The 112,617-nt window shown below is 43.0% G+C and overlaps 1 pseudogene; it reads right to left on the reverse strand.

The window, feature by feature from the left end:
* Nucleotides 1-17,214: 17,214 nt before the first annotated feature.
* On the reverse strand, nt 17,215-100,478 carry LOC132391525 (calcium uniporter regulatory subunit MCUb, mitochondrial-like; annotated as a pseudogene).
* Nucleotides 100,479-112,617: the final 12,139 nt, after the last annotated feature.

The following is a 112,617-nucleotide window of genomic DNA, read 5'->3' on the forward strand; positions in this document are numbered from 1 at the left end:
CCCTTGATTCCCTCAATGTCCAGAAGTTTTTGAACCTGTTATTTTGAATAAATCAGTGATTGTAGTGGGCAATTTCAAAAACACCCCACCTGCTGAGTGAGGAATTTCTATGCATTCTGATTTTATTCTCGCAAACTACACTGCCCCTCATGAATCTTCACTGCATTCCCTCCATGGACCAACCTCTGGTCCCATCCACACCATTTGCCACTTGGAATCATACAGGCTCTTCAGCCTAACTCATCCATGCCAGCCATGATGCCCACCAACCTCACTTTTACCTATATCCTTCTAAACCCCTCCTATCCAAGTACATGTCCACATGTTTTTAAATGTTGTTATACTTGCCACAGCCATTTTCTCTGCAGCTGATCCATGGGCACACCACTCTTTGTGAGTTTGTGCCCCTCAGGTCCCTTTTCAAATTTTTCACCTCTCAACTTAAAGCTATGCCCTCTAATTTTTTGGTTCCCTTCGCTGGGGAAAAAGTTCCTCCTTCAATCCTGCTGAAGGGTCTTGGACCAAAACATCAACTGTACTTTTTTTTCATAGACATTGCCCAGCCTGCTGAGTCTTGACATTTAGCGTGTGTTGCTCGGATTTCCAGCATCTGCAGGTTTACTCGTTTCCCTATCTATCCTTTACCTTTTTGCACCTTGTGCATTGGGTGACATTTTATTTTTGCAGTTTCCCTAGTGTTTGTTTTCTTTGAGGCTGAGTTGTTAGTTTGATGCTCAACCCAGCATGGATGGAATGTGTGCAGGGAGCTGGTTGGATTTGAACCTGGGACCATTCATCACGAAGTCCAGTGTTGATGCCACTACACCACCATCCAGCTATCACTCTATCTATAATCCCTCACTATTTTCTGCACCTCCATAAGGTCATCCCTCAATCTGCTAGTTCCATAGAATATAACTTTATTGTCATTGCTCAAGACGAGATTGCAGTGCTACTCCAGTCTCTGTAAAAATATTTACAATGTGTATGGCATTCCTATATTTACTTTGATAGTCCATGACACTCAAAGGCCACTGGCAAGCTGGGGTGTTTGCATTATTTGGCTGTAGAGCTGCCCTGAGGAATAAACTGTTTTATCAGTCTTACTGCCTTGGCTAAGATATTTCTGTGTCCCTTATCAGATGGTGGGAGATTGAACAGACGGTGTCCCGGATGGAATGGATCTTTAATGATATTACAATTGCGCTATAGGCATTGAGAGTAGTAGAATGTTTCCAGGCCCAGCAGTTGAGTCCTAATCTCCTGTTACAGTGCTTTCTGATTAATTCCTAGCCAGTCCAACCTCTCCCTATAACTCAGGTTCTTATCCTGCTTCCTTGTAAATCTTCGACATGCTTTTTCCAGTTTAAGGATGTCATTCCTATAATAGACCAATTAATTAAAACACCCAAGTGCAGTTTTTGGCAATGTCTTGTACCACTTGTAACATAGTGTTGCAATTCCAATAGAGCTGTGGCTGATGAAAGCCAGCATGTCCATCTGTGACGGCTGCTTTTAATCAACTATGTATTTGTACTTCTTCACAAGTCCTTCTGCTCCACGACACTGCCCAGGTACAACCATTCACTGTTTGAACCCCACCTGGATTAGAACTGGGCAGAGAAGTGGCAGATTGAGCTCATTCTGGAAAAGTGTGAAGTGATACACTTCATAAGATCAAACTTGAAGAGGGAATACAAGGTCTTTGGCAGGAACACAGGGCAGAGGAAGAGGGGTCTTGGAGTCCAAGACCATGGGTCCCGAGGTTAGTAGGGTGGTTCAGAGGGTCTATGGTGCATTGGCCTTCATTAGTTGAGGAATTTACTTCAACACTCGTGAGGTAAAGTTACAGCTCTAAAAAAAACTCTAGTTAGACTACACATAAAGTAATGTCCTCAGTTCTGGTTGCATCATTATATGAAGGATGTGGAAACTTTAGAGAAGGCACAGAGATTTACCAGAATGCTGTGTGGATTAGAGAATACGTCCATTAGGAAAGTGAGCTATGGCTTTTCCCTTCAGGGTGACAGAAAATGAGAGGTAACTTGATGGAGTCATAGAATACTGCGGCACAGAAGCAGGCCCTTTGGCCCATCTAGTTTGTGCCAATCTATTCTACCTAGTCCCATCAACCTGCACCTGGAACATAATCGTCTGTACCCCTTCCATCCATGTATTTGTCCAAATTTCTCTTATGTCAAATGTCAAATGGATATCCACCATTTCTGCTGGCAGCTCACACCACACTGACCTGTGGGTGAAGAAGTTGCTCTTAAACATTTCACCCTTAACCCATGACTTCTACTAGTCTCACACAACCTCAATAGAAAAAGGCTGCTTGTATTTACAGTAACTATATCCGTCAATTTTGTATACCCTATCAAATCTTCCCTCATTCTCCTGTACTACAGGGAATAAAGTCTGAGCTTGTAACTCAGGTCCTCGAGACCCGGCAACATCCTTGTAAATTTTCTTTGTACTCTTCCAACCTTGTTGACATCTTTCCAGTAGGTCGGTGACCAAAACTGCACACAGCACTCCAGATTATGCCTCACTAACATCTTATACAACTTCCAACAAATCATCCCAACTTCTGTAACTCAGTACTTTGATTTATGAAGGCTAACGTGCCAAAAGCTTTCTTTACAACCCTATCTACCTGTGACGCAAATTTTCCCAATCCCTCTGTTCTCCTGCATTGCACAGTGCTCTATCGCTCATTGTGTAAGTCCTGCTCTAGCTCATCCTCCCAAAATGGATCATCTCACAATTGTCTACATTAAATTCCATCTGCCATTTTTCAGTCCATTTTTGCAGTTGGTCCTGATCCCATTCTCACTGTCCACTACATCCCAATCTTGGTATTATTTGCAAATTGGCTGATCCACTTTACCATATTCTCATCCAGATTGTTGATATCAATGACCAAGAACAACGGACCCAGCTAGGTTCTCCCACTAGGCCAATTTTATACTTCATCCTGAATGCCAAGCAACAGAACCTTCTGCACCAGCCTCCCATATGGGATGTTCTCAAAGATTTGCAAAAGCCTATGTAAACAACATCCACTGCCTTTCTGTCATCAGCTTTCCTAGTAACCTCCTGCGAACTCTCTGTAAGATTGATGGGATATGGCCAACCACACACAAAGCCATGATTTGTATTCCTATTCATTTACTACTCTATCCAAATACTTAAAAATCATGCAAAGAGAGTGAGGCGCTATGTTAAAGGACTGGACCTACAGGGTTGTGATCTGGGGATCTGGGGGAATGCCATACTAGATCTAGTATTAGGTAATGAACCGGGTCAGGTCACAGATCTGTCAGTGGGTGAGCATCTGGGGGACAGTGATCATCACTCCCTGACCTTTAGCATTATCATGGAAAAGGATAGAATCCGAGAGGACAGGAAAATTTTTAATTGAGGAAGGGCAAATTATGAGGCTATAAAGCTAGAACTTGCTGGTGTGAATTGGGATGATGTTTTTGCAGGGAAATGTACTATGGACATGTGGTCGATGTTTAAGGATCTCTTGCAGGATGTTAGGGATAAATTTGTCCCGGTGAGGAAGATAAAGAATGGTAGGGTGAAGGAACCATGGGTGACAAGTGAAGTCGAAAATCTATTCAGGTAGAAGAAGGCAGCATTCATGAGGTTTAGGAAGCAAGGATCAGATGGGTCTATTGAGGAATATAGGGTAGCAAGAAAGGAGCTTAAGAAGGGGCTGAGAAGAGCATGAAGGGGGCATGAGAAGGCCTTGGCGAGTAGGGTAAAGGAAAATCCCAAGACATTCTTTAATTATGTGAAGAACAAAAGGATGACAGGAGTGAAGGTAAGACTGATTAGAGATAAAAGTGGGAAGTTGTGCCTGGAGGCTGTGGAAGTGAGCGGGGTCCTCAATGAATACTTCTCTTCGGTATTCACCACTGATGATGGTGAGGACAATATGAGTGAGGTTGATGTTCTGGAGCATGTTGATATTAAGGGAGAGGAAGTGTTGGAGTTGTTAAAATACATTAGGACGGATAAGTCCCCGGGCCCTGATGGAAGATTCCCCAGGCTGCTCTACGAGGCAAGGAAAGAGATTGCTGAGCCTCTGGCTAGGATCTTTATGTCCTCGTTGTCCATGGGAATGGTACTGGAGGATTGGAGGGAAGCGAATGTTGTCCCCTTATTCAAAACAGTTAGTAGGGATAGTCTGGGTAATTATAGACCAGTGAGCCTTACATCTGTGGTGGGAAAGCTGTTGGAAAAGATTCTTAGAGATAGAATCTATGGGCATTTAGAGAATCATGGTCTGATCAGGGACAGTCAGCATGGCTTTGTGAAATGCAGATTGTGTCTAACAAGCCTGATAGAGTTCTTTGAGAAGGTGACCAGGCATATAATTGAGGGTAGTGCAGTGGATGTGATCTACATGGATTTTAGTAAGGCATTTGATAAGGTTCCACACGATAGGCTTATTCAGAAAGTCAGAAGGCATGGGATCCAGGGAAGTTTGGCCAGGCGGATTCCGAATTGGCTTGCCTGCAGAAAGCAGAGGGTCATGGTGGAGGGAATACATTCGGATTGGAGGGTTGTGACTAGTGGTGTCCCACAAGGATCGGTTTTGGGACCTCTACTTTTCGTGATTTTTATTAACCACCTGTATGTAGGGGTAGAAGGGTGGGTTGGCAAGTTTGCAGATGACACAAAGGTTGGTGGTGCTGTGGATAGCGTAGAGGATTGTCGAAGATTGCAGGGAGACATTGATAGGATGCTGAAGTGGGCTGAGAAGTGGCAGATGAATTTCAACCCGGAGAAGTGTGAGGTGTTAGACGTTGGAAGGAGAAACTCCAAGGCAGAGTACAAAGTAAATGGCAGGACACTTAGTAGTGTGGAGGAGCAGAGGGATCTGGGGGTACATGTCCACAGATCCCTGAAAGTTGCCTCACAGGTAGATAGGATAGTTAGGAAAGCTTATGGGGTGTTAGCTTTCATAAGTCAAGGGATAGAGTTTAAGAGTCGCGGGGTAATGATGCAGCTCTATAAAACTCTGGTTAGGCCACACTTGGAGTATTGTGTCCAGTTCTGGTCACCTCACTATAGGAAGGATGTGGAAGCATTGGAAAGGGTACAGAGGAGATTCACCAGGATGCTGCCTGGTTTAGAGAGTATGCATTATGATCAGAGATTAAGGGAGCTAGTGCTTTACTCTTTGGAGAGAAGGAGTTTGAGAGGAGATATGATAGAAGTATACAAGATATTAAGAGGAATAGATAGAGTGGACAGCCAGTGCCTCTTTCCCAGGGCACCACTGCTCAGTACAAGAGGACATGGCTTTAAGGTAAGGGGTGGGATATTCAAGGGGGACATTAGAGGGTTTTTCACTCAGAGAGTGGTTGGTATGTGGAATGCACTGCCTGAGTCAGTGGTGGAGGCAGATACACTAGTGAAATTTATGAGACTACTAGACAGGTATATGGAGGGAATTAAGGTGGGGATGTTATATGGGAGGCAGGGTTTAAGGGTTGGCATGACATTGTGGGCCGAAGGGCCTATACTGTGATGTATTGTTCTATGTTCTATTGCAAAAAACATAGGATTGTGATGGTAGGTGATTTTAACTTTCCACATATTGATTGGGATGCCCATAGTGTAAAAAAGATGGATGGGAAAGAGTTTGTCAAATGTGTAGGAAAGTTTCCTTAATCAGTACATAGAAGTGCCAAATAGAGGGAGTGCAATTCTAGATCTCCAGGTGGCAGAAGTTTGTGTGGGGGAACACTTTGCATCTGGTGATCAGAATGCCATTAGTTTCAAGATAATTATGGAAAAGGATAGGTCTGACCCTTGAGTTGAGATTCTAAGTTGGAGAACAGCCAACTTTGATGGTATCAGAAAGGATCTGGCAAATGTTGATTGGGACAGGCTGTTTTTTGGCAAAGGTGTACTTGGCAAGTGCTAGGCCTTGAAGAGTAAAATTTGGAGAGTACAGAGTTTGTATGTTCCTGTCAGAATAAAAGGATAACAGAATTAGGGAACGTTGGTTTTCAAGAGATATTGGAGCACTGGTTATGAAAAGGAGATGCATAGGAGGTATAGGCAGGTAGGAAGAAATAAGGCACTTATCGACTATAAGCAATTCAAATAAGCACTTAAGAAAGAAATCAGGGTGGCTAAAGGAAGGCATGAAGTTGCTCTAGCAGACAAGTTTAATGAGAATCCTAAGGGCTTCTACAGATATATTCAGAGCAACAGGATAGCAGGGGTCAACACTGGTCCTCTGAAACATCAGAGTGGTAATCGATGCATGGAGCTGAAAGAGGTGGGGGAGATCTTAAGTGGATTTTTTTAAATCTGTATTAAGTCAGGACACAGACACAGAATCTATAGAAATGAGGCAAAGGAGCAGTGAGGTGTTGGGCCTTGTAGAGATTATAAAGGAGGAGGTGTTTGCTGTCTTGAGGCAAATTAGGGTGGGTTATTCCCCAGGGCCTGACAAGGTGTTCCCTGGGACCTTGTGTGAGACAAGTGCAGAAATTGCAGTGGGCTCCAGCAGACATTTAAAACATCCTTAGCAACGGGTGAGATGCCGGAGGACTGGAGGATAATTAATGTTGTTTTGTTGATTAAGAAAGACTCTATGAATAAGCCAGGAAATTCTAGGCAGTAATGGGAAAGTTATTGGAAAGTATTCTAAAAGACTGGGTATATTTAAGATAGACAGGGATAATCAACAAAGCTTTGTGTGTGGTAGATGTGTCTAACAAATCTTACAGACTTTTACAAGGAGGTTACCAGGAATGTTACCAAGATGGCTGTGCACATTGATGCAGTGGCCACTTTAGCTCCATCCAATTTCTTGTCCTGTTTGTCTTTTCTATGAAAACAGTGCTGAACATTAAGAACCCTAAAACCTGCAACTTGAATAACGAATGTCCTATGCAGTTATAGACAAATGAGGGGAGAGGATTCTCACTCTGTGGCAAACTCTTCTACAGCTACTTGGGAAGCGGTCTTCAGAACTGGTGTGCTCAAATGCAGAAGCAAGGTAAGTGCTCTGGTATTACAGCGAGACAAAGTAGAATCCGTCGATTCCACTTGTTAACGTCCATTCTCTGGAAAATAAACTGGATTCCAGAGCTCTGGCTGAACCAGTGGGAGATGAAGAACTGTTGCTCACTTGTTCTGACAGAAACATGGCTTCAAGACACCATTCCAGACTCAGCCATCCAGCTAGAAGGCCGAATCTCCTTTTGTGTGGACAGAAATGCTGTGACCTCTGGTAAGAGTCACAGCATCCCCTACTTCTTGCTTGAGAAGGAGAGGGTTCACAGGCTTTTTCAGTTTTTTTGAACGACCAACCAATTTGGGGTGGTGGAGCTGAAGACAGCCGGTCAGCTAGTGCACTATAAAAGAAGTTAGTCTAATGAAGCGGCCATCTTCAGAGCTTGAGAAGGAGAGGATTTGCGGGCTTTTTCAGTTTTTTAAACAGCCAACCAATTTGGAGTGGAGGAGCTGAAGACAGCTGGTTAGCTATCGCACTATAAAAGAAGTTTCATCTAGTGAAGCGGCCATCGTCGGAGTGGACTGAGAGTGGGATGACTTTGGCTCAACAGGCTTTGGCGTGAACAGGCAAAGGCGAGCGTAGGTTCCAGTAAGTTGTTGTTGTTTTATTTTTCTCATCGATTTCTTTTTCAACTAGTAAGTTTAGAGAGAATGCCAGGCAGGATATTGGAATGCCTCTCTTGCAAGATGTGGGAAGTCAGGGAGACCTCCAGTGTCACTGATGACGACACCAGCAAGAAGTGCATCCAGCTGCAGCTCCTAACAAACCGCGTTAGGGAACTGGTGCCGGAGCTGGATGACCTCCAGATCATTCGGGAGAAGGAGAAGTTTATAGATAGTAGCTACAGGGAGGAAGTTACGCCAAAGGAGCAGCACACAGGTAATTGGGTTACCGTCAGGTGAGGGAAGGGGAAAGGGCAAGCAGAGCAGGGCTCCCCTGTGGCCATTCCCCTCAACAACAGGTATAGCAATTTGGATACTGTTGGGGGGGGGGGGGGGGGGATGACTTACCTGGGACAAGCTGTGGCAGCCGGATCTCTGGCTCTGCAGTGCAGAAGGGAGGGGGGAAGAAGAGGAGAGCGGTAGTGATGAGGGACTCGATCATTAAAGGTACAGACAGGAGGTTCTGTGGTTGCAACAGAGACTCCCAGATGGTTTGTTGCCTCCCAGGTGCCAGGGTCAGGGATGTCTCTGATTGCGTGCACAGCATTCTGAAGTGCGAGGGTGATCAGCTAGATGTCATGGTACACATCGGTACCAATGACGTAGGAAGAAAGATTGAGGAGGTCCTGAAGAGTGAGTATAGACAACTTGGTAGGAAGTTCAAAAGCAGGACCTCTTGGATTGCTACCTATGCCACATGCCAGTGAAGGTAAGTGTAGATTCTCTGGAGGATGAACACGTAGCTGAGGAACTGGTGTAGGGGGCAGGGTTTCAGATCTCTAGATCATTGGGACCTCTTCTGGGGCAGGTGGGACCTGTACAAGAGAGACGGATTACACCTGAACTACAAAGGGACCAATATCCTTGCAGGGAGGTTTGTTAGTGCTATTGGGAGGATTTAAACTAGATTTTCAAGGGGATGGGAACCAGAGTGCAGAGCAGATGGTGGAGCGGGGATGAAAATAAATTATGTTAAAAGTTCATGCAAAGTCAGAAATAGAAGGGTTGTGTGTGGTGGTAATAATCTTCTGAGATGTGTCTATTTCAATGCGAGGAGTATTGTGGGAAAGGCAGATGAGCTGAGGGCCTGGATTGACATGTGGAATTATGACATCATAGCCATTACTGAAACTTGGCTACAGGAGGGGTAGGACTGGCAGCTTAATGTTCCAGGGTTCCGATGTTTCAGACGTGATAGAGGCAGAAGGATGAAGGGTGGGGGGGGGTGGTGGCTTTGCTAGTCAGGGAAAACGTTACAGCAGTGCTCAGGTCGGATAGATTAGTGGGCTTGTCTACCGAGGCCATATGGGTGGAGCTGAGGAACAGGAAAGGTATTATAGACCACCCAATAGTCAGCGAGAATTGGAGGTGCAAACCTGCAGACAGATAGCAGACAACTGCAGGAAACATAAAGTTATGATAGGGGATTTTAATTTTCCACATATTGATTGGGACTCCCATACTGTTAAAGGTCTAGGCAGGTTAGAGTTTGTAAAATGTGTTCAGGAAAGTTTTCTAGATCAATATATAGAGGTACTGACTAGAGAGGATACAATATTAGATCTCCTGTTAGGAAACTAGTTAGGACAGGTGACGGAAGTGTGTGTAGGGGAACACTTTGATTCCAGTGATTATAACACCATTAGTTTTGACTTGATCATGGATAAAGATAGATCTGGTCCTCAGGTTGAGGTTCTAAACTGGAAGAAGGCCAAATTTGAAGAAATGCGAAAGGATCTAAAAAGCATGGATTGGGACAGGTTGTTCTCTGGCAAGGATGTCGTTGGTAAGTGGGAGGTCTTCAAAGGAGAAATTTTGAGAGTGCAGAGTTTGTCTGTTCTGTCAGGATTAAAGGCAAAGTGAATAAGAATAAGGACCCTTGGTTCTCTAGGGATACTGGAACTCTGATAAAGAAGAAGAGAGATGTATGACATGTATAGGAAATGGGGAACAAATAAGGTACTTGAGGAGTATAAAAAATGCAAAAAAAAACTTAAGAAAGAAATCATGAGGGCTAAAAGAAGACAAGGTAGCTTAGGCAGTCAAGGTGAAGGATAATCTAAAGAGCTTCTACAGGTATATTAAGAGCAAAACGATAATAAGGAATAAAGTTGGTCCTCTTGAAGATCAGAGTGGTCGGCTATGTATGGAACCAAAAGAAATAAGGGAGATCTTAAATGGTTTCTTTGCATCTGCATTTACTAACGAAACTGGCATGGCATCAATGGAAACAGGCAAACAAGTAGTGAGGTCATGGAATCTATACAGGGGGAGCTGCTTGCTATCTTGACACAAATCAGAGTAGGTAAATCCCCAGGACCTGACAGGGTATTCCCTTGGTCCTTGAAGAAAACTAGTGTTGAAATTGCGGGGGCCCTGGCAGATATATTCAAAATGTTGGTATCTACGGGTGAGATGCCAGAGGACTGGAGGATAGCTCATGTTGTTCCATTGTTTAAAAATGGCTCTAAGAGTAATCCAGGAAATTATAGGCCGGTAAGTTTGACGTCAGTAGTAGGTAAATTATTGGAAAGAGTACTAAGATAGGATCTACAAGTATTTAGATAGACAGGAACTTATTAGGGAGAGTCAACACGACTTTGTGAGTAGTAGGTCATGTTGAACAAATCTACTAGAGTTTTTTGAGGAGGTTGCAAGGTAAGTGCATGAAGAGAAGGCAGTGGATGTTGTCTACGTGGACAGTAAGGCCTTTGACAAGGTCCCTCATGGGAGGTTAGTTAGGAAGACTCAGTCACTAGGTATACATGGTGAAGTAGTAAATTGGATTGAACATTGGCTCAATGGGAGAAGCCAGAGAGTGGCAATGGAGGATTGCTACTCTGAGTGGAGGCCTGTGACTAACGGTGTGCCACAGGGATCAGTGCTGGGTCCATTGTTATTTGTCATCTATATCAATGATCTGGATGATAATGTGGCAAATTGGATCAGCAAATTTGCTGATGATACAAAGATTGGAGGTGTAGTGGACAGTGATGGAAAAATGGGGTGAAAAATGGCAGATGGAGTTTAATACAGACAAGTGTAAGGAAAAACTTTGGAAGGAAAAACCAAGGTAGAACATACAAGGTAAATGGTAGGGCACTGAGGAGTGCAGTAGAACAGAGGGATCTGGGAATACAGATACAAAGTTCCCTAAAAGTGGCGTCATGTGTAGATAGGGTCGTAAAGGGAGCTTTTGGTACATTGGCCTTTGTAAATCAAAGTATTGAGTATAAGAGTTGGAATGCTATGGTGAGGTTGTATAAGGCATTGGTGAGGCTGAATTTGGAGTATTGTGTGCAGTTTTGGTCACAGAATTATAGGAAGGATATTAATAAGGTTGAAAGAGTGCAAAGAAGGTTTACAAGGATGTTGCCAGGATTTGAGAAACTGAGTTACGGAGAAAGGTTGAATAGGTTAGGACTTTACTCCCTGGAGCGTAGAAGAATGAGGGGAGACTTGATTGAGGTATATAAAATTATGGTGGGTACGGATAGAGTGAATGCAAGCAGCCTTTTTCCACTGAAGCCAGGGGAGAAAAAAAACCAGAGGACATGGGTTAAGGGTGAAGGGGGAAAAGTTTAAAGGGAACATTAGGGCAAGCTGCTTCACACAGAGTGGTGGGAGTGTGGAAGGAATGCAGACTCACTTTTAACATTTCAGAAAAACTTGGACAGGTACATGGATGAGAGATGTATGGAGGGATATGGGCTGGGTGCAGCACAGTGGGACTAAGCAGAAAAATGGTTCAGCACAGCCAAGAAGGGCCCAAAGGCCTGCTTCTGTGCTGTAATGTTCTATGGTTCTATGACTGTGAAGATGTTGAGAGTAGTGAGCTTTCTAAATTTTTTTTCTCAGTTTTTAATGGATGTGTTTGGCTCTGAAGCTTTCTCTACAATTCCTATACTGGATCATGCACGTTGTGCTCTGAGATCTAAACCCCCTAAAGAGGGGAAACCTCAGCCTGTTATACTTCGATTCCACTATGTGCAAACCAAGGAGCATTTAATTCAAACTGCCCGTCGGAAGGGTCATTGGGGATCTCAGGTTTCGACTGGTTGAAGACTATAGTCCCGAGGTGATGCGAGAAAGATTGCTTTTAAATCGGTCATGTCCGAGCTTTATTAAAGAAAGTTCCAACCAGCTCTGCTATTTCCAGCCTGTTTAAGGGTTGTTCTGCCTGACAAATCAAATGACAAATGAAGAATAAAGGACAGGTGGGCACTACACGGTTCTGGAATATTAAGTGTGTAGTAGAGAAAGGTGAGGCGGAACGAGTGATAAGGAGGACACATGTACAGAGGGATGGTCTGATGGAACATAGAGTTAAATGTGCAGAAAGAATAAGTAAATTTAGGAAGGACAACAAAATTTTAGGGGCGTATAGCCCAATGGGAGTTCGGGGAGCTGGGTTAAGCACAATAGGCAGAGATTCAAACAGAGAGAAGAGAAATGGGCTAAAAATTCTATATCTGAATGCACAAAGTGTCAGAAATAAGGCGGATGAGCTTGAAGCTCAGGTGTGAATGGGTAACTATGAATTTGTTGGGATAATGGAGACATGGCTGCAGGGAGATCAGACCTGGGAAATGAATGTACAAGGGTATACATGCTATTGTAGGGACAGAAATGTGGGCAGAGTGGGTGGGGTGGCCCTGTTGGTGAGGAATGAGTTTCAGTCCTTTGCAAAGAGGGACATAGGATCAGGAGAAGTGGAGTCTGTGTGGATAGAATTGAGGAACAGTAAGGGCAAAAGGACCCTAATGGGTGTTGTCTACAGTCAACACCAAACAGTAGCATGGATATTGAGTGCAAGTTGAATAGGGAGTTAACATTGGCATGTGGCAAAGGTAATGTCACAGTAGTTATGGGGGATTTCAACATGCAGGTGAACTGGGAGAATCAGGTTGGTGCTGGACCACAGGATAAGGAGTTTGTAGAGTGCCTACGGGATGCATTCTGGGAACAGCTTGTACAAGAGCCGACCAGGGACAAGGCTATTCTGGATTTAGTGTTGTGTAATGAACAGGATTTGATAAGCGATCTCGCAGTAAAGGAGCCATTAGGAGGTAGTGGCCATAATATGATAAGTTTTTATCTGCAATTTGAGAAGGATAAGGGCAGATCAGAGGTGTCAGTGTTGCAGTTGAACAAAGGAGACTATGGAGCCATGAGGGAGAAACTGGCCAAAGTTAACTGGACGGATAACCTAGCAGAAAAGACAGTGGAACAGCAATGGCAGGTATTCTTGGGAATAATGCACAAGGTGCAAAATCAGTTCATCCCCCAGAGGAGGAAGGATTCAAAGGGGGGAAAGGGGCCACAGTGGTTGACAAAGGAAATCAGAGATTGCATAGCATTAAAAAAAAGGAAGTATTACAGAGCTAAGGTGAGTGGGAGGACAGATGATTGGGAAATTTTTAAGGAACAACAGAACTTAACTAAAAAGGCAATACGGGGTGAAAAAATGAGGTACGAATGCAAGCTAGCCAGGAATATAAAGGAGGACAGCAAAAGCTTTTTTAGGTATGTGAAGAGAAAGAAGATAGTTAAGAACAATGTTGGGCCCTTGAAAAATGAATTGGGTGAAATTGTTATGGGGAACAGAGAAATGGCAGAAGAATTTACTAAGTACTTTAGATCTGTCTTCACTAAGGAAGACACAAGCAATCTCCCAGATGTATGGATGGGCCAAGGACATAGGGTAACAGAGGAAATGAAACAGATTGACATTAGGAAGGAAACGGTGATGAGTAGACTGATGGGACTGAAGGCTGACAAATCCCCAGGTCCAGATGGTCTGCACCCTAGGGTACTAAAGGAGGTCGTCTTGGAAATTGTGGATGCATTGGTAATCATTTTCCAATGTTCCTTAGATTCAGGATCAGTTCCTGAGGATTGGAGAATGGCTAATGTTATCCCACTTTTTAAAAAAGGAGGGAGGGAGAAAACAGAGAACTATCGACCTGTCAGCCTGACATCGGTGGTGGGAAAGATGCTAGAGTCCATTATTAAAGATGAAATAGTGGCATATCTAGATAGTAGATTGGGCTGAGCCAGCATGGATTTACCAAGGGCAAATCATGCTTGACTAATCTATTGGAATTTTTTGAGGATGTAACCAGGAAGTTAGACAAGGGAGATCCAGTGGATGTAGTGTACCTCAATTTTCGGAAGGCATTTGATAAGGTCCCACATAGGAGATTGGTGGGTAAAATCTAAGCTCATGGCATTGGAGGGAGGACATTGACATGGATAGAAAACTGGTTGGCAGATAGAAAGCAAAGGGTAACGGTGAATGGGTGTTTCTCAGAATGGCAGGTGGTGACTAGTGGGGTGCCACAGGGCTCGGAATTGGGACCACAGCTGTTTATGATTTACATCAACGATTTAGATGAAGGCATTAAGAATAACATCAGTAAGTTTGCTGATGATACTAAACTGGGTGGCAGTGTGACATGCGATGAGGATGTTAGGAGAATTCAGGGTGACTTGGATAGGCTGGGTGAATGGGCAGATACTTGGCAGATGATGTTTAATGTGAATAAGTGTGAGGTTATCCACTTTGGGAGTAAGAACAGGAAGGCAGATTATTATCTGAACGGTGTAAAGTTAGGTAAGGGAGAAATACAAAGAGATCTAGGAGTCCTTGTTCATCAGTCACTGAAGGTGAATGAGCAAGTGCAGCAGGCAGTGAAGAAGGCTAATGGAATGTTGGCCTTTATTACAAAGGGAATTGAATACAAGAGCAAGGAAATCCTCTTGCATTTGTACAGGGCCCTGGTGAGACCACACCTGGAATATTGTGTACAGTTTTGGTCTCCAGGGTTAAGGAAGGACATCCTGGCTGTAGAGAAAGTGCAGCGTAGATTCACAAGGTTAATTCCTGGGACGCCATTGACGCCATGCCAGTTTCGTTAGTAAATGCAGATGCAAAGAAACCATTTAAGATCTCCCTTATTTCTTTTGGTTCCATACATAGCCGACCACTCTGATCTTCAAGAGGACCAACTTTATTCCTTACTATCCTTTTGCTCTTAATATACCTGTAGAAGCTCTTTAGATTATCCTTCACCTTGACTGCCTAAGCTACCTTGTCTTCTTTTAGCCCTCATGATTTCTTTGTTTTTTTTGCATTTTTTATACTCAAGTACCTTATTTGTTCCCCATTTCCTATACATGTCATACATCTCTCTTCTTCTTTATCAGAGTTCCAGTATCCCTAGAGAACCAAGGTTCCTTATTCTTATTCACTTTGCCTTTAATCCTGACAGAACATACAAACTCTGCACTCTCAAAATTTCTCCTTTGAAGGCCTCCCACTTACCAACGACATCCTTGCCAGAGAACAACCTGTCCCAATCCACGCTTTTTAGATCCTTTCGCATTTCTTCAAATTTGGCCTTCTTCCAGTTTAGAACCTCAACCCGAGGACCAGATCTATCTTTATCCATGACCAAGTCAAAACTAATGGTGTTATAATCACTGGAACCAAAGTGTTCCCCTACACACACTTCCGTCACTTGTCCTAACTAGTTTCCTAACAGGAGATCTAATATTGTATCCTCTCTAGTCAGTACCTCTATATATTGATCTAGAAAACTTTCCTGAACACATTTTACAAACTCTAACCTGCCTAGACCTTTAACAGTATGGGAGTCCCAATCAATATGTGGAAAATTAAAATCCCCTATCACAACTTCATGTTTCCTGCAGTTGTCTGCTCTTTCTCTGCAGGTTTGCTCCTCCAATTCTCGCTGACTATTGGGTGGTCTATAATACAACCTCATTAATGTGGTCATACCTTTCCTGTTCCTCAGCTCCACCCATGTGGCCTCAGTGGACAAGCCCTCTAATCTGTTCTGTCTGAGCACTGCTGTAATATTTCCCTGACTAGCAATGCCACCCACTCCCCCACCCTACATCCCTCTGCCTCTATCACATCTGAAATATTGGAACCCTAGAACATTAAGCTGTCTGTCCTGCCCCTCCCGTAGCCATTTCACTAATGGCTATAATGTCATAACTCCATGTGTCAATCCATGCCCTCAGCTCGTCAGCCTTCCCCACAATACTCCTCGCATTGAAATAGACACACCTCAGAAGATTATTACCACCACACACAACCCTTCTATTTGTGACTTTGCATGAAACTTTATCATCATTTATTTTCACCCCCGCTCCACTATCTACTCTGGCACTCTGATTTCCATCGCCTTGGAAATCTAGTTTAAACCACCCCCCCCCCCCCCCCAATAGCACTAACAAACGTCCCTGCAAGGATACTGGTCCTCCTGCAGTTCAGGTGTAACCCATCTCTCTTGTACAGGTCCCACCTACCCCAGAAGAGGTCACAATGATCCTGAAATCTGAAACCCTGCCCCCTACATCAGTTCCTCAGCCATGTATTCATCCTCCAGAGCATCCTATTCTTACCCGCATTGGCACGTGGCACGGGTAGCAATCCTGAGATTACCACCCTTGAGGTCCTGCTTCTTAACTTCCTACCAAGCTCTCTATACTCACTCTTCAGGACCTCCTCACTCTTTCTTCCTACGTCATTGGTACCGATGTGTACCATGACATCTGGCTGCTCACCCTCCCACTTCAGAATGCTGTGCACGCGATCAGAGACATCCCTGACCCTGGCACCCGGGAGGCAACAAACCATCTGGGAGTCTCTGTGGCGACCACGGAATCTTCTGCCTGTACCTATAACTATTGAGTCCCCTTTCACTACTGCTCTCCTCTTCTCCCCTCTTCCCTTCTGTACTGCAGAACCAGACTCAGTGCCAGAGATCCGGCTTCCACAGCTTGTCCCAGATAAGTCATCCCCCCCCAACAGTATCCAAATCGCAGGTCCTATTATTCGCAGGTTGTCTACAACAGAGACTTTCCAGGTCAATAATCTTGAGTTTATACTGTTCCAGTATCTGAGTAGTCAAAGTTAATTTCTTTTCTGGTGCATCGAGTCTGCAATATCTCGGTCTTCCAGCTTCATCGAGTTCAGCCATTTGGCGCTGTTGTTTTTCATTCTCCTGCTTGAGAGCTCCCAGTTTGCTTTCGATCTCCTTTAAAACTACTTCCAAAGTAGAATTCTTATTATTTATTTAGTTATTTTTATAAATCGAATTTGTCATCCAGGAGTTTCCACATAGCTTCCAAAGTGAGTGGAGATTCTTTAATTAGTTTAGGATCTCTTTCTTTCCTTCCACTTCCATTACTGGCCTCCTTGCCTTTTGGCTGATGCTTTTTGCGCTCTGCTATTCATTTTCAGCGATTAAAAATCGAAGTTCAGGCATATAAAAGTGTTATAAACACTTTAATATAAGTAGTGAAAGGGTGGTAAAAAACTGAAAAATGAACGGAGCAAAGCCAAAATACGACCTACTCTATCTAGTGCCCCAAGAGATCTCCCTCTTTCATTGATTCTGTTATGGTTATTGGATTTATTGAGTATGCCAGCAAGAAAATGAATCTCAAGGTTGTATATGGTGATACACTTTAATACTAAATTTATTTGAACATTAACAAATAGGATCACAACTTCCAATTTTCCAAATTAAAGCAAGGCTCAAGGAACCAGTAACAAAGAGAAAATATGATCATTTTTGGCACATCCCCAGAGCTTAGCAATGAACAGTTGCAGTACTTGCTTTAAAATTACTAATGGAAGTTACTAATTACTAATTTGAAATCCACAGCATGAAGAATGTTCTTATGACCTTTATCAGGAGTGACGATCTTTAATAAATAGCTCTTTCACAGCAATGCTGAAGAATGGTGTCAAGTTGCCAGTACAGTTCAATGTTGAAAAAGCAGAACAAAATTCTTACAATAGACTTAGGTAATTATTTTTGCCTTTAACCAATGAAAGATCAGTTTAAGATTTTGTTTTAATTTACATTGAAAACAAAGATAAAATCAATGCAGAAGAGTATCTTGTTCCATCCACTGTAATTTTTTTTCAAAGCAATGGAGTATGTTTTGTTCAATACCCATTTTTAAGTACTGTACAGTACATGGATGGCTGTGCTATCCCTCTGTTTGTTACAACAGATAAACCCCATGGGAACTATCATCACTGTGCACAGTGGAAGAATTGCATCATTCTCCAGTTCTGCTCTTTTTCAAATTCCAAATAGATGTTTAAACATCTCCTTTATCACAGCACCTCATCAGAAAACTTGACTGCCATCCTCACATACCTGTCTCCTTAAGGATACAGGAATTTAGTTCCATAACAAAATTCATTGGATCTCCTTTTATTGAAGTTATTTATAATAACTCTTTAAGAATTCTTTTCATCTTCTACAGTAATTAGAACATCAGTGATTATTCATGATCAGTTGGTAAAGAAAATTTGTATTGTGTTGTTAACTTCACAACCCTGCTAAGCTTTCTGTTAATTAAGACCATTGCTTTGTAATTAACTTCTGACCTTTCCCAATGCCATCATTTACACTACCAATTTTTACCTTTTTTTGCTCTTTTTGTACAACTTATAAGGTATGTTTTATTGCAATTTATAGTTTTTATTATTTTGTATTGCAATGTACAGCTACTGCGAAACAAAAAAATTCATGACATTAAACCCGATTTGGATTCTGATTCTGTCATTGAAAACTCACTCAAGCACAAATCTGATCCCAAATTTGAGAAGCCGTGCATACAGCTTATTCCTACCTCTAACCTGCTCCCAGCAATAAGATGTTGGACAGATAGCAAGGGAAGACAGTGTGCATCAGCACGTATAAAACTGTGCTCTAGCTGAGACGCAGTCCTAGCTGTTGTTCTAGCTTACTTTAGGGAAGATGCCTGGCAAATTGGCCTGTGTGTTTCATATATAAAAAGGCAGTGAGTTTTCAGTGTAAGAAACGCAAGGGATCATGTCAAAAACATGACACGTGCCCTGAAAACAGAGATTATATACATCACCTTAACAGCACCTCACTGACAAAATACAGCGGGTATTTCCAAAAATAAGGACTGAATAAAATCAAATGTGACCAGAACAGTCAGAGTGATCAAATTTTGGATATATCATACAAACTCAAGACTACGATTTCAGTCTTTGCTGTTTAACTGGTCAATCGGAAGATGCAGTAGTAAAGGGCTCCTCAGTCGTCTGAGATCCTCTTCTACCTACAAAAATCAGCAAAAGCCACGAACATGGATTAAAATTGCACACTTTAAACATATAGATATTAGTAAACAGAAACAAAATTCCATGCCAAAGGAATTCTGAAATATGCAATAGACGGCCTAATAAATTGCTGCCAATTAAATTTGGAAGGAAATGGGGAATGGTGAGGAAATTACTACAAGAGACAATAGTTGGAGGTAGTGGGTTATGAAATTGAAGGATACTAATAGCAGACAATGGAGAGACTCAAACACGAGGCTTTGTGTTTTAAAATGTTGATTTCTGGATCCCATTATTCAGTTTATTGCAATGTCGAAAAGAGATGAGCATGCATATTAAGATCTTTTGGTGGCAGAGTATCAGGTGAACTGAAGTTTACATACATATCAGCCTGGCCAGAAAAATTGTTGAGTCTGGAAATAAAGTTTGAATAAGTTGGTTAGAATGGTTAATGTTATAGAAGTACACATTTCTCGGATAAGATACAAAGGCGAACCAAAATGTTTTGAATAGCCTCCTTTAGCAAGTGGCAGTGAGCAGAGAGGGGTTGAAAATAATGGAATGGCACAAAGTTTGCACTGGCTGCTGAAGATCTTAGCTTTTGCTATTTGAATTTGGTGGTGGTTCTACCTCTTCTGTGGCTCACAAATTTCATTATACCGTCAAGAATATTAAGTATCTCTAATCAAAGATTTAAACAAAGCCAGGATAAAAAATGAATTCATCTGAAGTAAGATTGTGGCTGAACAGAAGTTGTTTGCAAATGAATAAACTATCTGAAGGAAAAGCAAAGAGAAGATGCTGAGCCCAAGGCAGCTCTTTGGTGTTGAGACAAGCAGAGAAAAACAAATGCTGCTAAGACTTCCGATCAAATAATTTATGCTTTGAACTTGGGTTACCTAACCTTAGCTATCTCTTCCTTGATTTTGTTGTAGTTTTCTACATCAAATCTACGTCTTCTAGCAAATCGATGGAAGTATTGAAGTTTCTGTCTGTCTTTCATTTCATTATATACCCAGTCCTAAAAAAAAGGACACAATTTCAGTACATTGTATAAAAATGCCAATGAATGCAAAAGCAAATTAAAACAGATCCTAGAAATGTTTACTTGTTCACAAGGTGTGTATACAGCTGGTAACATTGGCATTTATTGTTAGTCCTTATTGATCTAAAGCAGATCAGAGTGAAATCCAATGCAGGGCAAGGATGGCTAAACTTCCCCGAAGAGGGGTGAAAGAGCAGTCTGTATGGAGCTTGTACATTTCCCATTGTCTTCAAAGATTTCCTCCAGGTTCTCCAGTTCCCTCCCACAAACCAAAGGCATTTAGATGGGAAACAAGAGGAAGTCTGCAGATCCTGGAAATGGTAGTTTAATTGGTTACTTTGAGTCTACTCCACCATCACCTCCCCCCCCCCCCCCCCCCGTGTAGATGAGTAGTAGAATCTGTACAGAAATGATAAGAATAAAATACTGAAATTGAGGTTTAGTGTGTGAAGTCAGTGGGCCAAAAGGCTTGTTTCTGTGTTATGTCTTTCCGTAATTCTATATTTTGGACTTTTTAAAGCAAGTTTGACTCCTGCATGTCCTATGAGATGGTGCAATTTTAATATAATCTCTCCTTTTATCCTATCCTTCACTCAATGATATGAAGCTTGGAACCACTGAATATTTTTCTGAATCTCCCCAAAGTACAGTTCACAAGTCATAAATGTCAATTCATCAACACTAAAAATTTCATTCTCTAATAATATAAAACTTTAAGACATAGGAAGAGAATCAGGCCCTCAGACCATCGAGTCTGCTCTGCCATTCCATTACAACTGATTTCATTCCTCAGCCTCATTTTCCTGCCTTCTCCCTGTCACCTTTAATACCATTAGCAACCAAGAACCTATCAACCTCAGCTTCAAATATACTCAATGACTTGGCCTCCACACCACGTGTAGAGATAGGGGTAGGCCTCCCCTATCTCTATTACTGGGCTTCGGCCCTCTCTTCCCCCCATTCCTAATGAAGGGGTCTCAGCCCAAAACATTGGCTACTCTTTTCTCACAGATGCTGCCTGACCTGCTGAGTCTTCCAGCATTGTGTATGTATTCTTTGATCCACAGCATCTGCAGTTGTATTTTTGTGTTTTCAGCCTATAATGTACTGTCTTTTGCCATTCCTCCTTACTTAAAGAGCGGAGTGACATCTGCAGTATTTCAGTCCTGCTGAACCATTCCAGAATCTAGTGATTCTTGAAAGATCATTATTAATGCCTCTACAATCTCTTCAGCCGACCTCTTTCAGAGCTTTGGGGTGCATCTGGTCCAGGTGACTTGTCTACCTTCTGGCTTTTCAGCTTCCCAAACATTATGTCCTTAGTAATAGCAACTACACTCATTTCTGCCCTCTGACACTCTCGAATTTATGAAATACTGCTGATACCTTCCACGGTGAATACAGAAGCAAATGATGGAATTATTTACGTTTTTGTACATGAAGGTACTTTTGACTGAAGAGTGGAAAACAAAAATCACCCTTTTATGTAATAGTTACCTGACGAGTGATGAGGAAGTATGCATAAAAGAACCATGGAACTCCCATAGGTTATGAAGTAGGTGACAGGCTCCATGATGTCCCAGGAGTAGACCCACCACGTTAACCAGGCTAATGCTCCAGCTTGAGGTGGACATTAGAGCCAAACCTATCCACAGCAACCGAGTGGATTTAGCTTCAGCTTTCAGAAATAATTGTAACTTCATCTGGAGGCATGGAGGGTATAGTTACTCACAGGTCTTGTATAATTGAAACACACCATGAATAATCGCTGCAGTCTGTGAACACCTAAGCTTTGCATTAATTTTAGAGTTTATTGTAGAGCACACTGATCCTGAGAGCATTTACATCACAACTTAAAACCATGTCACAGAACATTTATGGTTGGCTCAATGAACTGGTTCAATGGCATTTTTTTTTTACCCAGAATGGTCATTATCCGGGAATTCACCTGTAGGTTCTTTACAACCATGAAAGTGACAGCTACTGGAGAAGCATTTGATGGTTTGATAGCAAATGCTGGATTGATAAGACCAATTCTAGTTTTATCTTAATTCCCTTGTGCAATCAATTAATTTTATTACAATAACTCAGTTCACTAATTTCAAAACAAAATGCACAAGGAATCAGCTGCCTGATCATAATTGCTGACTGTCATACCAAATGAAATATTTCATTAATGAATAAAGTGATCCAACACTCCAATTGATCACCAAGCCAAGATATTCTTAAGCATTTTAATCGTACAACTGTAAAGCATACAGTAGACCATAAAATATAGGAGAAGAATTTGACCATTCAGCCCATCAAGTGTAATTTTTCATGGCTAATCCATTATCCCTCCTAATCACATTTCCTGCCTTCTCCCCGCCCACAACTAATCAAGAACCAATCAACTTCCACCTTAAATACTCCCAATAACTTGGCTCCTACAAGCACCTGTGGGAACAAATTTCTCAGATCCACCACCCCCTCCCCCCCCCCCCCCCCCCCCCCGGCTAAAGAAATTCCTCCTCACCTTTGTTCTAAATGGATATCTATATATTCTGATGTTGTGCCCTCTGGTCCTAGACTCCCCAACTATAGGAAGCATCCTCTCCACATCCACTCTATACCTAGACCTTTCTAGATAATCTAGGCCAGAAACACTCTTTTTATTATATTTCATGGTTCATTATCACACATACGTCAAGTAAGATTTTATAAGAGACATTTTCAGCTATAGTCCTGAACTAGCTCACAGTCATTATCATTGATAATGAAACAGTTCTGCAACTGACAACATTATTAAACCTCATTTCTTGCTGCACTGATAGAGTAAACAATAGACAATAGGTGCAGAAGTAGACTATTCGGCCCCTCGAGTCTGCACCGCCATTCTGAGATCATGGCTGATCATTCACTATCAATACCAAGTCCCTGCCTTGTCCCCATATCCCTTGATTCCCCTATCCATCAGATATCTATCTAGCTCCTTCTTGAAAGCATCCAGAGAATTGGCCTCCACTGTCTTCCGAGGCAGTGCATTCCACACCTCCACAACTCTCTGGGAGAAGAAGCTCTTTCTCAACTCTGTTTTAAATAACTGACCTCTTATTCTCAATCCATGCCCTCTGGTACTGGACTCTCCCAACATCTGGAACATATTTCCTGCCTCAATCCTATCAAATCCTTTAATTATCTTAAACGTTTCAAGCAGATCCCCTCTCAATCTCCTCAATTCCAGCGTGTACAAGCCCAATCTCTCCAATCTCTCTACGCAAGACAGCCCTGCCATCCCAGGAATCAACCTAGTGAATCTACGCTGCACTTCCTCAATTGCCAGAATGTCCTTCCTTAAACCTGGAGACCAAAACTGTACACAATATTCCAGGTGTGGTCTCACCAGGGCCCTGTACAAATGCAAAAGGACATCCTTGCTCTTGTACTCAATTCCCCTTGTAATAAAGGCCAACATTCCATTTGCCCTCTTCACTGTCTGTTGCACTTGCTCATTCACCTTCATTGACTGATGAACTAGGACTCCTAGGTCTCTTTGCATTTCTCCCTTACCTAACTCTACACCGTTCAGACAATACTCTGCCCTCTTGTTCCTGCTTCCAAAGTGGATAACTTCACATTTATTCACATTGAATGACATCTGCCAAGTATCTGCCCACTCACCCAGCCTATCCAAGTCTCCCTGTATTCTCCTAACGTCCTCTTCGCATGTCACACTGCCACCCAGTTTAGTATCGTCAGCAAACTTGCTGATATAGTTTTCAATGCCCTCATCTAAATCGTTGACATAAATCGTAAAGAGCTGTGGTCCCAATACAGAGCCCTGTGGTACCCCACTAGACACCTCCAGCCAGTCCGAGAAACACCCATTCACTGCTAAATCTTTAGACAAAATAGATTTTTTAAATTCTTAAGAACAATTACTACAAACTGTCCTGAATTATTCACCTGTTTGAAAATCTGTAGTTGTCCATTCAGATTTTCCAATTTCTCCAGGAGTTCCCTCTCTTTGTGCAGTTGGTGTTCTTGTATATGTAACGCCATGTAAAGCTTATGAGTCAAATCTTTTATATCATCCATTTCCACAGACCACTCACTATTTATATGGTCTAAGGTAATGAACAGAAAATAGTCAAGAAAGATATAACACATTGTCTGAACAATCAAATCAGCTGATCATTTTGCAAAACCACAACATATATAAAAACATTTCCAATAAATGTTGATGTTCATCAAGAATAAACTTACTGATGAAACTGAAGAATGGGAAATTGAATAATCCAGAGCAATGATTTTAGTGTCATAGAATCAGAATTTGCCCATGCTGACTAAATGAGCTCGTTCCATTTACCATCTCCCTCTAAACCAGGGGGTCTTAACCTTTGTTATGCCACGGACCCCTTTTGGCAGTGCCGTGCGGCCGACGGGTCCCTTTGGCAGTGCCGTGCGGCCGACGGGCTCCTTTGGCAGTGCCCTGTGGCCGAAGGGCCCCTTTGGCAGTGCCGTGCGGCCGACGGGCCCCTTTGGCAGTGCCGTGCGGCCGACGGGCCCCTTTGGCAGTGCCGTGCGGCCGACGGGCCCCTTTGGCAGTGCCGTGCGGCCGACGGGCCCCTTTGGCAGTGCCCTGTGGCCGAAGGGCCCCTTTGGCAGTGCCCTGTGGCCGACGGGCCCCTTTGGCAGTGCCGTGCGGCCGACGGGCCCCTTTGGCAGTGCCACGCGGCCGACGGGCCCCTTTGGCAGTGCCACGCGGCCGACGGGCCCCTTTGGCAGTGCCACGCGGCCGACGGGCCCCTTTGGCAGTGCCGTGAGGTTGCTGGACCCCTTCTCATACATAAAATACATAGGATCACAAAAGAAACCATTTATATGGAAACAGAGTTATCAAATTATTTAAAAATAAACAAATAATTAAAGGAAATGCTAAATTTCAGTCTTGGGTTAGTGAAAATGAAAATGTAAATTTTTTCCCATCCAAGTTGACAGACCCACTGGAATCTATCCACAGATTCCCGAGGGGTCTGTGCACCCTCAGGTTAGGAACCCCTGTTCAAATTCCTTTTAAATATTGCAATTATACCTGTCTCTACCCCTGCTCTCTCTCTCTCTCTCAATATTTTTATTTGTTTCTACATATAGGAACACAGAGTACAAGAAGATCTATATTAGAGGTCAAAAGAAAAAAAATAAGATAGTACCAAATACATAGTAACCCGAATTCTTAAAAATTAAATTGTAATATTGAAATATAATAATTTTATTACAGAGAAAACCCACTACCAAAGTCAGAGCTGTTAGGAAAAGCAATAAAAAAGGGAAAAAACCCTTTTCATATAATAAAATATATTACTAGCCACCATCTACACTTTTACAACAAATCAAAGATTTTCAAAATAACTCAAAAATGGTTTAACATAGAATATTACAGCTCATTACAGGCCCTTTAGCCCACAATGTTGTGCCAACCCTCAAACCCTGCCTCACATATAACCTCTTAAATTCCTCCTGTCTAGTAGTCTCTTAAACTTCACTAGTGTGTCTGCCTCCACCACTGACTCAGGCAGTGCATTCTACACTCCAACCACTCTCTGAGTGAAAAGCCTTCCTCTAATAACCCCCTTTAACTTCCCTCCCCTTACCTTAAAGCTGTGTCCTCTTGTACCAAGCAGTGGTGTCCTGGGGAAGAGGCGCTGGCTGTCCACTCTATCTATTCCTCTTAATATCTTGTACACCTCTATCATGTCTCCTCTCATCCTCCTTCTCTCCAAAGAGTAAAGCCCTAGCTCCCTTAATCTCTGATCATAATCCATACTCTCTAAACCAGGCAGCATCCTGGTAAATCTCCTCTGTACCCTTTCTAATGCTTCCACATCCTTCTTGTAGTGAGGCGACCAGAACTGGAGACAGTACTCCAAGTGTGGCCTAACCAGAGTTTTATAGAGCTGCATCATTACATCGCTTCTCTTAAACTATATCCCTCGACTTATGAAAGCCAACACCCCATAAGCTTTCTTAACTACCCTATCTACCTGAGGTCTCTGTTTCAGAAACATTAAGTTTTTCCTGATTTCTTGCGTAGCCAAATTATTTATTTCATTCCAAATTCTTTTAATTTCCCCTAATGTATCCTGTGTCAAATTCAATTTGTGTTTTTTCCCTAGTTCCTTCAGCCTATTTTGTAATTCCTCTAATGTTTTATTCCTTATTTTTTTCTTATATGAAGATATTGCTATAATTTTCCCTCTTAAGACCGCCTTCAGAGTATCCCATAAAATGGGAGGTGAAACCTCTCCATTATCATTAAATTCTAAGTAGAGACCAATTTCTTTTTAATTTGTCCCTTAAAGTACAGATCATTGAGTAGACTTGAATTTAGTATCCAAATAGTATTCTTTGGTTGTAGGTCAAAATCAACAGATAAATATATAGGTGCATGGTCACTTACATCTATTGTCCCAATTCCACAGGTGTTTATTTTGTCTTTGTCTTCTCCAAATGTTATGAAATAGTCTATTCTTGTATATACAGAATGGGGAGCAGAATAATGAGTGTAATCCCTTCCGTCAGGGAAAAGGTCCCTCCATATATCAATTAAACCAACATCCTCAAAAAGTATATTAACTTTCTTATGTAAAGATTTTGTTTCATAGGTTTTTCTATTGGAAGAGTCTAAGTTTGGTTGTAATTGTAAATTTAAATCTCCCCCACATATCAGGAGACCCTCTGTTTCCGTTACCATAATATCAGTAATTTTCTGAAAGAAACCAATATCACTTCCCAGGGGTGCGTATATATTCAATAGAGTAACTGAATTGCCGTCTATATTCCCCCTTACCAGAATAGATCTGCCCTGCTTGTCTCCCATTTTGAATATTTTTTCAAAATTTAGCTTACTTGAAATAAGAATAGTTTTTTTATGCTCAGTATCACTTAAATGAGTTTCCTGTAAATATACTACATGGGCTTGTTCTTTTTTCATTTTGGATAAAATTCTCTTATGTTTGATTGGATTTAATAGCCTATTACATTAAAATAAATGAAGTCCTTAGCCATCTGTATTTATTCTGTCAATGTATCATTGAAATTAGAATAAAACTTAATCGATCTACTCCCTGAACAAATAAGAACCAAGAAACTCAAATAATAATAAAAATAGCAATGAACGTGTGATTCCAAGGCTGAGGTCTCTAGTAAATGACGCTGCGTTGAGCTAGAGGAAATGTCTAGCTGTGGGGGATAACCTCTCCTACTTGTGAATTGAGGGCCCCCATTACAGTATTCATAAAAGTCAGTGAACAGAGAAAAGATTTCCCTGTGTACTTCTCCTATATATACATATATATATTTGCGCACACACACGCAAATATATATATACACACACACACATTATACACATAGACACATATTCACACACACACACACACACACACACACACATATATATATATACATTCTCATTTTGGTGGGGAAAAAGGAGTAAGTGAGCGAATAAAGAATAACAACAAAGTAATATAAAATCCACATTATAATAAGTATTTCTCGAGAGCGGTACAGCACTGTGTACTTTTGTTTCTGTTCAGCTTCTCAACATTTTTAAAGTTAGCCAAACCTTATGGCTCTTCTGAAAGGGGTGAGAACTGTCTTTGGGAAACTCCCTGTGTCTTCCTGATATGTTTCTCTCGGCCTCCTCCCGTCTCCTGCCTTCTCGATTCTTGCACTATTTCCCAAGCCGAACGGGACAATTCCTCAGCCAGGCTTTCTTTCGTTTTGGTTATGCTGACGGGCAACACTCTGGCCTTCACGTCTGTAGTCACCTCTTCCACTGTCTGGTACAACTGCGTCCCGTTGTCATAAAACACTCAAAGTTTAGCAGGGTACAGAGTTTGAAATCTAATCTTATTTTACTTTAATACTTGCTTTACTTTGGAGTATTCTTTGCATTTCTGGAGGATGGGGGGGGGGGTAATCTTGGTCGAAATATATTAATTTATCCTCTAAAAACACTCTCTTCTTACCGTAGGCCTTTCATAGAATCTCCACCTTGGTGATGTACCGAAGGAATTTAATTATTATTGATCGTGGCTTTCTCTCCTGGGTAGGTTTCGGACCGAACGCGCGGTGCGCTCTTTCGACTTCCAGCTCCATAGCCGGGGGAAGGTCCAACGCGTCCAGCAGTAACTTTCCAACAAACTCCGTCATAGATGGGCCCTCCGCTCCTTCAGGAACGTTGTAGATTCTGATATTTTTCCGCCGTGATCTTCCCTCCAGGTCAAGCAGTTTACCTTCTTGGTGATGTATTATTTTTATTGTCTTGCTCAGTATCCGTTCCAACTTTTGAACACGATCTTCCGCCTTCTCAATGCAAGTCTCTGCCACCGCTATTTCTTGATTAACGCTGGCGAGCTCTGCCTTAATATCACGGAGCTGCTGCTTTATATCTTTCTGGACGTCCATTATTTCTTTCAGGATTTCGAAGACGTTCGCTGCTTTGTCTGAACGAGGCCCAACAGCTGCCTCGCTAGCACGCGGTCGCGTCGGAGAGCCGCTGCAATCCTCTCGGACGCAGACTCCGCAGTGTCGCTTTTTTAAATTTCCATTTCTTCTCCCCATTCTTGCGCCCCTTTTCTGTTCAAGTATTTTTTGAAAAATATTATATTTGATGGGTTAATGGGGCTTAATATGCGTTTTTCCGGAGGAGCTAGTGACTTAAGCTGCCATTCTCGACAATGACATCACCGGAACCTCCACTAAGCATTTTTAACTTTCTTAAATATCACACATTCATGCCAGACAAGGGGGTCACAGCGAGGCAACGGGAGGGGGGGGGGGGGGTTGCAGCGAGGCGACGGCAAACTGATAGGGGAGGGGCAACAAGATAAATATAAGATTCAGGTGCTGGCTTCTGAAAACTGGTAGTAAACTGAATACTTTGCCTTTAATAATTTCAGTTCAGTCATGTACACTCAAATCTTGCTCTAGTACTTTACCAGACTAAATGTGGGCAATGATCATATGCAAATACAAGATGAAAGAATGCTTTATTTGTTACATGTACAACAAAATGCATAGTGAAGTGTGTCACTTACATCAACGACTAATGACTGGCCTCAAGTGTCACCATGCTTCCGATGCCAACAAAGCATGCCCAAAATTTACTAACCCTTATACATTTGGAATGTGTGAGAAAGCAGGGCATGTGGAGGAAAGCCACACATTCACAGACAGTGGCGAGACTGAATCCAGGGCACTGTTGCTAACTAATTAATCTGATCAGACAGTTTCACTTCTTTACAAGAATATTTTAAAGAAAACAGTGAAAAATCGCTTTGAAAATCACAAATAAAAATATCTTAACCAAAGTAATCCAATGTCAAGATGCTCATCTTACCTTTATGAGGTGGTTTTACAAAATAATTTGCCTTGTTAATAACTAATCGAAAGTTATTTGATAGCAGAACAGTCATTAGTGTGCAGGCAGAAACTCTGGTGCCATCTGCAGGAAAACAATAAAATACCTTTGAAAGTTACAGGAAAAAAATTCAGTGAACGTAAATGTTTTATTCTCACTCTTTATACAAGATATGGTGCTTGATGCCAGACATAAATGACCTCAGTGATAGTAGCAAGAGCAACAGTGTTGACCCTTCTACTGGGATTCAACACCACAACTTCAGCGCGACGAAGGTATTCCCAACTCCCACAGATAATATTCACCTTGACCGGATTCTCACACTGAACTTTCAGAAATCAAACTAAGATATCTTTTCTCTATCACTTATTTTTCCTTCTTAATTGATGAAAATTAGCACGATTCACGAGAGTTAACATAACTGACTGACAAACTACAATGTGCTGACCCTAATCAGTTACCAACATTGCACCACCCCAAAGTTTTATAGTCATAGAATATAATTTATAAATTGAGAAATTGCTACTGATTGCATATTTTTGAGGGAATGTTACTTTATTACTGAGAAATGGTTCAACTACATTAACAGAAGGATCATCAAGCTATTTGTAACTTAAAACTTAAGTATCTCCGTTCTACTAACCAAGAGATTTCTTCTCCATGATCCTGACTGTGGTTTACATATCACCAAAAGCATCTGTTAAAGCAAGCACTTGATGTATTGAATACTGCAATTAGCAAACAAAACACAGTCCTAATGCTTTCCAGATCATTGCCAGAGACTTCAGTCAAGCTTGCTCGAAGAAATCTCAGTCCAATTATCATCAACATTTCACCTGCAGCACCAGGGGTCCCAACACACTTGATCATTGCTACACGACCAATAAGAATTCCTACCATTCCGTACCTAGACCGTATTTCCGGATCATCTGGCTGTCCTCCTGCCACCTGCATACAGGCAGAGGATAATGAGCAATGGTACACAGGTATTGACAACAAAGAGGTAGGAGTGGGAGGCTGAGGAGCAGCTACAGGATTGTGTTGGGTTTCTGGACTGGACTGAGGATTCAAGAGGATCTAAATGAATACAACACGGTTGTCATGAATTTATAAAGTCTGTTGGGAACAAGTGTGTGCCCATAAAGTTATTCAGTTTTCCCTAAGCAAAAGCCCTGGATGAACCAAGAACTCTGCAATCTACTAGGGCAATAAGTAAAACACAAGAGGTCTAGGTACAACCTCTGGAAAGCCACCTCACATGAGAAGTGGCAATTCTGGACCAAACCTGAATCACAGAAGATGGCTCAAAAGCTATGGCAGGACTTAAAACCAAGTGACATAAGGTTTTGCTCCCAGATGAGCTCAATGCCTTTTATGCTTGCCAGGACTGCAAAAAAATACGGAATCACCTTCACGAACTCCCACACCCTGTAATTTCAGTCTCCGAGGGCAATGTGAGATCATGGGGTGAACCCATGAAAAGCTTCTGGCCCAGATGAAGTACCTGGCTGTGTACAAAAGATCTGTACTAAACAACCAGCTGCAGTAGTCACTGATATTTTTAACCTGTTGCTTTGGAAAGCTGAGGTACCCACTCATTTCAAGCAGACTTCAATTATCCAGGGCCCAAAAAGAATGTGGTAACCTGCCTCAACGACTATCCCCCAGTTGCACATACACCCACAGTGATGAAGTGCTTGAGAGGCTGGTGATGAAACACATCAGCTCCTGTATGACAGGTAACTTGGATCCACTCCAGTATGCCTACAGAAGCAACAGGTCCACAGCAGATGCCATTTCATTCACTCTTCACTAAATCCTGAAACATCTGGACAGTCTAGATGCATAGAGGGCTATGGGTAACCTGAGATTATTTCTAAAGTAAGTACATGTCTGGCAGAGCATTGTGGGCCAATGGGCCTGTATTGTACTGTAGGTTTTTTATGTTTCTATATATTAGGATGTTATTATATGACTACAGCTCAGCATTCAATACCATCAAACCCCCAAAATTAATCAATAAGCTGCAGCTCCTTGGCTTCAATCCCTCCTTGTCCATTTGGATTTCGATTTCCTCACTTGCAGACCCCAGTCAGTTCAAAACCACAAAGTACACTGCAGCTGCAGTGGTCAAAGCAACACGCACAACACGCTGGAGGAACTCAGCAGGTCGGTCAGTATCCGTGGAAACGAGCAGTCAATGTTTCAGGCCAAGACCCTTCGTCAAGACTGAAGAGGGAGGGGGCAGGGGCCCTATAAAGAAGGTAGGGGGAGGGGGAAGGAGAAGGCTGGTAGGTGCCTGGTGAAAAGGGGAAAGATCAAGGGGTGGGGGAGGGGAAACGGAGGGAATAGGCAGGAAAGGTGAAGAAGGAATGCACAGGGAAAGTACAATGGGTAGTAGAAGAAGGCAGAACCATGAGAGAGGTGATAGGCAGCTGGAGGAGGGGGCAGAGTGAAACTGGGATAGGGAAGGGAGGAGGAGGGAATTTACTGAAGTTGAAGAATTCAATCTTCATGTCAAGGGGCTGGAGACTACCCAGACGGTATATGAGGTGTTGCTCCTCCAACCTGAGTTTGGCTTCATCAAGGCCAAAGAGAAGGCCATGTATGGACATATCCAAATGGGAATGTGAAGCAGAGTTGAAGTGGGTGGCAACTGGGAGATCCTGTCTGTTGTGGCGGACAGAGCGGAGGTGCTTGATGGAGCAGTCTCCCAATCTGTGTCGGGTCTCGTTGATGTAGAGGAGGCCACGCCAGGAGCACCGGATGCAATAGATTACCCCAACAGACTCACAAGTGAAGTGTTGCCTCTCCTGGAAGGATTGTTTGGGGCCCTGAATGGATGAGATCTCCCATCTGGCACTTATCCCTGCAAGCATAAGTGCTACACCTGTCCCTACACATCCTCTCTTACCACCATTCAAAAGGAGACTCCAAAACTACAGGGCAGAAGTTTAATGCAAGAGGGGTAGGCTTTAAAGAGGATCTGAGGATCAAGTTTTTCCACACAGTTGGTTCTGGGTATATGACTTCCAGAAGATATGGTGGAGACAGCTATAATTACAACATTTAAAAATGATTTGTACACATACAAGATTAGGAAAGGTATGGTGAATTATAGGCCAAGCACAGCCAAATGGGACCAGCTTTCCTGGCCATCTTCATCAAGTCTGCTGAAGGGCTGTTTCTGCACTGAACAAACTGGTCTGACATAGTATTCACCAGCACAAAGTCTGTAGAGGCCAGAACTGAATACATATGGGAATAGAGTTCTAGACACAAAAACAAAAAGGAGGCAAAGCGAGAATGCAGGAATATGGAATTGAGAGAGGACATCAGTCATATCCATACTAAATAGTGGAGCATGCTTGATTGGCCAAATGATCTCCTCAGTATTTCCAGGTGTGCAAAAAAAAAAAATCAGAAGTGGAATGGCTGTACTCATGTGTAAATGTTGCTTTCAAATATACCTGTCAATGAACACCTCCTGAAAAAATACCCGTCAACAATCACTCCCGAAAAAAAATACCCGTCAATGATCACCTCCTGAAAATATTGCAACACTGGTGATGCCTCGATCTTCTTCCTTTATGTCCTTGAGAAAGTCGCCAACATTCATCAAAAATGGCTTCACGATAAACTGGCAGCGCTCATTTCTGGAGGGGAGTGTGATGGAAATTATTGTAAACCCGTTCTTGTATTCAACAGTCACCTCTGGAAAATAAAAGCATAATTCAATCACAAATTGCACTTTCATTACACTAAACAAATGATTTTTTTTAGCGCGTCACACCAGACAGTCAGCCATTCTTGCCTGGCGTGTGGTGTCAGGATTAGTCTCCTTTCAGATTAACCAGGTCATGGTATGAATGTTCCTGACTTGACCCTTGTTTTTTTAGTTACAAGGCCGAGTGGCCAATGCTAAACCCGGCACGGATGGAAAGCCTGCTCGGGGGTGGGGTTGGCCTGACTTGGATTCGAACTCGGGAGCCTTCTCCCCTGAGTCTGGTGCTGATGCCATTGCACCACCAGCTGGCGTCAACAAATGATGAAGTACAGTTTCCAAACGTGACAGAACCTCATACACAGTCAGTGTTTAGTGAGATGCTGGTTTTGTAATTCTGATCAATCTGTTTCTCTCACTCCACATTACTAAAACTAAATTGTCATTATCGTATTGCCATGGAACTGCCTGCTCTATTTCCTACATTACAATAATAACACTTCAAAGAGACTTTAATTTGTCATTAGTTTTATAATTGTACAGCCAGTTTTTACAAGAAATATACAACTTTTTCACTGGAACTGGAGTAGAGGTGAGCTGTGTTCAAAGTTCAAAGAAAATGTATTATTCAAGTACATATATGTCACCATAACCATGAGATTATTGTAAGCATACTCAATAAATCCAAGAACAATAACAGAATCAATGAAAGACTGCATCTAACAGGGTGGACAACCAATATGTAAAAGATAACAAACAATAATAAAAAAGAAAAAATAATAATAATTAAGCAATAAATATCAAGAAAATTAGTTGAAGAGTCCTTTAAAGTGTGTACATTGGTTGTAGGAACTCTTCAGTGATGAGGCAAGTGAAGTTATTTCCTTTGGTTCAAGAGCCTAATGGTTGAGGGGTAATAATTGTTCCTGAACCTGGTGGCGTGAGTCCTGAGGCTCCTGTATCTGTGGCTGATGGGGATTGTTGCCAAACCAATTAGGGTCTGCAAGTGAGGAAATCAAGGATCCAATTGCACAAGGAGCTATTAAGGGCAAGGTCTTGAAAATATTTGATCAGATCTAAAGAGCTTATAGTATTGAACGCCGAGCTATGGTCAATTAAGAGCATCCCGATGTATATATCTTCACTGACTGGATATTCCAGGGTTGAGTGAAGAGCCAATGAAATAGCATCTACTGTGCGCTTGTTGTGCCATTAGGTAAATTGGAGCATAATCTAAGTTGCTGCTCCGGTAGGAGTTGATGTGTTTTATCACCAACCTCTCAAACACTTCATCACAGTAGATGTAAGTACTACTGGACAACAGTCATTGAGGCAGGTTATCATGTTCTTCTTTAGCACTTATACGATTGAGGTCTACTTCAAGCAGATGGATAGTTCAGACTGCCGAAGCAAGAAGTTAATGATACTGGTGAGCAATCTTGCCAGTTGGTTAGCACAGGTATTTAGTACCCAGCCAATACCCGATCTAAGAAAGATGCTTTCCAGGGGTTCACCAATGAAGGATATTCTCACGTCGACCTCAGAGACTGAAATCACAGGGTCATCAGGGCTGTGGGAATTTGAAATGGCTCCTCCATGTTTTGATAGTGAAAGTGAGCATAGAAGGCATTGAGTTCTTCTGGGAGCAAAGCCATATTGTCACTGATGTTGCTCGATTTCACTTTGCAAGAGGAAATAGCATTCAAGCCCTGTCACAACTATCGAGCATCCGCCATTGATTTAAGCTTAGTCTGCCCGTGAGACGCCTTTCCAGAGATCGCACATGGACCTCTTGCATCTTACTTTGTCGCCCGACCTAAGTTCCTCTGATTTGGTCCTCAGCACATTGCAGATCTCCTGGTACATCCAGGGTTTCTGGTTGGGGAAGACTCAATGACTTTGTGGGGTCGCACTCGCCCATGACTGTTTTTATAAAGTCTGTGACAACCATGGTGCATTCATTCAGATTCATGTACGAGTCCTTGAACACAGCCCAGTCCACTAACTTGAAGCAATCTCATAACTGTTCATCTGCCTCTCGCAACAACCTCTTTGTTATGCTTATCTCTGGATCTTTGCTCTTCAGCCTGTGTCTGTATGTAGGTAAGAGAGGGCAGCCGTGATCAGATTTACCAAAACACAATTTGAGAGGGAACGGTAGGCATTCCTTATCTTAGTATAGCAAACTCAAGTCTAGCTAGCATTGCCTCCATCAGGGTCTCGGCCTGAAACGTCGACAGCGCTTCTCCCATTAGATGCTGCCTGGCCTGCTGTGTTCCACCAGCATTTTGTGTGTGTTGTTGCCCAACTTAAGGGTGCTTTTTGCACAAAAGGCACTTTCAGACAGGATTTATTCAACATCTTTCATACTCTTCACAGACTGTTAAATAGAAGCAAATTAAGTGCTTTTTATTAGAAACATAGAAAACCTACAGCACAATACAGGTCCTTTGGCCCACAAGGTTGTGCTGAACATGTCCCTACCTTAGAAATTACTACGCCTACTTATAGCCCTCTAATTTTACTAAACTTTATGTACCTATCTAAATGTCTCTTAAAAGACCCTATCGTATCCACCACCGTTGCTGGCAGCCCATTCCACACACTCACCACTCTGAGTAAAAAAGCTTACCCCTAACCTCTCCTCTGTGCCTACTCCCCAGCACCTTAAACCTGTGTCCACTTGCGGCAACCATTTCAGCCCTGGGAAAAAGCCTCTGACTATCCACACGATCAATGCTTCTCATCATCTTATACACCTCTATCAGATCACCTCTCATCCACTGTCGCTCCAAGGAGTACTTTCTATACACCTTTCAAAACTTCCCCTCAATCCCCTGAAAAACTACAACTTTTTCACTAGGATCATTGTTATGCAAAAGAATTCTTCAGGAATGATGCATGCAGAGAGTGAAGAATATCATGAGATGCAGGCATGAGTAACATTTCCAAATCCAGCTACAGACCCCAGTTGGTTTGGATTGACAACATTTCCTCCACATTCCGCATTAGCACAGGCACCACAGGGCTGTGTACTTAGCCCCCTACACCATTCACTCCATACTTATTGAATGTGTGGCTAATCACATCTCCAATGTCATATTTAAGTTTGTTGATGACATCACTGTTGTTGGCCAAATCAAAGGTGGTGGCAAATTAGCGGGAGATTGAAAATCTGGTTGAGTGGTGCCAAAGCAACCTGACTCAATGTCAGCTAAACCAAAAAGCTGATTACTGACTACAGGAGGAAGAAGCTGGAGTCTATGGGCAGTCCTCATTAGATGATTGGAGATGAAGAGGTTCAGTAGATTTTAGTTCCTTGGTGTTAACATATCAAGAGGATCTGGCCTGGGACCACACACGTGTCATTCCAAAGGCAGCAAAACAGTACCTTTACCTTTTTTTTTAATAAAAGAAGTTTGTACAGATTCTGCATGTCACTAAAAATCTCGACAAACTTCTATAGATGTACAGAATCTAAATTGGGTCTGGTATAGAAACACCAATGTCCAGGAACAGAAAGGGGTGGATACAGCCCAGTTCATGGCAGGCAAAGCCCTCTCCACCATTAAATACATTTATATGGAGTGCAGCAACACAAAGCACGATCCAGGCCATGCCCTCTTTTCAATACTACCCTTAGGTCCCACACCAGCAGGTTGAGTTATTTCTCTACAATCATCAGCTTCTGAAATGTCGATAGTTCAATAAGCACTACACTGAGCTGATTCTATGACCTACAGACTCACTTTCAAGGACTCTTTACAACTCACGCTCTCGTATTATTTTTCTTTTTGCACAGTTTGTCCTCATTTGCATATTGGTTGATTGTCAGTCTTTGTATAATGTTTTATAAAATTTATAAAACTCCAGTATTTCTTTTTTCCTCTATGAATACCTGCAATGTAGTGAATCTCAAGGAAGCATATGGTAACATATTTGTACTTTAATAATAAATCTACATTAACTTTAAACTGGTCCTGGTGTCCCACAATACAGTTCTGCCCTGTGTATTAATGACCACAGATAACCATATCTGAATTAACCAATTGGGACAGTGCAACAACAGTCGGTCAGCTTTATTTGTGAAAAGAAAATGCTCCAAGTAAACACAAGAGCTTTTGCAGATGCTGGAAATCCACAGTAACACACACAAAACTGGAGGACACCTGATGCAATTATTGATGGTAATTGATCAGCCATGATCTCAAAATGGCGGTGCAGGCTCGAAGGGCCGAATGGTCTACTTCTGCACCTATTGTCTATTGTCAATATTGCCTGATGGCCTGAAATGTCGGCTTTTTATTCCTCTCTCTCAATGCTGCCTGACCTGCTGTAGTTCTGCCAGCAGTTTGTACACGTTACTGAACTTATTAAGTAACTTGCCTCTGAACTAGAATAGAGCATTACTAAAAGAACAGGAAAACAGTCAATGCCTATAATGCTGTAGTAAGGTAGAAAACGATAAGTTATTCAAAATATACTGTTGACTTACCATCAGATGAAGCCAGAGTGTTGTAAAAGGTCACTACGCATTGTCTCAGGTGAATGCGAGATTCTGAGTCCTTTTGCTGCAGAACACAAGAGATTACACGTGAGACATCTTACAACAAGTCCAATAGAATCTAAACACTTGGCTGCTAAGATTAGAGTGGATTTCAGATAGTTTATGATAAAAAATATATTTAAAATTTAGAAAGAGTGATTAAAGATGAGACAATAGGCCAGTAATTTAAAAACAGAGCAAAACTACTTTGATCATCAATGAGGTAAAAATTAAATGGTCTTCTCTCTGACACCAACCTACGGCGAACCACAGTCCTTATATAATGATCAAGAAATGAGTATTGCTATTTCAATCACTGATTATAAACCTTTACCTTAAACACCTTTGTCTATTATCCTGGAACTTCTGCCTTGTTGATCATTAGGATCCTTGTGTTAGTCCAGGAATTGTGGCACTGGACTTCAGAGATAATGAGGGGCGACTTGTCATAAAAGATTGCTGCTTCCCTCTCCCCTGTGTTTTCCCTCTCCATGGCAATCTTATAAGCAACTGTTCTGCAGCTGCCACACAGGGAGCTAGCTCCCTTATGATCTGATTACCTGGCTGCAGTTAGCATAACATTGTAGCTCTGCTCACCACATTTGGGAAGGATGCATTTACCTTGTTGAGCACTCATTTTATATGCTTCTGTGAGATCGTTTCGCCTTTTTCTAAACTCAGAGTGTACACACTGAGGTAATCATGTGGTTGTAATTAAGCCTACTTTGACCTTACCCATATAACATAATTGGCTTCCTAAGAATCAATCTCATGAAGCTTGGCTGCATGCTCTTGTAATCATATCCCCTTTTAGAGAGGTAGGCCAGCCCTATACTCCAGGAGCAGTCTCACCCTATATAATAGACAATAGACAATAGGTGCAGAAGTAGACCATTCGGCCCTTCGAGCCTGCACCACCATTTTGAGATCATGGCTGATCAATTACTATCAATACCCTGTTCCTGCCTTGTCCCCATATCCCTTGATTCCCCTATCCATAAGATACCTATCTAGCTTCTTCTTGAAAGCATCCAGAGAATTGGCCTCCACTACCTTCCAAGGCAGTGCATTCCAGACCCCCTCAACTCTCTGGGAGAAGTAGTTTTTCCTTAACTCTGTCCTACCCCTTATTCTCAAACCATGCCACCATCTGGAACATATTTCCTGCCTCTATCTTGTCCAATCCCTTAATAATCTTATATGTTTCAATCAGATCCCCTCTCAATCTCCTTAATTCCAGCGTGTACAAGCCCAGTCTCTCTAACCTTTCTGCGTAAGACAGTCCAGACATCCCAGGAATTAACCTCGTGAATCTACGCTGCACTTTCTCTACAGCCAGGATGTCCTTCCTTAACCCTGGAGACCAAAACTGTACACAATACTCCAGGTGTGGCCTCACCAGGGCTCTGTACAAATGCAAGAGGATTTCCTTGCTCTTGTACTCAATTCCCTTTGTAATAAAGGCCAACATTCTATTAGCCTTCTTCACTGCCTGCAGCACTTGCTCATTCACCTTCAGTGACTGATGAACAAGGACTCCGAGATCCCTTTGCATTTCTCCCTTACCCAACTCTACAGCATTCAGATAATAATCTGCCTTCCTGTTCTTACTCCCAAAGTGGATAACTTCACACTTATTCACATTAAACGCCATCTGCCAAGTATCTGCCCACTCACCCAGCCTATCCAAGTCACCCTGAATTCTCCTAACATCCTCATCACATGTCACACTGCCACCCAGCTTAGTATCATCAGCAAATTTGCTGATGTTATTTTTTATGCCTTCATCCAAATCGTTAACGTAAATGGTAAACAGCTGTGGTCCCAATACCGAGCCCTGTGGCACCCCACTAGTCACCACCTGCCATTCCGAGAAACACCCATTCACCGCTACCCTTTGCTTTCTATCTGACAACCAGTTTTCTATCCATGTCAATGTCTTCCCCCCGATGACCTGAGCTTTGATTTTACCCACCAATCTTCTATGTGGGACCTTATCAAATGCCTTCTGAAAATCAAGGTACACTACATCCATTGGATCTCCCTTGTCTAACTTCCTGCTTACATCCTCGAAAAACTCCAACAGATTAGTCAAGCATGATTTACCCTTGGTAAATCCATGCTGGCTCAGCCCAATCTACTATCTAGATATGCCACTATTTCATCTTTAATAATGGACTCCAGCATCTTCCCCACCACAGATGTCAGGCTGACAGGTCGATAGTTCTCTGTTTTCTCCCTCCCTCCTTTTTTAAAAAGTGGGATAACATTAGCCATTCTCCAATCCTCAGGAACTGATCCTGAATCTAAGGAACATTGGAAAATGATTACCAATGCATCCACAATTTCCAAGACGACCTCCTTTAGTACCCTAGGGTGCAGACCATCTGGACCTGGGGATTTGTCAGCCTTCAGTCCCATCAGTCTTCTCATCACCGTTTCCTTCCGAATGTCAATCTGTTTCATTTCCTCTGTTACCCTATGTCCTTGGCCCATCCATACATCTGGGAGATTGCTTGTGTCTTCCTTAGTGAAAACAGATCTAAAGTACTCATTAAATTCTTCTGCCATTTCTCTGTTCCCCATAATAATTTCACCCAATTCGTTCTTCAAGGGCCCAACATTGTTCTTAACTATCTTCTTTCTCTTCACATACCTAAAAAAGCTTTTGCTATATTCCTGGCTAGCTTGCGCTCGTACCTCATTTTTTCTCCCCGTATTGTCTTTTTAGTTAAGTTCTGTTGTTCTTTAAAAACTTCCCAATCATCTAACCTCCCACTCACATTAGCTCTATCATATTTCCTTTTTTTTTAATGCTATGCAATCTCTGACTTCCTTTGTCAACCACTGTGGCCCCTTTCCCCCCTTTGAATCCTTCCTCCTCTGGGGGATGAACTGATTTTGCACCTTGTGCATTATTCCCAAGAATAATGCTATTCCACTGTCTTTTCTGCTGAGATATCTGTCCAGTCAACTTTGGCCAGCTCCACCCTCATGGCTCCATAGTTTCCCCTGTTCAACTGCAACACTGACACCTCTGAGCTGCCCTTATCCTTCTCAAATTGCAGATAAAAGCTTATCATATTGTGATCACTACCTCCTAATGGCTCCTTTACTGCGAGATCGCTTATCAAATCCTGTTCATTACACAACACTAAATCCAGAATAGTCTTGTCCCTGGTCGGCTCTCGTACAAGCTGTTCCAAGAATGCATCCCGTAGGCACTCTACAAACTCCCTATCCTGTGGTCCAGCACCAACCTGATTCTCCCAGTTCACCTGCATGTTGAAATCCCCCATAACTACTGCGACATTACTTTTGCCACATGCCAATGTTAATTCCCTATTCAACTTGCACCCAATATCCATGCTACTGTTTGGTGGCCTGTAGACAACACCCATTTGGGTCCTTTTGCCCTTACTGTTCCTCAGTTCTATCCACACAGATTCTACTTCTCCTGACCCTATGTCCCCCCTTGCAAGGGACTGAATCTCATTCCTCACCAACAGGGCCACCCCACCCCCTCTGCCCACATTTCTGTCCCTACAATAGCACGTATACCCTTGTACATTCATTTCCCAGGTCTGATCTCCCTGCAGCCATGTCTCCGTTATCCCAACAACATCATAGTTACCCATTCGCACCTGGGCTTCAAGCTCATCTGCCTTATTTCTGACACTTTGTGCATTCAGATATAGAATTTTTAGCCTATTTCTCCTCTCTCTGTTTGAATTGCTGCCTATTGTGCTTAACCCAGCTCCCCGAACTCCCATTGGGCTATACGCCCCTAGAATTTTGTTGTCCTTCCTAAATTTACTTATTCTTTCAACACATTTAGCTCCATGTTCCATCAGACCATCCCTCTGTACATGAGTCCTCCTTATCACTTGTTCCACCCCACCTTCCTCTACTACACACTTAATATTCCGGAACCGTGTAGTCCCCACCTGTCCTTTATTCTTCCTTTCGCTATCCTCCCTCACATTCTGGATCCCCGCCCCCTGCAAATTTAGTTTAAACCCCCCCAAGAAGCACTAGCAAACTTCCCTGCAAGGATGTTAGTACCGCTCCAGTTCAGGTGTAAACCGTCCCTTCGGAACAGATCCCACCTTCCCTGGAACGAAGTCCAATTATCTACAAACCTGAAGCCCTCCCTCCTGCACCATCCTCTCAGCCACGTATTAATCTTTATAATCCTTCTGTTCCTTGTCTCACTCGCACGTGGCACAGGTAGCAATCCTGAGATTGTTACCCTGGAGGTCCTGCTCTTCATCTTCGCACCTAACTCCCTGAACTCTCTATGCAGGACCCCCTCACTCATCCTACCCATGTCATTGGTCCTGACATGGACCACAACATATAAATGCAACAAGATGTAGACGTGAGATTTTACAGCTGCTGAAAATCTTGACTAATGCACACACATGCACGCGCACACGCACGCACAAAATGCTGGAGGAACTCATCAGGTCAGGCACCACCTACAGAGGGAAAGGAACACTGATATTTTAGACTGAGGCCCTTCATCAGGACTGGAAGGCAAAGGGGCAGAAGCCAAGTAAAAGGGGGAAGGAGCGGGGAGAAAAAGGAATGATGAAAGAAGTTAGTAGCGGTTAGATGGAAGAGGCAAAGAGAGAGGGGGGGAAGAGAGAGGGGGGGAAGAGAGAGGGGGGGAAGAGAGAGGGGGGGAAGAGAGAGGGGGGGAAGAGAGAGGGGGGGAAGAGAGAGGGGGGGAAGAGAGAGGGGGGGAAGAGAGAGGGGGGGAAGAGAGAGGGGGGGAAGAGAGAGGGGGGGAAGAGAGAGGGGGGGAAGAGAGAGGGGGGGAAGAGAGAGGGGGGGAAGAGAGAGGGGGGGAAGAGAGAGGGGGGGAAGAGAGAGGGGGGGAAGAGAGAGGGGGGGAAGAGAGAGGGGGGGAAGAGAGAGGGGGGGAAGAGAGAGGGGGGAAGAGAGAGGGGGGAAGAGAGAGGGGGGAAGAGAGAGGGGGGAAGAGAGAGGGGGGAAGAGAGAGGGGGGAAGAGAGAGGGGGGAAGAGAGAGGGGGGGAAGAGAGAGGGGGGGAAGAGAGAGGGGGGGAAGAGAGAGGGGGGGAAGAGAGAGGGGGGGAAGAGAGAGGGGGGGGAGAGAGAGGGGGGGAAGAGAGGGGGGGGAAGAGAGGGGGGGAAGAGAGAGGGGGGAAGAGAGAGGGGGGAAGAGAGAGGGGGGAAGAGAGAGGGGGGAAGAGAGAGGGGGGAAGAGAGAGGGGGGAAGAGAGAGGGGGGAAGAGAGAGGGGGGAAGAGAGAGGGGGGAAGAGAGAGGGGGGAAGAGAGAGGGGGGAAGAGAGAGGGGGGAAGAGAGAGGGGGGAAGAGAGAGGGGGGAAGAGAGAGGGGGGAAGAGAGAGGGGGGAAGAGAGAGGGGGAAGAGAGAGGGGGGAAGAGAGAGGGGGAAGAGAGAGGGGGAAGAGAGAGGGGGGAAGAGAGAGGGGGGAAGAGAGAGGGGGGAAGAGAGAGGGGGGAAGAGAGAGGGGGGAAGAGAGAGGGGGAAGAGAGAGGGGGGAAGAGAGAGGGGGGAAGAGAGAGGGGGGAAGAGAGAGGGGGAAGAGAGAGGGGGGAAGAGAGAGGGGGGAAGAGAGAGGGGGGAAGAGAGAGGGGGGAAGAGAGAGGGGGAAGAGAGAGGGGGAAGAGAGAGGGGGAAGAGAGAGGGGGAAGAGAGAGGGGGAAGAGAGAGGGGAAGAGAGAGGGGGAAGAGAGAGGGGGAAGAGAGAGGGGGAAGAGAGAGGGGGAAGAGAGAGGGGGAAGAGAGAGGGGGAAGAGAGTGGGGGAAGAGAGTGGGGGAAGAGAGAGGGGGAAGAGAGAGGGGGAAGAGAGAGGGGGAAGAGAGAGGGGGAAGAGAGAGGGGGAAGAGAGAGGGGGAAGAGAGAGGGGGGAAGAGAGAGGGGGGAAGGGAGGGAGGGAGGAAGAAAGAGAGGGAGAGAACAAACAACTCCTGGGTGGTTGGGGTCCTGATGATGGATGCTGCTTTCCTGTGACAACACTCCATGTAGATGTACGCATTGATGGGGAGAGCTTTACCCATGATGGACTGTGCTGTAAACACAGCTTTTTGTTGGATTTTCTGATCAAGGGCATTGATGTTTCAATACTATACTCTGCACTACACATCTTGAGGGGTTTGTCAAGATCTTAAATGTCGTGCCAAATCTTGGCAAACTCTTAAGTCGAGGCACTGCCCTGCTTTCTTTGTAATTGCCTTTACGAGATTGGCCAGGACAGGTCCTTCAAAATAATAACACTGAGGAATTTCAAGTTGCTGATCCTCCAATGAGGACTCGCTCACTGACCTCTGGCTTCCAGCTCCTGAAGTCAATAATCTGCTTAGTTTTGCTGTTATGGCAACATTCAGCCAGATTTTCCATCTCTCTCTCCTATGCTGATTCATCGCCACCATTGATTTGGCCTATGACAGAGGAGTCACCAGTACATTTGGCCTACGACAGAGGAGTCACCAGTACATTTGGCCTATGACAGAGGAGTCACCAGTACATTTGGCCTATGACAGAGGAGTCACCAGTACATTTGGCCTATGACAGAGGAGTCACCAGTACATTTCAATATGATATTGGAACTGTGCTTAGCCTCACAGTCATACATGTAAAGTGAGTAGAACAGGAGTCTGAACACATAGCCTTGTTGTACACCTGTGCTGATGAAGATTGTGGAGGAGATATTATCGGCAAGCAAATTGACTGCGGTCTGAAAGTGCGTAAATCAAGGATCCAATTGCACATGGAGGTATTGAGGGTAAGATCTTGAAACTAATTGATTAGTTTTGAGGGGATGCCAAGCTGTAGTTGATGAGCACCATCCTGATGTACGCACCTTTGTGGTCCTGATGTCAAGGTTTGCGTGAAGAGCCAATGAGATGACATCCCTGTTGCTCCAGTAGGCAAACTGAAGCAGATGCAAGTCGCTTCTCAGTCCTCACCAACCATTCGAAACACCATCACAGTGGACAAAAGTGCTGTTGGACAATAATCATTGAGGTAGGTTACCACATTCTTCTTAGGCACATTGAAGCAGGTGGGGACTGCAGACCACCAAAATGAGATGTTAAAGATCTCAACAAACATACCAGTCAGTTAATTAGCACAGGATTTTAGAACTTAGCCAGGTACCCTGTCTAGCTCAGATGCTTTTCTTGAGTTCAGCCTCCCAAAGGCTGCTCACATGACAGCCTCAGAGACAGAAACCATAAGATCATTGGGGCTTTGGCAGTCTGCGATGGTTCCTCCATGTTTTGTTGGTCAAAGCAAGCACAGAAGGCATTGGGCTTATTTAGAAGTGAAGTGCTGCTGTTGTCTATGTTGCCTGATTTAACTTTATAAAAAATGATAGTTTTCAAGCCCTGCTACAATAGTAGAGCATTGTTCACTGATTCAAGTTGAGTCCAGAATAGCGAGTTCACTCATGAGATGGCTTTCCAAAGATCGAACCCCAGATTCTCCCGCAACTTTCTCAGTCACAAAACTTGAATGCCTCTGATCGCATGGTTCATTAGGGCTTCTGGATGCAGAAGACTCTGAATAATCTTGTGCGGATACAATCACTTACAACTGTTTTAATAAAGTCCATAACAACCATGGTGTATTCATTCGGATCCACAGATGAGTCCACTTCAGCGTACATGACTGAATTGAAGAAATTATCTCAGTTCAGTAATGGTCATAATGATGCACTGAGAGATCACTTAGTTTGTCAAATCTTACAAGAAAGTATTCACAAACTGCTCCTAACTGAAGTATAACTCACATTTAAAAGAGCAGTTGAAATTGCTGTATCAATGGAAACAGCAGACAGAAATCAATTTGCAGATTGATTTGCAGTCAAGAATGCAAGTTAGCTTGAACAAAATTGCAGCTTAACAGAAACTGGCCTGGCCAAACAAATTGTGTTACCATTGTGGCAGGGGCTCACATAAACCATATCAATGTAGGTTTAAAGGCAAAACTTGCAGAAAATGCAACAAAGTAAGACACATACAAAGAGCATGTTGAACAGTCAAAAACAAATGAACAGGTCAGGGAAAAGAAAGAGATAAAAAGTCAAGAAGTGTTGATGAAAAATCTCATTATGATGAGAATGACACAGGACTGAGTAGCCTTGAGATTTACAATTTGAAAACTAATAATAGACAGGCAATATGCCTTTACATCAAATGTGAATGGCAAATTAATTAACATGGAATTGGACACCAGCTTGGCTGTTTCAGTCAGTCCAGAAAATGAGTTTGAGTGACATTTCAAAGATACTGAACTGACGCCTGCAGATATCCAAATAAGAACTTATGCTGGAGCAAAGGTTGTTCCTGTGGGAATGACATTGGTAACAGTGAAATACAACTACCAACAAGCCATATAAGAGGGCCAGCACTGTGGGGCCATGAATGGCTGAGACAACTACAACTTAATAGGAAATACATCCACCATTTGTATGCTACATCCCCTGCAAGAGAGTCAACTTAAAGCAAATTAAGGCAGGCACTGGATGATGCCACAGCAGTGTTCAAGGATGGCATTGGAAAACTCAAACATAACAAGGGTAAATTGTTAAATGAAAATGCCACACCCAAGTTTTACAAAGTTTACAGGTTCCCTTATACTACCCATGGTAAAGTAGCCAGTGAGCTCGATTGCATGAAGGCTGAAGGAATTCTTTCCAAGGTTGAGTGGAGCTCATGGGCAATGCCAGTAGTCCAGTAGCCAAGAAGAATGGGTCTGTAAGGATCTTTGGTGATTTTAAAGGTCATCATCAACCAAGCACTTAAGGTAGGTCAATACCCTCTGCCCAGGATAGGAGATATCTTCACGAACATTTCTGAAGAAAACACTTTGTGGACTTAGTTGAGGCTACCTACAGATAGGGATAGAAGAAGAGTCTAAAGTGCTTTTCACCATTAACACTCACAAGGGGCTTTTTTGTTATCATAGGTTTATTTTTAAGTAGCATCTGCACCTGCACTCTGGCAGAATGCTATGGATCATGTGCTGCAAGGCTGCCCAGGCACTCAGTGTTACCGGGATGACATCATTGTTACCAGTAAGGATGACAAGGAACATCTCCAAAATCTCAAGATAGAGTTAGAAAGTTTAGAAGATTATAGACTTAGAGCACAATACTTCAAGTGTGAATTCTTTAAAACAAGCATCACATTCTGTAGTCACACCACTTTCACCCAAAAATTGCAATAGTGTGCTGAAAAAATTCAAGCAGTCATCGATGCCTCAAGTGATGCGTCACAATTGCAGTTCTTTTTAGCCAAACATAACTACTGTACTCCACCCCTTGAACTCATCATTACAAATCACAATGAAATGGCGATGGGCAACGCAGTATGCAGTGGATTTCAAAACAGCAAAGAATACAGTGACTTCAGACACTGTAATCACATGCTATAATCCACATCTTCCAGTGAAACTTGCCATGCACTGTTCAGGATGTCCAACAAGTCCAGAAGAAAGGTGAAGGTGAACTCCAGAGTAGTTAGAACCACTTCCTGCAGTCCCAGAGTCAACTCCTACAACCACCCTGGAGGATGCCCCAGAATGTAAGGTTGTTCTGCCATCACGTCTATCCTGCCAAGCAGAGTCACCTCCTCCCCCGACAAGAAAGACATGATCCTCCATCGTGCTTAAATCTTTAGAATGGAATGGAGCAATTTAGAATTTACTAAGCTTGATGTCTAAAAAAAGTTGAATTATACTGGATACCGCGTATATAGTTGAGATGCATTCTCTATTGAGTTGGAGTTTACAGCTAAGCAGGGAGTAGTGTTGTGTACTTAACGTTTCAGTAATATTTGAGTAATATTGTAAATATATTGTTTGATGAAGCATTCTTCGTTGTTTACATAATGTATTGTGAGTTACATGTTAAAGTACATAAGCACCTGACTTAAAGAACAAATTAAGACTTGCATCTATGGGGTCCCTTGTCTTCCTTTCAATCTGTTTTGTGTTTTGGAGTAACACTAACCACATCATTTTATACTTGTAATAACACAGAAAGATGCCATTAATAACTTAAAATAAAGACTATCTTGGCTGATGGAAGGAAATGACAATGAAGGATTTTGGTTCAAATATACTGCCTCAAGACATTTTCTCATTGCTTGGCTAAAAAAAAAAATCATCAATAAATACCATCTCTTCCTTCCTGTAACTGACAGTACATCAATCACTATTGGCATTGTAATCAAGTATAGATCATTGTTATACCGAGCACTTGCTGCGAACAAAGTTGTTACTCTTTATTTCCCAAGATAATTCAGATAGTTTAGCAGAAAATCTCTTCTAGAATGATTTAAGTGCAAATTTAGAAAAAAAAGTCTTAATGTTAATGAAACATAAGAGTGAGTGTGTGTCTGTTTGTCTGTGTGTGCCTGTCGAGTGCCTGTGTGTTTGTGTGCACGCACGCACATGTATGCTTGTTGAAGTTAACTTGCTGCATATTTAATTACTCCCTCAAAGATTTAATATAGTTTCAGTCCCTCAGCTGTCAAACTAACATAACACAATGGAGGAGAAGCAAAGGGCAAGAGAACAACGCGCAGACAACAGATCGAAATGCAGTGCTGGAGGTGGGGGGGGCATTCCTCTAAAAGAAATGGATCCATGTATTCCACTTCCTCCCACTTTAGACTAATGCAGCTATTTCCCTTTCATTAACCCATGTTGCAAATAAACATGCTTTCACAATAACACAACTAACTTCACAGTTCTAAAGGTTCAGTCTTTTGGGTGGTGCTCTGTTTCTTTCAGGGCAGAATCTCTGGACCTGTGGAGTGGCATCAAGTTTGGTAGGTGTCTTGTCCAAGATAACATTCTCAGTTTCCAGTGTCACGTCGCTGTCAGTAACATCATCACTGAGAAGCAAGGCTGGTGGCTGTAAAGTTCCATCTTGTTGGATGCAATCGACTCAGGTGTGCCCTTCTGTTGAGCATTCAGTATCTGGTCTGCATGACATCTACACGTCTGATCTCCAACATCCAATTCATGTAATTATCTTACCAAGCATCCACTTGTCTTCTTGGTAATCACACACTAGGACTTCCTGTCCAATCCCAAAGCTCCTTGCTGATTCACTTGGCAACTGGCTGAACTGTTTATTCTGCACTTCACTCTGTAGGTCTGGTTTCAGGAGGTTTATTAAGATCTCAGATTTCTGCTAATCAGCAGCATTGCAGGTGTTTGATTTGTCATTGCATGAACAGAGGTCGGATGCATACAAAGCAAATATCCACCTTGTACTGTAGAGAATTGTCATTGTCCATCGCTTTAATGGACTTCTTGAAGGCTTAGATAAACATAGAAACATAGAAAATAGGTGCAGGAGTAGGCCATTCGGCCCTTCGAGCCTGCACTGCCATTCAGCATGATCATGGCTGATCATCCAACTCAGAACCCTGTACCTGCTTTCTCTCTATACCCCGATCCTTTTATCCACAAGTGCCATATCTAACTTCCTTAGATGTGCAGAAGGCATTTGACAAGGTGCCACACATGAGGCTGCTTACCAAGTTACGAGCTCATGGTATCGGAGGAAAGTTACTGGCACGGTTAGAGCATTGGCTGATTGGTAGGAAACAGTGAGTGGAAATAAAAGGATTCTTTTCTGGTTGGTTGCCAGTGACTAGTGGTCTTCCGCAGGGATCGGCGTTAGGACTTCTTTTTATGCTGTTTATCAATGATTTAGATGATAGGATAGATGGCTTTGTTGCCAAGTTTGCAGAAGATACGAAGATTGGTGGTGGGGCAGGTAGGAAACAGGTTTGAGGAAACAGGTAGGCTGTAGAAGGACTTAGACAGATTACAAGAATGGGCAAGAAAGTGGCAAAAATGAAATACAATGTTGGAAAATGTACTTTGGTATAAGTAATAAATGTGCAAGGCTTTTGACCCTCTTGCTTACCTTCTCGAAGAACTGCAAGAGATTTGTCAGATATGCACTAATCCATACTGATATCCCAAATCAGAGCATGTCATTCTCACTGTCGGTAGATCCTGTAACTGAGAATTCCCTGCAGCAATTTACACACCACAACTTCACACTCATCTGCACGTCAGGTTTGTTTGTCCTACTCTTTCCCAGCCATAGATGAAACAAAAATTCATAGCTCCTCAAATGATTGGACAATTCATCAGGTCAGGCACTGGGGACTTTCCTACCCAACTATACTCAAGGCCTCCAATACTTTCTTCCTGCTACTTCATGTGTGCTCCAAGACAACACTACTCATTCCCCCCATCTTCCTTAGTTTCAATCATTTTCTCCACAGAGAAAAATATTCATTAAAATTCTCTCTCATTTCCTTCGGTTCCACACGCAGCCACGATGATCTTCAAGGGGACCTTCTCTCTTCATAGCCACCCTTTTACTCTCACTATATCTAACGTCCTGGGATTTTCCTCAGCTTCCCTGCCAGATCCTTCTCATATTTGCTTTTCCTCTCCTAACCTCTTTCTTAAATGCATTCCTATTGTTCTTGTAGTCAACAAGAAATTCCCTAGTTTCCAAATGCTTAGGCGCAGTATATGCTTCCCTCCATTTTCCTAATCAGAGCCTGAATATCTCTTGTCAGCCAGGGTGCCTAAAACCCACACCCTTGCCCTTCACTCCAAGAGGAACACAAGACCATAAGGCAGAGGAGCAGAATTAGGCCACGTGGTCCGTTGAGCCAGCTCTGCAGTTCCATTAGGCTGCTATATTATCCCTCTCAACCTATACTCATGCCTTCCCTCTGTAACATTTCACGTCTTGACTAACCAAGAACCTATCAACATAGGCGCCGAGATCCAGGCCCTTGAGCTCTTGACATCGCACTTTTAAAGGCCTCCCACTTGGTCACACACTGATGTCACATCTAATGAAGCCAATCTCAAACTCATAAGAAGCTGTTTTTTTTCCTGTGGTAAATAACTCATACCGGCTGTTTAAAGAAGAAAATGTAGGTATCTACAAGGCACAGGTCAAGATTAGAATAGAATACTCCTAATTTTTAATGGATCAATGCAGCTCCAACAACATTCAATTCTGACATGTTTGAGAGTAAAGCAGCCTCAGATTATCTATGAAAAGAGCAAACCTCCTCAGAAACTATCTAGCCTCCTGCCTCAGCTATGTTGGGTTCCATCAGAATTCTCAGAGTTCAGTGGAAACATGTCATCTTTGACCTCGAGTTCCTAAGAAATGTAAAGCTCTAAAGCTGGTGGAAGGGCTTTAAAAAATATCCATTGCTCCACTTGTAGCACTGTCAGCAATTTCTTATTTCTCCACTGCTTTCTGATTCTGTACACAGCCTTCAAATTTAGCTTCTCCATATTTCGCAAGCTTGTGACCAACAAAGTCGGCAACCATTCAAGAAATGACTGGCTCCACTTTCTTCATGGTAATTCAGGGTAGGCAATAAATGTGGGACATCCCAAAATCTCACAAACTAAATTTAAAAATTATCAATCATAGCTCACCTCCCAAAACAATCTAACATATTTCCTTTTTGTCAGACCAACCAGAACTTTCAAGAAAGTAAGTGTAACATTTTATTGAATTTGGTAGTTTGTGCATTTTATGGTATTGGTACTAGGCTGCTGCTCCACCACAGAGACACACATTTCCTGTCTTTAACAACACTTATCTGATAACAAAAACCAATGCGAATATCTCCTCCCAATCCGATTGGCAGACAGAGTTGCTGATCTCTATAAACCTTTAGAAAAGATTTATGAAACATTTCTAACTCCATTCCGGGAATATCATCACATCTGCACTGTGCTATGAATCTACACAGATCTTGTAACTGAAATGGTTTCTTTCATTGTAAGAATCACATGTATTTTACAGCAAAGATATTAGAAATTTTGCAGAACCCATCAATAAATTGTTGATATAGATGAACATTTATGCATAGTTATGCAGACAAAAATATAGATGAAGCAACAAGATGATTCAGCTGTTACTAAAATTAAATGGGCTAATTATCATTCCTTTGGTTCAAGACTGTACTTGGCTCCATGTTAATAATGCCTGAAGCTGTTTTGTCTCATCCTTTTAATCCGGGGCATCATAACTTGGCCCCAATGCCTGGAAATATTTTGATCACCACATTAAATTATGGGCACAAATCTGACAATATTTACTGTTCCATTGTCTTTATCACCTTGCACTCTGCATTTAAAATTCGAAGTGTAAGTAAATGTTCTTTATTTTTATTCAGAGATACAGTGTGGAATAGGCCCTTCCTGACCTACAAGCTGTGCCACCCAGCAACCCACAGCAACCCTGATTATACACTAACCTAATCATTGAACAACTTACAGGGTTCATGGCTTCATCATATTTTTCGTCATTAACGTACCCACTCCGCCTTTGAATTGTGGGAGGAAACTGAAGCACCTGGAGGAAACCACAGGGAGGAAGAACTGACACTGAGATTGAACTCTCAACTCCGATGCCCGGAGCTGAAATAGCTTTGCTCTAACCGTTACACTACCAAACAAGCAAAATTCCCAGGTATAAGTGGAGAAGTCAAGTCTTCCCTGCAAGGAGGCTTTGAGATCTTGAATCTTTCCCTGTGAAGTTTGGAAAACAGTATCTAGAGCTTTACTCTGGCACATGAAGGAAAAAGCCTGCCCAACACCATATGGCTACAATTTGTATTTTAATGTTTAAAATATTTCCTTGTTTCTCATTCCAGTGGATTTGATTTTGGAGGAATTTGCAGTGCTGACTAAATATAATGCCATGTGTCCGAGGAAGCTCTATAGACCAAGCGATGTGCGTACATGTAAATAAATTATCTGCTGTTGCTAAAACCCATGGGATTCTTTTTCCTGCTCCCTTAAAACTCACTGGAACTCCCTTTTAAATGTGTGAGTTCAGTGAAAGCTTATTATATTACTGCGTAACAAGGGAAAAAAATACATTAGGAGATTAATACGAATAACCTTTCCTTACACTAAAACTTTTGTGCATGGATAATCACCCAACCCATCAACCCATTGTTGATCAGAAAGAACAAAAACAATCATTGAACAGGAATAGAGGCAGCCATTTTGTGAGACTGTCCTTACAGCTGCCATTTTGTGAACTGTTTGATGAACTGATTCTTACTCTGTGATAATTTAATCAGAGCAATTAGACATGGCACAAGGAGTTTCTACTAATGATCTGCAAAACCTGAGTCCATTCTCAGATAAGAATCTGTTTATTGTGTGCATAAGTAATCTCATCATCTGAACACAGTGTCTGGGTGACCCTGTTTAACTGGTTTGGAACAGCCAGAGCTGAATAGAACAAGTCACCCAAGACATGAAGTTAAAGGCAAAGGCCATAAAACAACATGGCTACACCCAATTGGAATCTGACTGACACATCCAATGACATCGAGCTAACAAGCATCCTAGATTTACCTGATGAGGAAAAGTATAAAAATAGAGGACTTTGAGAGCTATCGTGACAACTCTCTGGAGACCAATCCAGAGTAGAGGATGTAGAGGACCCCACGTCAAACGCGTGGAGGTCACAGTAGGACCTGAAAGAACACCTGCCTGGCCAGAATAGACCTTTTCCCCCAGGTTATCTTTTCTATTTGTTGACTGTACCTGAAGGGCCAGGGACATTTAGTAGATGTGTACACAGGTATTCAGTTGTGTAAATTTAATTGACAGTAAATACAGATTCTTGCTGTGCTAACTAATCATTATTACCAAGGGGTAGTCCTTGTAACACCATCTGTGCGTTTGTTACTGTGTTTATAAATCTCACCACACCCTGCCCATCCCACACAGTATGACTCACTGATTCAGGTGGCACAACCTGTGTGATTGACTTTTCATTTCAGAGTGCTGGAACTGCCTTCCGGACTCTATCCTTCCTGTTGCTAGTATCTAAATACTAACTGCTGCATTCCCACAGCTCACTTGAACCAATTGGAGCTCAGTTCACATCTGTACCTCTAAACTACACCACTCAGTGAAGGTCAGGTTCACTACTGCCACTGAACAGAGGTTTTCTACAAAGTAATAACGCAACTTGACTAACTTAGCTCAGCCTATGGGCTACAATAGCTGACTTCAGCACCTAAGGCCAAGTTGATGGAGTTACTCTTTCCTGTCCTAATGCAATTACATATGCAACATCAGTGATGTTCACTAATGTCAAAAAAGCAGCAGACGCTCATGGAGTCACAGAACAATATAGCACAGAAAATGGCCCTTCAGCCCATCTAGCTTGAGCAGAACTACTAATTTGCCCAGTCCCATCAACCTGCAGCCAGAACATAAACCTCCATAACCCTCCCATCCATGTACCTATCCAAATTTATCTTAAATGTTGAAATCAAACCTGCACCCATCACTTGTACTGGCAGCTTATTCCACACTCTCACTACCCTGAGTGAAGAAGCTCCCCCCATGTTCCTCATAAAAATTTCATTTTCACCCTTAACCCATGACCTCAATGGAAAAAGCCTGCTTGCATTTACCCTTTCTGTACCTCTCATAATTTTGTACATCTCTATCAAATCTCCTCTCAATCTTCTACGTTCTAGGGAATAAAGTCTTTACCTATTCAACCTTTCCCTATAACTCAGGTCCTGAAGACCCAGCAACACCCTTGAAAATCTTTAATGCACTCTTTCAATCTTATTTACATCGTTCCTGTGGGTGGGTGACCAAAACTGTACACGGTACTCCAAATTAGGCCTCACCAACATCTTATACAATTTCAACATAACACCCCAACTAATAAATACATTGTACTAATACAATGACCTATGAAGGGAATGTGTCAAAAGCATTCTTTATGAGCCTATATACCCCTGATGCCACTTTCAAGGAATAATGGAGCTGTATTCCCAGATGCCTTTGTCTACCACACTGCTGAGTGAAATACCGTACACTGTGTAAGACCGACCCTGGCTGGTCCTCCCAAAATGCTACATCTCATACTTGTCTGCATTAAATTCCATCTGCCATTTTCCATCCAGTCCAATTCCTGCTGCAAGCTTTGATAGCCTTTCTCACTGTCCACTACACCCCCAATTTTGGTGTCACCTGCAAATTTGCTAATCTAATTTATTACACTACCATTGATATAAGTAGATGAAAAACAACAACTAGTGCAGAACTCCACTAGTCACAGGCTTCCAGTCAGAAAGACAACTATTACCACTACACGAGGAGATCTGCAGATGCTAGAAATTCAAGCAACACACACAGAATGCTGGTGGAACGCAGCAGGCCAGGCAGCATCTATAGGAAGAAGCACGGTCGACATTTCTGGCCAAGACCTTGTCAAAAGCCTTGCTGAAGTCCTGAAGTCCATGTAGACAACCATCCACTGCCTTGCCTTCATCAACTCTCCTGGTAATTTCCCCCCAAAATACGTAATCCAAGACTGGCTAGACACGACTTACAATGCACAAAGCCATGTTGACCATCTCCAATCAGTTCCTGTATGCCGAATACTTATATATCCAGTCCCTTGCTTCCAATAATTTTCCCACTACTGATGTCAGACTCACTGGCGTATAATTTCCAGGCTTATTCTTAGAACCTTTCGTAAATAATGGAACAACACTAGCTATCCTCCAATCCTCCAGCACCTCACCCATTGTTAAGGATGCTTTAAATATCTCTTCTAGGGCCCCTATAACTTCTGCACTAGCCTTGCAAAGGGTATGAAGGAACACCTTGTCAGGTGTTCACCCTTATCCACCCTAATTTCCCAAGACAGCAAACACCTCCTCTTCTGTCATCTGTATATGGTTCATTACATCTGTATATGGTGGTTTTCCTCATTTCTTTATGCTCTGTACACATTTGCCAGAAAACCACCTGGCCAGGTGGTTCCATCAGAATTGGCCCTTCTCCATGTTAGAATCCCACTCTAAGAACCATACCTATCCTTCTCCATAACTACCTTGAATCTAATGGCATGATCACTAGATACAAAGTATTCCCCACACTAACTTCTGTCACTTGCCCTCTCTCACTCCCTAATAGAAAATCTAATTTCACAAATTCTCTCATTGGGATTCTATGTATGAATTAAGGAAATGACCCATAAACACATTTGACAAACTCTTTCCCATCTAGTCCTTTTACAATATGGGAGTCTGAGTTAATGTAGAAAGCTAAAATCACCTACTATAACAACCTTATATTTCTTTCAACAGTCTGATCTCTCTACAAATTTGCTCCAATTTCTGAAAACTGTTGTGCAGTCTATAATATGGCCCCATTAACATGGTCATACCTTTATTTCAGTTTTATCCATAAAGCCTCACTAGATGAGCTCTTCAGTCTTTCCTGTCTGAGCTCTGCTGTGACATTTCCCCTGACTAGTAATGCTTCTCCTTCCCATTTAATGTCTCCCACTCTAATACGTCTAAAACACAGGTACCCTAGAACACTCTGGTGTCCTATCCCTCCTGCAACCAATCTCACTAATGGCTACAATATCATAATTCTATGCCCTATGATCAATGCCCTAAACTCATCCATCTTTTCTACAATTCTCCTAGTATTGATATATACACAGCTCTGAATATTAGCCCACCGCGCTCAAATTTTTGACCCCTGACCTTATATGTAGGCTTAACAACATCTTTCCTCACAACACCTCACAATCTGCTCTGGCAGTCTGGTTCCCATTCCCCTGCAACACTAGTTTAAACCAACCCATGCAGCATTAGCAAACCTTCCCACTAGGATATTAATTCTCTTCCAGTTCAGGTGCAAACCGTCCCTTCTATACAGGCCCCACCTTCCCTGGAAGAGAGCCCAATCATCCAAAAATCTGAAGCCCTCCTTCCTGCACCAACTCCTTAGCCATATGCTAAACTGTATGATCTTCCTATTTCTAGCCACACTAGCACGTGGCGCAGGTAGCAATCCTGAGATCACAACCCTGAATGTCCCGTACTTTAATTTAGCACCTAATTCCCTGAACTCATTTTGCAGGATCTCGTCACACCTCCCCCCCCCATGTCTTTGGAACTTGATCGTTGGCTGCTCACCCTCTCACTTAAGATTGCTGTGGACTCAATCTGAGATGTTCCAGACCCTGGCACCCGAGAGGCAACATACCATCTTGGAATCTTGTTCTCATCCATAGAATCTCCTCCCTGTTCTCTTAACCAATGAATCTCATATCACTACAACTCACCTCTTCTCTCCCCTTCCCTACTGAGCCACATTCAGTGCCAGAGACCCAGCTTTCACCTGCTAGGTCATACTCTGCAAAGCAGTATACCTGTTGTTGAGCTGAATGGCCATTGGATACCCCATACAGGCTGTCCATCTCCTTTCCCCTTCCTTACAGACATCCTATTACCTGTGTCCTTTCTCCCTCCTTTACCCATCCTGACAGTCATCCAGTTATCCATGTCATGCAGCTTGGGTGTAGCTACCTCTCTCTACAACAAATAAATTCTTCTCAGGCTTCCAGGATATACAGGGAGGTAAAACAGGATCTCGTGCTTTCCAGGTGTACTTGATGAATAAACTCCTCTCGGGCTTCCCGCAGGGGATAGGTATCGATTATAACCAACATTTCGATGACAAACTCTGCCATCCCTGAAGAAAGTGGCAGAGTTTTCACTGAAATGTCAGTTATAATCACTCATTGCTATCTTAGGTAAAATGTATTGTGGGCATTCTACCATTGCATTCCTTTACAGAAAGTGCTAAGCTTGTTGCTAGCTTCACAAGTCAAAGACACATATACCCCAAAGAGTCAATAATGTGATGGTGAAAACTTATAAACTAAAGCATTAATTAAAAGCTCCAAAATGTTCAATGTTTGGCAATATTTTAATAGAATTAACTGTTCTTAGATTGTAAGCACTTTCTAATCTTTTAGACTGCTTGGAATCTAGGGAGAGCTAACTATTTGAAAGCACAATTGATGTGATGGTAGGAAGCAGAGACTGATGAACCTCCCTTACACTTCCTCACCTGTCTATCTGGTAAGGAGAAGCAGTAACAGAGAATCCCTCATTCTGTTGCCTCTCCTCTTTCCCCTTCTCCCATGGTCCAATGTCCTCTCCCATCAGATTCTTCCTTCTTTAGTCCTTTACTTATTCTACCTTTCCGCTCCCACCCTTTTACTTTATTCTCTCCCCTCACCCACCCACCTTCCCCCTCACCTGATTTCACCTATCACCTGCCAGCTCGTAAACCTTCCTCCCCCTCACTTCCTTCCCCTTCCTGATAAAGGGTCTGGCCTAAAATATCAGATGTTTTTTCCTCCCTTGCCTGACCTGGTGATCTTCCAGCATTTGGTGTGTGTTGTTGACTGATAGTGGGAAGTAATTTCTCAGACTGGGGGCCCTTGATAGCGGTGCTCCCCAGGGGTCAGTACTAGGGCCCACTGCAATCTGTCATCCTTGTCAATGATTTGGATAGAATGTATAAAGTCTGGTTACTAATTTTGCAAATGACACTAAACTAGGGGGTGTTATTGACTGTGAACATGATTTACAGAGGGATCTTGATGAGCTGGGTAAGTGACAAAAGGAGTTCAATTCAGGTAAGTGCGCAGTACTGCATTTTGTGAAGACAAATGAGGGTAGGACTTTCAGAAAGAAGAGTGTTTTGGAACAGAGCAACCTAGGAAGGCAACTACACAATTCCTTGAAAGCAGCATTGCAGGTAGACAGTGTGACGAAGGCTACTGGCACACTGAGGTGGAGGGGGGGGGGGGGGGTCTTCATCAGTCAGGACACAGAGTGTAAAAGTTGAGATGTTATGTTCAGTTGTTCAAGATGCTGGTGAAGCAGCATTTGGAACACTATGCTCTGTTCTGGTCACCTGTTACAGTAGATACTAATAAGCTGGAGTAAGTACTGAGGATGTTTACAAGTAAATTGCTAGACTCAAAGAACTAAGCAACGGAGAGAAGCTGGGTGGATTTCTTTGGAATGTGGTAGAATGACAGGAGATCTTATAGAGGTAGGTAAGATAATGAGGTGCCGAGATAGGATCAATGTGCACAGTCCTTTTCCTAGGGTTGGTGAATCAAAAACCTGAGGACATAGGTTGAACCTGAGACATAACTTTCTTCACCCAGATGGAATGAGTATTCCATATACTCAGTATATGGAATGAGCTGCTAGAGTAAGTGATTGACGAAGGCATATTTGCAACATTTAACAGGAACTTGGACAGCTAAATGAATAGGAAAAGTTTAAAGGGATATGGCCAAACATAGGCAAACAGGGCTAGCTTAGATGGGAATCTTGGCTGGCACAGAGCAATTGGGCCATGAAGCCAGTTCTATGGTGCATAACTCTGCAATTTTAGATACATTTAGACATTTGAAAGCTTTGAACAGTTTTGGCAGTCAGTAACTCTGGCCACACGGTTTAACCAACCAGCAAGGTACTTCTGCGTGGGGTTCTCAGGCTAGCCCTGTGCTTCCAGTGCTCCTCAGGGATGTACTGATCTTTGGTTGCACTGGGGAGTAGACTGCCACTGCTAGTAAATGCAGGTGAGAAAGGGAGCTCGCTGAGGTCCCGCAAACTTATGAGGCTTGTGGACTATAAGCCATGTACTACCAAGTTAGGCCTAGAGGCCTTCATATCAACTAACAGGGGCATTACAACTAACTTTGCTACTTGCATGGGCATTGGCTGAGAAGGGTAGTTATGGTGTCAAAACCCAACTTAAATAGAACAGTTGGGTGCAGACTCACACAGCACTAAGAGAGGGAAGATCAGTAGGAAGGATAGAGACAGAGTCAGGATGCTACAGAGCCATTCTCTTCCCTGTGAACCCTTTTGGAAGGAGGAACAAGAGTATGTTCAATGGAGTGTCCTTGGATTGGAAGATGACCTTGGAGTGTTTGGTGGTGAAGTGCTGGGCTTGCTGTCCTTTCACTTGTCTTAACTCTTCCCTTACATCCACCCACACCATCCCTCCCCCCAACTGCAGGAGGAGAAGTTTCTGCAACTCTGCCAGGAGTTTACACAGTTCGCTCTGGCCCTAGCTTGCTTTCGGAACCCCATTGCTGATGAAGAACCACTTGGTTTCTTCCCATCAGTGAACAGGGGTTTCAAGTTTCTCCAACCTGCATGGACCCTTTCTAGTTCCTGACTGTTCTCTGGGGTCAGCAGCTTGACGTTCAGCTTCTACATCCTCCTGCTTGCCCCCTAGTCCTCCCGTAAGTGGCAGGAGGTGGGAGGCGGTGTCACGCAGCTTGGCTATTTTAACCATTTCCATCAGGAATTTGGAGGTACTGTACATCGACTGACCAGAATGACTGTCTGTGGTATTGCCAACAGTGGGGAGAGATGTTCCAAGTTTGTCAGCCACTTGCTCTGCCCAGGTGGGGTTACACATTAATTAGCCAGAGCGGAGTGTTTCAGTACGTTATGTTTGCCTCAAGGAGGTGCCCCTCCCCCAAACCACCTCTGTGACTTGTGTTATTGAGGCCAGAAGGCCACCAATCAGTGCACTCCAACCACCCAGACAAACCATATAGCCACATTACGACCACTTTGTGGGTGTTGTGGAGGTCTGCACTCCTGTAAAAAAAATCGCATTGGCCTTGACCTTGCTCAGGTACCGTGAGGCTTTGACATATCACACTGTGCACGTACAAAGATGCCAGTTCTATGTCGACGATACTGAGGATGATCCTTCCCGGTTAGGGCGATGCTGGTAACGCGCCTGGTGGGAGGTTGATCCAGCTCTGGTCGATCCACACCGTCCACCTGAGCTGAGGTGTGCTAGACGCTCCTGGACTCTCAGAGGTGGAGGGTGACTGCCCCCCTCCTGCGTTGCTCCCAGTCCTCCGGAGCTGGAGGCCAATGCCCTCTGTGCAAGTCCTGGTTTTCGGCACTGATTCTGATTGAATGCTGTGCTCCCAGTCTCTTGGAGCTGAGGGCTAATGGCCTCTGAGCTGTCCCAGGGCTGGCGTTTGGTCAGTAGAATTCCTTCTCCATCCATAATTGCCTGTTGGCTCCTTTCACCTCTTTCCTCGGCTGTTTGGTGCTTCATTGCTTTCCCGTGCTTAATTCATCCTCTGATGAAAAGAGGTTGCTGCCGTCCGTTTGCTGCCCTGATATATTTTCCCTGTTCCTTTTATCCTCGGCAGCCTGTTGTCTTTTGGATGGTGCCTTCTGCGACTTTATTCTCGTTACCACCCACCAGTCCATTTCTTGTCCTTCTGCTCTCCCCTCCTCCATGGACACTTCATCCTGGGGTTTTTCAGCTACAGGGTGGTCGGCTGTTCAACAGTCAGTCTGAGTTTTAGTGTTGGCTGTGGCCTCTTTGCTGGTGGTGGGCATAATACCATTTTCCTGAGTGTCATCAGTGCCAGCTCCTCCTCTTATTGCCTGTGCACAGGTGCAGGCGTGTTTTGAGCAGGCTTTGTAGGGGCGACATGCCTCCCCACAGAGGCTGCAGCATTTCCCTTCCTGTTTGCAGTTCTCACTGATCACTGGGCAGCCACTTGTAAACACGTTCCCTCTGATGGCAAAGACTGAGACTGGGGCGGTGTGGAGCCGTTTGAATCCATCCGTACCTGGCACTTGCTTCTCCAGATCCTGATGTCCACAGGCTCCTGCTCCCTCAACATTAGGGACAATGAAGGGGAGGACGTCCACAATGGGCACATGTGCAGTGTGATCACACATTCCTTCTGGGGTGGGGGAGAATGTAAGAAGTGGCTGCTCTTTCAGCAGCAACAGTTCCCCTTCTTTTGAAAATTCTGCAGGGACCTCCTTCTACGCAGTTGAAAGAAATGGTCTGAGTTGAAGGGGTTTCTCTTACTGAGCTCCTTCACCACCACTCTGACAGTGCTTTGGACCCCAGGTCCTCCAATCAATGCACTGGCCGATGCAGTCATTCTAAGTTGCTGGAAAGGGGTGCTAGACTGATTTCCCAATCAGCATAAGGAACCACACTCTTCTGTCAGCAGCTTAAACCCCCCCCCCCCGATAACGATCAGTCCCTCTTCCGTCTCCGTATTGGCGTCCTCTGCCATCCACCATGAAACTACACGATCTTAGCCAAAAGACTGCGAAGCCATCTACCGCCACACCTGCACATATACCCTAGAGCAGGGGTCGGCAACCCTCGATTCTTTCATCTCTGTGCTGCGGCTCCCTGTGGCTTTGGAAAATAAATGATGAGTATTTAATTAAAATGTATTTTATGTTGGTTTGTTAGTTTTTGAAATGTAATTCTAAATTTGAAGATTATGGTGATCTTGTACAATCTAAATAAAACGTTGTGGCGACCCATTTCCTGGCACATCTGAACCGGCTCACAATTAGCCAGCGTTCTGGCTAAGGGAGATAGCCTATGTCCAAGTTTAGAAGCTTGACAGCAGACCTTGAAGATGTTGCCCGTCAGAAGGCCGTTCTTGCTCAGAATCACAAATGGAGTGATATTGAAAACCTCCCCAAACAGGACAAACGTGTTCGAAACATGGAATGCTATCCCCGACATTTATGTAAACATTAAAAAGTATGCGCTTGGAGTCCTGTCGATCTTTGGATCCACATATGTATGTGAGCAGGTGTTCTCCAACATGAACTTTATTAAAAACAAACATCGCGCATGCCTCACAGATGACAGCTTGCGATCCTGTGTAAAGATGAAGGTGACGTCATACAGCCCTGATGTGCAGACGCTGTGCGCTGAGGTTCAGGAGCAGAAATCCCATTAACCAAGTATGATAAATATTTTAATTGCCTATTATTTTACGAATATTCATATTTTTTCATGGTTCAGTGAAATAGTCCTTTTGTTTTTCAGGTTGACAGCTGGCAGACGTTATTTTTGGTTTGCTGCTGGTGGACAATTTAAGTTCAGCGTTTTTCATAAATACAAGAAGGACTCAAATAGACATTGAGTATTTTACTTAAAAGTAACCTTCAACCCAATGTCTTTTTTTCGGAGTTCAAAATGTTTTTGTTGCATGCAGAAATGTAATTTTGTTTTCTCTGCAGGAGTTCATCGATTTCATAAATGCAACACATTATAGTTTGTTTATACATAGCATAAAGGCAAAAAAAAACGTTGTATGAAGTGTTATTTCATTTTAAATGTCAAACGGGTTTTGTGGCTCCCAGTGTTTTCTTTTCTGTGGGAAACGGGTCCATATGGCTCTTTCAGTGGTAAAGGTTGCTGACCCCTGCCCTAGAGGAAAAGTTTTTATCTCAGTTGAAATGTCTTACCTGAAACTAACTCCACAAATAACGTTTAGGATAAATGCATAAAACATAAATGCATGGCGAATGACAAAAAGCTAGAAAGTGGAATGAAACAAGTTTTACTTTTTTTTAAAAAAAGAAAGCTAGCACAGGAAAGAAGGACTAGATGGCATTCTCCTGTCTTGCGACTTTTTACATTTCTATGAAATGTATAATGGCATTACTTCAAATAAGGGTGCTGGACTTGTGTCTGCTATGCCCAAGTTACTTATGGAAAGCAGGGAAACCTGTGACTAATTTAAACCAACTGGGACAATGCCACATAAGCATTTCCTGGACAAAAGGGTTTTGACAAATAAGAAACAGCACTGGATCCTGAGTCACTCTTGTGACTAAACTCATTTCCTCTTTTAAAATAATGGGACTCTTATTTGCTACACATCCAACAGATTCCAGTGATTATGCTGACAATCATGGATTTAATCCTCTTTCCTATTTAACAACTTCTAACAAAAGAACAAAACATCCATTTTGGATGCAGTTTAAAATTCTGAAGCAGTCATAGTGTTCTTACCGTGTAGTGGCATCGGGTTTGCTGACCTTTAAGTTCTAAAGTGAAAGAAAGATCTTCAGCCCTATCTGTTATAGATAGCAATGGGTACACTCACTAAAGGGGTGGGGGTGTGGGGTTATATTGTAGCCACTAACTCTTCAATGGCTAGGTCATTTCCCTGTTTATCCACCATAGCAAGCTTACTGGCCAATACCCACTATTTGAGTGGTGGGTCATCCTTCACTACCAAGTAAGAGATACTTCCAGCTGACAAAGTAGTTTAAACATTTATTTATTTTAATGATGCACATTTCAATTTAAATAAAATTATTATAGCACATTTAAAACTCAGAGGATTTCAATTTTGTATAAGATTTTCAAATTACAAATGATTTCTAAAACACAAAGGATTTCCAAAATACATGCAGGTACAATTCCTTTAAGCTAAAAGAACATACCAACTGTCACAGAAAATGAAGGCAGGGGAATGAATTCTAGTTTAGCCCGTCGTTGTCATTTTTGTTGTTGTTCTTTGACCATCCCTAACAAGACTGACTGCTTTCTTACATCCACATGCTTTTTGCCACTTGGTGACCTCACATGTGATTTTTTTTTCCCACACAGATGGGGACAGATGTCCTAGACACCCAAAATTAATGTTGTAAAGCTGATGTTGAGTACACAAATCTACTAACTGTTAATAGATCAGCTATTTGATGTGCTAACTGAAAGTATCAATCTGGTCTGCAAGCTTCCTTGAACTAAATAAATTAGGCAGTGTTATTTGGTTTGATGCAGACCAATTAACATAATCCCATTGTTTTACACTGCAATCGGCCCCATACTGTAGGCCTGCAGTCTGTGCTCTATGAACAGTGCTGTTTGTTTGCAAAAAAGTCATTTTAATTTAAGGCTCATTACTGATTCCATTTACAAGTACTAAAGACTGGCTCTTGTTTATGACAAGAAGCTGAACAAAGAATTTGTTGGAAGTTTAACTTACTCAAGAACAACAAGTGTCAGCTGCTATGGTAGAAAACTGAGTTTAGCAAAAGCCCCCCTGGCCCTGGACAGTGAATAACCATCACAACTATTTCTTATTTAATACTTATCTACAATCATCAAAAGAATAGAAATCAAAACAAAATATCTAAAAATCTGCGTCTTCACATCAAAACTGCACATCTCAAAAGATGAAGTCACCATTATGCTGCTATACTTGTGCTGATGTTTAATGAGTAACTCCACCCTTTGAGTAGAATGCAAGTATGATGCCACCTTCTCAATAGGAGATCTGCATCAAGCCAATACTCCCTGAGCTGTTCAATCTCAGCACATCACATATGCACTACTTTACACAAAATGATGCAGATCAGACAGCATCACTGGAAATGAGAAATGTCGATGTTTTGGGCTGAGACCCTTCATCAGGACTGGGAAGGAATGGGGAAGAAGCCAGAATAAGGAGGTGAGCAAAGAGGAACTAGTACAAACCAGAAGGCTATAGGTGAAGCCAGGTGGGTGGAGGAGAGGGGATGAAGGATGAAGCTGGTAGTTGAAAGGCAAGGAATCTGATAGGAGAGGAGAAGTGGACCAAGGGAAAAAAAGGAGGGGTGGGGGGGGGTGGGGAGGTGATTGACAGGTAAGGAAAAGAGAAAAGAGGGGAGCCAGACTATGGAATACAAGAAGAGGGAAGGGGAGGAAAAAATGACCAGAAGTTAGAGAAACTACATCCATGCCATCAGACTGCAGGCTACCAAGACGGTATACAAGGTTTCACTCCTCCAATCTGACAGTTCAGAATCAGGTTTATTATCACTGGCATGTGTCATGAAATTTGTCAACTTAGCAGCAGCAGTTCAATGAGAACATAGAAAGAAAAAAAAAAGTAAATCAATTACAGTAAGTATATACAGTATATGTATATCGAATAGATAAAAAATAGTTCAAAAACAGAAATAAATATTTAAAAAGTGAGGTAGTGTTCATGGGTTCAAAGTCAATTTATGAATTGTCTGACAGAGGAGAAGAAGCTGTTCCTGAATTACTGGGTGTGTGCCCTGGGAGATGGGGGGGGGGGGGGGGGTCCTTAATAATTGGCATCATCTTTCTGAGGAACCATTTCTTGAAGATGTCTTGGATACCATGGAAACTAGTACCCAAGATTTTATAACTTTCTGGTGCTTATTTTGGTCATGTGCAGTAGCCTCCCATCACCAGAGAGTGATGCAGCCTGTCAGAATGCTCTCCACTGTACCGTACTTCTATAGAAGCTCGAGTGTTTTAGTTGACGAGCAAAATCTCTTCAAACTCCTAATGAAATATAGCCGCTGCCTTGCCTTCTTTATAGCTGCATTGATATGTTGGGAACAGGTTAGTCCCTCAGAGATCTTGCCACCTAGAAACTTGAAATTGTTCACTCTCTCTATTTCTGATCCCTCTATAAGGATTGGTTTCTGTTCCCTCGTCTTACCCTTCCTGAAGGGAACAGTTGCGTCATCATGGCTGAAGTTCCATCTGTCAGTATACACAGAAACAAAGAAAACCTATAACACAATACAGGCCCTTCGGCCCACAATGCTCTGCTGAACATGTCCTTACCTTAGAAATTACCCAGGGTTACCCATAGCCCTCTATTTTTCTAAGCACAATGTACCTATCCAGGAGTCTCTTAACAGACCTCCAGCCACCTCCACCACCGTCGCTGGCAGCCCATTCCACGCACTCTCCACATTCTGCGTAAAAAACTTACCCATTGTACATAAAATCAAAATCAGCATGACATTTATGATTAATCTTGGAATGCAAATGAATTTAACCACTCATTCAGTACACACACCAGCACAAGAGTCATTACACATTCAAGTCTATCTTATAATTAACAAGACTAACTTCCTTGCTTCATGGGTTATGTCTGGCTACACAGAATCAGTTTTCTTATATTGACATTTTTTATTAAATGTGTTATTTTGGGGCAGCAGTGGAAGACTTAGAAGTTACAACAAATAAATAAATAATATAAGAGAAGAATAGTGAGGTAGTATATCCATGGGCTCATGGCTTGCTTCGCTCAGAACTCTGTCCCAGCTCTATCCTCTCTTGATATCTTGGCATGATGAATGTATATTCATTTTTTCTTGAATATATTTAATAACTTAGTCTCCACTGTCTTCTGTAGTTGAGAATTTCACTTTCATAGAAGCAACGTTCACAAGCAAAATCAAATGATATGAAATTTTAATAAGAAAGAAAGCAGTATGAACAAAAGCAAGTCGATTTTAATGCAAAGTGATCAGATTGCTAAACTGTAGTTTGTGTTGATTGGCTCAAGATTCAAGTGGTTGAAGAGAAGTGCTGATGTGGGGCTCCAGGCTTCTACGCCGGCCCAATGGCAGCTGTGAGAAGACAGATGTTGCTTTCTTGAGGCAGTGCCTCCTGTTGAGATCACCAATGGTGGGAGGAATGTGCTCGTGATGTATTGGACTGAGTTCTGCAGTTTCCTCCATTCCTATGTGTTTGAGTTGCCATACCAGACATAATGCAGTACATCTGTAGATGTTTGTTAGAGTGCTCAGTGACTCTTCCCAACACTGAGATGCATGTCGCCTTCCTTCCCCTTCATGAAGTCAACAATCATCTCCTTAGTTTTACTGACATTGAGCAAGAGGTTGTCATTGTGGCACGACTCAACCAGATGCTCTATCTCACTCCAAGAAGCTGACTCATTGCAACTGTAATTCATCCTATAACTGTAATGACGCCAGCAAATTTATGTAAGTTCCAAGCAAACTCGTCTCAAAACTCCTAGACCTTGGACTCAGCACCTAACTTTACAACTGGATGTTTGCCTTCCTGAGCAACAGACTGCAATCAGTAAGAATAGGAAGTAATACCTCTGTCACAATTTTCATCAATACTGATGCTCCACAAGGCTGCATCCTCAGCTCTCTACTTTTCAAAGTTTAAAGTAAAATTTGTGATCAGAGTACTTGTATATCACTGCATAGAACCCTGAGATTCCCTTTTTTCTGTGAGCATACTTAGCAAATCTATAGAACAGTAACCATAACCAGGATCTATAAACTGTAAGCTGTAAACTTTAAACAAACTCTGCAAATACAAATAAATAAATAGCAATAAATAATGACATGAAAAAACAAGATAAAAGAGTCCTCAAACAAGTGTAACTATCCCCTTTTGTCTAAAAGCCTGATGGTTAAGGAGTAGTGACTGTTCTTGAACCTGGTGGTATGAGTCCTGAGGCACCTGTACCTTCTACCTGATGGCAGCAGTGAGAAAGGAGATAGCCTGGGTGGTGAGGATCTTTGATGCTGCTTTTCTACAACAACTTTTCACGTAGATGTGCTCAACGGTTGGGAGAGTTTTACCCATGATGTACTGGGCTGAATCCATTACCTTTTGTAGGATTTTCCACTCAAAGGCATTGGTGTTCCCACACCAGGCCATAATTCGGCCAGTCAGCACACTTGCCACCTCACATCTATAGAAGTTTGCCAAGGTTTTTGATGACATGCCAAACTCCACAGAATCCTAAGGAAGTAGAGGTGCTGTCATGCTTTTTCCGCAATTTTATTTATACAATAAGTCCAGGACTGATCCTCTGAGATAGTGACATCCAGGAATTTAAAGTTACTGACCCTCTCCACCTCTGATCCTCTAAGGATTACTGGCTCACAGACCTCTAGTTTCCCTCTATCAGTTCCTTGGTCCTATTGACATTGAGTGCAATGTTGTTATTCCACCACTCAGCCAAATTTTTAATCTCCGTCCTGTGCGCTGATTCATCACCACCTTTGATGCATTTTACTCCCTAGTTTACAGATGTACTGGGCTAAATCTCAAATAACGCTGATTCCAAGTACAAAAGAGATAGAGTGCCTAGTAGTATGGTGTCATGAGAGCAATGTTTCCCTCAATGTCAGTAAAAATTGACTGCAGGAAGGGTATAGTTCACGGTTCCTGTCTACACAAGGTCAAGAACTTTAAGTGCTTAAAATTCCTAGGAGTAAACATCACCAATAGTCCATCCTGGTCCAATCACAAAGACATCAAGGCCAGAAAGTTCATTAGCATTTCTATTTCCCCAGAAAGCTAATAATGTCCCCTTTAACCCCTTTAACCCTACCCAATTTTTATAGATGCACCATAGAAAGCATCCTATCCAGATGTTCACAGCTTGGTATGACATCTGCTCTGCCCAAAACTCAAGAAACTGTTTAGTTGTGGACATAGCTCAACAGCACATCAAGCAACTAGCTTCCCCATCATCGACTCAGTTTACACTTCCCCTGAAGAACCAACATGGTCAGCGAGCTCACTTGCTGGTGACAGCACAAGGGAGACCCCTCCAAAACTGCCATACTGCAAAACTGCCATCATGTTTTAAAGAACACAGATAAAATGCTGGAGGAACTCAACAGGTCAGGCAGCATCTACAGTTGACATTTTGGACTGAAACCCTTGGATTTCCAGTATCTGCAGGATTTCTTAGGTTAGAAATTCTTAGAACTGGTTAGGTTTTAAGGAGCCTGTTAAGATGAATCATTGATAAGTATGACTGCACGTAATTCAGCAAATTGTGCTTACACAGGAATTGATGGAATCTCCAAAATGGAATTGGCATCAATAGTAAATAGGGGAAAATGGTAGAACTAGTTCAGCAACTTCAGTCTGTGCCAATGCAATAGAAGCCTGATAAATATATCAAGGTCTACCAAGATCAATGGGGAACTGGAATCTGGAGAGGAAATCATTTCTTTAACCTTCTCCACCTTCTTCATAAATGAGCAGTTTTAGACACTTTTAGAGATTTCACGAACCACACTAATGGTCTGTTCATGTAAAAACCAGTGGATGAACATTCCACTGTAGCTACCATTTGTTTGATGAGCCTTCTGCACACTTGAGCCTTCTCCTGCTTTTGTACAGGTAAGTGGAAAAGGCACAAAGAGATACCTACTCTCAGAAAAAGAGAACATGGAAACTGGCAATAAGCAGTTTTACTGGCGCAATGACACGGATTAGAATCAGTACCCAGTAAAGGATGATATTCCTGAACTTTCAATTCCGTTTCAGTGCTGTGTTGCAATTTGAATAGTTCTTTGCACAAACTCTAAGTTATGGTCAATTTTACTTTCTGTTCATTTAAATAAAATTACGTTTTTATGCTGGTTTCTTGTGGTAACACCAAATGGATTAGGAGCACAACCCACATCCATGACACTGACACAAACAACCAAGGGCAATATAAAGTGAGCAGCACAATTTCAAAAGTGGCTGCAGGAACAAGGAAACTTAGGATGTATAAGGAAAGGCTGAGGGAGCCAGTAAACAAATTCAAGTTTAATTGTCATTTATTCAACCGTACATGAATACCAATGAATACAGTCAAATGAAACAGCGTTACTCTGCCTCTCTTTATAAAAAGAGCACAAAACAGAGTAAGTACTGTTCCTCTTATAAATACTAATTAACACTGAACTGAGAAGGGTGAACTACATCTTGAAGGAAGGACAAGGTTTCAGAAGTACTGCAAGACAGATTTATAAAGATTCCAGAGATAAGCAGCTCAAATTGCATGGAGAGATTGGAGATTCCAGACAGTACAAAAGGACAAAGTAGAATTTGACAAGAGGGGTTCAAAGTTGTGTGATAGAGGACAATTTTCAGACAACTGACTAAGAATTGAGCGTGTAGAAGGTGCAGAGGCAGAAGAGACAAGTGTTCGAAAACAGGATAATAATTGAACAATGTAAAGTCTTGAAAAACTAAGTAAAAACTGCTGCATTTTATTTAGCAGCACACACTTGTCCACCCTATTTCCATATGACTCATGCCACTTCAACACCAATCTCTAAGTGATGTAACTTGAAAGATGTGTTGTAGTATAAGAATGTGCAATACAATGGCTTTTGAGTACAATACAGCAAGCTATGGTAAATCAAGCATTTGTTGTATGAGAGTCCAGGGATTGTCCAATCACTAATAAGCCTACCAATGCAGATGGAATATCCATCTTTGGATCGGGGTACAGTGTGGGGAAGGGAATCAGGATAATTAATGGATTGGATCATAATATGATTAATTCATTCTGCAATTTAAGAGGGAGAACATGTATCAGTATCACAGTGGAACTACAGAGGCATGAGAGAGGAGCTTGCCCAAGTGGACTAGAGGAGGATACCAGCAGAGATGATGGCAGATTAGAGATGGCTGAAGTTTCTGGGAATAGTTCACAAGGCGCAGGACAGACTTGTTCCACAGAGGAGGAAGATCTCAAATAGCAAGGGTAGGCAACCATGGCTGACAAGGAAAGTTAAGGGCTACATAAAAGCCAAGGAAAGGGCATATAAGGTAGCAAAAGTGAATGGGAAGCTGGATGATTGGGAAACTTTTAAAATCCAACAAAAAGCAACTAAAAAGCTAGAAGGGAAAAGATGAAAATATGAGGGAAAACTAGCCAATAATATAAAGCATGATACCAAAGGTTTTCTCAGTTATATGAAGAGTAAAAGGGAGGTGAGAGTTGTTATTAGACCACTGTAAAATGACAATGGTGAGGTAGTGATGAGGGACAAAGAAACGGCAGATGAACTTCATCAGATGATTCTTTGCAACTGTCTTCACTATGGAAGACACTAGAGCAGTGTGCCAGAGGCCCATATGTGCCATTGCTATTTCAAAGGGAAAAGTGCTCGGCAAACTGAAAGGTCTTCAGGAGGATGTCATCTGGACCAGATGGAGCACATCCCAGACTCCTGAGAGAGGTTGCTAATGAGATAACAAATTCATAACAGATCTTTCAAGAATCTCTTGATTCTGGCATGGTCCCAGAGAAATGGAAGATTGTAAATGTCACTCCGCTATTTAAAAAGGGAGGAAGGCAAAAGAAAGGAGATTATAGGACAGTTAGCCTAACCTCAATGGTTGGGAAAGTGTTGGAGTCCATTATAGAAACATAGAAAACCTACAGCACAATACAGGCCCTTTGGTCCACAAAGTTGTGCCGAACACGTTTCTACCTTAGAAATTACTAGGCTTACCTATAGCCCTCTATTTTTCTAAGCTCCATGTACCTATCCAAAATGTCTCTTAAAAGACCCTGTCGTATCCGTCTCCACCACCATTGCAGGCAGCCCATTACACGCACCACCACTCTCTGAGTAAAAAACTTACCCCTGCCATCTCCTCTGTACCTACTCCCCAGCACCTTAAACCTGTGTTCTCTTGTGGCAACCATTTCAGTCCTGGGAAAAAGCCTCTGTCTATCCACACTATCAATGCCTCTCATCATCTTATACAGTACTCCTATTATTATTGATAAGGTTTCAGGATAATTGGAGAGTAATGATAAAACAAGTCAAAGTCAGCATGGATTCTGTAGAGGGAAATCTTGCCTGACAAATCTGTCACAGTTCCTCAATGAAGTAACAATTAAGGTGGACAAAGCAGAGGCAGTGGATGTCATTTACTTGGATTTTCAGAATGCATTTGATAAGGTGCCACACGTGAAGCTGCTTAACAAGATAAAATCCTATGGCATTACAGGAAAGATACTGGCAAAGATAGATGAATGGCTGACAGACAGGAGGCAGCAAGTGGGAATTAAAGGGCCGTTTCTGATTGGCTACCAGTGAATAGTGGTGTTCCTCAGGGGTCAGTATTGGGACCACTACTTTTGACATTGTTTGTCAATGATTTAGATAATGGAACTGATGACTTTATAGCAAAGTTTGTGGATGATACAAGATCGGTGGAGGGGTAGATACTGCTGATGAAGCATTGTGATTGCAGCAGGACTTAGACAAATTGGAAGAATGGACAAAAAAAGTGGCAGATGGAATACAGTGTTGGGAAATGTATGATAATGCATTTTGATTAAAGGAACAATAGTGCAGAATATTATCTAAATGGGAAGAAGATTCAAACATCAGTGGTGCAGAGGGACTTAGGAGTCCACATGTAAGACTCCCAGAAGGTTAATTTACAGGTTGAGTCTGTGGTAAAGAAGGCAAATGCAATGTTGGCATTTATTTCAAAGGGAATAGAATACAAAAGCAAGAAGATAACGCTGCATCCTTATAAGACATTAGTCAGGCCACACTTGGAATGTTGTCAACAGTTTTGGGCCCCATATCGCAGAAATAATGTGTTGTCATTGGAGAGAGTCCAGGAGGGTCAAGAGGTTAATTCCAGGAATGAAAGGGTTAACATGAGCATTTGGCAGTGTTGGGCCTGTATTCACTGGAAATTAGGAGGATACTGGGAGATCTCAATGGAACAAACTGAATGTTGAAAGGACTAAACAGGGTGGATGTGTAGAGGTTGCTTCCTATGGTGTGAGTATCAAGAACTAGAGGTGACAGCCTTATAAATTGAGGGGCTACCTTTTAAAATGAAGGAGCAACTTTTTTTAGCCAGAGAGTAGTCAATCTGTGGAATACTCTGCCAAGGGCAAGTCTTTGAGTATATTTAAAGCAGGTTAATTGTTTCCTGATTGGTCAGGCATCAAAGGATATGGCAAGAAGGCAGATGTATGGGGTTGAGTGGGATCTCGGATCAGCCATGATGGAATGGTGGAGTAGGCTCGATGGGTGTGTAGCATAATCCTGCTCCTATGTTTTATTCATCTTATGGGGATTAGTAACATAAAGCAGAAGGTCTTTAGTATACTTGTTCATGGCTTTTAAATAACCTTTGAACACCAGTGAGTGTAATCTTTCTTAGGATTTGGATGCCGAGGGATGGGTCAACATTTATTAACCATATAACTATTACAGCACAGAAACAGGCCATCTCGGCCCTTCTAGTATGTGCCGAACACTTACTCTCACCTAGTCCCACCTACCTGCACTCAGCCCATAACCCTCCATTCCTTTCCTGTCCATATACCTATCCAATTTTTTTTTTTAATGACAATATCGAACCTGCCTCTACCACTTCTATTGGAAGCTCGTTCCACACAGCTACCACTCTCTGAGTAAAGAAGTTCCCCCTCATGTTACCCCTAAACTTTTGCCCACTAACTCTCTACTCATATCCTCTTGTTTGAATCTCCCCTACTCTCAATGGAAAAAGCCTATCCACGTCAATTCTATCTATCCCCCACATAATTTTAAATATCTCTATCAAGTCCCCCCTCAACCTTCTACGCTCCAAAGAATAAAGACCTAACTTGTTCAACCTTTCCCTGTAACTTAGGTGCTGAAACCCAGGTAACATTCTAGTAAATCTTCTCTGTACTCTCTCTATTTTGTTGACATCTTTCCTATAATTCAGTGACCAGAACTGTACACAATACTCCAAATTCAGCCTTACCAATGCCTTGTACAATTTTAACATTACATCCCAACTCCTATACTCAATGCTCTGATTTACAAAGGCCAGCATACCAAAAGCTTTCTTCACCACCCTACCCACATGAGATTCCACCTTCAGGGAACTATGCGCCATTATTCCTAGATCACTCTGTTCTACTGCATTCTTCAATGCCCTACCATTTACCACGTATGTCCTATTTGGATTATTCCTACCAAAATGTTGCACCTCACACTTATCAACATTAAACTCCATCTGCCATCTTTCAGCCCACTCTTCTAACTGGCCTAAATCTCTCTGCAAGCTTTGAAAACCTACTTCATTATCCACAACGCCTCCTACCTAAGTATCATTTGCATACTTACTAATCCAATTTACCACTCCATCATCCAGATCATTAATGTATATGACATTATGTATATTGAATTACTCTCTCCTGCTGAATAACTATTGGAGTTATTTCAGGAAACAAACCAAACTTTTCTTAAAATATCATAGATTAACTAGTTTTTTTTTCACAGAGATGCCTTTTTTTTAAAAACTGTGTCACTTTTTACTGAGGGCACTTGGAAACATGGTAGTTAGAACAACGCTATTACAACTCGGGGTGTTGGAGTTCACAGTTCAATTCCAAGCCATATGCAAGGAGTTTATACGTCCTACCTGTGAATGTGTGCGTTTCCTCAGGATGCTCCAGTTTCTTTCCACATTCCAAAGACGTGTAGTAGGTTAACTGGTAATTCCTGTGAAAGGCTAAGGTTGCTGGGCAGTGTGGCTCATTGGGCTGAGAAGGCCTGGTCTACACTGCATCTCCAAAAAAAACTTCCATTTTATTTTCAGATTATTTTTCAATGCTCTCCCAACTAGAAAACATCTTCAGATTTTGAAATTGCCACTGTAATTGAACACTAGCAGTTACACTGACGAGTTTCATCTCTGAATTAACTGTCAACTATATAGCCATTTAACAATAGTGCAACTGAACTTATCAGCAGAGTAGCTCAAAAAGGTGACAGTGAAAAATTATTGAAGGCAGAACGTTTCCTCAATTAAAAAGGCATCATCAATGTAAACTTTGAATAACAGCCCCCTTGGCTCCCAGATAATATACCCAGCACCCTTCTCCCTTTCCAGTCATTACATAAAAACTATAAAGAATTTTGATTTACACTGTATAGCGAAAGAAAATAAGAACTGCAAGTTCAAAGCGGTGACAATTGCAAAAAATATTCACATCTATTTAAACCTAAAAATAAATTTATTTATTTAATTACAGAAAGAACAATTCTCAACAATTTTAGACTGTACATTAGTACTCCAACTATTCACTACTTCCTGGCTTTTTTCACCTTTCAATAAATGGATGGGCTTGCTGCAGTGATATCAGCTTCTCAACATCAGGCTGAATGTCACTCAGAAGAAGCCTCAAATTCTCATGTTCAGTAATTTGCAGTTTGTTTTGCGCACTGAAACTGCACTCCACTAAATATGATGTTAGAAAGGTAATAAATAACAGCTCGACCTTTTTCTACAGTGTAAGATAGTGTAAGAAATTTCAGTCCACAACCAAAAGTCTCGATATGAATTTCTGAACCTCAGCTTAAACTCCAAGTTATTTTGTGGCAAGATTAGTTATCTTTCCTGTTAATTTGAGCGAAGTCTAAGCAAGAGATAAACTGATTACGTTATTGCTTTAATTACGAGACACTGAGGATCAACTGCTTATGATAAATAATTAAATTCTTAAATTAGACCTGTAATCCCTCAGCTGCCCTCACACAGGGTGACCGCTCAGAAATCCCCACCACCCCTGATAATGCTCACCTTGGGAACCACTGGTATAAAGGCCCCCAATCACATTGCTGAGCTTGCAGAGGTACGAGAAGGAATCTTCATTGGAGAATTATGTCAGTCTCTACTAATTTATAGCTTTCTCCTTGGGATTAAGTTTAATCCACAAGTATAATTATGAAATAGTGCACAAAATGATTTTTTTTGTAAGAACTAAATTAATTCACTAGAAAGAAGGGGCATTGATTGTGAAATGGAACTGAATTGTTTACTTAATAAATACTGAAATACCACAGAAATGCCCCAAAATTTAGATACAAATCTAAATTGTCAGAGGCATTTGAGACTTAGAGAAGCATAAGGATGAGAGAGTTCAATCTTGTCAAGAGACTGTAGAAGTTAGAATTGTTCTACTTACACCATTGACAGTTAACTCCACTAATGGCTTTGATAGATTAGATAAGGATTAAGTTTCTACAACATAAGGGAAATGGTTTTATTATGTTTTAGCATCTTAAAGGAGGATAATCAACACATACAAAAGCTGGATGAACTCAGAAGGTTGGGCAGCATCCGTTGAAACAAGCAGTCAACGCTTCGGGCCGAGACTTAACGGATGCTGCCTGACCTGCTGAGTTCATCCAGCTTTTCTACGCGTTGATTTGATCCCAGCATCTGCAGTGTATTTTGTGTTTAAAGGAGGAAATTTCCCAGCATCCGAAGGGGATACTTCCCAGGCTGCTAAGGGAGACATGAGGGGAAATTATTAGCACCCAATAAATATTTTGAAACCTTTGCTGAATAATTATGAGGTACCAGATGATCAAAGGATCACAAATATGGAAACCATAATTCATGCACAGCCATGGTTTTACAGACAAGAACAACTGTTGAAGAGAGAAGCATGGTTGATTTTCTCTACAGGGATTTCAGTAAGGCCTTTGATCAGATCCCATATGGGAGGCTGGAGTGATACGGAGAAACAGCATCGACTCTGGTCCTTTGGTGCATTTACCATCAAGCACCAGTCTCATTATGCTCCCAGTCTCATCAGCTCCCCAAGACAGGGGTTCCCAAACTTTTTATGCCATGGACTACCAGTTACCAAGGACTCTGTGGACCCCAGGTTGGGAACCCTTCCCAAAGAGATTCTCCCACTGACCTACAAGCTCACTGACCTACAATTCTCCCACTGGCAATTCTACCACTGTTAATTAATCTACCAACCTGCACATCAGGTATACCCCTTTGGATATTGCTGAGGGGGATAACCTATCTGGGCAAGCAGCAGAAGCCAGACCAATAGCACTGTGGTCAGCTCTGAGCTTCAGAAGGGCAAGGTGAAGTCAGGCGGAGCAAAAGTCATAGGACTCGATAATTAGGGGAATAGGTGATAGATTCTGCGGCAGCAAAATAGACACCAGGGTAGTGTGTTGCCTTCCAGGTGCTAGGGTCCAGGATGTCTCTGAGTGGTTGCAGAATATTCTTGAAGAGGAGGGCGAGTAGCCAGAGATTGTGGTACAAGTTGGTACCAATGACATAGGCAGGAGAGGGGTAGAGGTCCTGCACAATAAGTTTAGTGGGTTCGGAAGGAGGTTGAAGAACAGGACTTCCAAGGTGGTAATCTCCAGATTACTCCCAGTGCCACAAGCTAGGGAAGGTCAGAACAGGTTGAGAGTGCAGATGAATGAGTGGCTGAGGAGATGGTACTGGGGGCAGGGTTTTACAATTCTTGGATTGTTGGAACCTTTCCTGGGGAACAAGTGGGATGGGTTACACCTGAACTGGAGGGAAACCAATATCCTGGGAGGGAGGTTTACTTATGCTGTTGGGGAGGGTTTAAACTAGACTTGAAGTGGGGTGGGAACCAAAGTGAAGAAGAATGGGGCAGTTGGCAGAGACAGCTTGCAGGGAGTTTGTGAGGAAGGATAAGCAGATAACAGAGCAAAGATGCACTTAGCCAGATGGTTTGAGATGCGTCTATTTTAATGCAAGGAGTATCATAAGCAAGGCAGATGAACTTGGAGCATGGATCAATATGTGGAACAATGATGTTGAAGTCATTACAGAGACCTGGATGCCTCAGGGCAAGAATGGCTGCTGGATGTGCCGTGGTTTAGATGTTTCAAAAAGGTCAGGGAGGAAGATGAAAGAGGTGGGGTGTGGCATTGCAAATCAGGGATAGTATCACAGCTGCAGAAAAGGAGGAAGTTATGAAAGGATTGTCCACTGAGTCATTGTGGGTGGAAGTCAGAAACAGGAAGGGGGCAATAGCTCTGTTGGGTGTAATTTTTTAATATAACCCCCCCCCCCCAATAATAACAGAGACATCAAGGAGCAGATAGAGGCGCTAATTCTGGAACAGTGCAATCATATTAGGGCTGTTGAGATGGATGATATTAACTTTCCTAATATTAACCATATAATATAACCTTATAACAATTACAGCACTGAAGCAAGCCATCTCGGCCCTTCTAGTCCATGCCAAACACTTACTCTCACCTAGTCCCACCTACCTGCACTCAGCCCATAACTCTCCATTCCTTTCTTGTCCATATACCTATCCAATTTTTTTTAATGACAATATCGAACCTGCCTCAACCACTTCTATTGGAAGCTCATTCCACACAGCTACCACTCTCTGAGTAAAGAAGTTCCCCTTCATGATACCCCTAAACTTTTGCCCACTAACTCTCTACTCATGTCCTCTTGTTTGAATCTCCCCTACTCTCAATGGAAAAAGCCTACCACGTCAACCCTATTGTCTCCCTCATAATTTTAAGTACCTCTATCAAGTCCCCCCTCAACCTTCTATGCTCCAAAGAATAAAGACCTAACTTGTTCAACCTTTCTCTGTAACTTAGGTGCTGAAACCCAGGTACCATTCTGGTAAATCTCCTTTGTATTCTCCCTGTTGACATCTTTCCTATGATTTGATGACCAGAACTGTACACAATACTCCAAATTTGGCCTCACCAATGCCTTGTGCAATTTTAATATTACAAACATTTGTACATCCGAACTCCTATACTCAATACTCTGATTTATAAAGGCCAGCACACCAAAAGCTTTCTTCACCACCTTATCCACATGAGATTCCACCTTCAGGGAACTATGCACCATTAATCCTACATCCCTCTGCTCTGCTGCATTCCTCAATGCCCTACCATTTACCATGTATGTCCTATTTGGATTATTCCTACCAAAATGCAGCACCTCACACTTATCAGCATTAAACTCCATCTGCCATCTTTCAGCCCACTCTTCTAACTGGCCTAAATCTCTCTGCAAGCTTTGAAAACCTACTTCATTATCCACAACACCACCTATCTTAGTATCATCTGCATACTTACTAATTCAATTTACCATGCCATAATCCAGATCATTAATGTATATGACAAACAACATTGGACCCAGTACAGATCCCTGAGGCACACCACTAGTCTCGGCCTCCAACCTGACAAACAGTTATCTACCACTACTCTCTGGCATCTCCCATCCAGCCACTGTTGAATCAATTTTACTACTTCAGTATTAATACCTAACGATTGAACCTTCCTAACTAACCTTCCGTGCGGAACCTTGTCAAAGGCCTTACTGAAGTCCATATAGACAATATCCACTGCTTTACCCTCATCAACTTTCCTCGTAACCTCTTCAAAAAATTCAATAAGATTTGTCAAACATGACCTTCCACGCACAAATCTGTTGACTGTTCCTAATCAGACCCTGTCTATCCAGATAATTATATATACCATCTCTAAGAATGCTTTCCATTAATCTACCCACCATTGACGTCAAACTTACAGGCTGATAATTGCTAGGTTTACTCTTAGAACCCTTTTTAAATAATGGAATCACATGAGCAATACGCCAATCCTCTGGCATCATCCCCGCTTCTAATGACATTTGAAATATTTCTGTCAGAGTCCCTGCTATTACTACACTAACCTCCCTCAAGGTCCTAGGGAATATCCTGTCAGGATCTGGAGACTTATCTACTTTTATATTCTTTAAAAGCTCCAATATTGACTGACATCTCCTTAGAGCAAGGGGTTTAGATGGGGTGGAGTTTGCTAGGTGTGTTCAGGAAGGTTTCCCAATGCAATTATGTAGATAAGCCAACTAGAGGAGAGGCTGTACTTGAACTGGTATTGGGAAATGAGCCTGGTCAGGTGTCAGATGTCTCAATGGGAGAGCATTTTGGAGGTAGAGATCACAACCCTTATCCCCTTTACCATAGTGCTAGAGGAGGATAGGAGCAGAACATTTGGGAAAACATTTAATTAGGATGGGGGAAATATGATGCCATTAGGCAGAAACTTGGGAACACAAACTGGGAGCAGATGTTCTCAGGGAAATGCACAGCAGAAACATGGCAAATGTTCAGGAAACATTTTCATGGCGTTCTGCATAGGCATGTTCCATTGCAACAGGGAAAGGATGGTAGGGTGAAAGTCCCATGGCGTACAAAGGATGTAGAAACTCTAGATAAGAAGAAAAGCAAAGCTTTTGAAAGGTTCAAGAAACTCGGTACTGGTAGAGCTTTGGAAAGTTACAAGGGTACTAGGAAAGAGCTGAAGAATGAAATCAGGAGAGCTAGAAGAGACCATGAGAAAGCCTTGGCGAGCAGGATTCAGGAAAACCACAAGGGATTCTACAAGTATGTGAAGAGCAAGAAGATGACCCATGTGAGAATAGGACTAATCAGGTGCAATGGTGGAAATGTGTATGGAACCGGAGGAGATAGCGAAGGTACTTAATGAATACTTTGCTTCAGTATTCACCAGGGAAAAAGACCTTAGCACGACTTACAGTGGACTGAAATGCTTGAGTATACAGACAGAGGATGTTCTGGAGCTGTTGAAAGGTACTAAGTTAGATAAGTCACCGGGACCAGCTGATATATACCCTAGACTACTGTGGGAAGCGAGGGAGGAGATTGTTAAGCTTCTGGCAATGATCTTAGCATCATCAATAGGGATGGGAGAGGTACCAAAGGATCAGAAGGTTGAAAATGTTGTTTCTTGTTCAAGAAAGGGAGTAGAGATAACCCAGGAAATTACAGACCAGTGAGTCTTACTTCAGTGGTGGGCAAATTATTGGAGAAGATCCTGAGAGGCAGGACCTATGAGCATTTGGAGAGATATAATCTGATTAGGGATACGTCAGCATGGTTTTGTCAAGGGCAGGTTGTGCCTTACAAGCCTAACTGAATTCAACATACATCGATGAAGGTAGAGCAGTAAATGTAGTGTTTATGGATTTCAGTAAGGCATTTGATAAGGTTCCCATGTGAGGCTCATTCAAAAAGTAATGTGGTATGAGATCCAAGGAGACATTGCTGTGTGGATCCAGAACAGGCTTGCCCACAGAGGCAAAGGTGGTTATAGATGGTTCATGTTCTGCATGAAGGACAATGACCAGTGGTGTTCAACAGGGATCTGTTCTGGGATCCCACATCTTCGTGATTTTTATAAATGACCTGGATGAGGAAGTAGAAGGGTGGGTTAGTAAGTTTGCTGATGACACAAAAGTTGGCGGAGGTTACAGCGTGACATCGATAGGATGTAGAACTGGGTTGAGAAGTGACAGATGGAGTTCAACCCAGATGTTAAGAGGATCATTTTGGTAGACAGAATATAATATTAATGGTAAGATTCTTGGCAGTATGGAGAATCAGCAAGATCTTGGGGCCCATGTCCACAGGACACCCAAAGCTGCTGTGCAGGTTGACAGTGATGTTAAGGCAGCGTTTGGTGTGATGGTCTTCATCAACCGTGCAACTGAGTTCAAGAGCTGTGAGGTAATGTTACAGCTAAACAAGACCTTGATTAGACCTCACAGAGTACTGTGTTAATTTCTGGTCACCTCAGTACAGCAAGGATGTGGATACTATAGAGAGAGTGCAGAGGAGATTTACAAGGGTGTTGCCTGGATTGGACAGCATGCCTCATGAGAATAGGTTGAGTGAATTCGGCCTTTTCTACTTGGAGCGATGGAGGATGAGAGGTGACCTGACAGAGGTGTATAAATGATAAGGGGCATTGATTGTGTAGAGAGCCAGGAGCTTTTTCCCACGGCTGAAATGGCTAACACAAGGGGGCATAGTTTTAAGGTGCTTGGAAGTAGGTACAAGGCCCCATATCACAGGAAGGATGTGTTGTCACTGAAGAGAGTCCAGAGGAGGTTCACAAAAATGATTCTGGGAATGAAGAGATTACCATATGAGGGGTGTTTGGCAGCTTTGGACCTGTACTCGCTGGAATTTAGAAGAATGTGGGCATCTTATTGAGTCTACTGAATATCAAAAGGACTAGATAGGGTGGATGTGGAGAGGATGTTTCCTATGGTGGAGGTATCCAGAATTAGAGGGCATAACCCCAAAATTAGAAGGCAGGTGTAAGGGGTTGAGTGGGATTGAGGATCAGCCATGTTTTAATGGGCTGAATGGCCTATTTCTGTTGTTATTGTCTAACTGCAATTGGATTGAAACAGAATTTCCTGAACCCCTGCTTTCCATGTCACTACTGTCTGGCACATTTAATCCGGTTCACTACACCAGGAAGTTTCAACGAAACAAAGGCTGCCGCATTTTAATAAACTGACACACAAATGATACGGCTGGTTTCAGACACACACCACTAAAAATCTAACACACCTGTAAATTCTACCAAATCTCTTCAGCATTTCAAAACTGCTTTTTCAGACTTGTTACAATGACTTGATGAAGGCTGTTCAAGACACATAGAAACATAGAAAACCTACAGCACAATACAGGCCCTTTGGTCCAAAATGCTGTCCCGAACACGTACTTACTTTAGAAATTACCTAGGGTTATCCATAGCCCTCTATTTTACTAAGCTCCATGTACCTATCCAAGAGTCTCTTAAAATACCCTATCGTATCCACCTCCACCCGTCGCCGCAGCTCATTCCACGCACTGACCACTCTGAGTAAAAAAAACTTAACCCTAAAATCTCCTCTGTACTTGCTTCTAAACACCTTAAAACTGCTTTCCTGTGCTAGCCATTCTGGCTCTGGGAAAAAGACCCTGACTATCCACACAATCAATGCCTCTTATCTACACACTGTGCTTGTTTTTGGTGCAAATTGGTATAATAGGTAGCTAATATGGCAGACCTTTCTAAATGTGGGCATGATATTGGAGGTTAATGTTGAAAAATGCAAGGACGAATAAAGCTAAAGTTTACACAATAAATAAAGAAAACAACCCACAGGAGGAACTGCAACCAAGTCCCTTCCTCCCACAGATGCTGCTCAACCTGGTGACTTCCTCCAATAGATTGTTGCTTCAGGTTCCAACATCCACAGCCTCGTGTCTCCAGTATACACCCTGAATTGTAGGACCCAAGAGAACACTGAGGAAGAGAGGATCCCTGAAAGGAGCAGCACAGTTTAAAGTGTTATATCAGACATATGGTGGACTTCTAGGCCACACTTGGAGTACTGTGTCCAGTTCTGGCAGCCTCAGTATAGGAAGGATGTGGAAGCATTGTAAAGAGTACAGAGGAGATTTACCAGGATGCTGCCTGGTTTAGAGAGTATGAATTATGATCAGAGATTAAGGGAGCTAGGGCTTTACTCTTTGGAGAGAAGGAGGATGAGAGGAGACATGATAGAGGTGTACAAGATATTAAGAGGAATAGACAGAGTGGACAGCCAGTGCCTCTTCCCCAGGGCACCACTGCTCAGTACAAGAGGACATGGTTTTAAGTTAAGGGGAGGGAAGTTCAAGGGGGATATTAGAGGAAGGTTTTTGACTCAGAGAGTGGTTAGTGCGTAGAATGCACTGCCTGAGTCAGTGGTGGAGGCAGATACACTAGTGAAGTTTAAGAGACCACTAGACAGGTATATGGAGGAATTTAAGGTGGTGGGGGGGGGGGTTATATGGAAGGCAGGGCTTGAGGGTCAGCACAACATTGTGGGCTGAAGGGCCTGTAATGGGCTGTACTATTCTGTGTTCTGTGTTCTATAAAACTTCAATTTGAACACACTGTAGTTCTATGTGCAATCAACAGGAAGGATGCGATTTCTCTCAAAAGGGTACAGAAGCAATTCCTGATGATGTTGCCTGCGAAGGAATATTTCAATCATCAGGAGAGACCGAATTATCTGGTTTCGTAGTCTTTGGCACGGAGGAGGCCAAGTGTTGACCTGATTAGATGTCTGAGGATCTAACCTAGTCCCAACACATTGATGTAGTCATAAAGAAGGCAAGACAGTAGCTATACTTTATCACGAAGGGTCTCAGCCCAAAACGTCGACAGTGCTTCTCTTTATGGATGCTGCCTGGCCTGCTGTGTTCCACCAGCATTTTTTGTGTGTTGGCTATACTTTATTAGGAGTTTGCAGAGATTTGGCATGTCAACAAATACATTCAAAAACTTCTATAGTTGTACTGTGGAGAGCATTCTGACCGTCCGCATCACTGTCTGGTATGGAGGGGCTACTACACAGGACCAAAAGAAGCTGCAGAAGGTTGTAAATCTAGTCGGCTCCGTCTTGGGCACTAGCCTACGAAGTATCCAGGACATCTTTAGGGAGCGGTGTTTCAGAAAGGCAGTGTCCATTATTAAGGACCTCCAGCACCCAGGGCATGCCTTCAGGTAGGAGGTACAGAAGCCTGAAGGCACACACTCAGTGATATAGGAACAGCTTCTTCCCCTCTGCCATCTGATTCCCAAATGGACTTTGAAGCTTTGGACACTACCTCACTTTTTAAAAAAATATACAGTATTTCTGTTTTTGCACATTTAAAAAAATATATTCAATATATGCAATTGATTTACTTGTTATTTATTATTATGTTTTATTTTATTTCCTTCCTCTCTCTGCTAGATTATGTTTTGCACTGAACTGCTGCTAAGTTAAATTTCACCTCACCTGCCAGTGACAATAACCCTGATTCTGATAGGCACAATCACTTATAGGACAGAAAGTTGGAACATTGACACAATTGCAGATGTTTCTGTAACCAAAGGGTGCAGGCTTCAGGTAACAAGCAAGAGATTTACAGGGAATTGGAGGAAGATTGTTCACCCAGAGAGTGGTTGAAACCAGGAAATCGATGGCTTTGGGTAGTGGCAGAAGGTATTTTCACAACAAGTACTTGAATTGCAACAGCAGGACAGGTGACAGGCCAATTCACGGGAAATAGGATAAGTCCTGATTGGTCACAGTGAGCTGAACAGCCTGTTTCCACACTGCATTGTTTTAAAATTCTATTCATTTCAGACAACTTGCAAAATAATCAGGGTAGAGATGAGAAGAATTTCTTTCAAGCAAACAATTTTGTAATGAACTGCACCATCTGAAAGCTTGGTGTAAGCAATTACAATAGTAACATTCAAATAGATTTAGACATCCGCTTTTAAAAGAATGTAAAAAGGAAGACTCTCGGACAGTGGTGTCTGAAAAGACGATGCTGTCCAAGTTGCATACCATCTTGGACAATGTCTCCCATCCACTCCATAATGTACTGGTTAGGCACAGGAGTACATTCAGCCAGAGACTCATTCCACCGAGATGTAACACTGAGCATCATAGGAGGTCATTCCTGCCTGTGGCCATCAAACTTTACAACTCCTTCCTCGTAGTGTCAGACACCCTGAGCCAATAGGCTGGTCCTGGACTAATTTCCACTTGGCATTATTTACTTATTATTATTTAATTATTTATGGTTTTATATTGCTATATTTCTACACTATTCTTGGTTGGTGCGACTGTAATGAAACCCAATTTCCCTCGGGATCAATAAAGTATGTCTGTCTGCCTGTAAGAGAAGGGAGTTTATAGGCAAATCTTTTTTTAAAAAAATGGTATTGTTGCAAATTACCAAATACTGTACTGGAAGATTTGGTGACCATACATGCAATGATGCTATTTAGAGACTTAATGTAGTCTATTGTTACTTTTCGTGAGATGGTATAGCACATTAATGGCTTGAAATGTATACACAACCCACCATATAGATTGAAACTAAAGATAAAAGCTATGCAGTGAGTTAAACATCTTTTCAAAAATCACCCAAGATGGAAGCTTTCTTCGGGGTTTTTAAATAACATCTTACTTGTGAAAAGATATTGCTGTTTCAAGAGCAAATAAAGATGGAGGTTGATGCCTTTCCACCGTGTGCTTCAAACTGAAATCCAAATTAACCTGCACAGGAAATGATGTAAAAAAACCAGCTTACATAAATAATGTGATGTTCATACAAAACAAACTGAGCCTCCAGAAGCAAGAACAATCAGACTATAAACAACAACTGCCTACTTGGAAAAATCATATTTCAAACTTACCTAGTGAGTCTTGCCTAAAAATATGAAATGCAAAATGACATCAAGTTTGAGAATAGTCAAATGGCTTTATGTGGGGAGCCATTTTGAGTAACTCAAATACAATTTCCACATTGAAATTCAAATACACTCACAGAACCAATACAGCATTTTCAATTCTTCCAAGTTTTTCTAAATCAAAATTGTCAAAATGATGGAAGATTGTAAAATCATATTGAGCTCAGATTAATTGGAACCATACACTACATTAATGGCTTTAATTCAGAGCTCTGTGGGAGACTTGAATAATGTCACTAACTCTATGTTAGGGAAGTGCTTTTACGGGGCCAAGAGATGTCCTAATTAGTTAGCCAACTGCTCATCAACATGACAACAAGGCATTCAACATGGACAATCAAAATCCTGACGACTACGATCATTTTCATATTAATAGTTCCCCTACTCCAGATTCAGATTTATTTAACACATACACATTGAAACACAGTGAAATACATTGTTTGCAATCAACATATCCAAGGATGTGCTGGAAGCAGCCAGCAAATGTCACAATACATCCTAGCGGCAACATAGCATGCCCACAATGTTCAACAGAAAACAATAAAACAGAACAGACCAAGTGAGACCTGCCCACGTACATAGGCAGTTCTCTAACCCAAGGTCTGGCTGTCTTCAGCTTCTAGCAGACTCGTGGATTCACAGACACTGGGCCTTAACTTCACCAGAGATTCACAAACTTGGAGCTCCAGTAATTGGGCCTCAACCAGGCATTCCATCCAGACGTTCGACCCTGGCCCCTGATCCAGGCCTACAAGGGATCCTGGGCTCTGAACCATACATCCGATTAGCCTCCAGGTAGGACCTGAACTCTGAATTTCCAACTAGGCCTCTGACTGGCCTTTGGGCTTTGATCTTCTGGACTTCCAGGTAATAATAAATGTGGACCCTGGATCAGGGTCTGTTCTCAGAGCAGGAATGCCTCATCTGCCAATGTCATGACCCTGAAAACTAGATCTCGAGCTCCAGTCTTGCTGAGCCTCACAATCTACCAGCCCAACATCTGACATCGTCCACACTCATGCCGCTGGCCTTCAAATGCTGAGCAGTGCCTTAGACCTAGGCTCCAGCCTGTTCTCCAAGTCCCCTACATCCGTCTCCAAACTCTAACCTTACCATTAACTACCCTCTCCATCACCAAAACCATCCCCATCAACCAAAAACCCCTAAAAAGTAACTAAATCTGAACCACGACCTCGACAAACTGCAACTCAGCTCCATCTTGATCGGCGTGCAGTCCTGCTCCCTACATCTTCAATGGATTTTAACTAATTTAAATCCATTGTGTTGAGATTATTATTCCAAAGGTAAGAATGATTAAACACAATATTTAATCAAGAACCCGGATCCAAGCAAAACACTTCAGATGGCTCAGAAACAGTTGACTGACCAATGAAGAACCCAACATGACCACATGAAATGGATGCAAGGACAACACTATGAAAAGATTCTTTTTGACACTAACATCAAGGTAACCTTCCACTGACACTGTCTCTATTCCTAGGTGCAACCAGACTTCAAAAATTCAATGTCACATTAAGTCCCTTAGACACAGGAGCAGAATTGGGCCTATCAAGTCTGTTCTGCCATTCCATCATCCCTCTTAACCCCATTTTCCTGCCTTCTCCTTGTAACCTTTGACATCCTGACTAATCAAGAACCTAACAACCTCTGCTTTAAATATACCCAATAATGCAAAAATGCCATTCCCTATTCCCAGTTCCTCCATCTCTGCCACATCTGCTCCCGGGATAAGGCTTTCCATTCCAGGACATCTCAAATGTCCTCTTTCTTTAAGGATCGTGGTTTCCCTTCGGCCATCAACAATGATGCCCTCACCCACATCTCCTCCAATTCCCACACTTTGGCCCTCACCCCATCCTCCCGTCACAACAGGGACCGTGTCCCCCTTGTCCTCACCTATCACCCCACCAGCCTCTGGATCCAGCATATTATCCTCCACAACTTCCGTCAACTTCAGCAGGACCCCACCACTAAGGACATCTTTCCCTCTCTACCCCTCTCTGCTTTTAGCCGGGATCATTCCCTCCACGACTACCTGGTCCACACATCCCTCCCCATAGATCTCCCACCTAGTCCTTATCCCTGCAAGAGTAAGTGCTACACCTGTCCCTACACCTCTTCCCTTACCACCTTTCAGGTCCCTAAACAGTCCTTCCAGGTGAGGCAACACTTCACTTGTGAGTCTGTTGGGGTCATCTATTGCATCCGGTGCTCCTGGTGCGGCCTCCTCTACATCGGTGAGACCCGATGCAGATTAGGAGACCGCTTCGTCGAGCACCTCCATTCCGTCTGCCACAACAGACAGGATCTCCAGTTGCCACCCACTTCAATTCTGCTTCACATTCCCATTCGGATATGTCCATACATGGCCTCCTCTACTGCCATGATGAGGCAAAACAGGTTGGAGGAGCAACACCTCATTTACCGTCTGGGTAGTCTCCAGCCCCTTGGCATGAACATTGAATTCTCCAACTTCTGGTAATTCCCTCCCTCTCCCTTCCCCCATCCCAGTTTCACTCTACCTCCTCTTCTAGCTGCCCATCACCTCTCTCATGATTCTGCCTTCTACTACCCAGTGCTTTCCCCTTACATTCCTTCTTCACCTTTCCTGCCTGTACCCCCCGCTTCCCCTCCCCACCCCTTGATCTTTCCTCTAATTAGTTTTTCACCTGCACCTTCCACCCTCCCCCCAGCTTCTTTATAGGGCCCCTGCCCCTCCCTCTTCAGTCCTGACGAGGGGTCTTGGCCCGAAACGTTGACTGCTTGTTTCCACGGATGCTGCCCGACCTGCTGAGTTCCTCCAGCGTGTCGTACATGTTCCCTTTAGAATGCTGCTGCTTTTCTGGGATAAACCAATCCTGCGCCTTTGGAATTACTCCCGAAACTAGCCATTGCTGCTCTACTATCATCCTTATTAGTATCCCCTTCCAATTAACTTTAACCAGCTCCACTCTCATGCCTCTGTAGTCATCTTTAACCTAATGTGATACCGATATATCTGGTTTTAGCTTCTCCTTCTCAAACTGCACGGTGAAATCTATTATACTATGATTACCGTCTCCTCAGGGTTCCTTTACTTTAAGCTCCCTAATCAAATCTGGTTCATTGCACAAAACCAAATCCAGAACTGCCTTTTATCTCATGGGCTCAACCATAAGCTGTTATAGAAAGCCATCTCATAGGCAGCACATCCTTAAGTTGTGTTGGTTGTTAAAGCATTTCACTATGTGCTTCGAAGTACCTGTAATAAATAAATTAGAATCCAAATTCAAATTCTAGATTCCTTCTGTTGGGATCCAGTACCAAGCTGATTTACCCAATCTATTTGCATATTGAAATCCCGCATGACCATCGTAACCTTGCCCTTTTTAATATGCCTTTTTATCTGTAATATGTACTCCACATCATGGCTACTAATTGGAGGCATGCATACATCTTTGCATCAGGGTATTTTTACCCTTACAAAGATCAACGCTTCTTGTGATATCAATGATTCCGATACCAACGTAAGAGATGGGTATGGATGACAAGGAAGATTGTCTATGTACAGCAAAATACTGATCAGATGGAAAGTCAGAGCAATGATAGATAAAATTTAATACTAACAAGTGCAAGTCAAAGCAGTTTGAGAAGTCAGATAGGATTAAACACTTATGAAGAGAGTGATGTAGGGTCGAAGTTCATATTTCACAGACAGTGGCCAAATAACTGGGCAGGATGACGAAGAGACCTTCATACACCAGGGCATATAATGCAAGAGCTTATGTTACAGGACAATGGTTGGGCCATATTTTAACTGTGTACAGTTCTACAGAAAGGATGATTGCACTGGAGAGAGCACAGAGTAGATACACCAGGTGGTTGCATTGCCTGGATTGGAAGGCTTCGATTGGAAGGCTTCGATTATAGAAACATAGAAAACCTACAGCACAATACAGGCCCTTCAGCCCACAAAGCTGTGGTGAACATGTCCTTATCTTAGAGCTTACCCATAGCCCTCTATCTTTCTAAGCTATCCAGGAGTCTCTTGAAAGACCCTATCATTTCTGCCTCCACCACCATCACCAGCAGCCCATTCTGAACACTCACCAATCTTTGTGTAAAAAAACTTACTCCTGACATCTCCTCTGTACCTACTTCCAAGCATCTTAAAACTATGCCCTCTCGTACTAGCCATTTCAGCCCTAGGAAAAAGCCTCTGACTATCCACACGATCAATGCCAATCATTGTCTTGTACACCTCTATCAGGTGACCTCTCATCCTCCGTCACTCCAAGGAGAAAAGGCTAAGTTCACTCAACCTATTCTCATAGGCATGCTCCCCAAACCAGGCAACATCCTTGTAAATCTCCTCTGCATCCTTTCTATGGTTTCCACATCCTTCCTGTAGTGAGGTGACCAGAACTGAGCACAGTACTCCAAGTGGGGTCTGACCAGGGTCGTATATAGCTGCAACATAACTGCTCGGTTCTTAAACTCAATCCCACGGTTGATGAAGGCAAATGCACCTTATGCCCTCTTAACCACAGAGTCAACCTGCATAGCAGCTTAGAGTGTCCTATGGACTCAGACTCCAAGATCTCTCTGATCCTCCATACTGCCAAGAGTCTTACCATTAATGCTATATTCTGCTATCATATTTGACCTACCAAAATGAACCACCTCACACTTACCTGGGCTGAACTCCATCTGTCACTTCTCAGCCCAGTTTTGCATCTTATCAATCACTGTAACCTCTGACAGCCCTCCACACTATCCACAACACCTCCAACCTTTGTGTCATCAACAAACTTACTAACTTACTAAACCATCCCTCCACTTCCTCATCCAGGTCATTTATAAAAATCACAAAGAGGAAGGGTCCCAGAACAGATCCCTGAGGCACACCACTGGTCACCAATCTCCATGCAGAATGTGACCTGTCTGCAACCTCTCTGTGGGCAAGCCAGTTCTGGATCCACAAAGCAAGGTCCCCTTGGATCCCATGCCTCCTTACTTTCTCAATAAGCCTTGCATGGGGTACCTTATCAAATGCTTTGCTGAAATCCATATACACTACATCTACTGCTCTTCCTTCAGCAATGTGTTTAGTCACATCCTCAAAAAATTCAATCAGGCTCGTAAGGCATGATCTGCCCTTGACAACCCCATGCTGACTATTCCCAATCATATTTTACCTCTCCAAATGTTCATAAATCCTGCCTCTCAGGAACTTCTCCATCAACTTACCAACCACTGAGGTAAGTCTCAATGGTCCATAATTTCCTGGGCTCATTCTACTCCCTTTCTTGAATAAAGGAGCAACATTCACAACCCTCTGGCTAGTGTGGAGGGCTGTCAGAGGTTACAGCGGGACTTTGATAGAATGCAAGACTGGGCTGAGAAGTGGCAAATGGAGTTTAACCCAGATAAGTATGAAGTGGTTCTATCTGGTAGGTCAAATATGATGGCAGAATAGTATTAATGGGAAGACTCTTGGCAGTGTGGAGGATCAGAGGGATCTTGGGGTCCGAGCCCATAGGACATTCAAAGCAGCTGCGCAGGTTGAATTGGTGGTTAAGAAGGCATATGGTGTATTGGACTTCATCAACTGTGGAATTGAATTTAGGAGCCGAGAGGTAATGTTGCAGCCATACAAGACCCTGGCTAGACCCCATTTGGAGTACTGTGCTCAGGTTTGGTCGCCTCACTACAGGAAGGATGTGGAAGCCATAGAAAGGATGCAGAGGAGATTTACAAGGATGTTACCTGGATTGGGGAGCTTGCCTTATGAGAATAGGTTGAGTGAACTCGGCCTTTCTCCTTGGAGCAATGGAGGACGAGAGGTGACCTGATAGAGGTGTATAAGATGATAAGAGACATTGATCATGTGGATAGTCAGAAGCTTTTTCCCAGGGCTGAAATGGTTGCCACAAGAGGACACAGGTTTAAGGTGCTGGGGAGTAGGTACAGAAGAGATGTCAGGGTTAAGTTTTTTTACTTACAGAGTGGTGAGTGCGTGAAATGGGCTGCCGGCAACAGTGGTGGAAGCAGATATGCTAGGGTCTTTTAAGAGACTTTTAGATAGGTACATAGCGCTTAGAAAAATAGAGGGCTTTGGGTAAGCCTAGTAATTTTTAAGGTAGGGACATGTTCAGCGCAACTTTGTGGGCCGAAGGGCCTGTATTGTGTTGTAGGTTTTCTAAGTTTCTATGTATCCACAACACCCCCAACTTTTTTGTTATCAGCAAATTTACTAACCCATCCTTCCACTTTCTCATCCAGCTCATTTATAAAAAATCACAAAGAGTAGGGGTCCCAGAACAGATCCCTTAGGCACACCACTGGTCACCGACCTCCCTGGAGAATATGACCCCTCTACCACCACTCTTTGCCTTCTGTGGGCAAGCCAGTTCTGGATCCACAACGCAATGTCCCCTTGGATCCTATGCCTCCTTACTTTCTCAATAGGCCTTGCATGAGGTACCTTATCAAATGCCTTGCTGAAATCCATATACACTATATCTACGGCTCTACCTTCAAAGTGTTTAGTCACATCTTCAAAAAAATTCAATCAGGCTCGTAAGGCATGTCCTGCCTTTGACAAAGCCATACTGACTATTCCTAATCATATTGTGCCTCTCCAAATGTTCATAAATCTTGCCTCTCAGGATTTTCTCCATCAACTTACCAATCACTGAGAGTAAGACTCACTGGTCTATAATTTCCTGGGCTATCTCTATTCCCTTCCTAGAATAAGGGAACAACATCCACAACCCTCCAATCCTCTGGAACCTCATTGATAATGTAAAGATCATCGCCAGAGGCTCAGCAATAACAAGGAGAGATTTGACAGCTGGGCATGTTTCCCTAGATTGAAGGATGATATGATAGAAGTTTATCAAACCTTTTCCCACACAATGGGGGTATCAAAGACAAGCGGACATAGTTTTAAGACACTGTAATAGGAAACAGCTTTAAAGAGAATCTGAGAAGCAAGTTTTGCATGCAAAACACAGGTGATATGGAATCAGAAACCTTTATTAGATTTATGAGACATTTAGAAGGACACTTAAACAAAGTAAGAGGATATGGCATTAATGCTGCAAAATGGGATTCTTGTAGTTGGATAAAAAGTTCAACATGGACTTGGTGGACTGCATTACCTGATTCTGTGTTGTATGACTGACTATGATCAGCCATGGCAGAACAGACTTGAAGGTGGAAAGCCTATTCCTATTCTATTTTCAGTACTGAAGCCCTCAAGTATCTCAGATAAAAAGTTCTTAGACAGCACTAATTACCAATACGCACCTAAAAGCATACACAGCATATTGTCTTTCCTCAAGTACACTATAATTAGCAACTGTGAAGACTCTCTTGGTTCCTTCACCAAAGACAACCAGAATCCAGGAGGTAATCAATTGCAAGATTACAGATTTGAATCATATTCTACAGGAACATGAAGATTGTAGGCCAAGAAAAAAACTTCTACAAAAAGAATAGAAAGTTAGAGGGAGAAAATAAAAACAAAGGGGGCTCTACAACTACTTCCAGGTAACTAATGCTGTGAAGGCCACCAAGCCAAAATTCCAACATATCCCACATCACTGGCAACAAAGAACATTTGCAAACTTCAAAAACACAGACGTCCAACACACTGAGTGGAACACTTCAAGGATCTTTTCAAGCAACTCTGTCCTTGACCAGACTGACCCTCTGCAAACTATTTGATTCAGCTAGTAACCTAGAACTGACAAGAAATCAATGGCCATTTGAAAATAAGAATAGTCTCTGAAATGCCAGTATCCCTGCTTGTATACTAACATTATGCAATGAGGACCTCAATCCATAACTTGCTGCACACATCTAGAATATGAAAGACATAGCTGGGGACATCAGAGATTCAACAATTTTGACCATCTTTACAAAAGGAAACAATCCAACTATTCAGTTGGGTCTCCCTGCAATCTGGCTCTGAGGAAGTCATCAATCAGCACCTCCTAACGACTGAGAAGCTCTTCCCTGAATCATAGTTTCTGGCATTTTGAAAGCACAAAATTTGTAATCTTTACCATGTGACAACTTCAACAGGCATCTAGGGAGTAGTAATAAAGCAATACATCTGGCTTTTTACCAACCTTACATACAATTGTGTGCATCTGCTTGGTTGTTTTCTGATTAAAACTTTTTCTGACCACTGGAAAGCCGGTACTTGAGCATCAGCTTGAATTTCTAACTGAACCCTAACTTACTGGCGGAGAGTGAGCACCTGAATACCTCCACAGTGTGTGAAGATGTGGTTCTCACATCAGCTTTGAACAACCTGTCTTCAATTTTATGCCCCCTTATCTGAAATTTCCCAGTAAGGTAAATAGTTTCTTACCCAGAAGGTATAAAAGCAGCTTTAGTAGTTGCAGTCAGGTTTTGCATTCAAAACAATAAGGACCAAGTTAAGTTAGAGAGTTAAAAATACAGATCAGTCATAAATTAACTGCACATTGAAACCCATTTGATCTGAGTGGCCTCTTCAATTCCTGTATCTTTCTATTCAAATAACTGCAGAGACTGATATCTGGTCTCAAAAATAAAAAGGAAAACAAGGATAAATATTTTTTAAAGAGTCATTCTTGAATGATGTAGCAGGATTTCCAGCCCCTTTGGTTGACACCGTGGTCTGGTGCAACCTAACAAATAATAAGTTAAAGATGGTCCTTGCAGAGGCTCTCAGCCTGGGTACAATCACCAGAGAGAACATTCAAACATCATCCCAGGAAATTCCACAGCTCAAGGATGGCCTTTGAATTCCAGTTGTGCAGACTTAGAATGAGAGGAAATTTAGTTTAGTTGACATCGTCCTACCATTATCTGATGTCAAATCAAGGCTTAATTAAAAGGAACATTAAACTCGCTTTCCAGTGGATTAAAGTTAGCACAATCTGCATTGTATGATGTCAGAATTTTATCTTCCTTCAACAAATAATTACGTGTTGTTATAGCTTTGGAAGCACAATAACATTACAGCAATAAACTAGATTTATGGTAAATTAGACCATAGCAGCACAACATCGCAGAGTACACAGGCCTTCTGACATAGCCCTTCAGTTTCCTAACGCCCATATGCCTATCTAAGAGTAAAATATCCTCAATGCATCTGCCTATATTCTTTATTTCCATGAAAAACACAATCTCTGTTAATTTAGAACAAACAATATATACACTGCCTGACAAAAAGATGTTTAATTCATTTTCAATTTCTGAATGGAATTCAACTCTGGAAACAAAAGAAATGTCACACTTGCATGGATGAATTGTAATATCATTTTCTGCCTATATCCTCAACTTCTCAAGTCTTCTCATTCGGCATTTTTATAGGAAACACTTTCATTTTACATTTGCACTTGCATTAGTATTTAATCCTTCATTGCACTTGACCATAAGACATAAGAGCAGAATTAGATCATTCAATCATGGCTGATTTATTTTTCCTCACAATCCCACTGTCTTGCCTCTCTCTGTAACTTTTGATGCCCTTACTCATCAAGGATCTGTTAACCTCTGCTTTAAATACACCCTATGATTTGACCTCCACAGCCTCCTGTGGCAATGAATTACACAGATACACTACCCTCTGGCTAAAGAAAGTGCTCATCCCTGCTCTAAATCTTTCAATAGGTACATTTAGTGTCAGAGAAATGTATACAATATTCATCCTGAAAGTCCTTTTCTTCATAAACATCCACGGAAACAGAGAAGTGCCCCGAGAATGAATGGCAGTTAAATGTCAGAACCCCGAAGTCCCCCAACAGCTCCCCCCTCCCACACATAAGCAGCAATGATCCCCCCTCCCCCACCAGCAAAAAAGCATTGGCACCCCCAACTGAGCACTCAAGTGTGCAGCAAAGCATCAATAAAGACACAGATTTGCAGTACCCCAAAGACTACTTGTTCACCTGGTATTTGACATACCACAGGCACAGGCTCTCTCTTCCCCCTCCCCCCAAAAAGGGGATAAAAGAGGTGTCCTCTTTCACAGCTAGAGGGGAGACATAAAACAACTCACTGATTTGTAGTATTAAAAGTCTGTTACGTCACTTTTTCCAAGCTCTGTGCCCAAAGAATTCGGGACCCTGGGCACACAGCCAGCTCGTGGCTTCCAATCTTCCATGTACTCCCACGACACATCTCGCAGCAACACCAGCCTCGAGTCAGCTCATCTCCAGAGCCACGAAAAATCCGGCACACTAGTCTTCCAGACCGCATCCTTGGCATATTGAAAAGCAGCCTTCTATTCCGAGGCTGCGCCCTTTGGCCCTAGACTCTCCTACTATTGGTTTAAGAACTTTATTCCCGTAGCATAAAGTTTCTAGAATGTGAGTGAAGTCAATTTCAATGCCATCGTCTATATTCAGTACACTGCTATAGACAGACAGGTTTGTAGGTTCATTGGTCACATGGGTGTAATAGGGCACACAGGCCTGTTACAGAGCAAAATTCTCGAAATAAATAACCGCGCAAAATGCTTGACAAATGGCTTCAATGACGACTGTTTTCAATATGGAGACTCTTCACTGAAAAAAGGCCTTCAGCAAAACCATCAGCTACCTCTGATAGCCCAAAACCTCATACAATTTACATCTGACAGTCAAGTAAGAACATTTCTGAAAAAATTGTGCAATGGGGGGGGGGATGTGCAGAAGGGAAGGGCAGAGCTACATGCTTTAGGGGAGTGTTTTGATATTTGTGTTTGTGTGTCATAGGGAGTTATGCTTTGCCTGTTGGAAGGAAATATGTACTTGGGTGGGTGGTGTTTGTATTCAATGATGTGCAATGTATATTTACATTGTGAGGATATGTTATGGGTGACCAGTATGCTAGGAATACCTCAGGATCCAGCATGAGGTTTCACTATTGTCTCATAGTTCCAGCCATCTGGGTTCAATTCCAAATTGTGCTGTGAGGAATTTGTACATTCTCCCTGTCATCACATGGAATGTGCTGTATGTTAAATAACTCTTACTACAGATAGGTGGTAGGAGAATCAGGGCAATAAATGGACATGAAAAAGAGAAAGGGGGTGAATGCTGTAATGAGATTAACGGGATTTCTCCAAGGTCCAGAACAGGGTGAGGACAGCATCATAGGCAGAAGCCCCTATTTCTATATAATTCCTAAAGAGCAGTTCTGGTGGTGATGTCACTACAAGGTAATACTTGCACCCATTTCTCTGGACACAGGATGAGATTGTTAAATTGCTTGAGCTAGAAAAGAAGTTTGAAATAAAAGAAATGCTTTGACATCTGGCTAGTTTATAACCAAGGTGAACAAGCATCTGACAAACACCGCAGAGCACTGTTCATCAGGAAAATCGAACAATACAGCACAGCAACAGGTCTTTTGACCCAAGAAGTCGTGCCAAACTAATTCAGCCAATGACATTTGATACATTCTGCATGCAGATGACCCCCATCCTTCCATTCTCGGTACATTCATGTGCTTCTTAAATATCACCTTCCAGCAGGGCTTTCCAGGCACCCACGACTCTCTCTATATAAAACTTTCTCCGCTCCATCTCCTTTTCCCCTCACCTTAATTCACGCCCTTTAGTATTTGACCCTTGGAAAAAGATTCCATTAACCCTATGTATGGTCGAAAAATTTTATAAATTTCTGTTAGCTTCAGCCCCCGCCTCTGACAATCCAGAGAAAATAGTATCAATTTGTCTTATAGCTCATACTCTCTAATCCAAGCAGCATCTTCTCAAAAATGTCAGAACCCTCACACTTCATGACCAGAATTGATTGCAATACTCTAAATACAGCCTAACCAATTTCATAAAGCTGCTACATAACTTCCTGACACTTGAACTCAATGCATCCACTATTAAAGGCAAGAATGCCTTTGTCACCTTTACCATCCTATCAGCTTGTGGCCAGCTTCATGCAGCAGTTTTGTTGCTTAAGGCAATATTAGCAGAGACAGAATGTCCATTACACAGCTTAACATAATTGTTATTCTGACTGAAAGGAATATCTTTCACAGCAAAATGATCGGCTTTGCTATTGAAAGCTGTTGGTGACCTTAGTTAATCCTAACAGTGTGTTTGGACACAAGGTGTGCAGACCTGTGAGGAAAGAAGTCTTTAGCTCAGCAGCAAGAAAGAGATTTGCAAGTTGTCGGGATAAATAAGTAACAATGCAAAATTCTATGTAGTTATCATATATATTGGCTTGGTAGTTGTGTGTTTACTTGTGAGAGGGGCTAGTAATAGAAACATTGAAAACAATAATGTTGAGTGCATGTTTAGTGATGGTATTGCCATGTTGGGGGGGGGGAGGGGTGTCCATTAATGAACTAAGCCATGGTCAGCAGGTCATGGAATTGGTAACAGCGTGTGTCCATCTCTGAAAATACTGTCCAGGTTCGGTTTACAATGTGATTGGGAGAGGGGTGGGGTGGGTTGGTGTGTTCAGGGGAGTGGGGTGTGTATGGGGTCAGGACTGGAGTGGGTCAGTGTGTTCGGGGATGGCTGGTGTTTTCAGAGTTGGGAGTTGGGACTGGTGTGGTGTATTCAAGGGTGGGGTGTGTTTAGGGTTTTAGAAGGATGGTGTTCTCACTATTCAGAGGGTCAAGATTGCTGTGGGTCAGTGTGTTTGGGGAGGTCGGGACTGGGGTGTACAGGGTGGTGTTCTCAGTGCTGGGGGGGTGGGACTGGGGTGGGGTGGTGTTCTCAGTGCTGGGGGGTCGGGACTGGGGTGGGGTGATCAGTACTGGGGGGTCAGGACTGGGGTGGGGTGGTGTTCTCAGTGCTGGGGGGTCAGGACTGGGGTGGGGTGATGTTCTCAGTGCTGGGGGGTCAGGACTGGGGTGGGGTGGTGTTCTCAGTGCTGGGGGGGTCGGGACTGGGGTGGGGTGATGTTCTCAGTGCTGAGGATCGGGGTGTTCAGGGGTGGGGTGGTGTTCTCAGTGCTGGGGGGTCGGGACTGGGGTGGGGTGGTGTTCTCAGTGCTGGGGGGTCGGGACTGGGGTAGGGTGATGTTCTCAGTGCTGGGGGGTCAGGACTGGGGTGGGGTGCTGTTCTCAGTGCTGGGGGGTCGGGACTGGGGTGGGGTGGTGTTCTCAGTGCTGGGGGGTCAGGACTGGGGTGGGGTGGTGTTCTCAGTGCTGGGGGGGTCGGGACTGGGGTGGGGTGATGTTCTCAGTGCTGAGGATCGGGGTGTTCAGGGGTGGGGTGGTGTTCTCAGTGCTGGGGGGTCGGGACTGGGGTGGGGTGGTGTTCTCAGTGCTGGGGGGTCGGGACTGGGGTAGGGTGATGTTCTCAGTGCTGGGGGGTCAGGACTGGGGTGGGGTGCTGTTCTCAGTGCTGGGGGGTCGGGACTGGGGTGGGGTGGTGTTCTCAGTGCTGAGGATCGGGGTGTTCAGGGGTGGGTGGTGTTCTCAGTGCTGGGGGGTCGGGACTGGGGTGGGGTGATCAGTACTGGGGGGTCAGGACTGGGGTGGGGTGGTGTTCTCAGTGCTGGGGGGTCGAGACTGGGGTGGGGTGATGTTCTCAGTGCTGGGGGGTCGGGACTGGGGTGGGGTGATGTTCTCAGTGCTGGGGGGTCAGGACTGGGGTGGGGTGCTGTTCTCAGTGCTGGGGGGTCGGGACTGGGGTGGGGTGCTGTTCTCAGTGCTGGGGGGTCAGGACTGGGGTAGGGTGATGTTCTCAGTGCTGGGGGGGGGTCGGGACTGGGGTAGGGTGATGTTCTCAGTGCTGGGGGGTCAGGACTGGGGTGGGGTGGTGTTCTCAGTGCTGGGGGGGTCGGGACTGGGGTGGGGTGATGTTCTCAGTGCTGAGGATCGGGGTGTTCAGGGGTGGGGTGGTGTTCTCAGTGCTGGGGGGTCGGGACTGGGGTAGGGTGATGTTCTCAGTGCTGGGGGGTCAGGACTGGGGTGGGGTGCTGTTCTCAGTGCTGGGGGGTCGGGACTGGGGTGGGGTGGTGTTCTCAGTGCTGAGGATCGGGGTGTTCAGGGGTGGGTGGTGTTCTCAGTGCTGGGGGGTCGGGACTGGGGTAGGGTGATGTTCTCAGTGCTGGGGGGTCGGGACTGGGGTGGGGTGGTGTTCTCAGTGCTGGGGGGTCGGGACTGGGGTGCCCATAACTCACTCACCAGCTGTGTCCGCGCCGCCGGCCACCTGCCGGCCCAGGGGATGGTCCTGCCGAGCGGGAGCAGCGCGCTGACGGCTCTCCGGCCCCACGCCATGCCTCGCCGAGCCCCCTCTTCACTCGTCGGCGCCGCTCTGCAACCTCCCGGAGCTCCACCGCCGAGTGAAGTCCGGGCGGCTCAGCAGGTTGCCGCCGTTCAACAAGGGCCGAACGAGAGCGGAGCGTCCTCTACCGGCGCCCTCACAGGCGGTGGGCGAGGGGGCAGTGATACAACAAAAATCCAGCTCTGGGTCTCTGCGACGCCACAGGGATTGTGTTGGTAATAAGAGAGATTCGTGTTTATAGAACTTCCTTCGAGATAGCATCAGGATGTTGTGAAGTGCTGCCGTTGGCAAGATGGCCGTAAACGGGGCAGACAACGTGTCGACAAGCTCCCACAAAGTGTTTGGGACTGTCGAGCTCCTCAAAACACGGCTCTGCCTGGTTTTCCACCATCCTTCTAACAAAGGCACTTCCTACAATGTACCTACGAAGAGTCTTTTATTCTTGAGCCTGCCTGCTCTCAGTAGCTGAGATACAAATAAATAGGTTTATTCATTTAATATAAGTGAGTTACTAAGCTTCCTGCTCAAACCCGAAAACAAAAAAAAACCTTGTGTGTGAGTAAATTGATTTTTCTCTGTACTCGAACTGAAAGTATTTTAATACATTGTCGGTCGGCAGAGCTGTTTTTTTATTATTCTAGGCTTTTAAAATGTAAAACAATATCAATGAAATATGCAAAGCGAGATGAGGTGGGCGGGGATTACACGGAACTTGTTACCACATCACAGACAACGGGAAATTCCAGAAATGCTTACAGGGTAATTGCTATTTTTGCTGGATCTGGCGAACGTGAAGCTGGGTAGAGCGTCTGGAAGACGATACATTACATGGAAAAGGATAAGGTGAAGATGGTTTGCTGAAATGGAGCTACTTGTAGTGAACTGACGGGCGGAACAGGAACAATGAATTGGAAACAAAGAACGGCAGTCAAATTAGCAGAAGAGGAAACTAAGGCCTTGATGGAAGAGATAATTTAAAATCAGATTACTGTTGATACATCGTTACGAGAAAGGCAAGAATACAAAGATCAAGTTTCCTGGACGACTTTGTTTAAAAAAAATAATAGATGATAACGACATAGACCTGAAACATCACAGCGATTCTGCGGATGTTGAGCAACACATTGCTGGGGGAGCTCAGAAAACCAGGCTATGGAGCTAAATGAACAGTCGACGTTTTAAGCCTTGATCAAGGGTCTGGGCAGACCGGGACTGTTTATTTCCCTCTGGATGGTATTTGAATTCCCCTGTATTTTCTGTGTGTTTTTCTTGCGCTACACCTATTGCCAAAGATAATAGGTTATTTCCAATTGTTTCTGCTTTCAGTTTACATTTCCAGAATCTGAATTCATAAACTATAAAAACAGATCCTTTGGCAAATGCATCCATGCAAAAATGTTGCCCTGCAAACTGATTCCATATGCCCGGAATTTGCTCATACACCTATAAAACTCTCTTGTCTATTTTCTAGATACATACCATGTATTTAGATATACGTTTATCTGCAAGCCAGAGAGTGCTTGCAGATAAAGCCATAACTTATAGGAGCAGAATTAGGCCATTTGGCCCATCGAGTCTGCTCTGCCATTCCATCATGGCTGGTTTATTTTCCCTCTCAGTCCCATTCTCCTGTCTTCTCCCCATATCTCTTCATGTCCTGACCAATCAAGAATCTAGTAATCTTTGCCTTAAATATACCCAATGACTTGGCCTCCACAGCAACCTAAGGCAATGAATTCCACAGATTCACCACTCTCTGGCTAAAGAAAGTCCTCATCTCTGGTTTAAAAGGACTCCCCTCTATTCTGAGGCTGTGTCCTCTGGTCCTAGACTCTCCTGCCATAGGAAACGACCTCTCCTGATTCACTCTACCGAGGCCTTTCAGCTTTTGATCTATTTCAATCAGCTCACCCTTCATTCTTCTAAATTGCAGTGAATACAGGCCCAGAACCATCAAGTGTTCTTCATTTGACAAGCCATTCAATCCTGGAATCATTTTCATGAACCTCCTTTGACTCCAGTGTCAGCATATCCTTCTCCCTCTCAGTCCTAATAAAGGACCCATAACTGCTCACAACACACCTAGTGAAGCCTCAGCATTACATCCTTGCTTTTATATTCTAGTGCTCTTGAAATGAATGTTAACATTGCACTTGCCTTCCATTCCACCAACTCAACCTGGAAATTAATCTTCAGGGAATCCTGCTCAAGGATTCCAAGCAACGCACACAAAATGCTGGAGGAACTCAGCAGCCCAGGCAGCATCTAGGAAAAGAGTACAGTCTTTTCAGGCCAAAACCCTTCGTCAGGACCCAAGGACTCCAAAGAAAAGATTCTTGAATTTCCTCTTCATTTAAAAATTGTCACTAGACACTTAGTGTCTACTCTTTTATTTTTCTACCAAAGTGCACGAACATACATTTCCCATCACTATTCCATCTGCCACTTCTTTGCCTATTCTACTAATCTGACGAAAGCTTTCTGCAGGCTCTCTGGTTCCTCAAAACTACCTGCTCCTCCACCTACCTTTGTATCATCCACAAACGTTGCAACAAAGCCATCAATTCTGTCATCCAAGAATCGGTCCAACACAAGCCCCTGTAGAACTCCACTAGTCACCAGCAGCCAACTAGTAAAAGGTCCTTTTATTCCTACTATTTGCCTCCTGCCAATCAGCCACTGCTTTATCCATGCTAGTATCTTTACTGTAATAGCATGGGCGTTTAACTTGTTAAGCAGCTTCATATGTGGAATGTTGTCATAGGCTTTCTGAAATCCAAGATTGCAAGATTTGTGTTCACTACGGAAAAGGATATTGGTGATTGTAGGGATAACTTAAAGTGGATTGAAAAGCTTGAGCATTAAGACATTAAGAAAGAGGAGGTGTGGAGCTTTTCGAAAGCATCAAGTTGGATAAGACAATGGGACTGGATGAGATGTACCCCAGGCTACTGTGGGAGGTGAGGGAGGAGATTGCTGAACCTCTGGCAATGTTCTTTGCATCATCAATGGAGACGAGAGAGGTTCCGGAAGATTGGAGGGTGGCAGATGTTCTTAGCTTATTCAAGAAAGGGAATAGAGATAGCCCAGGAAATTATAGACCAGTGAGTCTTACTTCAGTAGTTGGTAAGTTGATGGAAAAGATCCTGAGAGGCAGGATTTATGAACATTTGGAGAGGTATAATATGATTAGGAATAGTCAGCAAGGCTTTGTCAAAGGCAGGTCATGCCTTACGAGCCTGATTGAATTTTTTGAGGCTGTGACTAAACACATTGATGAAGGCAGAGCAGTAGATGTAGTGTATTTGGATTTCAGCAAGGTATTTGATAAGGTACCTCATGCAAGGCTTATTGAGAAAGTAAGGAGGCATGGGATACAAGGGGACATTGCTTTCTGGATCCAGAAATGGCTTGCTCACAGAATGCAAAGAGTGGTTGTAAATGGGTCATATTCTGCATGGAAGTCAGTGACCAGTGGTGTGCCTCAGGGATCTGTTCTGGGACCCCTACTCTTCATGATTTTTATAAATGACCTGGATGAGGAAGTGAAGAGATAGGTTAGTAAGTTTGCTGATGACAGAAAGGTTGTAGGTTTAGTGGATAGTGTGAAGGGCTGTCAGAGGTTACAGCCGGACATAAATAGAATGCAAAACTGGGCTGAGAAGTGGCAGATGGAATTCACCCAGATAAGAGTGAAGTGGTTCATTTTGGTAGGTCAAATATGATGGCAAAATATAGTATTAATGGTAAGACTCTTGGCAGTGTGGAGGATCAGAGGGATCTTGGGGTCCAAGTCCTTAGGACACTCAAAGCAGCTGTGCAGGTTGACTCTGTGGTTAAGAAGGCATATGGTGTATTGGCCTTCATCAATCGTGGAATTGAATTTAGGAGCCAAGAGGTAATGTTGCAGCTATATAGGACCCTGTTCAGACCCCACTTGGAGTACTGTGCTCAGTTCTGGTCGTCTCACTACAGGAAGGATGTGGAAACTATAGAAAGGGTGTAGAGGAGATTTACAAGGATGTTGCCTGGATTGGGGAGCATGCCTTGTGAGAATAAGTTGAGTGAACTCGGCCTTTTCTCCTTGGAGCAGCGGAAGATGAGAGGTGACCTGATAGAGGTGTATAAGATGATGAGAGGCATTGATCATGTCAGAGGCTTTTTCCCAGGGCTGAAATGGCTAGCACCAGTGAGTACAGTTTTAAGGTGCTTGGAAGTAGGTACAGAGGAGATGTCAGGGGTAAGTTTTTTTACGCAGCGAGTGGTGAGTGTGTGGAATGGGCTGCCGGTGATGGTGGTGGAGGCAGATAAGACAGGGTCTTTTAAGAGACTCCTGGATAGGTACATGGAGCTTAGAAAAATAGAGGGCTATAGGTAACCCTGGGTAATTTCTGAAGTAAGTACATGTTCAGCACAGCATTGTGGACTGAAGGGCCTATATTGTTCTGTAGGTTTTCTATGTTTCTACATCCACTGGTTCCCTTTGCCTATCCTGCTATCCTTCAAAGAATTGCAACAGAGGAAACAAGACTTTCCCTAGAGGAAACCATGCTGCCTACAGCGTATGTGCCTCCAAGTATCCCGGAACCACATCCTTAATAATCGACTCCAACACTTTCCCAGTCACTGAGGTCACACTAACTGGCCTACAGTTTCCTTTCTTCCGTCTCTTTCCCTTCTTGAAGAATGGAGTGACATTTACAATTTTTCCAGTCTAAACCATTCCAGAATCTGGTGATTAGTGAAAGTTCAATACTAATACATCCACAATCTCTTCAGCCACCTCTTTCGGATCTCTGGGTGCACACCATTCGGTCAAGGTGACTTATCTACCTTCAGACCTTTCAGTTTCCCAAAAACCTTCTCCCAGGTAATGGCAACTTCACCAAATCTGAGCCCGGACACTCTCAAAATTCCAGCATACAACTAGTGTCTAACACAGTGACGACTGATAAAAAATACTTAGTCAGTTTGTGGGCTTTTCCTTGTCTTCTATTACTGCCTCTCCAGTAGTCCGGTATCCACTCCCATCTCTTTTACACTTTATGTATCTAAAGAAACTTTTGGTATCCTCTTTAATATTATTCACTATCTTACTTTTGTATTCCATCTTTTCCTTCTTAATGACTTTTTAGTTGCTTTCTGTTGGTTTTTAAAAGCTTCCGAATCCGCCCACTAATCCTCTTACTTACAATTAATTTTTGATCTATTATAAGACCCTTCTTTAGCTTTTCCGTTGGCTTCGACTTCTCTTGTTAGCCACGGATTTGTCATCTTTCTTTTAGAATACTTCTTACTCTTTGGGATGTATATATCCTGTGCCTACTGAATTGCTTTCAGAAATTCCAGCCATTGCAGCACTGCCATCATCCTTGCCAGTGTTCTTTTCCAGTCAGTTTCACACAGAGATTGTTGTATGCAGTATTGGTTGTGAGAGTTTGGTTACTAAATATATATTGTTCTGGAGAGGATGCAAACCAGATTGACAAGGATGCTGAAGAGACTACAATGTTAGGATTGATTAGCTTGAGTGAGAAGGCTGAGGGAGGACTTGATTGAAGATTATGTATGGTGGAGTCAGTGATTCAGTATTCCGCTTGGCAGAGAGATCAACAGTCTAATACCATAGGTTTAAGGTAAGAAGTAACAGGATATTCCACAGTATATAGAATAAGGTAGATGAACTTGCAGCACAGTTGCAGGTTGGCAGGGATGACCTGGTAGACATCATTGAATCATGGCTGAAAGATTATAGCTGGGAGCTTAATGTCCAAGGATACACATTGTATCAAAAGGATAGGCAGAAAGGCAGAGGGTTGGCATTGCTGTATTGGTAAATATGAAATCAAATCATTAGAACAATGTGAAAAGTAGCGGTCTCAATACTGACCCCAAGGAACACCACTAGTCACCAGCAGCAAGCCAGAAAAAGCCCCTTTTATTCCCAGTTCCTGCCTCCTGTTAGTCAACTATTCCTCCATCCATGCCAGTACCTTTCCTACAATGCCATTGTTAAGCAGCTTCATGTATGGCACCTTATCAAGCACCTTCTAAAAATCCAGGTAAATGACATCCACTGCCTCTCCTTTGACCATCCTGCCTGTTACTTCCTCAAAGAACTCTAACGGATTTGTCAGGCAAGATTTCCCTTCACAGAAACCATGCTGACTTTGACTTATTTTATCATTAGTCTCCAAGTACCCCGAAACCTCAACCTTAATAATGGACTCCAACACTTTCCCAACCACTGAGGTTCGGCAAAATGGCTTATAATTTATTTTATTTTTTATTTTATTGTGGATAAAGCTAAGGAACTACAAGGGTAAATAGACCCTGATTGGAGTTATATACAGATTCCCAAAGAGTCGTAAGGACATGGCCTACAAATGACAACAGGAGATAGAAAATGCATGCCAAAAGGGCAGTGTTACAGTAGATATGTGGGACCTCAATGTACAAGTAGATTGAGAAAACCATTTTCTTGCTGGATTACAGGTGCCTACAAAATGGCTTTTTAGAGCAGCCCACTAGAGGATCAGCTATTCTAATTTGGGTGTTCTTCAATGTACCAGAATTGATTAGAGAGAGTTTTTAAGGTAAAATGAACCCTTAGAGGCAACTGATTATAATATAATCAAATTCACCTTGAAATTTGAGAAGGAGAAACTAAAGTTAGATGTACCAGTATTGCAGTGCATTAAAGGGAATTACAGAGGCACGAGAGAGAACTGATTGGAAAAGAACACTGGCAGGGAAGACAGCAGAGCAGCAAGGCTGGAGTTTCTGGAGGCAATTAGGAAGGCACAGAATATATACAAATGTACATTCCAAAGAGGAAGAAGTATTCTAAAGGAAAGATGACACACCTGTGGCTAACAAAATCAGTCAAAGGCAACATAAAAGCCAAAGAAGGCATATGATAGAGCAAAAAAATTAGTGGGAAGCTTTTAAAAACCTACGGAGGCAACTAAAAAGGTCATTAAGAAGGTAAGGATGGAATACAAAAGTAAGCTGGTCAATAATATTAAAGAGAATACCAGAAGTTTCTTCAGATAAATAAAATGTAAAAGAGAGGGAAGAGTGGATACCAGACCACTGGAAAAACGATGCTGGAGAGGTAGTAATGGGGGACAAGGAAATGGCAGACAAACTGAATAAGTATTTTGCATCAGTCTTCACTGAAGAAGACATTAGCAACATGGTATAAGTTCCAGGTGCCAGGGGGTCATAAGACATAGGAGCAGAATTAGGCCATTCAGCCCATCAAGTCTGCCTTCTCACCATATCCTTTGATGTCCTAACCGATCAGGAAACTATCAACCTCCACCTCAAATATACCCACGGACTTGGCCTCCACCGCAGTCTGTGGCAGAGCATTGCACAGATCCACTACTCTCTGGCTAAAGAAATGCTTCTTTACCTCTGTTCTAAAAGGTCATCCCTCAATTTTGAGGCTGTGTGCTCCAGTTCTAGATACAACCACCATAGGAAGCATCCTCTCTACATTCACCATTAACTGATCCTTTCAATGTTCAGTAGGTGTCAATGAGATCCCCACACATTCTTCTATATTCCAGTGAGTACAGGCCGGAAGCTGCCAAATGCTCCTCATATGTTAACCCCTTCATTCCCAGAATCATTCTCATGAATCTCCTCTGGACTCTCTCCAATGACAACACATCCTTTCTGAGATATGGGACCCAAAACTGTGGACAATATTTCAAGTGCAGCCTCACTAATTCTAATAAAGGCTCAGCATTAGTTACTTGTTTTTTTATTCTATTCCCCTTGAAATAAATGCCAATATTGCATTTGCCTTCTTTACCACAGACTCAACCTGTAAATTAACCTACTGGGAGTCTTGCACAAGGGACTCCTAAGTCCCTTTGCACCTCTGATGTTTGAAATTTCTCCCCAATTAGATAATTTGTCTAAGTCCTGCTGCAATCGCATTGCTTCCTCAACACTACCTACCCCTCCACCTATCTTCGTATCATCTGAAAACTTTGCCACAAAGTCATTAATTCCATTATCTAAATCAGTGAGAAACAATGTGAAAAGTAGCGGTCTCAATACTGACCCCGAGGAACACCACTAGTCACCAGCAGCAAGCCAGAAAAAGCCCCTTTTATTCCCAGTTCCTGCCTCCTGTTAGTCAACTATTCCTCCATCCATGCCAGTACCTTTCCTACAATGCCATTGTTAAGCAGCTTCATGTATGGCACCTTATCAAGCACCTTCTAAAAATCCAGGTAAATGACATCCACTGCCTCTCCTTTGACCATCCTGCCTGTTACTTCCTCAAAGAACTCTAACGGATTTGTCAGGCAAGATTTCCCTTCACAGAAACCATGCTGACTTTGACTTATTTTATCATTAGTCTCCAAGTACCCCGAAACCTCAACCTTAATAATGGACTCCAACACTTTCCCAACCACTGAGGTTCGGCAAAATGGCTTATAATTTATTTTATTTTTTTTGTCTTCCTCCCTTCTTAAAGAGCAGAGTGACACTTACAGTCTTCCAGTCCTCCAGTACTATGCCAGAATCAAGTGATTCTTGAAAGATCATGACCAAGATGCTTGCATCTTCAGAAACAGCTCTATTTCTATGTTTAATATCTCTACTTTTCCCTTTCAGGGTTCTTTTGAAGACCCTGACCTGGAGTTACACACTGGTTCCGGTTCTTTGCTCGCGGGGTTTCACAACTGGCCATTATTCAACATGCCAAGGACTCGGCCTAAGGGCTTAGCTCACCTTCGGAGGGCCGAGATCTCGTGCCTCTGGAAACAGGTGGATCGAAGGCCGGTGTCCCGGCAGGGGGTTAGTGTATTGTGGGAGTCAGCTGTGTGCCCAGAGACCCAAGATCTTAGGGCACAGAGCTCGGAAAAAGCGATACAGCGGACTTCTAACATCATAAACCAGCGAGTTGTTTGTTATATCTCCCCTGTCGCTGTGAAACGGGGACACCTCTTTCTCCCTTATTAGGGAGAGAGCGAGCCTGTGGTATAGAAACATGTTGAATACTGGGTGAACGAGTAGTCTTTGGGGTACTGCATGTCTGTGGCTTTGCTGTTGTTTTGCTGCACGCTTGAGTGCTTGGTGGTGGGTGCCGATGTTTTTTTTGGTGGTGGTGGGGGGGGGACTGTTACTTGCTGCCGCTTATGTGCGGGAGGGAGGGGAGCTGGGAGGGGGACTTTGGGGTTCTAACATTTAACTGTCAATCATTCTTTTGGGGCACTCCACTGTTTTTGTGGATGTTTGTGAAGAAAAAGCGTTTCAGGATGTATATTGTATACATTTCTTTGACATTAAATGTACCTTTGAAACCAATGCATCCGTTATCTCTTCAACAGCCTCTCTCAGGACTCTGGGATGTAGTCCATTTGGTCCAGGTCACTTATCCACCGTAAGACCTTTGAGTTTGCCTAGCACCTTTTCCTTTGTATTAGCAATGGCACTCACCCGTGCTCCCTGACAGTCACAGACCTCTGGCACACTGCTAGTGTCTTCCACAGTGAAGACAGATGCAAAGAACCCATTACGTTCATCTGCCATTTCTTTGTCCCCCATTACTACTTCACCAGCATCATTTTCCAGTGGTCCAATATCAACTCTCACCTCCCTTTTACTCTTTATATAACAAAATACTTTTAGTATCTTGCTTTATATTATTGGCTGGTTTCCCATCATATTTCATCTTTTCCCTTCTTATAGATTTTTAGTGGCCTTTTGTTAATTTTAAAAACTTCCCCATCATCCAACTTCCCACTCAGATATCGAAGCAGAATTAGGCTATTTGGCCAGTCGAGTCTCCTCCACCATTTCATCATGGTTGATACAATTTTCCTCTCAGCCCCAGCTTCCTGCCTTCTCCCAGTAACCCTTCATGCCCTGACCAGTCAAGAATCCATCAACCTCTGCCTTAAATATATATAAAGACTTGGTCTCCACAGTTGCCTGTGGCAAAGAATTCCACAGATTCACCACTCTCTGGCTGAAGAAATTCTTCCTAATCTCCATTCTAAAAGAACGCCCCTCTATTCTGAAACTGCGTCCTCCGGTCTTAGACTCTCCCACCATAGGAAACATCCTCTCTATCGAGGGCTTTCACCATTCGATAGGTTTCAATAAGGTCACCATTCATTCTTCTGAATTCTAGTGAATACAGGCCCACAGCCATCAAATGCTCTTCATGTGACAAGCTATTCAATCTTGGAGTCATTTTTGTGAACCTCCTTTCAACCCTCTCCAGATTAGGTGCCCAAAAATAGACGCCTTACAGATGACGTCAGAACAGAACTCCAAACTCCAATGTCCCGAGTTATAATATTATCATGCTAACCACTACATGATAGGATTAGATTTTAATTATATCTTCAATCAGACATTGTATCTGGCAGATTTGGAACTGTTTATTGCCACTGAGGAAAAGAGCTGTGGCCCAAATTAAAGGAATGAATACTTATTCATAAGGTAAATCGGATGGATAACTGAGCTAAAACTGGTCTATTTGTTCTGGCTTGTTGCCTGCAGTTCCTTGCTGTCCATCTTGCATAGCTGAGCTAGCAGCAGAAAGCCAGTTGAGCTGATTTTGTCAAGTCAGGAGGGGCTTGCCAAGGCTTCAGTAGTGAGGTCTGCCTCTAAGGCAGTGTTTCCTCCTATCAAAGTCTAGTAGATTTTTTTCTTATTTGCAATTTGAAAAATCTCTCTGCATTTAGATTTAAACACCATTAGAATTTTACAGAAATGGCTAATATGAGGAGGCATAATTTTAAGGTGATTGGAGGAAAGTATAGTCGGATGTTAGAGATATGTTTTTACACAGAGAGAGGTAGGTGTGTGGAACACCCTGCCAGGAGTGTGACAGAGGCAGATACATTGAAAAAAATCTTTTAGACAAAAAGGAGAGCTATGCTGGAAAGAAAGGCTAAATTGATCTTGGAGTAGGTTAAAGGGATGGCATGACATTTTGGGCTGAAGGACCTGTACTGTGCTGTGGTGTTCTATGTTCTAAACTGTTAACAATACTCCAAGTGAGGCCTCACCAGTGCTTCATGAAGTCTCAACATTATATCCTTGTGTTTATATTCTAGTATAACCTGTATGTTTTTGGAATGTGGGATGAAACCAGAGCACGAGGAAACCGAGACTCACAGATAGTGGCGGGATTGAACCCACATGGCTGATGATGTAATAGCATTATGCTAGCTGCTGTGCCACCATGCTGCCTTGATGTGCTGAACTAATTAAATTAATCCCTTCATTTAAGGATGTTACATATTTCCATAGTTAGTCAGTGAGTGGTAGGCTTCCCCTGTGAAATATGGGAGAAGACTAGTGTTCCTGGTAACCATGTCTGCAGGAACCGTGTCCAACTGCAGCTCCTTTCAGACCACATGGATCAGTTGGAGTGACTGAGGAACATGCTGGAGGTAGGAAATGTTGTAGAAAGAGGGAGAGGGTCACACCAGAATTTCAGTCCAACCACCAGGAGGGAAAGGCAGGTAGTTGTGGTAAACTATGTATACCTGTCTGGACACGCCCCTCTGCTGACTGCCCCTGTGGCTCCTCCCACAGACCCCTGTATAAAGGTGATTGGAGGCACTGCTCCTCGCTCAGTCTCCGAGATGTTGTTCTCCCTTTTTGCTGCTCATAAAAGCCTATCGTTCACTTCCTGTCTCCCAGAGTTATTGATGGTGCATCAATAGTACAGGATTCTCCTCTCAAGCAAGCATACCATTATGGCTGCTGTTGAATTAATGGCCTCTCAGGCAAAAAAAAGATAGCAGCAGCCTAATTATTAACACATTGGCTCTGATGTGCTGTAGGGGCTGCTGGCGATGAGAAGAGCTGTAGTAGCACGAGATTTGATAGACAGGATGAGGACAAGACTTCACGATGATGTGTTGCTTTCTGGGTGTCAGAGTTAAGGATATCTTCATGTGTTAGCAAAATATGCTCAAGGGTAAGGGTTGTAATGAGCACCAATGGTGCCAATGACACAGGAAGATAAAAAGGTAAGGTCTTGCAGATTGAATATAATGAGTTGGGCTGACAGAGTCGTAATTTCTGCTGCCACACTGCTGTGAAGATGGGATCTGGAGGACTGGGCTAATGAAGGAGGAGCTGTTGTAGCAGGCAGGGATTCAGGTTATTGAACCATTGTGATCTCAGGTGAGAAGAAAAGATTGCACTTGAAGTGGTGTGGAGATTTGCCAGTGCTATTTGGGAGATGTAAACTGTGATATTATTGGGTCTGCTGACTGCGAAGTTCAAAATTCAAACGAAAACCTTAAGCCTTATCTGATATAAATAGCCATTAGTACTCTCACTAAAAGGAGGTTATAATATAACTACCCAATCTTCAAAGATTAGTTCACTTCCCTGTTTATTCTCGACAGTGAGTTTAGCTGCCAGTATTCACTATTTGAGTGGTGGGTCCCCCTCCCTTTCTACCAAGGAGAAGATACTTCCAACCAACAAAACAGTTTAAACAGAGTTAACAAACACAAGTGCTGGAGAAACTCAAC

The sequence above is a fragment of the Hypanus sabinus genome, chromosome 3, assembly GCF_030144855.1.
Source record: "Hypanus sabinus isolate sHypSab1 chromosome 3, sHypSab1.hap1, whole genome shotgun sequence".
NCBI lineage: Eukaryota > Metazoa > Chordata > Chondrichthyes > Myliobatiformes > Dasyatidae > Hypanus > Hypanus sabinus.